The sequence below is a fragment of the Citrus sinensis genome, chromosome 7 (assembly GCF_022201045.2).
Source record: "Citrus sinensis cultivar Valencia sweet orange chromosome 7, DVS_A1.0, whole genome shotgun sequence".
In the NCBI taxonomy this organism is placed as follows: Eukaryota; Viridiplantae; Streptophyta; class Magnoliopsida; order Sapindales; family Rutaceae; genus Citrus; species Citrus sinensis.
Window position 1 is genome coordinate 22,333,664 of NC_068562.1, and position 144,179 is coordinate 22,477,842.

At 32.1% G+C, this 144,179-nt stretch overlaps 9 protein-coding genes, 1 long non-coding RNA gene and 1 pseudogene across 20 annotated transcripts in view; 6 read left to right on the forward strand and 5 right to left on the reverse strand.

The window, feature by feature from the left end:
- LOC102627584 (disease resistance protein At4g27190-like) overlaps window positions 1-2,051 on the forward strand; it is a 4,175-nt gene extending 2,124 nt beyond the window's left edge. For all 3 annotated transcript variants that reach the window (XM_052431443.1, XM_015528572.3, XM_052431444.1), the window contains 3 exons: window positions 1-1,218; window positions 1,321-1,388; window positions 1,513-2,051. The exon at window positions 1-1,218 is cut by the window's left edge. In XM_052431443.1, the coding sequence (XP_052287403.1) occupies window positions 1-1,218; window positions 1,321-1,388; window positions 1,513-2,019 (1,793 nt within the window). In that variant the 3' untranslated portion in view covers window positions 2,020-2,051. The remainder of the gene's footprint in view (window positions 1,219-1,320; window positions 1,389-1,512) is intronic.
- A 56-nt stretch (window positions 2,052-2,107) lies between these two features.
- Window positions 2,108-6,017, forward strand: LOC107176339 (uncharacterized). Of its 2 annotated transcripts, XM_052431445.1 has the most exons (4): window positions 2,108-2,224; window positions 2,968-3,327; window positions 4,428-4,946; window positions 5,411-6,014. In XM_052431445.1, the coding sequence occupies exons 3-4, from the start codon at window positions 4,560-4,562 to the stop codon at window positions 5,636-5,638; spliced, it is 615 nt and encodes a 204-aa protein (XP_052287405.1). In that variant the 5' UTR covers window positions 2,108-2,224; window positions 2,968-3,327; window positions 4,428-4,559; the 3' UTR covers window positions 5,639-6,014. The 2 variants fall into 2 exon arrangements, with proteins under 2 accessions (XP_052287405.1, XP_052287406.1); XM_052431446.1 differs by lacking the exons at window positions 2,108-2,224; window positions 2,968-3,327 and having other exon boundaries at window positions 3,334-4,946; window positions 5,411-6,017.
- A 29,118-nt stretch (window positions 6,018-35,135) lies between these two features.
- Window positions 35,136-44,538, reverse strand: LOC102610620 (ultraviolet-B receptor UVR8). 4 transcript variants are annotated; one of them, XM_006464849.4, is made up of 12 exons: window positions 44,082-44,538; window positions 42,763-42,949; window positions 41,469-41,615; window positions 39,769-39,850; window positions 39,131-39,286; window positions 38,432-38,605; window positions 37,510-37,581; window positions 37,135-37,206; window positions 36,832-36,950; window positions 35,853-35,938; window positions 35,702-35,754; window positions 35,136-35,480 (listed from the first exon to the last, which is right to left on the reverse strand). In XM_006464849.4, exons 1-12 carry the CDS (start codon window positions 44,185-44,187, stop codon window positions 35,391-35,393), a joined length of 1,344 nt encoding a protein of 447 aa, XP_006464912.1. In that variant the 5' UTR covers window positions 44,188-44,538; the 3' UTR covers window positions 35,136-35,390. The 4 variants fall into 4 exon arrangements, with proteins under 4 accessions (XP_006464912.1, XP_006464910.1, XP_006464913.1 ...); XM_006464847.4 differs by having other exon boundaries at window positions 38,432-38,611; window positions 44,082-44,537; XM_006464850.4 differs by having other exon boundaries at window positions 35,136-35,477; window positions 44,082-44,536.
- A 16,048-nt stretch (window positions 44,539-60,586) lies between these two features.
- LOC102610104 (uncharacterized) lies at window positions 60,587-66,110 on the forward strand. 3 transcript variants are annotated; one of them, XM_025101438.2, is made up of 8 exons: window positions 60,587-60,848; window positions 60,946-61,004; window positions 61,096-61,155; window positions 61,790-61,908; window positions 63,019-63,161; window positions 65,069-65,216; window positions 65,316-65,475; window positions 65,677-66,110. In XM_025101438.2, exons 3-8 carry the CDS (start codon window positions 61,143-61,145, stop codon window positions 65,766-65,768), a joined length of 675 nt encoding a protein of 224 aa, XP_024957206.1. In that variant the 5' UTR covers window positions 60,587-60,848; window positions 60,946-61,004; window positions 61,096-61,142; the 3' UTR covers window positions 65,769-66,110. The 3 variants fall into 3 exon arrangements, with proteins under 3 accessions (XP_024957206.1, XP_024957209.1, XP_006464908.1); XM_025101441.2 differs by lacking the exon at window positions 60,946-61,004 and having other exon boundaries at window positions 60,587-60,851; XM_006464845.4 differs by lacking the exon at window positions 60,946-61,004 and having other exon boundaries at window positions 60,588-60,848.
- Window positions 66,111-67,837: 1,727 nt separating this feature from the next.
- Window positions 67,838-73,347, forward strand: LOC102609592 (lipase-like PAD4). Its single transcript, XM_006464843.4, has 4 exons — window positions 67,838-68,055; window positions 68,171-68,519; window positions 71,651-72,373; window positions 72,453-73,347. The coding sequence occupies exons 1-4, from the start codon at window positions 68,036-68,038 to the stop codon at window positions 73,254-73,256; spliced, it is 1,896 nt and encodes a 631-aa protein (XP_006464906.1). The 5' UTR covers window positions 67,838-68,035; the 3' UTR covers window positions 73,257-73,347.
- Window positions 73,348-73,426: 79 nt separating this feature from the next.
- LOC102609323 (amino-acid permease BAT1 homolog) lies at window positions 73,427-76,738 on the reverse strand (annotated as a pseudogene).
- A 2,975-nt stretch (window positions 76,739-79,713) lies between these two features.
- LOC102609035 (psbP domain-containing protein 2, chloroplastic) lies at window positions 79,714-84,070 on the reverse strand. Its single transcript, XM_006464842.4, has 3 exons — window positions 83,705-84,070; window positions 83,453-83,608; window positions 79,714-80,119 (listed from the first exon to the last, which is right to left on the reverse strand). The coding sequence occupies exons 1-3, from the start codon at window positions 84,005-84,007 to the stop codon at window positions 79,859-79,861; spliced, it is 720 nt and encodes a 239-aa protein (XP_006464905.1). The 5' UTR covers window positions 84,008-84,070; the 3' UTR covers window positions 79,714-79,858.
- A 16,199-nt stretch (window positions 84,071-100,269) lies between these two features.
- LOC102608257 (NAD-dependent protein deacylase SRT2) lies at window positions 100,270-106,413 on the forward strand. 3 transcript variants are annotated; one of them, XR_003065451.2, is made up of 13 exons: window positions 100,285-100,447; window positions 100,637-100,679; window positions 100,787-101,033; window positions 101,115-101,180; window positions 101,835-101,880; window positions 102,190-102,350; window positions 102,446-102,575; window positions 103,373-103,537; window positions 104,278-104,405; window positions 105,157-105,256; window positions 105,340-105,426; window positions 105,743-106,052; window positions 106,245-106,413. XR_003065451.2 is itself a non-coding variant. In XM_025098771.2 (12 exons), exons 2-11 carry the CDS (start codon window positions 100,658-100,660, stop codon window positions 105,391-105,393), a joined length of 1,119 nt encoding a protein of 372 aa, XP_024954539.1. In that variant the 5' UTR covers window positions 100,270-100,394; window positions 100,637-100,657; the 3' UTR covers window positions 105,394-105,426; window positions 105,743-106,137. The 3 variants fall into 3 exon arrangements, 2 of the variants coding, with proteins under 2 accessions (XP_024954539.1, XP_006464904.1); XM_025098771.2 differs by lacking the exon at window positions 106,245-106,413 and having other exon boundaries at window positions 100,270-100,394; window positions 105,743-106,137; XM_006464841.4 differs by lacking the exon at window positions 106,245-106,413 and having other exon boundaries at window positions 105,743-106,137.
- Window positions 106,414-106,469: 56 nt separating this feature from the next.
- LOC102608547 (uncharacterized) lies at window positions 106,470-109,000 on the reverse strand. The gene is made up of 4 exons (XR_369201.4): window positions 108,512-109,000; window positions 107,491-108,431; window positions 107,227-107,334; window positions 106,470-107,138 (listed from the first exon to the last, which is right to left on the reverse strand). It is a non-coding gene; the product is annotated as an uncharacterized LOC102608547 (long non-coding RNA).
- A 9,424-nt stretch (window positions 109,001-118,424) lies between these two features.
- Window positions 118,425-120,616, forward strand: LOC102607972 (RNA polymerase II transcriptional coactivator KIWI). The gene is made up of 4 exons (XM_006464840.4): window positions 118,425-118,748; window positions 118,863-118,968; window positions 120,169-120,191; window positions 120,283-120,616. Exons 1-4 carry the CDS (start codon window positions 118,617-118,619, stop codon window positions 120,340-120,342), a joined length of 321 nt encoding a protein of 106 aa, XP_006464903.1. The 5' UTR covers window positions 118,425-118,616; the 3' UTR covers window positions 120,343-120,616.
- Window positions 120,617-125,886: 5,270 nt separating this feature from the next.
- LOC102607671 (vacuolar protein sorting-associated protein 20 homolog 1-like) lies at window positions 125,887-130,248 on the reverse strand. The gene is made up of 6 exons (XM_006464839.4): window positions 129,942-130,248; window positions 128,361-128,513; window positions 127,979-128,131; window positions 127,043-127,126; window positions 126,224-126,383; window positions 125,887-126,137 (listed from the first exon to the last, which is right to left on the reverse strand). Exons 1-6 carry the CDS (start codon window positions 130,041-130,043, stop codon window positions 126,112-126,114), a joined length of 678 nt encoding a protein of 225 aa, XP_006464902.1. The 5' UTR covers window positions 130,044-130,248; the 3' UTR covers window positions 125,887-126,111.
- Window positions 130,249-144,179: the final 13,931 nt, after the last annotated feature.

Sequence of the window (144,179 nt, forward strand, 5' to 3'; positions counted from 1 at the left end):
TTCATGTTGTTGCTGTATCAATTGCCACAGAGAAGCTTATGTTTAATATTCCAAACGTTGCTGACTTGGAGAAAAAGATGGAAGAGATAATACAGGAAGATCCAATTGCTATTTCTTTACCTCATAGAGATATTGAAGTGCTTCCTGAAAGGTTGCAATGTCCCCGTCTCGACTTATTTTTGTTGTTTACAAAGGGTGATGGCTCCTTCCCTATCTCAATGCAAATGTCAGACCTCTTTTTTGAAGGGACGGAAGGACTCAAAGTTTTAGATTTTACCGGAATTCATTTCTCTTCATTACCTTCATCACTTGGTCGCCTCACTAGCCTTCAAACATTGTGTTTACACTGGTGCGAACTAGAAGATATAGCAATAGTTGGACAGCTAAAGAAATTAGAGATTCTTAGCTTTCGCGATTCCGATATTAAGGAGTTGCCACTTGAAATTGGACTACTGACACGCTTAAGTTTGCTAGATTTGAGCGATTGTTGGAGCCTTGAGGTGATAGCGCCGAATGTCATATCAAAATTATCTCGATTAGAAGAACTTTATATGGGTGGTAGCTTTTCACAGTGGGATAAGGTTGAAGGAGGAAGTAATGCCCGTCTTGATGAGTTGAAGGAGTTGTCAAAGCTAACTACTTTGGAGATACATGTTCGGGATGCGGAAATTCTGCCGCAGGATTTGGTCTTAATGGAATTGGAGAGATATAGGATATGTATAGGAAAGAAGTGGGATAGCTGGTCTGTTAAATCTGAAACATCAAGATTCATGAAGCTCCACTGGTTAGAAAAAGTTAGCATTCTTTTGCGGATGAAACTGTTGCTGAAGAGAACTGAAGATCTCTATCTAAGCAAACTGAAGGGTGTTCAGAATGTTGTTCATGAATTAGATGATGGGGAAGGTTTTCCGAGATTGAATCGTCTTCAAGTAAAAGATTGTTATGAGATTTTACAGATTGTCGGTTCAGTTGGACGGGACAACATCCGTTGCAAAGTCTTTCCCTTGCTGGAGTCATTGTCTCTTACTAATTTGATCAATTTGGAGACTATATGTGACAGCCCACTCACAGAAGATCACTCCTTCATCAACTTAAGGATTATAAAAGTAAAAGCCTGTGAAAAATTGAAGCATCTCTTCTCATTCTCCATGGCCAAAAACCTGTTGCGGCTTCAAAAAGCGGAAGTGGATTATTGCGAGAATCTGGAAATGATTGTCGGTAAGTGTTGAAATTAAGTATTGGTGGGATATTTGACTTCACCTCAATTATCTTGGAAAAAAGAAAAAAGATTAATCATATATTGTTTTTGTTTGTTTATAGGTCCTAAGAATCCGACAACTACTTTGGGATTCAAAGAAATCATTGCAGAGGATGATCCAATTCAAAAGGTGATAATTTTCTATTTAATGATTAATTAATTAATATATTCGTGAGTAATCTTCAACCATCAAAAAGATATTATATTAGACAGTTGTAGTCGAAGGAACAAAAGCATACGGTTTTGCTTTGCAGGCTATTTTTCCACGCTTGGAGGAGTTGGAACTTAAGAGACTAGCAAACATTGACAAATTATGGCCCGATCAGCTTCAGGGATTGTCTTATTGTCAAAATTTAACAAAATTGACCGTGTGGAAATGTGATCATCTGAAGTATGTGTTTTCACATTCTATGGTTAACAATCTTGTGCAAATCCAACATCTTGAGATTCGTTGTTGCGAGTCAATGGAAAGGATAGTTGACAACACGGGGTTAGGAAGAGATGAAGGAAAGTTGATTGAACTAAAGGTTTTTCCTAAACTATACGCCCTGCAACTCACAGGGCTTCCACAACTAACAAGCTTTGCCAATATGGGACATTTTCATTCACATTCGGTTGTTGAATTCCCCTCTTTGCTAAAACTTGAGATTATTGATTGCCATATTATGTTAAGATTTATCTCCACGATCTCATCGGAAGACAATGCTCACACTGAAATGCAACCCCAACCTTTCTTTGATGAAAAGGTTTTTTTTCTTTAAATTAATTTTATTCACAATATTTAATTTCTCTTTTCCTTAAGTCTTCAAATTTGATTAATATCCATCTCTAATTCAGTTATCAATTTATTATGCCATTAACTTGACAAAAATATTGCACCACCTGCTTGCTTCGGAGTCTTTCAGCAAATTGAAGAATTTGGTGATATTTAGGTGTAATAACCTAATGAATATTTTTCCTCCATTGGTAAGGTTTCTATATTCGTTTTGAATTTTTATTTCGAAAGACATTTTGAAATCTACATTTTTAGTCCAATATTTAGGTTTGCCTGCATTAAAATCAACAATATAATTGTTTAAACACGATTCAACAACGTAATATAATTCAATTTAATTATTTTTTCTTAAATCTTAATAAATATAAATTTCAGAAATTAAAAGATATTGAGTCTCTTTCCCTTAATTCTTCAAATTTAATTAATATCTCTAGTTTAGTTATGAATTGATTATGCCTTTAGTTAAGCACAAATTTCCTCAAGTCTGGGAATACTTAACAAAGATCCGCTCTACAGTAGTCCCATATAAAAAAAATATTGAGAAAAAGGCGAAAAACAGCATTATGGTCTAGTTTTTAAAAAAACATGAATATTGGAAAATTGAAAATTTATGTTTAAAAACTAGCATCAAGATGAAAAATGAATCTAAAATATTTAAAAATTATCTGAAACTCTTTCTACGTTCTTAATATTAAAAACTGTAAATGCATTTTCATTTTCTTTGTTTTATGATATATTTTTTTTAATTTTTTAACTTTTTTTTGCCTATTTTCTTTATCAAAAAATATCTAGTAGACATTCATGGTTTGCTATGTTCATAAGCATAATTATATAATTTAAACATGCTTTGAATCTAGTTGAATGCTACTCTTACATTTTTATTTTTTCAATATATATACGCACACACATACACATACACATTGCTGATTTTCAGGTTGGAATTCCCCAAAGTCTAGTGAATTTTAAGCTATCTTATTGCAAAAAGATAGAAGAAATCGTAGGACATGTTGGAGAAGAAGTGAAGGGGAATCATATTGCTTTCAACGAATTAAAATTTTTGGAACTTGATAAATTACCAAGACTTAGAAGCTTTTGTTTGGAGAATTACACTCTTGAATTCCCATCCTTGGAACGATTTTCCATGAAAGAATGTCGAAATATGAAGACCTTTTCACAGGGAGCCTTATTCATACCGAAACTATGCAAAGTGCAAATGATTGAAAATGAAGAGGATGACTTGCACCATTGGGAAGGCAACCTTAATTCCACTATACAAAAGCATTACGAAGAAATGGTACGTATTAATCGATTTCACCCAAACTGGTCATGCATCTCCCTTGCACTTGCACATTTATATTTACATTTGCCTTGCATATATACATGAATATTTTTAGAATTTAAAACAAAAGGCTTGTAAGTTTAATATAGACCTATCCAGTATAGGACTAACCAGGACCTGTGCCCCAACTGGCTTTTGGATTTTTTTTATGGTCATTAAAAAAAAGTATTTTATTTATTATTTAAGAAAGTGCTTGAACTAATTTATAAAATTATGAAAGTACCCCGATTAATTTTTTAAAAATTCGTGTTGTCCTTAGATTAAATAATTTGATCAACTATTAAAATATTATAAAACTTAATAGACAATAGATTATGAAGGTAAATTAAAAAAAAACCAATTAAAAACAAAACAAATTCACTTTACTCTTTTTTTTTATGGCTTCTTTCCAATACTTCGAATTAAAAACATACTACCTGTATTTGTTTGTTACAGTGTCAATGCTTGGATTTCATTCCAGTTCTCACAATCAAAGCACTTTCCTTCAATTATTTAGTCTTTCATCATTGATCCATAAGTTATAAGTTTAATTAATTCTAATTTTTAATTTTCTAATTAATCTCTTATCTTGTCTTGAAATCCCTAATTTTATCATGTATTCATGTTTGCTCTTTGTCTTGCAGTATATGAATATTTTCGTTATTATTAAAAGATTTTACGAACAATATTAAATAACAACTTAGTTTTGTATATTGGAAAATATATTTTTGATTATATTGATAATGAAATTTTGATACACTCTTTTCGACTTATAAAATCCTATCGAGAAGTCTTCGATGAGAATAATTGTAATAAGTAAATCTATTAATAGAGTGTTAATCAAATGCACGCAGACCACGGCTTTGCACGTGGCAAGGTCCCATTTCAAGGTTTTAGGGCCCACAACAGAGTTCCCCAAATGATAGCTTACTACACGTGCAATCGTGCACCCTAATCATGTTTGATTTTGAATACGCCCTAACTCGATCAAAATCCTGGATACGTCATTGTCTATGTATCTAGTACCTTTCAAAAAAAAATGTGCATGTCTAGTGCAATTGTTTTGGTTTGTGTAGGTTGGATTCCGTGGCATATGGGATTTGAAACTCTCACATTTTCCACGTTTGAGAGAAATATGGCATGGCCAAGCACTACCTATCAGCTTCTTTAACAATTTGAGATAGTTGGTGGTGGATGACTGCACGAATATGTCGAGTGCTTTTCCAGCCAATCTGCTACAGTGCTTGAACAATTTGGAAGTTCTGGAAGTGAGGAATTGTGATTCATTAGAAGAGGTGCTTCATTTGGAAGAGCTAAATGTTGATGAAGAACATTTTGGCCCACTATTTCCTACACTTTTGGATCTAAAACTCATAGATCTCCCAAGACTCAAAAGATTCTGCAACTTCACTGAGAATATAATTGGACTGCCAGAGTTATCAAATCTGACTATTGAGAATTGCCCTAATATAGAAACATTTATCTCTAATTCTACATCTATACTGCACATGACAGCAAATAATAAGGGACATCAAGAGATAACATCAGAGGAGAACTTCCCACTAGCCCATATACAACCTCTCTTTGATGGAAAGGTGATTATCATCATCATCATCAATGTCATCATCATGATCATTATTATTATTATTATTATTAATGCTACTTTCCTTCACTTTCATTCGTATAAATGTAATTTCATTAGAATTAAAATCAAATTTAATGACTCATCTTTCTGCTTGTTATCCTCATTTTTATATCTGATTTAATACTATTACTGCAGTAATTAACTAATTTACTTATAGCATGAATTATAAAAATGTCTCTAGTTAATTAGATGACTAGTAACATGGGATGATTAACTATATCCATTTTGCTGGTTAGATCTTTGTTTTCTTAACTAATTCATATTGGATTTAGCATTAGATTTGATATATGTGTTTTCAACGGTAATTGATTTGATTTTTATTTTTTGGTTCCTTCTAAAAATCAAACTAATTTGAATATAAAATGTTGTGATCAATCTTGTTCATGAAATATGCTTAATTTTGTTGATTTTTAGGTTGCATTCCCCCGTTTGAATGCATTAAAGCTGTCTAGATTACCCAAAGTGTTGCATCTCTGGAGTGAAAATTTGGAATCCAACAAAGTTTTCACAAAATTACAAACTCCAGAAATATCAGAATGTAGTAAGTTGCAAAAATTATTACTGTCTTCGTGGCATTTAGAAAATCTATGGGATTTGGAAGTATCAAGTTGTCATGAGTTGATAAATTTGTTGACGCTCTGAACATCTGAAAGTCTAGTGAATCTTCGAAGAATGAAGATAGTTGACTGCAAAATGATCCAAGAGATCATACAATTGCAAGTTGGAGAAGAAGCAAAAGATTGTATTGTTTTCAAGTATTTGTGGTACTTGAGACTAGATTGTTTGCCAAGCCTAACAAGCTTTTGTTCGGGTACATACACTCTTCAATTCCCATCCTTGGAACAAGTAGTTGTGAGACAATGCCCAAAAATGAAGATTTTCTCTCAAGGAGTTGCAAATACACCGGAGTTAAACAAAGTGAAACTCACCGAAGAAGATGAAGACGATGATGATGAAGGATGCTGGGAAGGCAACCTCAATGATACCATACAATAATTATTCAATGAAATAGTGAGTATTAATTAATTAAGTGTTTGGCGTTAGCTAGCTTAGTTTCATGAATAATATTAAAGCCCGAAACACTTTTATATTATTGTTTAGACACTGATGTGGCATAATATGATTGGTTGATTGAAAATATATAGTAATAAAAAATAAATCATCAGAATTATGCTTTTTTAATCGATCATATTATGTCACGTTAGTTTATATAATACTGTTGGTACAAAAGTGCATGTGGCTATATTACTAATCTTGCTTTTTTTAAAAAAAAATTACTATTATTAACCCACACACAAGTAGCATTAACAAAACAATATGTAGGGGTAAACATAAAATAATCCTTTTGTAAATGTATGCTTGCTTATACATGAATAATTACAAAATGTGCAGAATTCCAAAGACAAGATTGAGCCCATCCTTCAAGTACAATGAAGAAGCTATCTCAAACTAGGCCAATCTCTTATATATGATTCAACTGAAAATTCTATGATGTGATTAAAATTACGATAACAATATCCTGATAAACATAAATTTTGTAAATTGCACATAAAACTAACAAATGAAAGGTGAAACGAGTAAATTAATATAAAAGTGGTAAATTGGTGTTTTGTAACTCAACATTAAACTTTAATTTAAATAATAGATTGTTTATTTAATTTCTTTAAGCAAAGAAAATAATAATGAAACTCACCGAAGAAGAAGATGACGACGAAGGATGTTAGGATGGCAACCTCAATGACATCATATGACAATTGTTGAATGAAATGGTGAGTATTAATTATTTATTTGGTGCTAGCTAGCTTAGATTTATGAATAATATTAAAGCATCAAACACTTATAAATTATTTTATAGAAATTGTTGTGACATAATATGGTTGGATGATTGAAAATATATAGTAATAAAAAATAAATCATCTAGATCATTTTTTATTTAGCTAATAATATTATGCCACATTAGTTTATATAATATTGTCAGCACAAAAGTATTTATGGTTATAGACTGCAACTGTAACTTCTGGAGAAATATAAATGTGGTCTAAAAAAATACAAAGAAAATATGATACAATAATTTACGTGGTTCGGCATTATGCCTACGTCCACGGGCAAATACTGAAAGATAAATTTACTAACAAATGAGAATTTACAATAGTGGGAAAAGTTCTCAAGATCCAGAACCCCAATACATTCAATTGTATCCTCACTAGAACATTCAAGTGGAAGCTCTCTCAAATTTCACAAATCGCTTCACTTGCAATCGCTCTCAACACAAAATGGGATACTAACAATTGCAAAGTGCTTCTCTATTTATAGAGAGAATTGCTAACCTATCATACGTTTTCAATTTGCCAAATTGAAAAACTTGGCAATCGGTGCCAACTTTCTCACCAAATTGTAGTTAAAGCTAGTTGTCTCTCAACAATTGCATGTTAGTTGTCAATTGCATGCTTGACTTTTCAATAATTATTACTCTCGCTTTATTTCATTATTATTATTATTATTAATCCACACCCATTTAGCATTAAAATAAATGTTTGATGAAGAATTTCATCAACATGGGCCCCCATTCAAGTCAATCTTTTGCATAGTAAATAGTTGATGTTTTCATTAATTTTGATGTGAAATTCAAGTATGTCAATATCGAGGGCTAAATACAATATAACTATTTTATAAATCAATTCTCAAATTTTTTAGGTAATTAACACTTGCTTACACATGAATAACTACAAAATGTGCAGAATCCTAAACACAAGATTGAGCCCTCCCTTCAAGTACAATGAAGAAGCTATCTCGAACTAGGCCAATCTCTTATATATGATTCAATTTAGTTTTCCTCTACTAGAATAATTTGGTCCCACATGTATTTATTTAAGCAGGGTAATGGATAAGATTTGACCCAAAATCCATGTAGATCTAAGGGAGATCTGAAGCAGTCTGAATCTATTTTAATGTTTAGATCTAGATCCATGCCCGCTTACCTTTTAATTTTATTTTATTTTAAAAATTTCTTAAGAATTGTGTAATAATAAATGATAATAAATTTTATCATAGCATATTAGTGCCACTTAGCATGTATTTAAAAATCTTAAAACTTAAAGTTAGTTTTGTAAATTTAAATGATAACAAGACAAAAAAAGTTAAATGTAAAGTAAAACTAGGGCATCCGGCCGTAATTTTTTTAAGCCTTTGACTCTTTAGTTGAGCCTCTTTCTTTCTATTTAGTCTACTCTCACTTCTTCAGTCTATGTGAATGCTTGGATCAGTCTTTTAATTGCTAGGTAAATCTCTAGACATGAGTTTTCTATTCTATTATTTTCTCATATCCTTATTCATATTATGTAATCACTAAGACGTTGTGGCAATCTAGTATAAAAAATTATGTTATTCATATATTTAGTTAAATATGATCATGATAAAATAAATAAAGCACTGACTATAAATTATATTTAATTTATATGTCATTATTTAGTATTGTAAGAATGATGATGGGTGCACCATGGATATCATGATAATAAAGGAGAAATTAGAATATTACATTAATCTTATTCCATGACGGATATTTTATTGTCTTTCTTATTTGTTTGTTTTGGTGTAAAAGCATAAGTTACAATATTTATTAATTTTTTACACAAATTATATAATCTAATTACTATCAATGTATGTTAGTGTTTAATTTTCTTTCAAAAGAATTATAGCTATTTTATTACTGAGTTTTACAATTCACAACGGATAGAATTCATGATGAATCTAGAGCATATTTGAATTTTATTTTTTTGGGATTTGGAGCAAATATATATCTTTAATTTTTTTTTGGATCAATATATAGAGCCAAAAAATATGAATCCATGACAGATCTGGAGTAGATATGAATCTCAATTTTTATTATAAATCTAGATCTAAAGTAAAGTAGATCCAACTCATACCTACTCTAGTGCCATTAGATAAAAATAGAAAACTATTTGTCATTAAATTTTTTAGTTAAATAATTTTAAAATAAAATTTAGGCTTTATTTATTTAAGAAAGACATAAAAAAATCCACTTTTGTTATCTCCATATAAATCACACTTAAGTAAGTAATTTATCAAACATATATTGAAAATTATTTGGTAATTGATTCATCTATAGGACAAAGCTTGGGTATCCCATGACACCATACCCCTCTTCTGACTTATTTTTAATGAATCCTTTGATTTCTTTGTTATTTACAATTTAGTTATAACGGTAATTTTATCTTCCTATTCTTCTTCACCTCTTCTCCTTACTCAGCCCGATTTTATTCATTTAACATTATTTTTACCCAATTTTCTCCGTTTTAATATTACTTGTGGATCGTTAAATATGAGGGATGAGAATTATTTATAATAAAATGATAAAGTTGCACCTCGAATAAAGCTCATCTAGTCCAAACAAAGTTTGAGAAGTTAGTACCAAAATATATTTTATAAATCTTTTTACTCTCTTTCCTCTTATCAAACTACTTTCTTTTTCAAATAGGGCAAAACTACGTTACTAACAAGATAAACAACCCCTTGCTTTGTCATTTTTTTTTCATTTAATTGCAATACAGTCTATGTGTTCTTCAAAATTAAAAAATCAATAAATAAATAGTATTTCTAAATTTTGACATTCAAGTCCTATTTGTTTTAATTTTTTATACTTATGTCACTGAGTTGACCATTAACAAAATTTTAGTAGAATATAGAATTATCATTTTTACCCTTACAAAAAAAAATAAATTAAGTATTGTGGATATTTCAATCATAAAAATACTCGTAATACCACTTTTTAATTATTAGGTTATTTGACTTCAAAATACGTTTTACACCTATTTTTAATTAAAATTTCTATTACTAAAATGCCTATGAAATTATTTAATATGAAGGACAAGATAAAAACTTAATTAATTATATTTTTTCTTTTATTCTTATCCTAATTTAAATTCAAAATTTATTTTAAGTTAAACATAATTCCATTGTAAACAAATAAAATTCATTCAAAAAGAAAAAAGAAAACCAATTTAAGAACGCAATGAAACAAAGGAATCAAATTGAATTATTGTCCACATTTGTTGTTGGGAGACCTTTAATTTAAGCAAGTTATAGCATTAATTTTACGAGGCGTGAGTTGGAATTTCATGGAATCCTTCAATGGAGGAATATTTAAAAGTTGCAAAAACACTAGAAGCCTACATATATGAATAATTACATAATGATTATTGTTGGCCAAAACGATTGTACGGACTTTGATTTTAATAATAACAAACTACATGTTAAAGATAAAATGTTACAATCTCACTAGCTCTTGAAGGATAAAAATCATTTATGTGAGATCAAGTTCAAGGCACTCAAATGGACAAAGGCAAAAGCTGATCAAGTCAAGGACAAGCCTCAAGGGTACACACTTAGGTGATTTTTGTTGTTACATTTCTTGTAAAGATAGTATGATTGAATGTTTACATGATTAAGCATTTAAAAACTCAAATTATTTTTCATTAAATTTTAAATAAATCATTATTTTCATAATGTATGGATTTTTATTCTTAAAGGAAAAATGATTTTAAGAAATTGGTTGTTTCCAATTTTATGGACTAAATTGAAATTGTTTTTGAGAACTTTGAAATCGACATGTATTGTTTGAAATTCTATAATGGACCTATTTGAAATTTTTTATAAAGCTTTGGACAATAGTATAATTTTTAAAAGTCTTGGGGCAAAACTATAATTTTTAAAAGTTAGCGATAAATTGTTTCACTGTTGCCGCTTACCGTTTATGAGGTGTGCTTAGTCAAAATTTTATTTTTTAAGTTTAGGCTAACGGTTTCTTGAGTACTTAGGTGTAGAGATTAATTTGGTGCATTCAAATAATCTCATCTTATAATTAAATCATTTATATTACATTACAAAAACACCCATTCATTAAATTACTATCAAGGACAAAGGATAAGCAAATATAATTTACAACCATTTATTCTGTACCTATGTTATATTTTATTTAACACAAAATAGTCATTCATATAGATTCGAAAAAAAAAATCCCCAAGAGAAGGCTTATTTCAAGAATTTTAGAGAACATGAATGACAATTTTATAAACAATAAAATTTTAAGAGCTATAAATCTTTATTCAATGGCATCTACGAAAGAACAATAATAATTTTAAATCACACCACATATGGACCAAAGAATCAATAGTGGGATTATTGTTGACAAAAAAATCTATTTCTAAAATGTGATGGTTTTAATTAAAACTATTTTATTAGGTTTGAGTTTATGAAAAGAAGGGGAAAAAAATAAAGGATAAAGTTCATTTGTGGTAAATTGCTAATTAGGAATAAAGAAAGAGGAGAAATGAAATTCAATTACCTTATAGAAAAAGATGTTTATATTAAAATAAAAAGATTTAATTAAATATAATTTAGGAATTACGAAACATGTTCATTAATAATATTATTGGTGTTGACCTAGATGATTATACATTTTTTATTTTGATGATAACAAATCATATGTCAAGGGTATATTGGTAAACTTATGTTTTAAATCTCACTAGTTCTTGAAGGACAAAAAGTCAAAAATCATTCATGTGAGAACAAATTCAAAGCATTCAAATGGAAAAGACCCAAAGCTAATCAAATTAGGAAAAAGCATTAAGGGTACTAGCTTAGGTAGTTCCTTTCATTGCAATGTTAGACACGTTTTCAAAAACGTGTATAATGTGGCCATCTAATTTATTTTAATTATTAGTTTTCTAATTTACATTGATATTTATCTTTATTTAGTTTACTTTTCAAATGTTGGGTTTGGTTTAAAATTTGAATAAAGATAAAAACACCTCTTCCTAATATCTCTCATACACGTTACGGGTGGTTTACTAAAATCAAGGGGATAACGGCTCATAACTTCCTCTTTATTTAAACATGTCATCTTGATGGGAGATGATTTAAGGTCACGTTTTTTCAAGAAAAATATTGAGGGTCCCTGGTCTAACAACAGAGCTTGTGTATACCATATACTCTCAGGAATTAAGTGTTGGATAGACTAGAAAATTCTGAGTAAAAAGCATCGCTTGTTTTCGTTGGTTTTGTTTGCATTCCAGCAGAAAGGTTGTGTACAATTGAATCTGATAACTATGGCAGGAGGTAAGTTTTCTAACTTGCGCATGATGAATATAGTCTTTTAGTTGGTATCAGAGCCATGCTTCTCGTCTAGTTCTCGATTCTTATATGTTAGAATCTGAATAATTTAAAGCATGATTGATTATTATATGAATAATTGTTTCGCATGCGTGATATAACATATGAATATGAGTTTGTGATATTCTGTGATATATATATAGTTTCAGGATAGCCTAAAATTTTTCCGTTGTCTTTTCATATGGAATGCATGAATGGAATTATGCAATAATAGTTATTTGAGACTTGTCTGCAGAGTTGATATAAGTATAATTAATTATTTCGTTTGACTCTAGCATGTTATTATATAAATTCAATTAATTCAATAGTCTACATTCGGTTTTCGGTTAATGACGATGATGACATGTTGGTTGTCTTACATATGTAGATTTACTAAATTAAGTTTTAGTGACATTATAATATGTAAATAAATGCGTGCATGATAATATATTTGTTGTATTCTTGGATTGCATTAATAATGATAAAGGACACCTGTATTTGTTTAACTAGCATAATATTACGATTGGAAACCTGATGCATGACAGATGTCATATTTCCATGCTATTGGTTCTGTGAAGAATTGTTGGGTGTCTTAAAATTATATTCGGTAACCTTGGCATGTACTTTGATGATATAAATCCATGGAAAGTGATAATACTAGTTTCTGTTTTGTGATATTATCAACTCTGTAAGTTTTGGATTATAAGGAATTTATTAGATGTTATTCACATGCCTGAATTATTTACCGTGTGCATGTTGTTTGCATATTGGAATAAATTTGATGTCATTTATAAAGTTGTTACAATTGATTAATTGAGAGATAGCCACAGCACTCTAAATTAAGCAAATTTAGTCATATAAATTCTTAATGACATAAGATAGTAAAATGAAACATAATAATTAACCCCACAGGGAAATTATTATTATTTGTGTTTCAATTAGAATGAGATAGTGACTTATTATTTTAATTATAATAGCTGCCCACAGGCCTATTTATCAAGATAATAAATAATATGCTAGTCTTATTATATGGATATAAATCTGTTGCATGTTATAATTTGTCCACAGGATAGTTATAATGATGCTTTGATTTATTTAAATTATTGGAAATTATTTACATGTGTAAATTTTCCTTATAATTTATGCTTCAATATGTTTTGTAAGCTTATACTTTGTTTGTTTTTGTAGCTATTCAATCTTTGTCTGTTCCAAACAGTGATACTTCTCGGATCCCTTTTCTGAGTGGTGACAAATTTAATGAATGGAAGGAGAAAATTCTCCTAACGTTAGGGTGTAATGACCTTGACTTAGCATTTCGAGTGGATGAGCCACCAATGCCTACGGAATTAAGTACCCCACAAGAGAAAGCATCATATGAACGATGGGAGCGATCCAATCAATTGAGCATGATGCTTATTAAGGCTCATGTTGGGAAAAGCATTCGTAGCTCTATTCCAGATTGTGATAAGGTGAAAGATTATCTCAATGCCATAGAGCAACACATCTGACAAGGCTATGGCAAGCACCTTAATGAGTAAATTGTCATCTATGAAGTTTACTGGCACCAAAGGAGTGCGTGAGCACATTATGGAAATGAGGGATATTGCTGCTCGACTCAAGTCACTAGAAATTGAGATTTCTGAGTCATTTCTGGTTCACTTTATTCTCAACTCACTCCCTCAAGATTATGGACCTTTTAAGATTTCTTATAACACACATAAGGAAAAGTGGTCAATTAATGAACTCTTGACCTTATGTGTACAAGAGGAAGGGAGGTTGAATCAAGAGAGAATTGGAAAGTGCCCATACAGTGACTGCTGGAAAGAAATTTGACAAGAAGGGGAAAGGAAAAAGCAAAGCGCCTCTTAATCAGGTTAATAAGAACGCTATCAAGTGTTTTTTCTACAAGAACAAAGGACACATGAAGAAAGTTTGCCCCAAATATATGAAATGGCTTGAAAAGAAAGGTAATCTTATCTCTCTTGTGTGTTACGAATCTAATATGGTTCATGTTTCTCATAACACTTGGTGGATTGACTCTGGTTCTACAATCCATATCTCCAATACCATGCAGGGCTTCCTAAACCACAGGAAACCGATGGAAAGTGAACGAGCTATCTATTCAGGAAACAAGATGCCTTCACGTGTTGAAGCTGTCAGGACCTACAGACTTGTCCTTAATTCGGGCTTTGTTCTAGACCTTGATAAAACCTTTTACATTCCATCCTTTTCTAGAAACCTTGTTTCAGTTTCAAGACTTTTACCTTTTGGTTTTGGTTTTAATTTTCTTGGGATAATTTTTCACTTGTTAAAAGATTCTGTCATTGTTGGTGATGGAATCTTAGATGATGGTATGTTTAAACTTCATTTAAACCCCACTTTTGATTTTAACCTTATGACTATGCATGGTAATATTGGTGTTAAGAGAAGTGCCTTAAATGAGCAATCCTCCATGTTGTGGCACATGAGATTAGGTCATATCTCCATTGAGAGAATTAAGAGGTTAGTAAATGATGGAGCACTTGAGGCTCTTGACTTTACTGATTTTGGTACTTGTGTGGATTACATTAAAGGAAAGCAAACCAATAAGACCAAGAAAGGTGCAAGGAGGGGTTCAAATATTTTAGAAATCGTACACACTGACATTTGTGGCCCATTTTCAAAAGTGTGCTTAAATGGTCAGAGATATTTCATCTCCTTTATTGATGATTATTCACGATACATGTATCTCTACTTGCTTTATGATAAGGGTGAAGCATTGGATGCTTTTAAAGTATATAAAGCAGAAGTAGAGAAACAATTAGGGAAACCAATCAAAATCGTGAGATCAGATAGAGGTGGAGAATATTATGGTCGATACACAGGATCAAGGCAAAAACCAGGTCCTTTTGCTAGGTTTCTTGAAGAAAATGGTATTGTTACTCAATATACAATTCCAAGCTCACCATATCAGAATGGCATAGCTGAAAGACGAAACCGAACATTAATGGACATGGTTTGGAGTATGATTAGCAACTCTAATCTCCCATTATCCTTATGGAGTGAACCCTTAAAAACTGTTGTATATGTATTAAATAGAGTTCCAACTAAGGCTGTTCCTAAAACTCCTTTTGAGTTATGGAAAGGTTGTAAGCCTAGTTTAAGACATATACGAGAATGGGGTTGTCCCGCTAAAGTTAAGGTGTACAATCCACAAGAGAAAAAGTTAGACTAAAGGACAATCAGTGAGTTTTTCATTGGCTATGCAGAAAGGTCTAAGGGATATAGATTTTATTGTCCATCCCATGCTTTTAAAATTGTAGAAGCCAAGAATGTTAGGTTTATAGAGAATGATGGGATTAATGGGAGTAGTCAACCTCAAAACATAGTTTTTGAGGAAGATCAAAGTTCAAAAACTACTCCTGATACTTCAGATTATTTAGTTGTAGTTCAACAATTTCCACAACCAGCCACTGAAGGGCCTCATCATGAAGAGAATGTTCCTGAAGATCTAGCTATTCAGCAGCCTCCTCAAGAGGATGTTGATATAGCATTAAGGAGATCCACAAGGACAAAGAAACCAGCAATTCCTTCTGATTATGTGGTGTATCTACAAGAATCTGATGTTAATATTGGTGCTGAAGATGACCCTACCTCATTTTTACAAGCTACGTGTAGTAGTAAATCCATTTTATGGTACAATGCCATGAATGATGAGATGGATTCTATGACTAATAACCAAGTTTGAGATCTTGTTGAATTACCTAAAGAAGCAAAAGCTATTGGTTGTAAATGGGTTTTCAAAACCAAAAGAGATTCTTTAGGCAATATTGAAAGATATAAAGCAAGACTTGTAGCCAAAAGATTCACTCAACAAGAAGGAATTGATTCTCATGACACCTTTTCTCTAGTTTCTAAGAAGGATTCTTTTAGGATAATCATGGTATTAGTAGCCCATTTTGACATGGGCTACATCAAATGGATGTGAAAATAGCGTTCCTCAATAGAGATTTAGAGGAAGAGGTTTATATGAGACAACCTGAAGGGTGCATCTCAGAGGGAAATGATCACTTGGTCTGTAAACTCAAGAAATCTGTTTATGGATTAAAACAAGCTTCTCAACAATGGTATTTAAAATTCCATAATGTAATTTCTTCATTTGGTTTCACGGAGAACATTATGGATCAATGTATTTACCATAAGATCAGTGGGAGCAAAATTATCTTTTTAGTCCTATATGTAGATGATATTTTACTTGCATCAAGTGATTTGGGCGTGCTTCATGAGGTTAAACGATTTCTCACACAACAGTTTGACATGAAAGATATGGGTGAAGCTTCTTATGTCATTGGCATAAAAATTCAAAGAGATAGATCCCAAGGCATTTTAGGACTATCTCAAGAAACCTATATCAATAAAGTACTAGAGAGATTTCGTATGAAAGATTGTTCACCTAGTGTGGCACCTATTGTCAAAGGTGACAAACTCAGTCTGAAACAATACCTAGATAATAAGTTGCAAAGGGAACAGATGACTAACATTCCTTACTCTTCAGTAGTTGGAAGCTTAATGTATGCTCAGGTCTGTACAAGACCTGACATTGCATATGTAGTAGGGATGTTAGGAAGATACCAGAGTAATCCAGGTTTGGATCACTGGAGAGCTGCAAAGAAAGCATTGCGATATCTTCAAGGGACAAAAGACTATATGCTTACGTATAGAAGATCTGATCAATTGGAAGTGATTGGGTATTCAGACTCTGATTTTGCTGGCTGTTCTGACACTAGAAAGTTAACTTCGGGATATGTCTTCTTACTAGCAGAAGGAGCCATTTCTTAGAGAAGTGCAAAACAATCACTTATTGCTACTTCAACTACAGAGGCAAAGTTTGTATCTTGTTTTGAAGCGACGACACAGGCTATTTGGCTGAGGAGTTTTATTTATGGACTAGAGATTGTTGATTCTATTTCTAGACCACCGAAGATTTATTGTGATAATTCTGCTGCAGTGTTTTTAGCTAAAAATAACAAAAGTGGAAGTCGAAGCAAGCATATCGACATTAAGTACTTAGCTATTAGGGAACATGTTAATTCACAAAAGGTGGTTATACAACACATCAACACCAAAGTAATGATTGCGGATCCTTTGACGAAAGGATTGCCACCAAGTTTGTATAAAGAACATGTAGTGCGTATGGGACTCACTTCAGTTATATGATCATATTAATGTAATTGAGATACTCTTTTATTGCAATTTGTTCAATTTACTCCAAAAGTTTTCAAAATATGTCATCTCTGATAGTTTGTATAAATTTTGTTTGGAGAATGACAATATGGATATTTGAATTCAGTGAGGACCCAAAATGAGCGTTTAGAAGCTCATTTATAAAGCATATACCACATAAAGTATTCTTTCCAGGAGAAAATTACATTGTGATACATGGAAGACAATACTTTATTTTAAAGGACTTGTCGCCATGATTCATGTTTTCAACTTCTGGTTTGAGTATATGGTTAATTTTGTTTAAAGAGAGATATTGTGAGTTATAATTAGATGACCAAGTGGGAGAATGTTAGACACGTTTTCAAAAACGTGTATAATGTGGCCATCTAATTTATTTTAATTATTAGTTTTCTAATTTACATTGATATTTATCTTTATTTAGTTTACTTTTGAAACGTTGGGTTTGGTTTAAAATTTGAATAAAGATAAAACACATCTTCCTAATATCTCTCATACACGTTACGGGTGGTTTACTAAAATCAAGGGGATAACGGCTCATAACTTCCTCTTTTATTTAAACATGTCATCTTGATGGGAGATGACTTAAGGTCATGTTTTTTCAAGAAAAATATTGAGGGTCCCTGGTCTAACAATAGAGCCTGTGTATACCATCTACTCTCAGGAATTAAGTGTTAGATAGACTAGAAAATTCTGAGTAAAAAGCATCGCTTGTTTTCGTTGGTTTTGTTTGCATTCCAGCAGAAAGGTTGTGTACAATTGAATTTGATAACTATGGCAGGAGGTAAGTTTTCTAACTTGCGCATGATGAATATAGTCTTTTATGCAATTCTTGTAAAGCTAGTATGATTAAATAAATGCACAATTAAGTATTTAAAATCTCAAATTATTATCATTGTTTTCATAAGAAAAGATTTTATGTTTAAAGAAAAATATGATTTTATGAAATGAGTTTTTTTTCCAAGTTTATGGACTAAATTGAAAATGTTTTGAGAACTTTGAATTTAACAAGTATCATTTGAAATTCTGCAAATCTGCCTATTTGAATCTTATAACATTTTAGGACAAAATTATAATTTTGGAAAACTTAGCAGCTAACCATTTCCTTATAGGGCTAACCGATAACTTTGGGAGAGTTTCTGAAATGCAAAGAGCGAACCGCTAACTTTAAGGGGCTAGTTAATAACTTTAAGAAAGTTTTTGGAACTCAAACAATGAAGCGTTTATTTTAAGCGGCTAATCAATAAATTTTTTAGAGTTTCAAGAACTCAAATGGCTAACAAATAATTTTTAAGTAGTGATATGGTTATACAAAATTTTCAAATCATTTCATAATAGTAACTTGCCTCGTAATCGAATGGCAATCCATTTCAAGATTGATGGTGACCCAATAACTTCCAGAAAGTGAATAATGGTTAGTTTTCTTGTCCAAATTGTAAAAAGCCAAATCAAACTCGTTTAAATTACTGATACTTCTTCAATCTATATCAAGCTTAATCTTGTTCATACAAATCACTTTGAGTTTGATTTATCACTTAGCTATAACTTGCTAATATACTCTTGTGAGAGTGAAGTCTTAGTAGACTTCAATACCACACCAAAAATAAGTGTTTGTAAGTGTGGGAAACACTTAAGAAAAAGGTGTGTGATCATCTCTAGTTGTAAAGTTTTATTGATATCTTGGAAGTTAATTGTAAACATCTTGAAGCCTTAGGTTGTAAGGTTTGGATATTAGAATCCTCAAGCACGATTTGGTTGGAATGTATATAGGTTTTGCCAAACCAGTAAAAATATTGTGTTTGTTTTCTTTACCCTTACTTCTTCAAATTTACTTATTGTTGCATCTATTGTTATTAGTTAGTTAAGATACTTATTGGTATTAGATTGCGATATTAATGTTTAATAAATTTTAAAAAAATTAGCTGGGTTACTTAGATAGAATTTCAATTGGAAATATTTAATTTAGGCATATACATGTTCACTTTGGTCATATATTATTATTAGTAACAAATTAATATATTTTTATTATGTACTCTTTTTAATTAATATATTCAAATAATTCATTGTTCATTACATAGATATTATGTTATAAAAATATTTATTAACACATTTTTTATGCATTTTAAAACTTTTACATGAGATTATATTGTTGCCCATACACTAACACTTTTTATAATAGTCAAACTAGGCCAGGGATTTAAGTGTAAAAAAATTTAAAACAATCTGGACATAACTTAGCAATTGCCCATATTTTAATGGTGAAATCACTAAGTGACAAAATAGGGACACCTAACACCACTTATAAAGTAGCTAGACCTTCATCTATGATCTAAATTTAACAAGCACGCAGTTAAATTATTTTCAGAATTTAATGCAATCTGAAACATATCCTAAATCAACCCAAATTTAAATCAAATTAAAATGTGTTAGGGTAGGCTGGGTTGGGTTGGAATGAGCTGTAAAGATTTTTGGTTGAAATAGGATCTAAATGGACTATATCCTAAACCCATCTGGAACAAGTAATCGAGATCAATTTCAATGTCACAACTATTGAGTATTCGATGAATTTTTATTATTTCGTTAAGAGAACTGTCATTCTTTTTTTTTAATTGTATTAATTCAATTTGGTAATATGTTAGTTAAAAGTCGAGAATTACATTAACAAGAATCTCTTAATTTGATTCACCATAGTAATTAACCTGAAGTATAACAATTAGACCTCCAAAAATGTGTATGAAAGTGCAATCGTGATTCGTGGAATCCGTTATAGAAAGGTCATGTGGGTAATATTTTTGTTCGTTATGGGATTAAAAAAATATGGCTTGTAATCATTATATAAACTATTCAACTTAAAACAATCATTATGAATAGCTTTACTTTTAAAAAAACTGTCTGAATTAAAGAGAGATTGACAGAATGGAAATATAAAAGGTTGAAGATAGTTGAAACAAAGTTTATGAGTAATGAAGTTTATTAAATAATTCTGAATTAACGAAGATGATGTTTTGACTCTCTTATATAATAACCCTAAGTATTGTGATATTCATCAAAATAGACAAATCTAAAATATTATTTTATAATAAAATTTTCTTAATCAAAGTAAGGAAAAAAAATAAATGGTGTCTAAATCTGAGTTCTAGGAAAAAAAGATAAAATCTTAAAAGAAACAAAAAATAAGAGAAAAATCTTAAAACTAAAAACGACCAGAAAATAAGTGGAATTTCTGGCTCAACCACAAGGTAGAATAGTATAAGCATCTTGATTTGGTTCGTCTAATCGCAAGCTTTGAAATAGTATATTATACACAAAAAATAAACACCTGCAGCCCAAGTTATGTGCTCTAAAATGTACTCACTCGAAATACACAACCATTCTACACCAGAGAATCTTTTCCTCACACAATTTTTGAGATATTGATCAGTAAATTAAGAAACAACAAATAAAAATATTAGTTATTTATAGTTATTAGTTGAATATTTTTAATTTATTAAAAAAATAGTTATTAAAAACATTTAATGACTCACAATAACACAGTTCAAGCCCAATAGAAACCAATTCCAAAGAAATTGACTAAGAATTGAGAATGAACAAGCTTAAATATCAGGGCCTATAGATCAATTTTTTTTTTTTTTTGAAAAGAGATTTCAATTAATTCAACGATGAAAAAAGATACATCACTTGTGAAGGGTATGAACCCTTCCACACAACAGTCTCGTGTTTCTCTAAAGCTAACTTAGCTAAAGAGTGGGCAATAACATTACAAGATCTAGGCGTATACTTGATACTAACACACTCGAAGTGTTCCGTTAACTTCTGAATTTTTGAAACAACCCAATAGATCTCGGATCTGCTGCCCTGCTTGTTGTTAACTAAACTGACCACACCTTGAGAATTTGATTCCACGATAACAACTTTCACTTTAGCTTCTCTCACCACCAGCATACCCCATTCCATAGCTTCTGCCTTAGCATAAGCAACATCTCCATGGAACTTGGAAATCTTGATTGCAGCTGCTGTACATGCCCCAAATCATCTCTAATCATAGCCCCCAGCCCTACAAGGTTCTTTTTGGAGTTGATAGCTGCATCAATGTTGAGTTTTACAAAGCCATCTTGAGGGGGATTCCATGTTTGAGGGGGTACCCTCTGCTCTGTTTCACTGCAAGCCTCAGCTAAAGAAAGCACCCTCTTATAAGCTGCAATCATAGCTTCAGCTTTAGCTACCATAATCTGGGGGTTCTCCCTTTTTTTCCTTTGAATAGCAACTGGTTCCTAGCATTCCATTTTACCCAAAAAATCGTTACCAGCAGCTCCAGGTCAGCTTTGCTTCTTATTCTTTTCATGGCATGCAGAAGCCTTAAAATATCTTGACTGTGAGCTGCATTAATATCATCTTCAAAATAGATTAGCCTCCATACCTTCTTGGCTAATTTGCAGGCCACTAGAGCATGAAATACATTTTCCATTCCCATTTTACACACTTGGCAAGTGGGTTCCTGGATTATCTTTTTCTTCCACAAATTCTCAGCTGAGGGGAAGAGGTTTTTGGCTGCCCTCCAGGCAAAAATTCTGATCTTTTGAGGTAAAGCAAGAGACCAAATAATATTTCATTCATTCTTTGAAGCCACTGAGCTTGAAGGCATGGCTGGAAACTTTATTTGGAGAGCTGTCTAGTAGCCACTTTTAACCGAGAAATGGCCATTCTTTCCATAATGCCAAATTAGCTCATCCTCCCTTGGTCTTCTAGGCAGAGGAATCTTAGTAATTAAATCAGCATCCATCTTGTCGAAATGCTCATAAATCCTCTTCTCATCCCAGCAGTTTGCCTCATTGATTAATTCAGAGACCATAGCATCAGATGGCAAAGTTGGCTTAAACACTGGCTTGAAAGTTGAAGTCTTTGGAATCCAATTAGCCTTATGAATCTGAATTTTCTGACCATTACCCACTCTCCTCCACCTAGAGCCCGAGCAGATAATTTGCCTTCCCCACATAATGCTTCTCCAAATATATGAGGGGTTTGAGCTGAGCTTTGCATCCAAAACATTTTTTGACTGGAAATACTTGGCTTGTAGGACCCTTGCCACCAACAAGTCTAGACATTGCTGAATCCTCCAGCTTTGCTTTGCTAGAAGAGCTCGGTTGAAGTTTGAAAAATCACGAAATCCCATCCCTCCATTACACTTAACTTGACTCATCTTTTCCTACTTTGCCCAATGAATATTCATCCCTTCCCTCTTGGAACCCCACCAGAACTTTGCCACCATTCTTTGAATATCGTCACAAACTCCCATCAGAATTTTAAATACGCTCCTTGCGTAGGTTGGGATGGCTTGCACAACAGCTTTAATTAAGACTTCTTTCCTTCCACAAGAAAAAAATTTATGCTGCCAACTTAAAATCTTGTTGAAAATCTTTAGCTTGATGTCATTGAAGAAGCTGCTTCTCTTTCTCCCGATCATAGACGGCAAGCCTAAATATTTTTCATGTCTCGACACAATATTGAGCTGAAAAAGATTCCTAATTGCATCAGCTTGATCTTGCTAGACATTTCCACTTAAAAAAAGAGAAGATTTCTCGAAATTAAAGATTTGACCGGAAGCTGTGGAGTAGCACTCAAGGATCATCTTCAGATTTCGACAGTCGACCATAGAAGCTCTGCTGAAGACAAGGCTGTCATCAGCAAATAAAAGGTGTGAAATCTTCAAATCGTTTCCAAATGATAGCCCATGGATAAGCCGTTGTTGCTCAGCCTGCTGTAGCAAGGAAGAAAAAGCCTCTGCACATGTAATAAACAAATACGGAGAGAGGGGGCAACCTTGTCTTAAGCCCCTTTGGGGTTTAATTAAGCCTTTCACTGCACCATTTATTAATACAGAGAAGGAAACCGAACTAATGCACCTCATGATCAAGCTAATCCATTGATGCGAGAAGCCTAGTTGTTTCAAAGTTTGCTCTAGGAAATTCCATTCCAATCTGTCATAGGCTTTACTAACATCAAGCTTTAATGCAATTAAACCATTTCGCTTTCCTTTACAATGCCTTATCTTGTGCAAACATTCGCAGCCAACTATGATGTTGTCAGTGATCAACCTATTAGGGATGAAGGCACTTTGCAACGGAGAGATGATTTTGAGCAAAATTTGCTTAAATATATTGGCTACTGACTTAGCTACAATTCTATATATAACATTGTACAAACTAATAGGCCTAAAATCTATCACTTTCCTAGGCTTCCCGATTTTTGATATCAAAGCAATGTAAGTGTGATTTAGAGGGGCTATGGTACCTTGTGAATTGAGAATATGCAGACAAGTGGTGAGCACTCCCTCCTTAACCGTATGCTAATGCTTTTGGTAAAACACTGTTGGCAAACCATCCGGCCTCGGAGCCTTCGTTGGACACATTTGACTCAGCCTCTAAGACTTCCTCCGCTATAATCGGTTCCTCCAAACTCTCATTCATGCTGGCAGAAACTCTCGGAGTTATTCCTTTCAAGGCTGTTGCAATTTGTTCTTTTCTCGGCTGGGTTGATGTAAAGAGGTTAGTGAAATAATTGCAAAATTCATGCTCCACTTCTTTTGGCTTCTCAATCCATCTCCCAAAATTATCTTCAATCCCCCAAATTCTGTTTTTTTTTTTCCTTCTAGCCGACGTCTTGCCGTGAAAGAATTTTGTGTTTTTGTCCCCCTCCTTGAGCCAATCTTCTCTTGAGCACTGCTTCCGGTAGATTTTTTCATCCATGAGGATATTTTGGATTTGCTTTTCCACCTTCCGAATTTCCTCACCATTTTCATATTGCACCCTTCTTTGTTTTAACTCCCGCAGCTAATTCTTTAGCTTCTCCAAGTTTTTGTCACGCTTTCTAAACTCCATTTTGCTCCACCCCAACAGCCTACCCATCGAATCTCTTGTTGCTTTTCGAAAGGATTGGGCTGAATTTTCATTGTTCCAATTTCTATACGAGCTCCATTCCTCCTTGATTATCTCTTTACACACGTCATACGAGCTCTACATATCCTCGTAATGGATTCACGAGGAATGTCTACCCCTTAGGTTCATGCCCCCACTTCTCTCCTGAACAGCCATCAGCACTGGACAATGATCTGAGGTCTAGGTGTCAAGGTTGCTTGCTTCACAGTCCACAAATCTATCACTCCAAGCTTTATCGCAAAAAAATCTATCCAACCTTTCTTCCACAAATCCCTACCCATATATTCCATTATTCCAAGTAAAAGCGTACCCCTGATACCCTACATCCTTTAAGCCACAATCTCTCAAAACTTCTCTAAAATTATTAATTAAATTCATGTTCCTGTCATTGCCGCCACTCTTCTTATCCGGATGTAAAATTTCATTAAAATCTCCACAACACAACCAAGGGTTAGAAGATAAAGCCGCAAGCCGCCTGAGGAGCATCCAAGTGTGTTTTTTCTGTCCTATTTTCGGATGTCCGTACACTCCTGTAACTCGCAATCGATTTTCATTTGGCATTTGAGTTTCGGCATTAATGTGGTGCTGACTGTATGAATTGATTTGCAACCTAATATCTGACTTCCAGAGCATTGCTAATCCTCCTCCTCTTCTATTACAGTTCATCGCGAGGCAATTCTCAAAACTCAGCTTATGTGCAATCACATTCATTTGCATGGTTGATACCTTTGTTTCACACAAAAACACCAGCTAAGCACCATGCAATTGGAGGATTTTCCTTAAGGCTTAAAATGCTTGGGGATTACCTAGACCCTGAACATTCCAACTGAGAATATTCATAGCTTCCGGCGGGGCTGACCACCAGCCTCCGTCGATATCTCCATATTGTTTGCTTCCATGACTACCACTTCTTCCAGTACCAACGGTTCCCAACCCAGCTGAAGTCTTGCTGTTGGAGAGACATGCACCAGATTTTTAGTCTCGAGCTTATTGAGGCTAGAGAGCTTTGTTTTTTTCCTTGGGCTTTGCCCGAATTTTTTCACCCTTGGCCTTTTTCGAGCTTGTAACTCAATTCCCCCCCCCCCCCTCACTTAGATCTCTAGTTAATTTCTTCTATTTCCTCTTGTTGGGCTGTAGTTGAGATACTTCTGGCCCATCATTTATTTCAGCTTCCTCTTCATGACTTATTTGCATTTTTTCCCTCTCTTTTGGAATGCCATTTCCCGCTTGTGTGCCCATTTTCCTAGGGACTGTTGCATTGCCAGTTTCCCCAGCTTGCTTGTTGCCGTCATTTTGCTTTTTTTCCGCTGACTATATCACTCCTTGCATTAATTGTTGCCCAGCTACTCCTCCTATCACATCCTTCTTGGCATGCTCCATGGTTTGCCTTATTTCTTTCTCAATGGGTTCAGACCCATTTGCCCTTCTCGGGTTATCTTGGTTTTGCCCTTGCTGTTGCGGGAAGTTGTGGTTTTCTAAGCTTGCTGATTTTTCATCCGATTTACCAGCCCCATAGTTCCACCTTTCCTTGTTCCAATTCCTCTTTGTAAACCCTCCTACCGTAATCGCTTTCATCCAACTCCCATATGGTAGGTCTTCTCTTGGTTGGTTTTGATACTTGCCACACTCCTTGTATTGATGTCCAATAATTCCGCAGCAATTACAGAAGTTCGGCAAGCGTTCATATATCACCGGCATTGGGATATCAGTTTCACCTTCTTGCTTTAGAAATAAAATCTTCTCTAGCGACTGTGTTACGTTAATGGAGACTCTTATTCTGGCAAATTCCCTAATACAATCTCCATTATCATCCGTTTGAACCTCCTCTACTGATCCAATCTTCCCGCCCAAGTCCTGGAGAAAATCTTTATCCATACATGCTAGTGGGACATTACGAATCTGCACCTAAAAGGATGTATGGGTAAAGGATTGTTTTGCGACTTCCCCAATCCCCCTTGGCTCAGCAAGAACAATCAAGGCCCTGTCGAAGTGCCATGGTCCCCCTTTTAGTACTCTTTTTTTGTCTGCTTCTTCAGCAAATTTGAACATGAAGATGTTGTTCCCCACGCTTTCGATCTTGACTTCTTTGAAAGTCCTCCACAACTGCTGTAACGTAGCCTTAAGTCCATCTTTGTTTACTCCCTTTGTGAGAAGTACTTTGCCCACTAAGCATCCTGCCATCATTTGTTCTTTCTTATTTTTCAAATTCACCTCCAGCGTTATTTTGGCTTTGTCTTCCTCTCTGATAGTTATTGCTTTACATTTGCGAATTAGCTCTTCAGTATCCATGGTAGTTAATGCTTGGACAGGGAGTAAGTTATTTAGGCTCACTACCTTTAACTCGAGCCTCAACGCCCTACACTAACTTTGCTTTCGAAGCTTTCTCAAACAGCTCACCAACCCCAACAGCTGACTTTTTTGGATTACATTCCACTCACAAGGAGTGACCAAATAAGTCCTTACGACCCCTCAATACTTCCATTCAAGCCTCTCTAGAGGAGAGAGAGCTTTTCGAAAGAAGACTCTAATTCGATAAACATCTTAGACCAAATGAATTTTTTTACTTTTTCCCTATAGATCAGTTTTATTACTAAGACACCTGCTATTGAATGCTAATGTGAGAAGAGGCCACCAACTTTAGCCAAATACACTCTCAACAGTTCTGTTTGAACATTTAACTCATGGGATTTCATCAAATACTCTTTGGATGGCTTATGCAAATAAAATTTGGTTATAATAAATAAGTACAATAAATATTACGCTATGACATTTTACTATTAAAAAATTACAAAAGACTGAAAAGTTATATATAGTTTTCAAAGAGAAAAACAAATTGAATTTTTTTTTCAATATAATTAGAAATTCAGCAGCCCTGTGTCCAAAACAAAAACAAACTGCAGCAATATTGCATGTGAAGTTTTCTACCGATAAAATTATTTTTTGACACAACTCAAATCACATTGGCATGCGATCATTGAACATAGGGCCTAATTTTATGAATGTTAATGGCATTTTTCTATTATCACAATATCGATTCTCTTTAAATCTTATAGAAAGATAGTAAAAATACAACTTATTAGACATTAATTTTTGAAACTTTTGATGATAACTACACATGAGAATAAGGATGTACTTAAATTAACACCATATTATATTTTATCCAATAATAATATAAAAATAAAAGTAATTAAATAAACAAATATAGTTTCCAAAACAATAAAAATTCTAAAGTTAAATTAGGGGTTTTCAGAATTCAATATGATCCGCTCAATCCACTTGATATACAAAAATCCAATCTGCAAAAAATTCAATCATGAATCGATGGATTAAATTGAATTAAAATTTTAAAAATCCGTAGTCAATAGATTAGAAGTAAATCCACAAAAATCAGTGAACCTATAAAAAAAAGTAAAAAAATCTTTATTTAGTTAAAAAATAAAACCCGTAAATGTGACATTACTACTTACTATAAATTAAAATGTTGTTAAATTAACATCACATTATATTTTAAAATGTTTTTAAATTAACATCACATCATATTTTGTTTGATAATAATAGAAAATAAAAATAATTAAATAATTGAATAATTAAATAAGTAAATATAACTTCTTAAACAGTAAAAATTTTAATGTAAAAATTTATGTTGTTATTCTATTTTTTAAAATTGACATTTTTCTTTTGTCTCACATGTACAGAGATTTTGGGAGTTAGCAAGAATATATTTGATTAAGCTTGATAACATATGATGGGATAGTAAGTAAAGGTAAATATCTACTTTTTAAAAAAAGTTAAGGCTAAAATGTTTGTTAATTATTTTTATTAAATAAAATATTCTTATTTGTTACTTATTTCAATTATGTTTATTTTGTTCAGTTCAAAATATGAAATACCGAATTAAAGGTGGACATTTTGATAGACCATCCAAGCTCTTAAATTTCAATGTTTGTATAAATTTAAATTCATAATTTTAGTTAATTTTCATAAATTGATCTAAACAAATGATATTTTTTTCTTTTCAATGTATTATATTTTGAAACTTTGAATGTATTATTCTATCTTTATTTAAACAATTAATTTATTTAAATCTGTTAGGAAATATATCTTATTTTTCAATAAGGATTTCATATAATATTTTCTTATTTAGTAAGATTCTTGTTCAAGGAATAAGTGATTTTTTTTTTGGGATTTGACTTATTCAAAGAGGAGTACAACTAGTATAAGAAAAGGAATACTTCTCCCACAAGAAATAATCATTATATATAGGGAGTTTGGATTCACTTGTTGGTATAATATAGTAATTATTTCTCTACAAATAGAAAGTTTCTAGTGTGAGAGAAACAGTAAGTCTATTGAGAGATTGGGTATTATTGGGGCTTTAAGTGTGAGGAAAAATACTAGAGTGATTGTAATAATTTTTCACATGGTGGATTTTTCTCTCTTCGTCCTTGATGGCCATGATTTTAATCAAGTATAAGAGTTTTCATGTAAATTCTTGTGTTGTGTGATTGATTTTACTCTCCATTTATTTTTTTTTGTTTATTATTTGTTTGATATTTTTGCGTACAAGATCTTGGATGGGATTAAAATTCCATAACAAAGTCTTATTCAATTTTGAATTTGATCCAGTAATAAAATTGTTTTAATATTAGATTTTTTATTTAATTAGTTCATGGATTTGAAAAACTAAAAATTTTTAATCTGTAAAATATTGGATTGGATATTGATTGGATCAAATCTGCATCTGATCTATAGACATGTAGATTAGATTTGGATTGAACTTCACCAATCCATGAATTGGAATAGATTGAAAATTTAGAGTCCGCAAAATTGTGGATCGAATATGAATTGATGTTCAATCTACAAAATCCGATCAGCAAACACCCCTAGTTAAGATTTATATATTACTCTATTTTTTTATAAATCGACATTTTTTTCTTTTGTCTTACATGTACGGAAATTTTGAGAATTGATAAGAATACATTTGATAAAACTTGATAGCATTTGATGGGATAGTAAGTAAGGGTAAATATTTGCTTAAAAAAAAGTAAGGCTAAAATATTTATTAATTATTTTATTAAATAAAATATTGTTATTTGTTGTTTATTTCAATTATATCTATTTTTTTCATGTTAAAGTATGAAGTACCAAATTGTGGACATTTTAACAGATTATCCAAACTCTCAAATTTCAACTTTTGTATAGATTTAAATGCATAATTTTAGTTAATTTTCATGTATTGATCTACACAAATGAGATTTTTTTTCTTGACATAATTTTGAAACTTCAAATTTATTATTCTTTTTTATTTAAACAATTAATTTATTTAAATCTTATTCAATTTTGAATTTGATTGATAGTAAAATTATTTTTATATTAGATTTTTTTAATTTAATTAGTTCATCGATTTAACAAAATTCAAAATTTTAATCTATAGAATGGCGGATTGGATATAGATTAGGTAAAATCTGCATCCGATCTGAAACGTATGGACTGGATTTGAATTGAATTTTACCAATCTGTGGATTAGTTTGGATTGAAATTTTAGAATCTGCAAAATTGTGGATTTGATATAGATTGATGTCCAATTTGCAAAATTCGATTTGCAAACACCCCTCCTATGATGTCATATAGATATTTAAGAGGATGACTCTGTGCACCTTAATAATAGTGGCTTTATATGGATTATTCTATGATGTTGTGGTAAAAATCATTGGCATCGATAATGTAATTAAAAGTATAGTATATGTAAACAAAAAATAAGATTTGTAAATTTAACATAAAACTTATAAATCAACATTAACTGTAAAATAAAATATGAATTTTAGAAATGAAATATTGTGTAAATTTTATTGTACTCACAAGCACACGAATCTATTGTGATACAAATTTATGATGATGAGTGTCAAACCTACGAAAAGGTAGATTTAATTATGTGTATGGTTAATTTTATACGTGTGTATGTGAATTGGCTGGAGATGATTTTTGACCAATACTAAAATTTACAATAAAAATGGCAGGAATAAATTAAGGATGAAAATAATTTAAAGTAAAACATTTGACTCTCTAGATTCACACTCAACACTTCACCATGGGTCTAATATTCCTTTTTAGTTCTAATTAATTTATGAGAGGATATTTCCAATCCTTATAAGCCTCACTATAATAAATATGCTATCAAGTACCTAGTGTGCTAGAGGGTACTAATCTTCTACTAAGTGTGGTGTTAAGTACACATTGTGCCAAATGATAATAATCCTTCTGTTGACAATATGGCAAGACCGTCCACTAAATAACACTTAGATGCACTCTCTATCAACATTGAATCAAGACGACCCATAAATACTATAGGGGAGTCTTTTTCTAATAAATATGGAGTATAGTGCTCATTGTGCCAGATATTAATGATCTTTCACTAGGGAGCCGATATTTCATGCAAAATCTAAACAATATACATTGTCAATAATGAGTCAAAACAACCACATCAATCAGAGAGAAAAAGAAAATAAACTTACCAAATTAAGCCCATGAATCATATTGATACTTTACTTTTAACTCAAGCTAGAAATTAAATTAGCCACTCATGATGTAACTAGAGGCAAAACGGTAATTTTATTAAAATACGTAGAAAATACAAGATGGAGAGAAAATTATAGAAAATGGAACTCAAATTAAGATTCAAAGCTGTCAAATCAGAGGGAGCCCCCTATTTAGAAATACAATGAGTAAATTATGACCATCAGATAAAAATAATTTGGCTGCTCAAAAGTGCCACGTGGCAAGATCTGATTGGTTGGAACACATCATCATGTCCAATGACATGTTACCGCATCATTAATCAATGCCACATTGGCATTTTTCGATCCAATAAGATACTGCTGCATCATTGGTTAATGTCATATCAACATTTTTCAATCTAATAGAATGCTGTCACATCATTGGTCAATGCTATGTTAGCTGGGCCCCACCAAAATCCCAAAGTTATAATTTTGCCCTTTATGCCCTTCCTAAAGTTTTCAATTATTTTGAGCTAAAAAATGCTATTTACTTTGCTGTCCGACTTCTCATTAATCATGAAATGACCAAAATATCCTAAAATGCATAAAATACTCAAATTATAATGAAATATACACAATCAAAGTTTAAAAAACTTAAATACATAAAAGTAGAAATGTTACTAAGGCCTAAAGTGCAAAATGATGATTTTATCCTTTGTAAATATGCATTCTCCAGCACTCAACATGGATCATAGTACTAATAAATGGAAGGTAAAACAAACAAATTAATATAAAATCGATGAATTATTAGTAAACAAAATAAAAACTTGCAAATATAACACAAAACTAATAAATCAATATCAAGTGCATAATGAAACATAAATTTTAGAAATATAACATAAGACTTATAAATAGAAGGTAAAACAAGTAAATTAATATAAAATTAATAAATTGATATGTTAGTGGTAAAAAAAATTGCAGGTATAACATAAAACTAGTATATATTAAGTGTAAAATAAAATATAAATTTTGAAAATGAAATATTAAGCTTGTAAATTAATATAAAACTAGTAAATTGGTGTTTTAGTGGAAAACAAAACAAAAAACTTGCAAATATAACATAAAACTAGTAAATCAACATTAAGTGCAAACTAAAATATAAATTTTGGAAATGTAACAACACTTGTAAATAAAAGAAGTAAATTAGTTAATCAATATGTTACTGGTAAACAAAATAAAACTTATAACTATAATACAAAACTAGTAAATCAACATTGATTATAAAATAAAACATAAATTTTAGAAATGAAACACAAGACTTATAAATAGAAGGTACAACAAGCAAATTAATTCAAAACTCATAAATTGGTGTCTTACTGGTAAGCAAAATAAGAACTTATAAATATTACACAAAACTAATAAATCAACAATAAATGTAAAATAAAATATAAATTTTGTAAATGGATCACAAGACTTTTAAATCGAAGGTAGAGTAAATAAAATAATATAAAACTAGTAAAGCGATGTCTTATTGATAAGAAAAACAAAAACTTACAAATATAACATAAAATTAGTAAGTCAACATTAACTGTGAAATAAAAAATAAATTTTGTAGATTACTCCTAAACTTTATAAATAAAAGCTAAAATAAGTACATTAATTTAAGATTATTTAAAACAATAAAAAACTATGAGTGTAAAATAAAACTTATTACAATATTGATTACTTTATATATTTACTAATTTTGTATTTAAATTCACTAATGATAGTTTTAAATTTATGTTACATGTAATATTGTATTAAGGATAAAACTTATTTCCAAAATTGAATTTTGAAAAAAAAAATCCTTCAATGTTTTTCAAAGCTATTGTAAGATGAGGTAAGAATAACAAAATGACTCTGCTCTCATTTTGGCCCGATTGATCCAACCTAAGGGTTTTGGGTCGAGATCAGGCCTAAATATCAAGGTCCAATTAAATTTAGGTTAGGGTTTATTCCCTATCTGGCCTAACCTGATTCAACCAAACCTGAAATTCAAAAAAAAAATGATTTCATTTATATAATTTTATAAGATATGATTTTGGATTATGTTTACTTTATTATTTATATAATTATGTGGTTGAGACCTTAAGTAATTTTTATGTTTATATTAAATTTTAATATATATTCATTTTTTAAAAATAATTGAATTACTTAAATATAAAAAAATCTTTAAAAAATTATAGACTTGGGACTTGAATGAAAGTTGGACCCAACTTTAACTTGAATCGGGCCCAACCTAAAATTTAAATATTCGAGCTCTTTGTTGGGCCAAGCCCGAGCCCGACCAACTCATTACCATCCCTAAGATGAGGTGATTTTGTATTCTTCTACTCCTCATCAGCAACCCCAAATAATTTTCAAGTATAACTAAGGGGTAAAGTTTAAAAGTACAAGAAGTATAAATAAGATTCAATTAAATTTAATTTTATTGATATATCAAATATGTTCCTAAATAATATAAGAATATCTTTTTTCATTTGTTTTAGCGTTGATCCATGTCAAAATAAATAATTTTACTTAATTAACTTGTGTTGTAAACAAATACTATTATACAACATTAAAAAAAGTATAAATATCCTAAAATGAATACAAAGCTTATGAGTAAACCAATTCAATAAAAATTATTTCACTTGTTTTCAATAATGTTTTTAATTGACAAGTGATTTTTTCTCTATTAAATAATAATAATAATAATCAAAGTAAACGAATCGAATAATTTATTTTTCACTAAAAAAAATTATTTTAATTGCTTTAATAATTAATAATCTTATATTAATTTATTTGTTTTACCTTCTATTTATTAGTTTTATATGTAATATACCAAATTTATGTTAATCACAATATTAATGCCTCAATTTTAATTACGACATAATAAAATTTTTCCTTCTCCTAATATTTAATTTTAATTACGACATAACAAAAATTTTTCTTCTCCTAATATTTTTTAGGGTGGGACTATTTGCACTCTAAAATTTTTTTCTGTACACTTATTTATTTAGAACACTCACATATAAAAATCGAAAATTAAACTTTTACTAGAGACACTTTATTAAATCTAAAAAATAACCTTAATTATTTTTTTCAACACCCACTGCATGCTTCTTCTTCTTCGTTTTCTTTATTTTTATTCTCTTATTTTGCTTTCTTAAAACAAATATCGAAGATAAGATCTAAAGAAAGAGATCACAACCCTTTCACAATATTAAAATATTTTCAGGATCAATTTGTGGCTGTAGATATATTATTAATTGGGATCAGGCTACGGTGCAACTGTGGCACCGTGCCACAGTTGCATCTAGCCGTTGGATGCAGTTAGATTGGTGGAGTCCACTAGCATCCAACGGCTAGATGCAACTGTGGCACGGTGCCACAGTTGCACCTAAGGTTTCCCCTATTAATTGATAGTTGCTCTTATTGAAAAACCGAACTTCCATCATCGGCCCTTGTCATTAGACCACTATCTATGCATGTATTTTCAGCCTGGACTCTCAAATCTTTTGCCTTTTGGGTGGTGGCGAACAATGCAGGTCTGAGTTCCTTCACAAAAGTTTGAGAGTTGCAGCAAATTGTTTAATTCTTTTGTGAATGTTTATTTTTATCCTTTATAAATCATCATTCTTGCTATTTGAATATTCAGTGTAAGCTATAGCTTACAGAATCTATTATTTTTTTTTATTAATGCGATTTGTGAGATGTAATTAAAGTTCATTGGTGAAAATTGGGGTGTTGATCCGTGTACCAATGAAGAATGTACAATTCTGATTTTGTATCTTCCATAGTTCCATGAGCCTCAGACGATAAATATATGAAGAAAATACATATTTAGGATTTATAATAAACGGGCGTGGAATGTGTTTTTGTTTTCAAGCTGAAGTAAATGTGTCCCTTTTAGTAATTTTATGAAAAATTATTTCTGGAATAAAGCATATTTTAAAATAAAGAGTGTTCAGTATTTTTATTTTTTTTGAAGTGCAAATAACCCATCTTATTTTTTAAGCATTGTCTGAAGTTTTGACACATGCTCTTTAAATTTTTCTAAGGATAGAATTTAATTTTTCTTCTTTGGATATTATGGTTTTTTAAATAAAGAAAGTCTAAAACAAATTAAATACAACGTGTCATAACGTATGAATGCTCAAAAGATATTAGGTTAGGAGAAAATCTCAATCCATTAATGAATATACACGAGGACTAGGCTAGTGTCTGCATTTTAAGGGAATGCACGGAAAAGAATAAAGAAGTTTCCTCTTCACCAAAACAAACAAAATAAAAAACACTAAAAACTTAAAAAATAAAAAATAAAAAATTTGAGATTAACATACAATAACATAGCATTGGTAGAGGGATTTAACATATACGATTAAGTACATTCCCATTGCTTAAAAAACCCAAAAAAGGAAAAACATCCACAAGTGAAAGGCATTTACTAATCGAGGGGGCCTAAAATAAGGTAATAATGGCACTGCCCGGTTCATAGTCGACACTCGAAGATTAGAAGGCCTGGACAGGTCATTCCTGATACACAGAAGTTTGAGAACATCAGACCCGTATCCGTTTAACATCACCCTCGGGGACACTTACCTCACTCCCGTTACCCCTTCCCGTAACACTTGTTTGCCCCTGGACCTGCTAAAATATAGTTAAAGTCTTAGCCGACTTAGGATTCATTTTCTTTTTGAAGCCTTCAGTGACATCAAGAATTCGACAATAATGCATGCATGGATGGGATTGGGGCAGGTGGTTATTAAAATACAATTGCAAACAAAAAGTAGCAAAACACCTGCATCATTTAAATGGTCAATAAAACATGCTCGTATGATATTGGGAGGAGTTCAGAAGCAACCACTTACAGTATCATCAGGAACAACTGCATATCTCTCCGATGGTGAGACCCATGTTTTTCCTGTGCAAGGTGAATCAAAAAGTAATGAACAAGAATGACAAGAGCAATAACAATTTGATATCAAGAGAGAAATTTAGTTATGTAGTATGACACAGTACCTGATGATGGATCATACTTTGAGGATGCTATATTTTGCCCTCTCGATCCATCCAGACTCAACGGCTCTATGATCTTTGGAGAATTTCTGTTGAAATGCCAAATAAACATCATCAGTTTGAAATACAAATTTTGTATGAACAATATCAGGAAACACTTGTGTTTTTGGCTCAAGTAAATGTATAAGTTTAAACTAAAAACATGGATTATTATTGATCTTGAATCAGTATCACAATAATAACACAAGAAACTATTGATGGATTATTTGTTTTTTTGCTTAAGTAAATGTATTAGTTTAAACTAAAAACATGGATTATTATTGATCTTGAATCTGATATCACAGTAACAATAGGAGAAATTATTGATGGATTATTTCAAGATTATAGGTCCAACGGGCTAACTAGCACTGGACTAAGCTTCTTAGCATTGAGTAGAATTCCCATTTCAATTCAGCGGGACAGGCTGATGGGCCACAATAGATCTCATAGAAAATTAACTAACTTTATCCAACATCCTAGCAAAGGTTACAGTATGCTTTAGGGACAGAAGCTTGCTCATAGCCAACACTTAGTTGCTAATGGTTATTTTCTTCAAGGCTATTGAAAGCACAAAATGCATCATTTCATCTTCAGTAAGGCTTAATCTACCTAATGTATCCAACCTGTGCATGCATTAATGTAAAAGCAGATGCCCATAAAATACACAAAGTTTATGTTGACAAGGAAAATGAAAGTGATATTGCCTCCTTAAGTTTCATCGATCTGTTCATTATTTACATTTGAACTTAAGCACTCCACTAATGACATCCTATTCCTTTACCAACTGAGCTAACATCTCTAGTGTCACTTCAAAAAAGTGAGGCAGTTTAGGATCTACCCAAAAAAGGGTCTAAATATCTTCATTCATTCATATCAGCTTAAAATGATAATATCTGAAACAAGAAACTCAGGTAAACATTTAACCAGATGTAAATTTTATTACCGGTCAGAAGATTCCCCGTGCCCAAGCTGCCCATTCGTACCTCTTCCCCAAGAAAATACATTTTGCCTTTCGGTGACAGCAAGAGTATGTCTCCAACCACATGAAATCTGGACTACTTTCTGTTAATTGCCAAATAAAAACATAAACAAAACAGAAAAATAAGACTAGGAAAAGATACTGATTACCAATTTAGTAGAAAACAACCCTGTATGATAAGTTAAAGGAGGAAATCCTAAGGAACTGAAAACCAATGCCATGGGCTATTTTAACCAATTTTCAGGAGCTACAGTAACAAGAATATGCCTGGTCAAGAGGAAATTTGACTTGCACCGGAGAGCAATGATCAACATTGTCACCAACTCCAACCTGTCCAAACTGTACAAAAAATAGAGATATAGACATTTAGGAAAGATTTATAACTATATTACATAATGGAGAATGAGAGACAAATGAAATAAAGCAAACTGAATGCTGTAAGGGGGCAAAAAAATGACAATTTTTATTGATGCACAATTCTCAGTGACATAAATTGTCTACAGAATGATACATTTACATGTAAAACCAGGGTGAAAGTGGGGTATTGGTTGGAGAAGGGGACACATTTTCACCAAGACAACCAACTTCTTACAGTGAATTTCGGCAAACTACGTTGAAGGTGAAAATTATAATGCTTATAACCTTATTCCATCCCCAGCCATAAAGTTTTCCATCAGATGTGAGTGCCATAGTGTGTCTCCAACCACCCGAGATCTGCAAAATTTCAAGCCAAGAAATATTGAAGTGCAATGAACCAGATAAGATAGGAAATCATAATAATTAGAGTACACAGACACACACACACACAACATGTTTTGGGATTTATTATCTAACAAGTACACGAAACATCATAAATGAATAATAAAGATAAAGTGAACAAGACAAAGGAACGATGGAGCAGAAAGCCGCAATCCAGATTAATTCAAATAATACAGATGCATGATTATCTACTTTTAGTCTGCATGAATGAGAGAACTATCAGAATTTAATCCTTTTATCAGGAATGCAGCCACGTGAGATTTTCGGTGTTAATCATCTAGTTGTTCGACTGCCTATCAATTTAAACTTCTGGATTTTGGGGGTACTCGACATTATACCATAGCGGATTTGATCAAGAGTTCTTGTAATGGAACTCTCCCCAAACCAACCCCAAATATATCACTTAAACTATAACCTTTTTTATTTTTTATTTTTGGGTGTTTGCATGTCTTTGCAAATCCACAAGTCGGGCCTATGCTAACACCTGACCTTCCATATGAACAAACATTTTAGCGCCTACATTATGGTTGTCAGGCAATTACCCATCAATTTAAACTGTTGTGAATTGTGCTCCCAAACATTTAGGATTCCACTTAGCTAAATCAAAAGAACACAAAAAATAATTGATTCAAGAAAATTATATGTCCGTGTTTCACAGCTGATCGCATATCATTTACACTTTTCCAATCAATATTACACAAACCAGGAGAATAATATTCATTTCAAAAAGAAAAAGAATTTGGATCTTGAAAATACCTACTCACTCAGACACCATTATTAAAGAAATTGAAGGATTGAAGATAACCTGAGAAATAAAACTTTCACGCAAAGCTTCCAGCTGACAAGGAACAAGATGATCCTTAAAATCCCCATGGCCTAGTTGACCATATTTGCTCCATCCATAACTGTACAACCTACCAGAAGAGGAAACAGATATGGTGTGTCTCCATCCACAAGCAACCATAACCATCTTTTCTCTCTGCAACTTTGAATAATAACAACTTGACCTTTAGAACAATTAAAGACTTGAGGAAAAAGTAGGAGGGGAAAGGGAAGAAATATTTAACAAATAAAGAAGTGAAAAGTGACAAACTACCAATTAAATCCATCTCCCCATGTTTCTCCAGCAAGAATTTACTAAGTATCACTAGGAGATAAAGAGTTGTAAACAAAAGAATCTTTTTGAATTCTACACACTGGGAATGAAATGAATCTACCAGATAGTGGGCTCATATTGAAATATTTTATCTCAACTTTAGATGACATTTAATTTGATTATTGATATTTTTTAAGGATTCTTCCCAAGCAAGTGTCAGCATCAGGAGACCATCAAATTGTATTAGCAATCCCGATCAATGGAACAGAAATATCATAGTGAACTCACTCAAACAAAGGTATGCATTCAGTTGCAGTGAAACAGTTATGCATTGCTAAATTTTACCGGCTGCTTTAGAATTTTTATAAATATTAAAATCAAGTAAAGGACAACAGTCTGTGGACATACATCGACTGTAGCAACTTTCTCAGGGATTAAGCGATCATTTCTATCACCTAAACCCAAATTTCCATAACGGCCCCAGCCCCATCCATAGAGTTCTCCATCTTCTGCAACAGCAACTGAATGTTCAGCACCAGCAGCAACCATTTTGATTGATACTCCCTACAAAAGACATAAAGTTTAAGTACAAAATGTATTTCTAGAAGTTACTCTATCAAGACTCAAATAAAAATATTTTATGATGGAAATGGCATCCTGCCTTATGTTGATAATGATTTTTCATAAACCTCCTATCCTAAGCATTACACAGCCCGTATCTCCAGTGATAAGTAATCATTTCATTTTCCAACTTCATAGTAATAGGATTTGTGCTTATGATCAAGAGTTATTATGAACCTAAGCACTCAAGTTATTCACTCATCCATGGACATTTGATCAGTTATATAAACTGTATTCTCTCATTGAGAACAAATTAATTTCACGCTTTTATACATCCTGCTAACTACGGCTCGGGGTGGGCGGGATCAGAGAATGGTCATCTACGGTCACAAAGTATATTGAACTTCTTCACTACAAAGAGGATAAATTTACAGAAGTGCGGAGCACATGAATGTCCATATAATTAACAAAATATCATGCAGTACCTCAAAGGCCTGGAGTTTTTGAGGCACAAGGGAATCTTCAGTGGTGCCGAGACCTAGTTGACCATTTTGATTCCGCCCCCAGCTTTAATAGAACACAAAAAACCAATCAGTAAAGCATATTCAAGCTATTTCTAGGTTAATTTACAAGCACATTGAATCAGAACCACTGGCAAAATATTTAAACAATCAAACATCTTTTAATAGAGATAAAGGAAAATGTGTCATTTGGTAGTAAAAAAAAGTTCAGCTAACTGTGAAATGTAATCCACAGTAAGGATACAAATATTAGATGGATCAGTAAGCCAAAGGTGCAATACCGCAGTTTAAGTTTCCTGCTCAAAATAGCTCAGCCCCAACATGTAAAACAGTTTCAGCAGTGGAACAATTAAAGAATACCATTGTAAAATGAAAGTGCAGGAAGTAGGCAATAATAAACCAAACAAAAGTTGGCATGACCTAAAGCTTCTGCAGGGAGGTAAAAGAAATAACTGAAACATTATATACCAAAAGGGCAACCTAATACCATTTTCTTTTTTAAACTATGCATCCCCACCCTATTCCATCCTAAATTAAACCAATCCCTGTTGGAACCCTTGACTTCTTACTACCATTGAAAGAGGCCAAACAAACTTGGTTCTTGCCAGGGGACAACCTGGTATACACGTTTAATCAATCTATAGTAGTACCAAATATCACCTCATGTTTCCATTCAGATTAATACGTTTCACTAAAACAATCACATGTCAGCCCACAAACACCCAGCCCCAAAGGTTTAAGAATACCTTCAAAATACAGCCATTCTTCAAATGAAGCAGTGTTTTTCCGTATGATATGTATAAGCGGGAGGCAGGTCATGGAAAGTCTTTTTTTCCCATTTTTCTTTCAAGTTATGGAGATTTGGTGTGTAGGCGGAACTAGGATAAATTATTGCTGAAGAAAAGAGAAAAAGAGCTTTGCTATTAAAATGGTAGTAAGACTGCAAATCTTCATTTTTTCCCCCGTCTCTTTTAATTCAACAAAATGGTGAATGTAAAATTCTTTTAAATAGTAAACACTATAACCAGTAAACATTCCAGAGCAAACAAGGAATTATTCATGATTCTGCTCACACAAGAAAAGATCACGGAGCTGAGTTTTAATGAAGAAGAATGAAAGGGAACTTATAGTCATTTGGTTTTAAAACAGAAGCTCTGATTGAACAGAAATCTAAGAAATTTTGAAACCTCCAGTTATCATTCTACTGACCACAAGCTGCAATCACCAACGCTATGTCTCTGCCACAGGGACCATCTCTATCATCAAAGACAACCATGACCACAACCCAATTTATTCTTTGAAACTCATATATTTCCAAACAGAGAAAAGTTGAAAAGATCATCATTTGCCTTGTTTTGGAGTCCGCAAAATAATTTAAAAATACTTCAATGGTCATCCAGATACAAGAAACGTTAATAAGATTAAAGAAGCAGTGCATAATCACTCTGCAGCCACAATCAAGATTATCAAGGTTTCATTCTCTTTACTATAAAACACTTTCTCCATACACAGCAAATACAAATGAAATTATACCAAAAGTAAAAAACTATATATTAAAGCAAATAATTTAAAGTTGAACCACTGCACCACCTGCACTCTGTTGAGAAAATTAAAATCAATAATTATGGAAAGAATGGATGAAAGATTTTACAGAGATTTCTAACCTTTGCACCTCTCCTTCCACAGTCACTGCTAAACAATGGCTGTCCCCACAAGCAATTTGCTTTACCCTCAGACTATGCAATGCTTTAATTGGTAGAGGAGTGAACAAGTCACTAGAATTGCCATGACCCAACCTCCCGAAGTCACCCCTGAAACATTTGTAAAGAAACTAAATTGCTTGTAGGCTGTAAATAAATGGTAGAAAAAGTTACTTGCCAAGCAGATCCAGACACGAACAAACAAATTTCTCAAACCTTAAAATACAAGATAAGATAACATAAAACATGCAATCTACTAAGACATGATTCATAAACCATGATTTGCAGCCAACTGACAGAGTGATGATGGAAAGGGACCTCTGAACTCCAACATATTAGCATCTCACAGTCTAGTAGAGATATCTGAAGGCCATAACCCAAAACGTGAATATAATTTATATCTGCTATTAACAAAATCTTAAAGGAGTACATTTATAGACCCAGAGTTCACAAATTAATCATTCAAAATGCAACAGCCGTAAATACTCCCAAATAAGTTACCAAAAACATACAGTTAATATTGTTGGATAATCTCGAGTCTCTACCAGTTATTCTCAAAAGAAGGTATCTTTTTTCATTCATTTTTTTCGTTTTAGTCCAAAAGATTGACAAAAGAGTGGGGGAAGTCCCTTGATCACCTCTTAACATGCCCAACCCCAATGAATACAATAGTAGATCCCAAATCACAGACAAATGTCTAGAGGCATAACAACTAAAATAGCTTTCAGCCAGTGATTTTCAGAGAAAGGAAATGCCTCTCATTCCCTATCTTCGGTGGTCACACTTCTTATATAGAATCTAAATATCAGTTTTACATTCTATTTCTAACTAGTAAACTTCTAGCAAGAATTGTATGTACAATATTTTACTTAAATGTCATCTCACCATTATACTATAATTTCTAGTTCCTCTAGTCTCTTATAAATAATAGAGGTGTATGCATCAGCACAATTTAATATCATTAACAGAAGTTACATGAAGAATGCCATATGATTATCAGGTGAATGCCAATATTGATTGCTCCAGCAAGACCATGAAATTACTAAATCACAGTGACAAGCAAAAAGGATTAAAAAAAAAAACAACAATCATGCTAACATTTACATTAATTGAAAGAAACAAATACCCTAACAAATAACAATTAGGCTTTGTAGAACAGGAATTTCAAGGACAGACATGAAAATACAGACCCCCTGCTGCAGCAGAAGCATCTAAAATCTGAATTTCACACATGCAAATTAAAAGATAGAGAACAAACCATCCCCAACTATAAACTTGCATGCATGACTCAGAGTACGCAGTTGTATGATCAGCTCCACAAGTAACAGATACTATTTCATGGCCATCAAGTGCACTCAATTGAGTAGGAGAAAGTCGATCCTCAGCATCCCCATGACCTAACTGACCATCCTCCCCTCGTCCCCAGGAGCACACAATGTTTCCAGCTGCAAATCATTAATGACATAGTGATAGTGATTTATGAATTAATGCAATTATTTTAGAAGTTTTAGGAGTTGATGAATCAGATACTTGCATGCAAATTCAATTGAAGGGAACTATGCAGAAAAAAGGAACATCAAAGTACATAAATGACACTGCTAAATACAGGCATTCATCAACTGGAAGAAATCATTAAAAAAAATGAAATAAATCTCAGTCAATCTCATCCCATTCTAGCAACCAAGTTCAATCCCATGACAGCAACAGAGGCAATTCTGGACAGATCAGGCAATGATTCAGAACAGTGCAAGAACATGATGCTAATTATATATTCATCCTCAAAACATCAGCAACGGCTAATCATGAAAAGTTTCTTCACTTCACTTTTGCATCACTACTAGAACATAAAGTATCTGAGTTCATAAACCAAAATCCAATACCTCCTATATCATCAGAAAAGTTTGTCATCATGAATTGACATTTTTACAATGCGGCAACCACTATAACTATCACACAATTTGCATAAGTTGGACATAAAAAAATTAAGTGTCTATTTGATATGACTTATTTAATTGTCATAAGTGCTTATTTAATCTCATGAGATCTTTTCAAATTTTTTATGTTGTTTACTTAGGATTTTAATAGAACGTTTAACAATTAAATAAGCTATTTTACTTTCATTAGGAAAAACTTAAATTTTAAACTTTTGAAAACTGAGAATAAAAAGTTTTTTAAAATATTAAAAAATTTAAAATATCTTTTATTTATTTGACAATTTTATTTAATTTCTTTCATGCATAGCTTTAAAAATTTACTTATTAAACTAATTTTCCAATTTTTAATAATAGCTCTCTCATTCACCATTAAATAACTAAAATCTACTTTTTTTTTTTAAACTCTATTTTAAAAACTTATACTTAAACGGTGTACACAAGACGTTGAATCTAATTAATATGTTTGTTTAAAGCTGTAACTTGAAGAAAGACTCTTCATTTGAGTAAAATCAAAAGAAAATAAAACATGGGATCTTAACATTCTTCTACTTTGCATTCCATTATATTGACCATAAGAAAATAAGCTAAAAATAAATAAAGAAAAGAAAAAAAAAGGGTTAATAAGGAGGAAGCAGGAGCATACAGAGTAGAGCAACAGAGTGACTAGCACCAGCAGAGATGAGAAGAACAGGACGAAATGGAGCAGCAGTGGTACTAGCGGCTTCGCTCGCAGCAGAGGCCTCTGCCATTGCTATTGTTTCTTTTCTTACAAGCGATGAAGAAAGAAAGAACGAACGAAAGATGGAAGTGGGATCTTATGCTTCTCCTTCCAGTTCCAAGAGAGAAAGGTGATAATGAATTATGATCAGAAAGTGGGTAAGAGATATTTAAATTGATTGAGATAGCTGCACATGTGCATCACATAAAGAAGACGAGACTAGGCTCTCACCAGAGAGTTTTTTTTAACAACTGTTTGCCAAAGAAAATACAGAGTAAAGACAGACAGGGCAGGTAGTGCAGACACAACGGCATTGATGAGGGTGGGAGGTCCACCATTTTTTCGATTTTCATTTTTCACATTGCTCAATTCTACTCCACACACTCTCTTTGACTTTCTCGTCGTGTTCCAACATCTCACAGCAATAATGATTTGTTGCAGATCTAAATGGAAAGTGTCCTGATATTTATAACGTAATTGTAAATATAAAGGAAATTAAGGATTGAAAAGCAATAAAACAACATAAATAACAGAAATTTACAAAAATAACTTAAAAACTTTTGTAATTTTTACAATTAGCCCTCCAAACTTTTTCCTTTCAACATTAACCAAACACGAGATTTTCTCCTCAAATTACCCTTGTTTACGAACAAAAGCAACTTTCATTTTCTCCCTTTATCAAACTAAATGCAGCCTTGCACTCTTGAATCATCACCGTCGACAGCAAATGGCAACGACAAATAATAAAAGTGAACTTCGATCAAATACAATATAATCCATCCGAATCCAACACCAATCCGCATCACTGAGTGAGAAGAGATATTTTCTTAACTTGCAAGAATTTCAGTGCGATTGCATCTTGGTGCAACAGGCACTTGTTACACTAAATATGTGCGACAGGTTGCATGTCGCACCAAGAGTGAGTTGCACCGAAACTGCACCTGTCGCACTAAGAGGCAGATTCACTGTAACTCACTCTTGGTGCGACAGTGCGACAGGTAATCTGTCATACCAACGTATAATTTTTTTTAATGTTTATATATAAAATTTTATTCTCTTTATTAACTTCATAGTGTGTAATTAAATTTTTTTTAATAATTTCAGACTTAATGGATTTAGTTGTGCTTCAATTGTGTTATGATGGTTGGTGGAAGATATTAAGGGATGGTCGTATGGAGTATGTGAATGGTAAAAATACAACTTTTTTTATTGGAAAAAATTGTCTATTTGATCAGTTTTTGGCAAGAGTACATGAGGTCTTATAAGTAAATCCTAATGAATATAGTATCACAATGAAGATAACTTTGAGGTCTAATAACACATTCTATCGTACATGTGCACTATCCATTGAAATATTTAATGATGAAATGGTGAGGGTTATATTGCATATGGCATCCGATGTGGCCAACTATGGATGCATTCCTATATTTGTTACCACATCTCCTCAAGTTCCGAGCGAAGATCTTGAACCACCCGTTGAAACAAAAACTTCCTTTATAGCAAATATGTCTACTCCCGATATTGAAGAAGAGGTCCTACCAAGGATGACATCATTGCAGCAATATTACTCTCCACTCCATGACAATAATGACAATATTGATGACAACGGCATTACGTTAGTGGATGTTGGAAAATAGGTATTACCACTAATGACACCGTTGGAGCAACGGTATTCTCCGTATCACAATAATGATTTCCGTGAAAATGATGATCATGTTGATGACATTAGCAACGCGGAGGTGGATAATGTTTGTGTAGAACCTTCTAATAGTATGAGGGCATTCATTTTAATAATGCATGTGATGATAGAGGTGTTGGTTTTTCTAATATTTGGTCGTTTCAGCATTAGGATGAGTATGAAGACGATATTCTTGTGAATAACAGAGACAATTGATCTATTTCTCAATGGCCGGTTCGAAAAGGAGGATTGACCCCCTCACAAGTTTTGCTCCAATTTTACCTTCGAACATGGTTGCGCCAAGCTTTCTTAGCAGTTCTAACTCAGATGATACCAATTTAAAACCATAATTGATCCCCCTCTTATATTCTCCATGGGCCACTTGCCTAAGCAAAACATTGTGCAAAATTACACCACTGAACGGAAAGATTCGGCACTCCAAGAAATGCCTAAATATGTCGTCCTTGAACAGACGCAATTGTCGTTTTGTTAATTTTCGCTCGATAACTTTTATGACTGTAGAAAAGTTACACATGCTTGAAATTCGCCCCGGGAAGTGATTGGCATAAGCTAACTTCATCATACTCAATTCGTTTCTTGATACTTATGATTTCGCCATGTATTTGTAATGTTTATAACATTATTACATTGCATTTATAATAAAATAAAAGAGAAATTAACTTGACGTAAAAAAAACTGTAATTTGGTGCGACAGGCTTATCGCAGATCGCGCGCCATCACAATCTAATCCACGCACACGACAACTTCTTCACCCATGCCAACAACTTCACCCATGCAGATCGCGCGCCATCAAAATCTTAAAGGAGTACATTTATATAAATGAAAAGTATTATTTTTTTACTATTTATTACCACATTTAGGCTCAAATTCCATATAACTAATAAATTAACACAATAAGTAAAATTAACAAACTAATATATATATAAACATAATAATTTCAAATCATCGAAAAAAAAAATTACATATCATTGTTTTAGAATTTACGGTCATCCAAATATAAAGTTACACACCAAAACAACATAACTTGTAAAAAAAATTAAAAACCATAATTTATTCTTATCATCTGTTGTCTTCAAAGCTGAAGGCTCCACTCAATTTTCATGCACGTCACTAGCTTTATGGTGTTTCCATTTCTACATAACAACAAAAATAGTATGAGAAATAACTCTACAAATTTAAATACATCTTCATAAATGAAAAAATTAAATCAATACACTAACATTTCTCCAATGCTTCACAAATTGTCATATCTTTAAAGGTTTCAGCAAATGATTCTTCATCCTTCTTCTTTATCTCCACATGATTCTAACTTATACCATAGCCAATTTTGTGTGCATACCAATGCCTCAAACTATTTTACGAGTTAATAAACTCGAAAAAAGATCAAGTATCCATCCTCCTGAAAGGTGACTCAAACACCATAATAGAAACAGATATAACAAACAACATCATTAGCAATATTTGAGTGAGAAAATTTAATACTTAGTGCAACTTCACTTCCACCAATGCAAAATGCAAAATGGCTCATCAACATCATAAGTGAGGTCTAACAATTATTTATCTGTCTTTTTTTTCACATCATCAATAGCATATTTCCTCTTAACTTCTCAAAGTGGGTCTTCATCATGTTCATAAATCCGCTTTTAACCTACTTTTTAACTACTACCTCACTTGACAATGAGACATCACTAGGAAGTGTAGCATGCGTAAAACCACTAGACATTGAATCTAAATTACAATAATGCTCATAAAATTCAATGAATGACTCCTTAATTTTTGCCATCACTTTCTCCACCTCTAAATGTCATTTATAGATTCTCAAGACAAAAAGCTTATATACTCTAACTTGTACCACAGATCAAGTACAACAATCATGACAAATTTTTTTAATGTTTTCAACAGATATCCCAATACTTATCAAACTTTGCTCTCATTTTACGTGCCACACTCCTCAAAACAACATCATAATTTTCTAGTGAATAATGTTAAACTCATTGTTATTTTGTACCCTAAAAGCATGTGATAAAATAACAATTGTTGAAATTCATAAAATTTATTTATTCATTATTTATTTAAGCATATGTTACTAACCCTTATTTACTCTAACTTGGACATATGATGTTAATACTAGAACATATAAATCACAAGTTTTTTATAAATAAAAGATTGTTTACTGCTATAGATAAAATGGGCATTCCATTATATAAGACTGCAACTTCTATACTTTTTATTGTGAATGATTTTTTTTTAATCACTAAAGTGGAGATTTCAAGTAGAGTAGTTAACATGTAAATGTGATATGCATATTGAATTGTGTTAACATGAATATGTTAATAATATTGATTTTGATGATAACAAACTTTAAATGGTTCTTTCATAAAAATGTTGGAGCTATTCCTTAATAAACAAAACCCTTAATAATCATTCCATTCATTTTTTCATAAAAGATGGACTTTCAAATTAGAAAAAGATTCTCTGCAGAATTTGGTTTAAAATGTAATTCTGGACATAAACGGTAAACCGTTTTCCTTTAAACAATTAACCGATTAATACCAAAGAGCAACATATTGCCTAAAGCTCTAACCGTTTATGAAAAATGGAAAACACAAAAGATGGGAAGGCTACTGGAACTTAACGGTGAACCGTTTATATTCAAACAGTTAATCGATAACATCCAGAGAAGTCACTTCATGCAAATCCTTAACCGTTTAATATAAACGGATATTAAGACTGAATTGTTTTGCAGGTTACTAGAAACCAACGGCGATCCGTTTATTACAAACGGTTAACCGATAACATCCAGAGAAGTCACTTCATGCAAATCCTTAACTTTTTAGTGTAAACGGATAACTGATGTTCATCTTGCAGGTCCCTGAGAATTAACGGCGAAAGGTTAATCCTAAATGGCAAACCGTTTATTTGAAATTTGGCCTAGCGGTTACTTTTGATCAGCCTAAACGGTTAACCGTTAATAGTTAATGGCGAACCGTTTTCGGGCAAACAGTTTGTAACGGCTAGTTTTTCAGCTCCAAATATAAATAAGCTCATTCAAATTCAAAGAAGATTGATCATAACACGACCGTTAAGCTAATATCCGAGAATACAATCTTCATAGAGCTTAGAACACATTCTTGCTTCATCTATTCACATATTAAGCATCATTGTGTAATCCTATATATTGTGAGAGGCAAATCAATTTGTAATCTTTTATTTTGAGTGATTGTAAGTGTTGGGATACACTCGGGTTAAGAGATTAGGGATAATCTCTTGTTGTAAAGGTTTATTGACACCTTGGAAGTCAAGTGTAAGCATTTGAAGCCTTAGAGGCTTGCTTAGTGGAATCCTCAAGCCCGGAAAGCTTGGAGGCGTGGACATAGACGAGGTTGGCCGAACCACGTAAAAATCTATGTGTTTGAATCCCTCTTCCCTTATCTTTTTATATTGTGATAAACTTAATTGTTATTGCTTTGAATTTGGATTATATTTGCATTAAGTTTTTCTTTATAAATTGAATAATTTTTAGAATTTCAATTCACCCCCCCTCTTGGGTTGCATACTTGTATTTCAAATTGGATTATAGTAAATTATGATATAGTTTAACAAATGTTGTTGATCTTAATTCACATAAGCTTTCATAAGGTTAATCGACCTTAATGTTGAGTGGGTAATGAAATTGCATTCATGTATTATGTCTTTTGAGTTATCACGGAGTGAGATCCATATAAATGGTCAAAACCTCGATACTTGAAGATCTAATTTCATGGATCGTGGGAACACATGCTTACAAGATGGAATCTAAACTAATGATGCTTACCTAAGTTGTTTGTGGTGCTCGATCATTTAAATATGTGGCTACAATTTATTTAATAAATTATTTAATGAATAATAATATTTATTTATAAATAAATTTACAAATATAGATATATTAAAAGTGATCACTAGAACAAATACTTAAGGGTAAATATGTAATTATAGAGGCACGACATTTGTCATGACTTGGCTTTAATTACAAGCATCAGATAGAAGGTAAATTAAGTGATTATTATTGGTCTATGACCAAAGTTAAAATTAATTAAAAGGAGTTTTAATTAATTATGTTTTTATTTAGTTTCATGGGTTATTAGAGTGCAAATTTAGATTTTTGGTTGAATAGTCTCGGATTAACTTAATAGTTTTACTATGTCCTAAGATGATTGGCCTTGACTTTTGAGTTGGAAATAGAAAGCCCATGGGTCTTTAGTCCCTCTGCTAAACCAATTCCTAGTCAAATCCTTATTATAATAATTGTCTATATAAAGAAGAGGAAATTAGAACAGAAATATGACCCTTATATATAGATTTTTTTTTAAAAAAAAAGAGTTTTATGGTTTCCATCTCCTGCACGGTAATTAGGGTTTTTTTCACACCCACACGTGTAAGAGAGACAATTGAGGATAGAAGATAGTAGAAAAGATTGTAACTTTATCTTGCAAATCCTGACAATGGTGGTGGAGAAGATTGCAATTGCCTTGTTCAAATCATTAATAAAGAATCAAGATATTTTTTTAACCCTATGCATGTATATATAATCAAGACAAGTCCCTAGCTTCTGCTAATTCTATAAGCTAGAAAATATTTTCTAGACCTGATTTTAACCAACAAATAAAACTAGTTGTGATAGGATGGTAGTGAGATGATGAAAATACAAGTTAGAAGTTACTGTCAATGAAGCTAAAAGTTACTATCGATAAAGCACTAATTACACGGCCATATCATCGAAAGTCTTTGACACGACATAAAAGTGTTTAATTTTACTCCCAAGTATAAGAGTGCATAATTATACTATATCTTGGTGAGTCTGAGATCAATACACAGATAAATGATTTAATTTGTTTATTTAAATTTATCTAAAAAAATGAAAATAAAATTTAAATATATGTAATTTAATTTGAGAAAAACTATGAAATTGAATTAGTTAGGGTTATGTATCAACTCATAGTAATAAATACAATTTAATAAATTCTTTTTATTTTTATTTTATTGCCCAAAAGACTAATTGTATAAATTACAATTATTTTCCCATTAATTTTATTATGGATTAAGTACTTAATCTACCAAAACTTAACTTGTCTACAATAAGTCAAAATATCATTTTACCATACTTTATACTAAGCTATTAAGAATTTATTGTGCCAAAATCTCATGTTTATCTACAATAAATCAAATTTCAAAATATAAAATATGGATAAAATTAAATAGAAAATAATTTAATTTGTATAATTAAAACTAGAATATGATTAAATCATATTTTTTTACTAAGAGTTTCATTTTCCCTAACTATTAGTGTTTAGCTAAATATAATTGAAATAAAATGAATTATTAAAATTAAAAAACATAATTAAAAACATTTAAAATTTGAAAATATATTACAAAAATAGATGAGAAGAAAAATTTGAAGGAAAAGAAGAAAAGAAAAGGTGTGGAGAGGTGTGCTCCTCATCTCTATTTATACTAATACAAGATAAATCCACACCACACAAATAAATAAAACTAATTATATCTTATTCTTACGTTTGTCCCACTAACAAAACACAAACCTAACTTAATCCACTTAAACACATCCAATACATTTCACTAACAATTACCATATCTAACAAGATAAAAACTTATAATTTCACAATTACCACATTCACTGTTGTAAAAACTTATAATTTTATAACAAAAGTCGTGAATCCTCCTCGACAATGACCTAATTTTTCAGACTTTCAGAATCCAAATTTTACATCCGTACATTTGTTTGGAGCCCCAAATTGCGTGAAATTATTATGTTTACCTAAAAACACACAAAAATACACAAAATCAAATACTTAAAAAAATAATTAGAAATTCATAATATGTTACATAATTATAAATGTAAATTATATTATAAACACAAAATAACATTTTTACTCCTTAATAAACATACAATTTTTAAGGCTAATTAGTCTTCAAATAACATGTGAAAATTTCAACATTCTTTCAATCTACTTATATTGGTGGTCAGCCCCTCTTACCTCTTATTCGTATTTTTAGTTTCAGAGAAAAAGTTTGCAAATGGTCCATCATTTTCTTCTTCTCATGGTCTGTCAAATGCTTTTTGAAATTTTCAATATAGTAGACAACATCATGTAGGTGGAATTCCACCAAGTTGGCAGATTTAATACCAACATCTCTTTATCCTCAATTTTCTCAAGCTCTACACAAAATTTAAACTTTGTCAACTTTAATGGAGAAGATACATACTTCACTACATTTCTAAGGGCATTAATAGATTTTTGAATCTCTTTCAAGCCTTCATTCATAATCAAGTTAACAATGTGCACACCATCGCAAATGTAAAATACTTGCCCTCTAAAATCAAGCCACTTTTATCCCAGTTCATTAGCTTCTCCTTCACATAACTCACTACCACATCATTGGCACCCGAACTATCAATTGTGTAATGGTTATCAAATGCCCTATCCTTCAAATATAGCAAAATCAAGTTTCAATGATTTTTTCAATTGCATCATTTATATGATTTGTTATTTAAAAAAAAAAAACTAGTATCTTTTTTTGCAACTCCTAATTAACATCAACCCAACGGGTAACAACCACCATGTACCTCATATAATTAGTCAAACTGCATGTGTTAGCATTGATCCTAATCCTCTGCTAATTTGCAACAAAATAGCTTTTCAATTTCTTTTTTCTCATCCAAGAAAAGCTAAAAGATATCCCTAACCAGAGTTCTTTGAGATGAGGGTTCAGACTTCGAACACAATGTGCTTGACCGAAGGAAAAATTTTGGTGCTTCGAAATGGCTTCTTACTAAGGACAAAGTAATCAACAGTCATCAACCTACATGCTTCTTTTCAAATCCATTCAAAAGAGAGAAACTATCATATCTTCAGCTGGAACCATTGGCGATTGATTTTTCTTCTAAATCATGACCAAATCTCATTTGTTGGTCATCATCCAAAGTAGCCCAATACTTAAAAACTTTGGGTTTTCATGCGAGTTTGCAAATTTTGCAATAATATTCCAGATATTCCGATCCGCACAATAATAAATTTAAATATAATTTTAAATTTAATAATTTACATAATAATATTAAATAAAATTCAATTATAATTTAACAATCAACAATTTAACATTAATTCAACATAAATAACATATAACAACACCATAAATTCACAAAGAATAAATTCACAATATAAATCAACATAAAAAAAATCTAAGGTAAACCGATTTATTACAATATTCTCTAATTATTATTATTATTGTTGTTGTTGTTATTAGTTTTTTAACATATTTTTCATAGTTAATGAAGATTATAGAGCTAATTATGCTTATACATTTCAATAAATAATTTAATTTATATATTTTTCAATTGAAATTTAATTAAATAAATAATTTAATTATAAAATAATACAGATCGAGATATCTAGTTTTCTGAATTCACTTGCATCCGAATCCGGATCTTTGCGGATGCGGAGTTTATTGCCAACCCTACACATCATCAATATGTAAAATTAACACACTAGTCCGTCATATATATATATATATATATATATATATATATATATATATATATATATATATATATATATATATATATATATATATATATATATATATATATATAAACATAATAATTTCAAATCATCCAAAAAAAAAAATTATACATCATCGTTTTAGAAATTTAAAGTTATCCAAATAAAACGTTACACAACAAAACACAATAACTTGTAAAAAAATTAAAAACCATAATTTATTCTTGTCATCTGATGTCTTCAAAGCCGAAGGCTCCACTTCAATTTTGATGCACGTCACTAGTTCATGCACGTCACTGGCATTATGGTGTTTCCATTTCTACATAACAACAAATATTGTACGAGAAATAACTCTACAAATTTAAATACATCTTCATAAATGAAAAAATTAAATCAATACACTAACATTTCTCTAATGCTTCAAAAATTGTCATATCCTTAAAGGTTTCAGCTAATAATTCTTCACTCGTCTTCTTTATCGCCACATGATTCTAACTTATACCATAGCCAATTTTGTGTGCGTATCAATGCCTTAAATTATCTTACGAGTTAATGAACTCCAAAAAGAATCAAGCATCCATCCTCCAGTGTTAAAAGCTGACTCAAACACTATAATGGAAATACATATAGCAAACACATCACTAGCAATATTTGAGAAAATTCAGTACTTAGTGCAACTTAACTTCCTCCAATGCAAAACTCAAAATGGGTCACCATCATCACAAGTGAGGTCTAGCAAATATTGATCTATCTCTTTTTTCATATCATCAATAGCATATTTCCTCGTAACTTCTTAAAGTGGGTCTTCATCATGTTAATAAATCCACTTTCAACTTACTTTTTAACTACTACCTCACTTGACAATTAGATATCACTAGGAAGTGCAGCATGTGTAAAATCACTAGACATTGAATCTAAACTACAGTAATGCTCATAAAATTCAACGAATGACTCCTTAATCTTTGCCATCACTTTCTCCACCTCTACAACATCATTTAGATTTTCAAGACAAGAGCTCACATACTCTAACTTGTACTGCGGATAAAGTACAACAATAATGATGAATTTTTTTAATATTTTCAACAGTATCCCAATACTTATCAAACTTTGCTCTCATTTTACAATGCCCACTCCTCAAAACAACAACATCATCATTTTCACGTGAATAATGCTAAGACTTAGTTTTATTTTGTGTCCAAAAAAGCATGTGATAAAATAACAATTGTTGAAATTCATAAAATTTATTTATTCATTATTTATTTGAGCATATATTACCCACCTTATTTATTCGAACTTGGACATATGATGTTTCTACTAGAACATATAAATCACAGGTTCTTTATAAATAAAAGATTGTTTACCGCTATTAATAAAATGTGCATTTCATTATGTAAAACTGCAACTTCTCTACTTTTATTGTGAATGATTTTATTTTGATCATTGAAGTGGAGATTTCAAGTAGAGTAGTTAATATATAAATGTGATATGCATACTGAACTAGATTATAGTGAATTATGATATAGTTTAACAAATGTTGTTGATCTTAATTCACATAAGCTTTAATAAGGTTAATCAACCTTAATGTTGAGTTGGAAATGAAATTGCATTCATATATTATGTCTTTTGAGTTATCACGGAATGAGATCCATATAAATGGTCAAAATCCCGATACTTGAAGATGCAATTTCATGGATCATGGGAACATATGCTTACAAGATGGAATCTAAACTAATGATGCTTACCTAAGTTATTTGTGTTGCTTGATCATTTAAATCTGTGGCCACAATTTATTCAATAAATTATTTATTGAATAATAATATTTATTTATAAATAAATTTACAAATATAGATATATTACAAGTGATCATTAGAACAAGTACTTAAGGGTACATATGTAATTATAGAGACATGACATTTGTCATTGCTTACCTTTAATTACAAGCGTCAAATAGAAGGTCAATTAAGTGATTATTATTAGTCTATGACCAAAGTTAAAATTAATTAAAAGGAGTTTTAATTAATTAGGTTTTTATTTAATTGCATGGGTTACTAGAGTGCACCTTTAGACTTTTAGTGGAATAGTCTGGGTTTAACTTAATAGTTTTAGTGTGTCATGAGATGACTGACCTTGACTTCTGAGTTGGAGACAAAAAGCCCATGGGTCATTAGTCCTTCAGTACTTCTGCTAAATCAATTCCTAGTCAAACCCTGATTCTAAAAAATGTCTATATAAAGAAGAGGAAATTAGAATAGAAATATGACTCTTATATATAGATATTTTTGGAAGAAAAAATAGAGTTTTACTGTTTCCATCTCCTACACAGTAATTAGGGCTTTTTACATGCCCACACGTGTAAGGGAGACAATTGAGGATAGTAGAGAAGATAGTAACTTTATTATGCAAATCTCAACAATGGTGGTGGAAAATATTGCAATCGCCTTGTTCAAATCTTCAACAAGAGATCAAGATATTTCTCCAACCCTATGCATGTATATATAATCAAGAAAAAGTTCCTAACTTTTGCTTATTCTATAAACTAGAAAATTTATTTTTCTATGCCTGATTTTAACCAACAATAAAACTATTTGTGATAGGATGGTAGTGAGATGATGAAAATACAAATTAGAAGTTACTGTCAATGAAGCTAGAAGTTACTATCGATAAAGCACAAATTACATGACCATATCATCGAAAGTCTTCAAATAACAAAGTGAAAATTTCAGTATTCTTTCAATCTACTTATGTTGGCGGTCTTTCCCTCTTACCTTTTATTCCTATTTTTAGTTTCAGAGAAAAAGTTTGCAAATGGCCCGTCATTTTCTTCTTCGCCTAATCTGTCAAATGCTTTTCGAAATCTCAGTATAGTAGACAACATCATGTAGGTAGAATTCCACCAAGTTGGCACATCTAACACCAACATCCCTTTATCCTCTGGTAACAACGTGCACACCATCAAAAATGTAAAATATTTGCCCTCTCTAAAATCAAGCCACTTTTATCCTAGTTCATTAGCTTCTTCTTCACATAACTCACTACCACATCATTAGCACTCAACTATTAATTGTGTAATGGTTATCAAACGCTTTATCCTCCAAATCTAGCAAAATCAAGTTTCAATGATTTTTTTCAATTGCATCCCTTATATGATTTGTTGTTTGAAAAAAAAAACCTAGTAACCTTTTTTGCAACTCCTAATTTACATCAACCCAACAGCAGCAACCACCATGTACCCCATATTATTAGTCGAAGTCCAAGTGTTAGAATTGATGTTAATCCTTTGCTAATTTGCAATAAAATAGCTTTTCAATTTCTTTTTTCTCATCCAAAAAAGCTAAAAGATATCCCTAACTGAAGTTCTTTGATATGAGGGTTCAGACTTTGGACACAACGCGCTCAACCGAAGGCAAAATCTCGGTGCTTCAAAATAGCTTCTTACTAAGGACAAAGTAATCAGTAGTCATCAACCTACGTGCTTCTTTTCAAACCTATTCAAAAGAGAGAAACTATCATATCTTGAACTAGGACCATTGGCATGGCTGAGACTCAACTCTCATTTGATAGGGATTTATTTGACTCCCCGCTTTAAGGATAGAATAGATTTCCCTCCCATATTAAAGTGAAGGTTGTTGTTCACGCTATGCCATCTTAGAATTACAAAAAAGAGTCTTGATTGATGTCAAGTTGTAAAAATATCAATAGAGTTCTGATTGTAATATATCAATACATAAAAAAAAAAAAAACTAACCCACATCGCATTTTCACAAACTAAAAGAAAACAAAATCAACATAGCAAGTTTATTTACATTTAATAAAAGGAGAGAAAACTAGTAAGCAACATATAATTTTAAATCTGTCATAGGTAGGATATAATATTAAGCAACCAAGATAGATAATATTGTAACAATATATCCAAATTTTCATTTGATTTTACAAATAAATTAAGTAGGAAGAGAAGTTAAAATTCAATTAGATGCATCAATTAAAACAAGTATGCATTATAAAAAAATAAATTAAAAAAGACTGCCTAATCTTTTAAAAGTTCATAACCAAAATGAGGTAATGGTGGTTGATTCATTTGTCTCGCTAGAAGTTATAGCAAGCCAGTGGGTAATGTCGTAATGGTGCTTGATCTCAATAATAATAATAATAATAATAAAGAAAAAAAATAAAGAAGTATCAAGCTCAAAGTCAGCGAATTACAAGCTTTTATTTATAATTTTTGGTTTGGTCGGATTCAATCGGTTTGAATTTGGCTAAACCGACTCCGAATGGAACAAGCTTGGATTGAGATATTGTAAATAGAGATGGCCAATAGGCTTAACCGTGCTGGCCCGACCCATCAAAGCAAGACCCATGCATGGCCGTGCCCGTCTCGTGTCATGCCCACTATGTGTTTCGTGCCGTGCCTAATTGTTTTTTGCTTAAGCCTGACCCAGCACACGTGTCATGCCTATACGTGTCGTGCTGTGCCTAAGAAAAAAAGCTCAATAAGTTTTTTTCTTTTCTTTTAATTTTTTAAGAGCGTGTGCCAAGCTGTTGGCATACTTTTTTTAAGTCTAAGGAATTTTTTTTCGATTTATGCCTTGATTCAAATTTGATAAAATCGAAAATTCAAAACTCAAGTTCATATTCAATAATAATAAACTAATAATAGTAAGAGAATGTAATATTAATTATTAAGTTTGATGTTATAGTATTAGAATTTTTTTTAATTCTTAACAACAACAACAATAGTAATAATAATAAAAAAAATTTCTTAAGGGTTAACATAAAGTCATAGATTATAGTTCACAATAATATTAATGCATATTTATAAAATCATGATATTTATAATCTTGTTCATTAAAATCATGATATCAATTATTTATTTAATAAATTATAAATATAAATCAATTATAGTTTTTTTTAACCTAAGAATTAAATGAATTTAAAAAATTCAATTTCAAGTTATTTGTAAAGTCATAAAATTTTAAGTTTACTTTCTTTAAAAATAAAACGTGCTTATTACAGGCTTTTTCATCATGTCATGCTTAGCTCATCTCTAATCGTGCCGTGCATTTAGGGCTCGTGTGCCTAAAATTCTAAGCTCGGCCCAACCCATGTGCATGTTGTACCGTGCTGCATGCCCCACCGAAACTTGCTCATGTCGTGCCATCCTGTACGGACACGTGACATGCCATGCTCGTGCTATGCCACGTGCCATTTAGCCCATTGGGCATCTCTAATTGTAAACCGCAACCCAAATTGAATTCCTCTTAAAATCAATCTAAACCAAACTAAAATGGTTGGGTTGGATTAGACCGTTCAGATTTGATTTAAAATGCCCAACCCTACTAATAAGGCCTATTAAGTACTTGAAATTCACTAGGCATCAACAAGTGGTGTGAATTTCGTCACATGTGAATATCCTAATCATACAAAACTTCTATGTTACAAATAAATGAAAGGTTAATTTCGGCGTATCCCCCTTGTGAAGTGACAATTTTTAAATTATCCTCTTTATTTTTGGAAACATCAAGTTACTCTTCAGTAATGGCGTGAGAAATGTAGTGAAGTATGGCCGCTTGCGGCCAAGGGTTTGGTATCCATAGGTACAAAATGAAAATTTTTTAAAGTATTTGAGTACGTACTATTAATACTTGAAATATTTATGTGTGGTTTGAAAAACTTAAAAAGATTTAGACCCATGAAATTTAGTCTACACAGCAGTTTAACCTTTCTCTATTAATTAACTATTAGGAGAATGTACAAATATTATTTTACCCTTTTAACCATTAAAAACAACATAGAGATAATGATTATTATGGATTAACTTAATGTTTTCAAAAGTAAGAGAGGCAATTTAAAGATTCTCAATTCTTTGAGGAGGATATGCCGAAATTAACCCATAAGTGAAACAAAACAAAATGATTCTAATGCTAACCTTTCCAACAAATCAAGATTGCATGCAGTATTATTCTTCCATACTTAATTGACATGTGATCGGTAATATTGGAAGGTCAATTAACCATTTAATACATGCCATCACAAGTGATTATAGAGTTAGAGTCCGATTTATATTCTAATCAGACTCCTATCAAAGTTATGCATAGATTTTACAGTCAAATTGTTCTCTTTTTAATCCTCCTATAAGTTAATTTCTTAAACTTGTTGCTATTAGGGATGGCAAAGAAGCTCGGGTCGGCCGGCCCTATTCCCACAGACTTTAGCTCGAGCTTCCCACATGAGGGCCTGGACAATGGCTTAGAAAAAAAGTTCGGGCCAGACCCAAGCCCTTTATTTAGAAAAAATAAATTTATAAATTAGAATAATAAATTTAAATTTGAAAAATAATGAAAAATAAAAAAAGTAAGCTTAAATTTCTAATTTATACATCAATAATGAATCAAAAAATTTAAAATTATAATACTAAACTCTTTTTTAAGTGTTAATTAATTAAAAGAGTGCTTGAATTAAAGAATTCAGTACTAAAAAATTAAATCTCTAAACTTTTATTTATTGTGTTTTCTTTATTTATTATTTTATTTTGAAATATTTATTTTTTAATTTATTATTGATTATAACAACTGGATTATTTTTAACTCATTCAAAGTTTACAACAATTTTTTAAAAATTTGAAAAAATAAATAAAAGCTCAAGCTTAGCTCCCGCATGAAGTGGGCCCAGCGTACGCCCAGCTCTTACACTTCTTATTTAATGGGCTTGGGCTTGGGCTTGAAAAAACTCGGCCTAAGCCCTTAATTTACTAACCCTAATTGCTTTGTGATATATGATCAGTATCCGAAGGTCAATTAACTATTTAATACCAAATATCACAAGTGAATATAGTTTGGGGCGGATCTACATTTACGGACTCCTATGGATGACTTTATAGTGGGATTTGAAAACAATTTGACTGTAAAATATATGCATGGCTTTAATAGGAGTCTTGTAGATAGCTCCTGGCTAATTTCTTGAACAAGTTAATGTTAAATCACATCCCAAAAATCAAAAATAGAAAAAAAAATTGAAGAATTTATGAAATTTCTTAATACAAAAAATAATTTAATTAATAAAAATATTTAATATGTAATTTAAACCGCCTGGGCCTGGCCCATAATATATAAAACACAACAGGAGATGGTTAAGATCGGCCCGCTCGTTTGACATATCTAGATTCTACTCTTGTGTCTCACGCTCTCTCCTAACCCTATTTTGATTTTCTCCTCGCTCTTCCCCCCCCACCCCTTGCTAGCTCGCTCGCTCGCTCTCTCTAGATTACAACTCTTCTTCGCCACTGTTCCCTCGCTATCGCCGGTCGTCGTTCATCGGCGATTACGTGTTCGGCTATCCTACAAGATTTGATTTTTTTAAATTATTATTTAATTTTGGCTTTCTCTTTCTATCTCTTTCCTTCCGTTGCCTACCTACAGCTGTCCGTCTAGCGGTCGCTTAACGCCGGTAGTTAGTTTTTCTTCCTTTTTATTTGCTTTAATTTTTTATTCGATTTATGAAGTTTTTTCTGTAATTGAATCTGATGGTTTTGTGTTGATTAAAGGTTATGTGACTTTTTTATTGCGCAATTTCAATTTTTGGAGATGATGTTGTCCGCAAAAAGTATTTAGCTGTTTGCATTTCTTTTTTTGAATTAGTTAATAATAGCTGAATTGAAAAATGTTGATGGATATATTTTTTTTTTTTTTTGCAGGACTACTTTACCATTTTCTTTTTGGTTAGGAAGAAGGTTCAGTCGTAATGGAGGACTGGGGTAATTTTTCTTGCTTTGGATTTTTATTCCTTTCGCTATTGATGTCTTGGCTGAGACAGCGGTAACGAGTATTCTAATTTTAAAAACAATATGTATTGTTCTTAAATTTATGTATTGCTATGATAATTGGTAGAAGACACTGGAAAAGTTTTAATTAGTTAGCAGGCAAAGTCGTAATTGTAACAAGGGTGTTATTTTTATCGATGGTTTCTTGAAGATTACATAAACAATCTGATGTAGGAATTTATTCATCTTATTTTACTTATTTGAAATACATTATTGGTATCACACAGGTTATTAGGCTTCAATTTTTAGGTAATACATCTCAATATACTGTCTCTGTTCATTTGGCAATGCATCTTTCTGCCTTTCATGTGAACCCTTGAACATATCTTGCTTTCGATATGTATATTGGTCAGCAACTGCACTTTGACCCTTCAGTAAAATTTGCTTCATATTTTTTTTTTTTGGGGCATGCAGTTACATTGGTGGAGCATGCATTGAACTGATATTTTCTAGAACTTTATTTTGGGAAAAATTGGATGCCATCCCATTTTCTGCTTTTGAACTGCAATGCATCCACCCTGTATTCTTAAATTTGACTTAATTCTTAATATGCATTTGTGCATTTCAGAGGATGAGCAAATTCCACCCCTTGCTTCCAAGGTTGTAGCTAAAAGTAAATGGGACGATGAAGATGTTGATGAGAGTGATGTGAAGGAATCATGGGAGGATGATGATGAACCTACTCCGGTATGATTTATAACATATCTTGTATGCACTACATTAATTGCTAGCATATTCCTCTTTTTTACTTGCTAAGAGACAAACGAAATGAGTATTACCAAAAATTTAATATGTTCATCAAGTGAATCCGTTGGTAGAATATTCTGTAATCTTGAGATTTATCACATATAATGGGTGTATACAAATATTTATAGCTTTACTGGCATGCCAAACTTTTAAGACTACATCATCTGCTAGTTGTATCCATGTAGGTCTGTAGGTTCTGTGCTTGCTCCATCTTGCAAGAAGATGAAAATGCATGATCTTTCTTTTTGAATTTGAGGGGCATTAGGTGCAAATCCGATGCTATAGTTGCATGGTTGTAACTTCAGTCACAGTTGACAATCTTTTTACTTTTTTGATGGAATTCCCTAATTGATTCTTGAAGTGCATACACATGTTATATTGTGGTGGAAACTTTATATGCTCTGTCTTCTACTTGCTCTTATCTATTTTTTCTCTCCCTGTGGCCCACTTTTCTGTTTCTCTTAATTAACATGTTTTGTTTGATGGATCTGTTATTTTACAATTTTTGTACAATGCCTGATTTCTTATTGCTAGGGCTCCAAACTATAATTTTGATTGAAACTTTTTATCCTATTAAGAAGTGCATTTAAAAGATGGGAGAAACCCGGGCCTTTCCATTCTCAAATTGTCTCAATTTTGGGTGTGTCTGTATCCAGGAGGCTACTGTTGAAATGATGATTTGTACAAGTCTATATTTGCTTGGAAATCTAAAAATTGAAATGAAATAGTTTCCGTGGCTATGTTAGTAATATTTATTTTCAGCAAAAACGGATGAAATGGTGTTATGGTAGGTTCTGGGTTCTACAGAAAGATGCAATTGAATGTAAGAATCAGCGAGAATCATTTTTGCCTGAACAGTTTATTTAATAATGTCTTTAACTAATGTATATCTAGAATGCTTGTGGTGATGAACTGCAACAAAGTATATTGTAGAATAAGAAACTAAAATGGATATCTAAAGATGCATTTGTTTATTTAAGTTAGCAACTGTTTTCTTTCCGCGGCTTCTCTTTTGTTTGTTGATTTTTCAGTGTTTTGCAATTGGATCAGGCACCTCCTGTTAAACCCCCCGAAAAGGCTGAAAAGGCCCCAAGTAAGCCTGCATCAAAAGCTCCCGAAAAGAAGGGAAAAACCACAGAGGAACGGAAGGAAGAGGTTTTAGATCCTTTAGCTGAGAAACTGCGTCAGCAAAGGTATAAGTTTAATATTTTCATTTCCAATCTCACACAAACGCATGTATAGAAATTTATACATACACATTTTACATTTGCATATGCTGGTGCTCTCTTGTGTGTTGATTCTGTTTGAGTGAGTAGTATCGTAATCTCAGCTTGCCAAAGTTATTGGTAAATTGAGCTTCTAAACGTTGCTCCTTAATTCTTATGAATTTGAAGCTTTTCATTTTTTATTTCCTCTAAATGTGAGATCTGACGATACTTTTTGTAACTGGGTTTTTGTATGCTTTTTCCTTTGAATTATTTATTTGTAATGAAATAATATGCTCAATAAAACTGATTTTCTCTAGATATTTGTCTCTTAAATTTACAATCTGTATTTATTTTATGCATGAGGAGTATTAGCATGCTAGCAATTGCTGTTCTTGACACAGAATGGATTTTGGTATTACTTTGTCTTGTAAGGGGATATAATGCAAGAGGAATTTGAAACATTTAAAATTGGCTGATCTTGAATTCCCAATTCCCCCCCACCCCTTCTCTTTTTTTCGCCTGGTCTTTTGATGGTAATCCTGGAAGATAGATTTGTATATAAAGTTATGATGGTGTAGCAATTAGGTGAGTTCTGTTGCTGCAACATTCTTGGACGGCCAAGTTAGTTGTGCTTGAGACTTAAATTGTAAATTAGTTTTTCGCATTTGGTGAAAGATTTGTTTTGGGTTTAGAATAAGGATAGTATGAGACTAAACACAGAAACCAAGAAGAGAAGGACAATGATAGGGAATAGTAAAATTTTTAGTAGCAAGAACCAGTTCTTGAAAATTCTTCGTGAGTATGCATTTTTAGCCAAATATTTATACATGTGCAAATTTGAGTTGTTGGTAACAAGATTGTAATTGCAAGCCATAAGAATCAGGAACTTTGGTTGGCAAAATTTGACCTAAAAAAAAAAGTGCGCTTTGACTGTCTAATAATTTAATAATCCGCTTATTGCCCTATTCTTAATAAGATTTCGTGGAGTAAGAGTAAGCTGTCAAATTATCAGTAAACATGAATTTTGAATGAAACTGTGTAATAAAAGGACCATTAACTAGGCCCGCGGGCCTGGTCCAGTGGCTTTCAAGCAACTTTATTTGGTTGGGCACTTGAATTCGAATCCGGGGGAGGTGGGGGTTAAAAAAATGACTCGGGCTTTGATCATCTGTCCATCTTTAGAGTGAAGGGGAAAACGGACCATTTACTAAACTAAACGCTAATCTGTCAACGGCTTCTTGGTTGGCATAAGGCTTCACTATTCTTCAGTTGTGCAAGAGATTGCTGCCTCAGCTAGGAACAAAACTTTGCAATAGTTAAGTGATTTGAGACCATCTTTTGTTTTGCTCTCTTTTTGTAATGAGGATAAAGTTTGATGGCTTGTTATAGGATATCAGCCAGCTGAACTAGCAGCTGTTTGGAGATTTTTGTTGGATTTTTTTGGATAGGTTTAATATTAGGAGCTAGGCTTTTCTGACCTAAACATTCATATTTTGCCTTTACCTGAGAGTGTGTTGTGCATTTATCCCCTCTATTAGAGTTAAGGCATACAGTACTCTTAAGATTTACCATAGAAATAACATGACCAAATACATTAAGCAGCTAAAAAAATTTTCAAATGTTGCCCAAAATTTTAAATTGGAGCTTGAGTAGTGTCTGAAGCATATCTGGAGCATGCAAAATGTGATATCAATGTTGGAATTGGCGTTACGTTTTTACTGTACTAGAATTGTATAGTATGACAATGGCAGCATGATTGGAGAACGATAGAGCTGTAGACTTAAATCTGCTAACCTATCGAATTATTATATCAGTAATAAACTGTATGGATCTGTCTTTGGCTTGTATTTTGATGTGCCAGTGGTTCTTATAAAAATTTCCCTATATAATAGGCTTGTTGAAGAAGCAGATTACAAGTCCACTAAAGAACTGTTTGGTAAGGGAGGTGATGAGAAGAACCTTGATAATTTCATTCCCAAATCTGAAAGTGACTTCATGGAATATGCAGAGCTCATTTCTCATAAGCTTCGGCCTTATGAGGTTTGTTGAATTATTATTATTATTATTATTTTTTCCTTATTTTAGTCTCGACTAAATGTTTGCAGAGTTCTGATCTGACGAGTGTATTCTTCTATGCAGAAAAGCTATCACTATATAGGTCTACTGAAGGCAGTAATGAGATTATCGATGACTTCTCTGAAAGCAGCCGATGCAAAAGATGTTGCATCTTCTATCACAGCTATAGCGAATGAAAAGTTAAAAGCAGAGAAAGAAGCAGCTGCTGGTAAAAAGAAGACAGGTAAATTATTCTTGCTTAGTTTTTTGTTTTCTATTATTACTTCCCCGGTTCTCTCCCCCCTCCTCCTCCTATTAGTTGCTATTATGTCATCTTTTGCGTGGTCTGGGAGATCTGGGGCTGAATCTACTGTTGGTATCACTCTTTGTAGTTGGAAGGTCATAGTTAAGCTAACGAACTGGTTTTTGAATTGCATTTGTTCAGGTGGTAAGAAAAAACAGCTCCATGTTGATAGGCCAGATGATGATATCGTTGTTGATACTTACGACGCTCTCGATGACTATGATTTTATGTGAATTTTTTTTGGGTATAATCCATTTTCTTTTAGTGTCACATTCCAGAAATATAAGAGGATATTTGGTGTGAAGAAAAACCAAAAAGATCACATCGCATCTTTCTTTTTTCGCGGAGAATTTGTTTTAGTGAGTATCATAATGCAAAAGGACAAAGGAACCCGTTCTTGTCAAAACTTTTTGGTTGTTTTATTAGGATTGGAATGTCTGTGAAATTTACTGATAGTTTGTTCCTTGGTGAGGAAATGTGAGTACCATTCTTTTGTTGTGATCTTACGTTAATATGTATTTACTTTGGATTCAAGATGACCAAGAGAATGAATAAACTCAGTGGGATTTTAGCTAGATCACCTTCCATTTTTGTGTTTGAAATTCGGGTAATTTTTAAAAATCTCCCCTGAGGTTTGGGCTTGTTGTAAGTAGATAGCGAGAATTTGTTTATTTGTAAAAAATCTCCTACCGTCAGTTAACTTTAACATTAACCGTTAGTTGACTATGCAAAGACAATATTATCCTTAACAATAATTTGTAGATGGAAATAATTAAAAAAAAATTAAAATTGTTGGTTATTTTATTCTTTTTAAATTATTGATATTTTCTTAAAGTTCCTACAAGAAAGATAAAATTTAAAATTTAAAAAATTCTCTTTAAATTATTGATATTTTCTTAAAATTTCTACAAAAAAGATAAAATTAAAAACTTAAAAATGAAATAGTTATAATCTTTATCTATGATATTGTAAATTTTTGAAATTGACAAGGATAAAATTGTCAAAAAATAAGGTTTGTGTTTTTTGCGCCAATAATTTTAATTTTTTTTTTAATTATTTCCGTCTACAAATTATTGTTGAGGGTAATATTGTCTTTGCACAATTAATTAACGGTCAATATTAAAGTTAACTGACGGTAGGGGATTTTTTATAAATAAATAAATTCTCGCCATTTATTTACAACAAGTCCAAACCTCATGGGACATTTTTAAAAATTACCCGTTTGAAATTCATTTTTATTCATCTAATTCGATTAATGGCAGATTGGTTCAATCTATTGGAACGTGTAATTGGCGTGGGCTTTAAAACATCAGACTTTGAAAGTATGAGATCACTCTTTTAAATAAGGTTTGGTTTTCGTAAATAAAAAAATGATTTCGCGACATGAGATACAGATGTGCTAAACGTCAAATACATTTAATAAAGATTTTTTTTTTAGGGGGAAAAAAAAAGGCTCATGATAGCGACCCTTTAAAGGTCCTAAAAGATTAATCCCATGTAAAGTATGTATTTCCTTAAAATGCTCCTGATTTTTGTGTATCAATAAGCCCCACGTGAAACAATATGCCCGCGTGAAACGCAGCCGTGTCTTTTTTATAGCAAATGGCCAATATAATCTTCACGCAACCGCGTTTTTTTTTTTTTTTGAACACACCAGATGGCCAGCATAATCAGCTTATGGTTTGTATGTCACTATTATATTAGATTTTCTAGAAAATAGTTTTTTTTTTTAAATTTATGTGTGATTTTTAAATGGTTATATCTAAATGGAAAAGTGAATTGTTGTGAATTTTATTTAAATAAAAAAATCTGAATAAGTAATAAATATTATATTTTAAAAATATTTCTATTAAATATAATTATCTCTTAGGATATAAAACTAATTTCTTTTTCTATTTTAATTAAAAGAATATAAATATTAAATAATCAAGTTTAAGATTTTTTTTATTCATAAAAACAAATAAGAGAAAAAAAATATGGGATTTCAGATATTTATATATAAATATTAAAAAAACATAAACCCATTTAAATTTTAGATAAAAAATAAACTCTATAAAAAGTATATAATTCCTTAAAATGCTCCTCATCTTTTTGTGCCTCAACATGCCCCCAAGTGAAACGTAAACGTGTTTCTGTACACCAAATGTCCAATAACCCAGCTGACTCCGCTTGTGACGTTTATTCGAACCACACAAATCATCCCAACTCAGACTTTTCATTACTTTGAACACTGAAAAAAAGGGATCATAATTAATACCTTCTCACTTCTCATTGGGACCTCCATCATATGAAAATCACAAATTGACCCATTATTTTACAGGACTTTCGTTATCAAAATCAACCCGCCTGGGCCCCTCCCCTTTATATTTCAACACAAACCATTCCGACTTCCATTCATCATCGATTTCCCCCACCATTATTCAAACATTCCAATTCAATTCAAAGATAAATTTAAGAAGAAGAGAAAAAAAAACACCAACCCATTTTCAGTTTTCAGTTCATGGAACACGAAGCTTCATCGTAAGTTGACAATAAATTTAGTCTTTAAATATATATACATACACACGCATACACACGCAAACGCTTTTTTATTATGTTCTATAGAACACGATCTTGACACAACATGTGGCTGCAGGTTTGAGAGCAGCGAGATGCTGGCAAATCACGTGGCGTCGAGCCCGTTGCTATCGGAGTCATGGAGGCTATGCTGCGATATCACAACAGCGGCAAGCCCATCAATTCCAGGCCAGAGCTTTGTGATGAAACAAGTTGGGAGCATCGGCTACGTGGCGTTTTCAAGCATCATTTCAGAAGCGGAAGCAGGTATTTGTTGTTGTAATGGGAATTTGGTGGCTTTGGATGATCAGTTCTTCTCTCCATTAAACAAGCAGATTAATGAAGGCGAAGAGGAACCCGTCTTGGTGCATGCTGGCTTCCTGCGACTCTTCTTCTCCATTTATGCCTCCCCAAGCTTTCAAACCCAGGTAATTACTACCTCTTTATCTAATTTTTTGTTTTATTATTAATACATAATAATAATAATAATAATCTTGTTTTATCTATTTAATTGATCAAGTTCTAGTAGTCTTGAATGAAAAATTCTTGCTTTTTACTAAACAACCATAACTGGCACGGTTGTTTTCTTTTCTTTTCTTTTCTTTTTTTCAATTTTATGTTGGTACTTTTGCCGACAAATTTGTTGCATTTAAATAATTTATTATTTTTAAACAATCACCCACTTTTACTAATTATATCAACCTATATGTGAAAGACGTACAGGTTTTGAGAATCCAATCTGATCCGCTTAATCCGTTTGATCTGTAGAAATTTGATTCGTAAAAATTTTATCCGCGGATTGGTGGATTGGATTGGATTGAAAATTTGATAATCTGCAATTGATGGATTAAATATGGATTTACTTCTGTAAATCCGTAAAAATTCACGAATCCGCAAAAAAAAAATATCATTTAATTAAAAAATAAAACTTGTAAATATGACATTAGTACTTTTTAGTAAATAAATAAGTTAAAATATAGTTACATTAACACTATATTATATCTTATCTGATAATAATATAAAATATAAAATAATTAAATAAACAAATATAGCTTCCTAAATAGTTAATTTCCATAGACTGATCTAAACAAATGAGATTTTTTGTGTGTTATATTTTCAAACTTTAAATGTATTTTCTAACTTTATTTAAATAATTTATTTATTTAAATCTTATTTAATTTTAAATTTGATCAGTAGTAAAATTATTTTTATATTAAATTTTTTATTTAATTAGTTCGTGTATTGGACATAATTAAAAATTTTCAATCCGTAAACTAATCTGTAAAATGGTGGATTGGATATGGATTTGGTTAAATCTGCATCCGATCCGCAAACATATAGATTGGATTTGGATTGAATTTCACCAATCCGTGGATTGTATTGAATTGAAAATTTATAATTCGCAAAATCGTGGATCGGATATGAATTGATGTTCAATCCGTAAAATCCGATCCGTGAACACCTCTATGAAAGAGTAATACTATGTTTATTAGGAATGTCAAAGGTAAGGTTGGCAATGGAAAAGATGGAATGAGATTTACCAATCTCAGTCTTGTCTTGTATATGCAAGTGGTATAAAAAAATGTCTCACTCCTATTTATTTTTTTTTTTTAAAACAAAAATATGTCTCAATCCCGTCCCAAAAAAAATGGGATCCTGTGGGATCTCATTCCAATTGGAAAAATTTTCATTTATAGTTGGCAATGAGACGAGATGGGATGAGATTTACTAATCTCAGTCCCGTCCCGTATATGCAAGTGGAATAAAAAAATGTTCCACTTTCGTTCCTATATTTTTTGTGGGACAAAAATATGTCTCAATTTCGTCCCAAACATGATGGGATCCCGCTAGGGATGACAATTTTTCCCGATGCGGGATCCCATCCCATTTGGGACGGGATTGAGACATATTTTTATCCCATAAAAAAATTTGGGACGGGATTGAGACATTTTTTTATCTCAATTACGTATGCGGAACGGGAGTGGGATTGACAAATTCCGTCCCATCCCGTCTCATTACCGATTAAGAATGGAAAATTTTCTAATTAGGATGGGATCCCGCAGGATCCCATCTCTTTTGGAACGGGATTGGGACATATTTTTGTCCCAAAAAAAATATAAGGACGGAGTTGAGACGTTTTTTCATCTCATTTGCATATATGGGATGGGACTGGGATTGGTAAATCTCATCCCATCCCGTCCCATTGCCAACCCTAGATCCCGCAGGATCTCATCCCATTAGGAAAAATTGTCATCCCTAGTCAAAAGTAAGACTTTGATCTCAGCTTTACTAGCTTAGGGTTTGGCCTGAATTTTATAAAAATATTATAAAATATATATTATTTTAAATATATATATTTATTTGATCCATCTATTATATATATTTAAAATTTTAAATATTGAAAGTTTATATTTTCAAGTCTAATCTCATTAAAATAAAATTATAAAATAATTAAAAAATACCTATATAAAATTATAAAATATAAAGTCAAGGCTTTTTAAGTCCCATAGTGATTAAAAAAAAAAGTGCTCGGACTAAAATACTTAATGATCTTGACATCTTATGTGTTATTCATTAGATGGGCTATAAAAGCAACAATTAATAATTAATAATAAAATTAATTAATATTATTAACATGGCATCATTAGTGACATAATGAACATATTAAACACATTTAAAAAAGGGGAAGTGAAAAAAGGGGAAGAATCTAATGGGTGATATGTAGCATTATATCTAACCGACCATATCTAAAGATGCTAATAAAACAATCCTTACACGGCGGCTTATAACAATCAAAACCAAAGATTGTGCAAATAATCCTAATCTCAAAATCAAATACCAAGAAACCAACAAACCCATATTGAGTCTATATTCATTGTTCTCATAAAAGACTCCAAAATAATAGATGACTCAAGTCAACGCAAAACACAATAGACCTCACTAATTGCGGGTCAGGTTTGTTGCTCTTAAATTGATTGACAAGTCAAATTTTTGGATTGTCTTTACCAATTTTTTAAGTTAGTGCATTCACATCGTTTTTTATTCAGCTCCCTTAATTCAACTTGATATTAATTTTGCATTCAAGTTTGTGCCATTAATATAATGGCACAAGTAGGCCCCTCTTTTTATTTTTTATTTTTATTTTCCTTAAAAAAAACCCATTACTGATTTCTTTTTAGCCATTAATATAAGGCATTTATTAACACCTTGCATTTGGCAGTTACTAATAGATGACACATTACTTGATATTTCAAACCAAGTGTCCCAATTATTAAGTTTAGATGTTATTGTTACCTCTTGTGTTAAACTAAGCTATGTGCTTCATAATCTACATTTCTTTTTATGTTGTTCGTTAATCTAACATGACAGAAAATTTTATAAAATTCGATTTCTAATAGTTTATTAATCCAAATATAATACAAGACATACGTACTTTTACAATTTAAACTACTATGTCTTTTTGTTTAATTATTTGTAGGAAATATGGCATGACGGTTGCTTCCTATATAATTTCCAAATTCCTCTCAATAATTAAGAAGATTAAATCTTGTACATGCAGATGATGGAAATAATTCAGAAAAGCAAGTCAATAGTGATCACAGGTCATTCCGTAAGAGCAACAACAGCATCTCTTTCTACTCTTTGGCTCCTCTCTCACCTTCAAAAATCAAACTCTCCTTCATTACCAATCCTCTGCATCACCTTCGGCTCGCCATTGCTAGGCAATGCATCTCTTTCAAGAGCCATTCTCAGAGAAAGATGGGATGGAAACTTTTGCCACGTTGTCTCAAAACATGACATTATGCCAAGACTTCTCTTTGTTCCACCGCTTCACTTCATCAATCAGCTCAAATTTCTGCTTAATTTTTGGCACTTGTCAATGACTTCCCCACAATTCCAAACGCTAGCCACCCAGTTGAATAATGAACAAAAAGCTGAAATTTTTCGCTCTGTAATGGCTTGCTTGGAAGTGCTTGCACAAGCTGAAGAAGCAGGGTCAGAAACAAGGGCATTTTGGCCATTTGGAAGCTACTTCTTCTGTTCAGAAGAGGGTGCTATTTGCATGGAAAATGCAACTTCTGTTATCAAGATGATGCATTTGATGCTTATGACAGGTTCGCCTTGCGCTAGCATTGAGGATCATCTCAAGTATGGAGATTATATTGGGAAAATTTCTTATCAGTTCTTGAAGCAAAGAAACTCTGTGGATGGAGATATTCCTGAATCATGCTATGAAGCAGGAGTTGCATTAGCATTGCAATCCTCTGCTATAAGTAGCCAGGTACATGACTACATGCCTTGTATCTTAAGTTACCGTTATATGGCTTTGCATATTTAATTTCTTTAATTCTGTTCAATAGGAACCAGTTTCAACAGCAGCCAAAGATTGCCTAAAGATGGCGAGGAGAATGGGACGAACACCAAACCTTAATGTTGCAGATCTAGCCATTAAATTGTCGATGATCAATCCTTACAGAGCTCAAATAGAGTGGTACAAGGCATGCTGTGATGACTCTGATGAGCAAATGGGGTACTACGACTCCTTCAAGCTCAGGGGAGTCTCAAAAAGAGATTCCAAAGTGAATATGAATCGAATCATGCTTGGCAAATTCTGGGATGGTGTCATTGATAAGCTGGAAAACAATGATCTTCCTCACGATTTCCACAGAAGATCAAAATGGGTGAACGCTTCTCAATTTTATATGCTTCTTGTTGAACCATTAGACATTGCAGATTATTACCGAAATGGACATCATCGAAGTAAAGGTCATTATGTGAAGCATGGAAGACCAAGGAGGTATGAGATTTTCGAAAGGTGGTGGAAAGAGAGAAGGGTTAGTAACGAAGAGAATAATAAAAGAAGCAGATTGGCAAGCTTGACTCAAGATTCATGCTTTTGGGCAGAGTTAGAAGAAGCAAGAGAATGCCTAGATAATGTTAGAAGTGAGAGAGATCCAAACAAGCTAGATTTGCTTTGGCAAAATATCAACAATTTTGAAAAGCATGCAGTTGGATTGGTTGAAAGTAAGCAGGTTTCTAAAGATGTTCTAGCAAGAAATTCAAGCTATGTTTCATGGGTGGATGATCTGAGGGAATTGAGATCCCAGTTACGGCAATTCTCTGTTAAGGTTCCAACTTTGGTGAATGGTAAATTAGTCCCTTAAGATATTGTATTATGCATCTGCAATAATGTTGCTTACCGGGTTCTGTATATTACTTTCATAAAATGCATAGGCATAAATAATGTTGGCAAGATGCAACGGCGTCACCTTTTTGCACGAGATAAGGCTCATTACGTACTCAGGTTAGTAAGTCAAGGTTCCGAAAACAAAAATTACTGACAAAAGAAAGTAATTATTATTAAACCTAAGAGTTCTTATGTATACAAGAAATATTTGAGATTAGGATAAAAGTTAAACCTTCCCATTCTCGTTATCAATGTTCCTAACTGGTCCTGTGAACCATTTCCTTGCATCAAGCAACCACCACAGCATAATCAAACCCAAACCCACACCCAAAGCTACAGGCGCATAGTTGAAATTGTCCCAAGAAATAGGATAAAAAGTGGGCAAAAGAAAGACTGAACAAGTATAGCAAATCCATAAAAAGGCAATCAAGCAAATTGGTCTGCTAGCTTTACCCAGATAAAATGGACCAGCATTGAATTTCTGCTCAGCCATCACCATTCTTGCAAAGATTGGAACTGCATAGCCGCCAACCCAGCCAATTGTACATATGGAAGTTATGGCAGTGAAGACCACATTGACTTTTAAGATTGGAAGACCAAGAATAATACAGATTGCTGCACAGAGCCACACTGCATTTGAAGGAACTTTGTGCTTCGGGTGCAGTTGTCTCCAGATTGATGAAAATGGAATTCCCTTATCTCTTGATAAAGCATAAACCTGAAGCATGACATAATGCGGGATTGATCAGGTAATATGGAAACAAATTAATAAAGAATTGGTGTAAGAACTCGCCATTAGTTTTTTCATGGGATTTATCTGCAGTATGACTTCCGAAATACTGCTAATCAAGGCTATAAGCAAATGGTCATACTAAGATAAGTAGGAAACTTACAACTCTGGCAGCACTTGTAGTGACAGAAAGGCCACCAAAGAAGAATGAACCCCATATGACAAATAGCAAGATGATTGCTCCAGTAGAATTATGATACCTCCCGTGGAATGCATCATACAGTATTTGAGCCGGAACAAATGCACCAGCAGTCTCATTGGATGTATCATAAAGGTAGCTAAAATCCTGAGAGAAGAGTTCCAACCACATATCAGTAGGTACGGTACATAAGAAGTTTCTACGAGAAACATTATATTAGATCACTTCTAGTACCCTATCATTACTTTGAGCTGACTGATGCAAACAGTGATACATTTCAAATTATCATCCTCAATTTTTCCGTCAAAAGAAACAGGAGGTAAATGAGAATAAGCCGTAGTGTCAAACCTGAATGCTGAAAGAAAGAGCCAAGATTAATGCTAGACAGGATAGCAATAGGACCAGCCTTGTCAGCACCTTTTGTTTCTTCAGTTAAATGTGCTGCAGAATCATATCCATATAGTGAATACTGGCTGACTAGAAAAGATAGAATGACTGCATAAGGTTTGCTTGATATTCCAGTTGCTTTAGGCGACATCTCAAAATGTGTGAAAACATATGAAGCAGATTGTGTTGTCAGAGCAACCAGGGGAAGCATTATAATAATGACTAATCCTCCAGCAACCTGCCAATGTAAGATTGTAAATGATATACTGTATCAGTATTATTTGCTCGATATTTCTGTTTACAGAAGCTCAAAGTCAGAAAATATACGAGGATAAGTAATGTGAACTGGGAATCAGCAAAAGTTTTTAGTACAATTTTAGTTTGAGTATTTGTTTTATTTACTTCCAGACGCAAATGGAATAGATTTAGCATCTGAACTTAATCCAATTGGTAATTAGAAATGAATGTTCAAAACTTTATAGAATATCAACATTCTATTTCAATATACTGCTGCTTTACTAACAAAGGATGAGCTTGAAAATTACATGTTAAGGGCTGTTGTGGGTTCTAGAAATTCCGGTGCGACTGCAAAAGCGGTTTAGGCAGAAATTTTTCTAAAATTATGGTTCAAAGTCTAGAAAATATACACTAAAGTTTTAAGCCACCACAAAAATAACCGGCAAAAGATAAACAAAGAAGATAGGGAAATCAAAGCAGAACTGTAATCTTACCTGCCACCACATGGAAATAATGTCAATGAAGGCAATTACTTCTAATGCAAAGGTGTTGAGGACTGCCCATATGATGGTGAGACCAATGTACATACATAGAAATAACCATTTAGGCGCAAAATATCCCCCATCTTTATTTGTGCCGGTGCACAGTAAAATGATACTTTGCAGTGTCTGTGATCCTGCATATGCCTTCAAAACCAAATAAAATATCTGTCAAAATTATAATCCGATTCATGCAACATTCATCATAAAAACTAACCAAATTTTCGCTGTAGATACCTGAGTGCCCATGCCAGCAATGAGCCCTATAGTCTCAAGCCAAGCACAACACCATGATGCAAAGGGACCCCATTTGGGACTAGCCAAATGTGCAGCCCAGAAGTAGAGAGAACCAGTAGTCTGTTCAATTTATAACCAAATGAAGTTTCAGTTCATTTCAGATAAGAGGCAGATGTATAAACGAAGGAGAAATATCTCCAGTGTGCATCCTCCCTAGTTGGATTTTTGCAACGTATATTTCTCAACCAATCATGTCACAGTAAATATGCATGCGGCAAGAATCTTTCATAGGAGGGAATATACACCGAGTGCATCTAAGATTTATATATAAAAAGAGGGAGAAAGGGCAACAAGAACTTCAAGGTTTAGCGAAATAGTCACAAACGTCCCATTGTTTTTAAAAATGGTCACATATACTCCTTTTAGGATAATTACACCCTTTTCTTATAACGAGCCAACTGTATTTTATCTGAATATAATTGTTCGAAAAGAAAGACTATGTGACCATTTCTCAAACCAATGAAAACTCCAGAAACATTTCCCCAAACCACTAGTGTCGTTTTGCTATTCCAAAAAAATAGAAAGTAACATGATAAATGAAAATGGTGGAAAGAGAGAGAGAGAGAGAGAGAGAGAGAGACAAACTGGGAAAGAAGAACAGATCTCAGCCATTGCTAATCCAACAAACCAAGTGAAGAATGAAACAACAACCCATCCCCAGACAAGGCTCGCAGGACCTGCATACAATAGACTTGAGCCATACAGTGGTATTATCCCAGTGAAAAGTGTCATGGTTGAAAATGATATGGCAAAAGTCTTGAACAAAGTCTGCAACAACAAAGTAATTATTTTCAAACACAACCAACTTCAAAACACTCAAAAAAACAGAAAGAAGCAAAAGCATAAGAATGAAAATGAAAATACCATTTCTCTTCTGAGTTCTTGCTTGTAACCAAGCTCATTTAGTCTTTTCTCTCCCGAATCCATCTCTTGGATGATTTGTGTTTTCCCAATGAACACAGGACTTGCTTTCTTATTTGAGCTTAGTTAAGATGAGATTGAATTAGTCATCTGTGGACAGGAATTATAAAAACAGATTCAAGAAAGTATTGGAGAAAGCGAATAAAAAGGTTTGGTTGACTCATTGAAATACTTTTGAGTCTTTTTGTTTTTATTATCTTAAAATTCCACACCTGTCAGTTGCAATCTTTGATTTATCATTATAAGTTCCCTCCAAAAAAAACTAACTATATGGTATAATAATGAATACTTTGAATATTTATTGTTCCTTGTTTTCAGGTTCACACTTGTTTTCATTTTGCTAGGTTGCTTCCAAAATCAATTTTTTATGTTACGTTGTTTAAGTTACTTGCTATTTTTTAATTTTAAAAATTTTTATAAACAAACGGTTCAATTAAATTAATTAATGCAAAGATTGACCGGATTGCATTTATTATTATTACTTTTTAAAACAAATAATAATAATAATAAAAAGATCTTGGTTTAGTTTTTTCTTATTAGAAAATCAGTCAGATACAGCTGAATCCATCAGGTTCAAGGATGGGGCCCATGAAATAAGAAAACAGATCATGTGCAAGTTGACTTTGACTTTGGGCGTCCCCGCAGCTAATTAGTAATCACACATATACAGCCGCCAGCCATGAACCATTTTATTATGGATTACGAGCTAGCTACGTTACAGAAACTGTACGTAACAGAAACTGAAATGACAAACGACTAAATTAGATGCAGCCACGTGTACGGACGCGTGACAAATTGACCAGTAATTATCCGGTTAAAAGAAAACCAACGAACTTCTAATACTTGGGTAAGGGTTAATTTCATATTTACCCTATTATTATTATTAATCATTAGCACACACTAACTTTGATGTAAGCCATCAACCCCACCCCCAAAAACTCAAATTGTTGTCCTACGCGGTTAAGTTCAATTACTGGCCATTTCTAACTAGCACAAAGACATTTTATTATGGATTATTACTATTAAAATTAATAATCTACTCACGTTGCATCACTTGTGTTTGACCAAATGGTGTTTTGTGTTTAAATTCTCCATTACTGAAATTAATATTAATTCTTATATTTTTCATTCTTGTAATGCTTGATAGTTGATCCACACCCCTTAGGAGCACATGTATCGTTAAATTTTAATTATTATTGTTGAATTCTTATCTATCAAATCAATGAACAATAACAGATTATCCATGTGATAATAGTTTCGAATTACTACAAAATAATAATAATAATAATAATAATAATAATAATAATAATTTGCATCCATAGAGGAAGAGAAAGAATGGGCCAATACAATTTTTATAACATCAAGTGGTATCTGTTATTGACAAATTAGTCAATTAATCAAAATTAAACAATATATGTCCGCTACTTCTTCTCCGGCAATTTGCCCATACGACAAAAATTCAACAAGGATGACATTACGTGTAAAGGATTGCTACAGGATATTCTCTGCGATTCAGACTTCATTACTGCTGACTATGAAAATGCTCTTGTAAAGGTTGAAAGCTTGTAATGCTTCTGAAAAATAACAGCTTAAGAAATTTTCAATCCACATAATAACAATCTTGTAAGTTTCTTGATAAGTGCATATTTTTCATATATTTTGCTATTAATGTTTTTCATCTTTTTCTTGTTTGGGTTTTAAATATTATAGTTATTTTAGTTAATTTTTAATTTAGTAAATTATATTTTATTGTGTAAATTTTTATCTTAATTTTTTTTATTTTGTTATTTTAAGTAATATTCTGAGATTAAAGAGGAATTAAATCGGAGCATTTAAGAAAAAATCTGCTTGAAGAAATTAAGAAAGGAAATAACTGAAGATTTTTTGGAAGCCAATTAATTAATTGATGCACATTTGGAAAATTGTTTAATGTGTATGGATTTACTTGACCAATTTAAAAAGATTGCGTGCATTGGATTAAATTATGAAAAGCAAATTGAAAAAAAAAAAAAGGAAATTGTCAAAGTGGGCGGCACGTGCATGGAAAAAGGACGCCAAGCCAATTAACAAGCTAAGTCATCACATGAAAGCAAAATTGGAAAAAAGAGATCGCCATCTTAATCAAGGCTAGCACGTGAGAGGAAAAGAAATAAAGCCTTTTGGCTTTAAGAAATCATGGCCAATCAAAAGAGCTTGTGCATGAGGACGAAAAAAGAAGCAAATATTTTGCATGACAATTTAAATGGCAAGCACGTTATGGCATGGGCGGTTTGGCTTTGGATTTAATTCTTCCCATAAAAGCCACAATTGAAGCATTATATAAGGGTCAAGCGGAAGCAACGCAAGGAGGAAAATCGGCAGCAAGAGAAATTGAACAATTTGCAGCCGCAAAGGAGAAGAAAAAAATCAGCAACCGAAAGGAATTGAAGAAAAAGGCAGCCGTTTGAATTTATCTCCATGATTGGTTTTATCAATTCTCTTATTTCCAATTTTATTATGTTAGGCTAGATTTTCTATTTAGTTGAGGGTGAATTTAAAACCCCAAACATGCCATATGATTAATTTTTAATGCTTAAATCAACCTAATATCTTGCTCTGTTTAATGCTTCTATTATCTTAAATTTAAAGAGCTTGTTTTAAATTATTTAATGATTAGAGATTAAGTGAAGAGCTTGTTTGCCTAACGACACAATAAGAAAAGATTGAGACTAACAGAACTTGCTGTTGTCTACGGTTGATAGTGTCAATATGAATTAATGATAGAATTGATATATTATGTACATGTTTGGTGGTGGCAAATGTTCATTTAACCAAAGTTTTTCTCATTGTTAGTTCTTTATCCTTTAATTAGATTTTATTTCTTGTTAGTAGTTTTAATTTCTTTATTTCTTGTTATTTAGTTAAAAATTCGAAAACCCCCATTTTTTTTAGTTGGCATTTTCTTTAGTTAGATTAATTTATATTATTATTTCTATTATTATTTTATTTGAAGTCCTGCTTTAGAGTTGATTGATAATAAATACAACTAGCATAGTCTCTGTGGAATCGATCCTTACTCGCTCTGTACTAATTATTTATACTAATAGTAAGGTCTTAAATTTGGTGCACCCTAACGACACTACCATTTCTAGAACTCTAATCTATATTCCATTTTGCTAATATTTATAAAACACTGCTATCAGATAGCATTACCTTAGGCTTTGAACTTTGAAGAATCAAACCGAAGCAAACAAAAAGAATCGAACATTTTTCAAAATTGAGCCGTAACATTATGTGGTGGGTGCTGCATCGAAGGAATGAAGAACCTCTTCCAACATCATTCTTGTATGGGTGTCGAGAGGACTCTCGGGCTTGTCTGAATGAGTGATATTAAGAAGGTAAAGCTTCTTAGAGGCGACAAATGCAGCTGAAAAAATTCTCTTTAACCCTCCTCTACTGCTGTCAACTTTGTACTCAAATTCATAAACTTGCAGGCCTCCGTGGCCTGATCTCTCTGATGCTCCAATCAACTCAGCATCTATTGTACTTTCCTTTACAAGAAGAATTCATTTAAGTGCACCCAGGATCCAACCAAAATAAATAAATAAATCAAATGTATAGGGAGAAAATAAAAAATAAAAACAAAGAAAAGAATTAAATGTAAAACAGAAAATCTGATACGGAATTGCATTGCTGCGAGCTTAATCCTGTGTTATATTGCCAAAGACTTCATACTATCAAAGAAAAGTCTAAGCAAGAAACTAAAGGCTCACGAATAAGTATAACTCCACAGTTCCTCAACCCCCAAATGACAAGTTGGAAAATTCTAAGCAGGAAACTAAAGGCGTGCAAGTAAGTAAACTGCACAGTTTCTCAACCCACTAATAACAGGTTGAAAAAATTATTCAGCCACTCTGGAATCGTACGCTAACACCACTTAAAAGCAAGCATAACCGAAACCCTGATTATGCAGCAAGTCCAACTTTGGTAATACTATTAATGCTTTACAATTAGTTTGAAGTATCACACACCATGAAAGCCATGTTGTCTATCCTAGAGATTAATTCCAAGTTTTCAGGTAAGACTTTCCTTATCAAGTCCTTTCTGCCAGTAATTAGGTAAAGTTTTCATAAATTTGGTTGTATAAAAGGCCTCTATCATTTGATGGAAGATTACAATAGTATTTGTTTTCCCTTCAGTGATTGACCTCCTTGATAATCTCTTCCTGTTAAACACTAGTTGCCATCATATTTCCCTATAAAGAAAAAAAGTTCTAGAAGTTTTCATTCATTAAGTTCACGCATTTTCTTTTGGGTTGCAAAGAAGCTCAGCAGAGATTAAGGGGAACTATATTTTTGAAAAAGACTTGTCCTATTTGGATGTCACTTAGTCTCAGTTTCATACAAGTTAATTGCCTTGGATATAGGTGAGAGAAAATAAGTCCAGTCTGAAAACTTTAAGCAAATTACAGGAGAAAAAATGATACCAATTGCATGCAACTGAAAATGTAAAGCTAGCAAATCTCACAAGACATTAAGAGAATGAAACAGAGAATAGGTGCTGCATGGATCATCTTGCTTTCTTTCAGTTCTCAGCGGAGATATGCCTTCATTTATGTTAGCTTTTACACAGCTCAATCTTTCACCACCTCTAATTCTATATATCTCACAGGCCACAGTTGGTTGGATAACTTAATAAGGAAAAGCCTCAAGTAAGATAGAGAGAAAAATGATGGAGAATTGCAACATCAGCATAGCATAATTGGCAGAACAATCCCAACAAACTTGAGCCAGCACAATGAGATTTTCGTTCCAAACCTCTTGAGTATTTTTTCTACATATTCTCTCTATCAATGGATAAAATCTAAGAAATTCTGGGACACTTCTGTCCAATTTTGATTATCCACAGAACCCCACTACTAATTTTCAGTGTACGCTTTTCAACCTCCAACTTTTGATTGTCACAGTCAGACCATCTTGACTTGCTTTCTTTATAAACTCTCCCATCAGGTGGGTCTTACGTCAATTTAAGCACGCATACTCTTCTCTTTAAACACATTTGTCAGCACCATCGTTTCATCCAAATCTATGTCATGGACATTCTTCTTGACAATGTGGACAAAGTATTGTAGGCTCAGATCAAATCCGAAATATCAATTCAAGCATAAAAGAAAGAAACTACAGGCACAACGAGAGCACCACCGCAAACTTTCAAATCTGTCATTATTCAGTGGAAATGCCATGTAATGCCATCTTTATCCTCCTAAAGCATCCAATCATTGCAAAGATCATCCTATGCATCTCTGAATGTGGATCTTGACTTTCATTCATACCCTTACTTTACTGCATTCACAGAACTTTTTCAGTTTTTCTTTTTCATATATATTATTCATGACAAAGTATTCAGTAAATCTTGATTTATACTTTTGATAGGAAACGTATGTGTTGACCAGCTGTTCACAAGGAATGCAAAAACTGAAGGAAGGGGAACTTCAAACCAATCAAAGACCATGACATATAAAGAACACCCACCATTGTACTAAGCTGGACCAAGTTTTACTACCTTACCCAAAATCCCCTCCCAATGAAGACAAACAAAGGAATACAGAAATTTTGGAACTCCCTAAGAGATTGAAGCTGAAAGGGAAGATATGAGACCAAAGCTGAAACCATGACTTGTTTATTAAATGCTACGAGAAAAGATAAGATGCCAATAGGAAAATTACTGATTTATGACAGGTATGATAATGTTATCATTGTTTTCTGCTCTAAGACTTATTTCAAAATTCAATGCAATCTACTGCAATTTTTTGCACCATGTTAATTTATGAGTGTACTATAGAATCTTCATGATCATTACAATTCATGTGAAGTTCGTTTCTCATTGAAAGTTCATATTATCTCCATTGCAGAGTAGTAGAATTACAACTAATTAACCAATACCTCTGTTTAAATAACAGTAGAAATATGTCCAGTAACTTCCAAGACATATGTGACCCATCTGTTAATTAAGATTTTATTCTTAAATGGAAATCAACTTATCAAAAAACAATTAACAATTTTTTTCTTAGTCTTTAGGATCAAATTCAACCGCAGCTCAGGATTAAAATTAGCTTGACATAAACCATCTAGATCTTTAATATAAACTTTCTGCTGCTATAGCTATCAAGGCATAAAACCATCAACAAACCCGAAAGAAATCTTTAACAACACCCATGCATAAAAAAGCAGTTGATAGTTCTTTTATCCTTATCGACTTGAAAAATGTCCTCAAGTATCTTAATACAAGGTTATGAAGGAAAACACTATTATTTATCATAATAGCTCTTTGAAAAGCCAAACCGTGAGTTCTTGCCTGCTTTGCATGCCCAAACAGATGAAAGAGCATGGCAATTCTAAATTCCCATTCATGTTACAAACCAGAGAAGTTGAAGCACAAAAGACATATTCTAAATGCAGGGACTTGTGCGAACCTAAGACAATGATCAAGGAAGTCTTCTAATAATGTATTCTGAATGCAATTCCAACAAACATTTCTTTCTAACAGTTTTATCCAGAATCGTTTAAGTCAACAAATATTTCATTCAAGAATCTGTGAAAAAGATAAATAAATTCAAGGATCACCATCAGCAACAAATATGTATAGAAAATGCCCCCAGAAAGATTAGCGTTTACAGACACAGGGTCATTTAGATATTGAGGAAATCCACTGCCATTGTGATTAAAGAATCATTATCTACCAAGTAAAAGTGGATCAGTGTTAGCTAAATATTTATAATGCTTAGTTTTGATAGGTTACGTAAATTAGCCAAGCAACCAAATTCAACAACCATAACATAAAATGTGATATTTTTAAACACAACCATGTGAGCATTTAGCAGTTACCTTGCGCTTTTCGGCTTGTATAAGCTTGTCAGCTACAAACTGAGGTGTTCCAAATTCTCCAAGGCTCGCGACACGAACTGGGTTTACAACAACTCCAAGGTTATTAGTTCCCTTATTTGCCTCCTCAAAAAGAACTGTTGCCCCTGCTTTATCTACCTATCATCACCAAATCCAAAACCCAATTCATAACAGAAATGGTAAAATAAAATTAAATGTAAACAAAAGCAATAAGCAAAGGCTATGACTAGTCACCTTAATCCAAGAAGAGGGTCTTAGTAAAGTGAAACCCTCATTGGAATCTGTGTATCTTTGGAGCTCCATTTCTTCAGGCAAAGAAGCTTTAGAAAGCTTTGGGTATAACCCATTCAAGATTAATACAAAACTTGATAAACAGAGCTCTCTCTTGCTCAAACGAAGTGATGATAACTCAACAACTGTCTTCTTCTTGGTTTGGACTGAAAAAGAGATGAGGGTTGATGGAGAAGAGGACATTGGACTGTGGTTCAAGGAGTTGTGGCTTGAGATTGAAAGGGCCAAGCATATTTGCAAAGCCATTATACAAACCTCACCTTACCTCACCACCCTCATCACTTGGTTCAAATTTTAGCACTTTTAACCATTTTCCTTTTTATCAAAACGTCTCAAATTTAATACAATATATACAAGTTAAATTTCATTATACTCCCTAATCTTTTGAAATAACAAATTAACCATTCTAGTTTTTAAAATTATACTATTGGATTTACCTTTCAAGGTTACCATTACTAAGCATATTTTAATAAGGAAAATTATCTACCGTCCACCTTTTTTTTTCTCACATTTTAAAAAATATATAATTCTTTATTTTCTTTGCTGCGCTCCACTTGAACTTATATTATTTTACACCTCTCCACCTCTGTTTTCAAATCGTTAAGACTTTACTGACGTCATAAGAATAAAATGATAATTTCACATATGCTTCGAAAACAACGTCGTTTAGAATCTGTAACAAGCAAAAAAAAAAAAAGAAGGCATAGTGGTCCACCAGCCCAGTAAGCAACGAAAACAGCCATAGTTTATTCCCCACCACCATGCATGAAGAAGCAACAAAATCCCACCATTTTTCTTGTAGTTTCCATGCATTTTCATCAATGCACCACACTTAAGTTTCAAATCTTTTGCTAATTCGAAGATTCAGAGGCATTGACGGAAGTGGTTAGTTGTTAAGAAGTCACGACGTTTTGGTTTTTGGGGTGTTTAAAGCTACAATCAAGTAAGTTTCATTTTATTTATTTATTTTCATTTAATTTTTCACATGAAACAATGTTTTTGAAACAATGTATGTTGATTGTTGTTAATCACTGTTACTAGAAACCTAGAATATAGATTAGATCGATTTGTAACAAATTTGTTGGGGGTAATGATAAATTAGGGAGTAATATGTTGTTTTCACCTATTGAGATGCAAATGCATGAAAGATTGTGCTACTATAGTTGAATGCATGTTTATCCCCTGCCTACTCATGTATCTGCCTGTGGTATACATATAAAATTTAGGGCTTTTGAAAATTTTTAATTGTTGAACTATGGGCCGTGGTTTTTTAAATTATTTAACCCCTGGCTATATATGTATCCACATCCTTCAGCCCCTTGGTGAAGATTTGGATGTTGCATGCAAAATTAGAATGTCTGAAAAACTAGCTACAATTATAACCCCTAGCTATATATGCATCCATATCCAGCAGGATGTTTGTTTCCATGCCTTTTCTTTAAGTTTCTTACTTGCAATATTAATAATACATTAAAAAGAATATAGTGTTGCAGGTATCTGTTTGTGTTTTTATAGTTCAGTAACTAACATTGTACTATAAAATATAAGAAGTTTGAATGATCAATACTTGGCTTTGTTTCAAAACTCAAGAATTGCACCAATGCTGAATCTTTTTTTTTTTTGGACATCTAGGATGCGACAAGTAGAGTTAGTGATATCCTTTCAAGGCATTAAGAAGAATTCAAGGTTGCTTCAACCTGCTTGTACCCTTGCAAAGATTAAGAATGTTGTTTTAAACATTTTACGAGTCCATATGGGTTAGATTCTGCTTCAAAAATTATGCTAAACGTTACAAACCCGGAGAATAAGGTTAAGATTGCACTGCACTTCAGATTTTGGGCTAGAGTTTTTGCTTAAAATTCATCAGGCTTTAGATGTCAATGCTCTTACAGTTGAAGTTACACTAGTGTTGTACCCTCAGTTTCAAGATTCTGCCTTACTGCAAGCATTATTCACTAACTTAGGAGTTGTGTTGCCTGATGAATTGATTAATTAGTTGAATGATTCTATTAGGGAAAATGCTTCTGTTGGGAAAAAAGCTGCTAATGGGAGACAATCTTTTGTTAGGGAAGCTGTTGTTGAGGAACAGGCTACTGTTGGGGGCTGATGAATATGACGAAGATGCATTACAATCTGACTGCTTGAATAGAAATGATTGCAACAATGATGATATTAATGCAGAAGTCATGCAAGTTGAAATTGATGGTACTGTTAAAACTACTCTTGTTGATGAGGACAATGAAGGCACTACTGAAACTAAAGTTGATTATGATTCAGATGGTAGTTTATCTTATGATAATAAGGAGGTAAAAGGGATCATTGATTCTTCTAATGATGATATTGAGCTTGAGACTGTCAAATTGACTAATTACATACAACAACATGAGTATAAATTGAGCGCTGATGGGAAAAATAAGCTAAAATTAGGACATATTTTTAGAGATATTGCTCATTTTAGAGAGATATTGCATGAGGTGATGATTAGGAAATAGTTTGCCATTAAAACAGTATATAGTGAGCCAAAAAGATTTGTGGGTACTTGTAAAGAGGTTGGTTGTCCATAGTATGTGGCGGGTGCAAAACTAAATGATGGAACTGGTTTTATATTGCGAAAATACAATAAGAAGCATGAGTGCAGACTTACCAGCAAAACAGTGAAAGTTACTTCTGCTTAGGTAGCTACTAAGATAAAAAGTCAGGTTACTGTTGACCCGAATGTGAAAATTAATCTTTTGAAGAATTTTAAGAAAGAGACGTATAGTTTGAAGATTAAAAATATGACATTGTATCGGGCTACAGCAAATGCACGAATAAAGGTTTTTGGGGATCATTTGAAGGGATATAAAAAATTATTTAAGTATGTTGCAGCCATTCACAAAACTGATCCAGGAACAATATGCAAGGTATTGTGTGATGCTGTTTCTATACTTGATAAGGTATTATTCCAAAGATTTTTTGTTTCGTTTTCGGTACAAAGAAATGCATTTCCTAATAGTTGTAGGCATTTTATTGGAGTAGATGGATGTCACTTGAAAGGTAAATATAGTGGAGTATTGTTAGCCACTGTTGGCATGGATGGTAATAATGGGATTGTCCCATTGGCAATATGTGTTTATAAGATTGAAAATACGGAGACATGGGAATGGTTTATGGAGCACTTACATAGCTATATAGATGATGAAAGGCAGGTGACTTTTGTTAATGATAGACAAAAAAAGCTGATTAATGTAATTTCAAACACATGGTCTATTGCTTATCAAAAAACACATGGCCTACTGCTTATCATAGGGCATGTTCAAGGCATGTTTATACTAATTTTTCTAAGTCATTTGTTGGTGCATAGTTGAAACAATTGTTTCGGAAAGCTACTAAGAGTTGTAACAAGCATGATTTTGATGAGGGAATGGCAGAGATAAAAGCTGTAAAAGAAGCTGTGTTTGAATGGTTGGAAAGATAACTAAATGGTTATAACTGGTTGATGCACATATATGACAGAAATTGCATGGTAGACCGAGTTGAGACAATGCATCAGAGTGCTTCAACAACTGGATATTACCTTACCGAGACAGACCTTACTTGAAAAAATCAGATATAGACTTATGAAACGGTTTACAAAGAGAAGAAATGAGGCAGTCATTTGGAAAGGACAGCTGACACCTAAAGTTTTGAAAGAGTTGGACAAAAAAGAAAGCTTGCACAGAAAATGATTGTACAAGCTTCTGGTGAGCTGAATTTTCAAGTCATGGATGCAGCCTATAATCCACCTAGAAGGTTTGTGGTGAAGTTAGAGACCAGAACATGTGATTAGAGTTATTGGGAAATTGCAAGCCTCATTTCTCCACATGCAATAGCTACCATTGGATATGCAAGACATGCAATTAAAGAGTATGTTCCAACATGGTTTACTAGACAAGCTTACCTCAATACATATTCAGTGATGTTTAGCCCCGTTCGGGATCAGTGTACATGGGAGCGTATAAGAAAACCATTGATTGATCCACCAATTGTGCAGAAAAAGGTTGGAAGGCCTAAAAAAATCCATAAAATGAGTAGAAAATGAGCCTCAAAAAGAGAAAAGAAAATTCTTTATTATTTGCTCGTTCTATGGTGGCTCCAACCATAATGTGAGGTCCTGTCCATTAAGGTCATCTGTTGCAAGGGCAAATAGAGATAAAAACAATAACTCTCAAGTAAAGGCAATATACTACTATTATTTTTTAATAGTTTACTATTATATGTAATTGTTATTATTTATTATATGTATACTGTCATTAAATAATAGATATCATGTTTTGTAGGCATCAACTACTTCAAGTCAGTCATTAAATGCTTTACAACATGCAATAAGGAGAAGAAAACAAGTGTTGACTTGCTTGTATATTTCATTTTTTTATGGCTGTCTAGTTTGTTTTATGCATAATATAAGATTAATTTATATATCAATATGTTTTACAAGCATCAACAACAAAGTCAATTGCTTAAGAAGCTGCTACATCACAGACAGCAAGAAAGGTATTGTTTTTTTGTTTTAGTTCTTTTTTTTTTTTGGTTTAAGCTCTTAAACTAACATAACATATGTTTAGATACCAAGTGGTCTAGGTCAGAGTTCTAATTCTGGAACAAGGAAAAGAAGGGTTCAAAGTGGCTCTAGAGATGCTGGATCAAGAAAAATACAATCAAGTCAGGGATTGTCATAATCCGAAAATCCATCTCAAATTTCAAATGTGACAGGTTCTTTGTAATATTGAATGAGAACAAACTAAAAATGTTTGAACTTGCTATTTTGATTGTTATTTTGAAATATTGCTATTTGTTTTGAAATATTGCTGGTTATATGAAAGTTAATTATTACTTGGGCTGTATTTTGATGACATTATTAATGGTTATTTTGGTTGTTTTTTGGATAATTAGATATGTTATTTTTTATTTATTATGGTTGAAGTTATATTATTTATGATGTATTTAAGCACAATCAAGTCTAGGACAATTAGGACATAATTAAGCTCATTTCATTCATGCATATTTTGTAGGATATATTACATTTTAGTAAACACAATTGCACACACACATACTAGCATAATTATTATACATTTAAGCCTTCCTTCAATGACCCTTAGCCTTTTCTTTATCTTCCCCGCATCATCAACTCGAAAGTTAACTGCATTCCGCTCTAAATTTTGATTATCTGCCATCTGGGTTGCCATTGCCAGATGGCAATGGCAAACCATTGCCATCTGACATTTATTGAACCATTGCCAAAACTTCATGACCATTGCCATCTGGCATTTATTAAACCATTGCCAAAACTTGCATTTATTGAACCTGCATGACCAAAACATTACATTACGATTCTATGGTGTAGTGGAAACCATAGCACATGCTTACACACCACACCAGTAGTGAATTAGAGTGCATTTAACTTTTCTATGTGGCTGTCCACTGGCGGTAGAACTTGAATTATAACTTGATGCCATTTTTGAATTGAATGTGTGGATGATGTGTTTGAAAGAATTGTTGAGCAGGTGATATTTGGGTGATAGTTGAGCAGTTGTTGTCTTTGAATGAATAAATGTTTGAGTGGTTGTGATGTTTAAATGTGTAGATAATGAGTTTCAATAAATGAGACAATTGTTGGCTTGAATGTGTAGATCATGGGTTATGTATTGTATGAACATATTTTAGATTGTATGAGCAAGTTTATATGAACGAATGATTGTGAGTTGTGGCTGGTTTGTGAGCAGCTTGTATAATTGCTTGAATGGCACAAGTTTTATGCATCTTTGTTACTGGGTTCATGGGATTATATACCCAAAATTGTAGCCGTTGGGAGGTAATGGCTACAATGTTCAATGTAATTTCTTTTTACATTTATTTTGGGCAAATATGTAATTTTTCATTTGGGGGTAAAAAGGTAATTTGGATAATATATTCAATTAGTTTTCTTAACGGATTGAAGACAGAGGTGGAAATGTGCAAAATAATATAAGTTCAAGTGGAGCGTAGTAAAAAAAAAATAAAGAATTGTGTATTTTTGAAAAAGTGAGAAAAATCAGATAGACGGTGAATAATTTCATTTTTAACAATGTTAACATACAATTGAGACATTTTGGATAATTGTTTAAAATATATGGGTTAATTAAGTAATTGACTTGAATTATATAGATTAAGGATATGTACGGATGTATCGATTTATTCTTAAAAAATAGCTTAATTACCTTTATTTATTTATTTATTTTGTAGAAGCCTGAGGTTATGAGTTCAAGTTAAAAGACCATAATTAATGAGGATTAGGAAAAAAAATGGGTGCAATATAATTGAAAAAACGAGCATGTACCCATTTATATAGTTAAAAGATATTAAGAATATCCTCAAGAAACTATTTGGTAATTTTAAACATTTGAAAAAATAATGCTTCCATTCCAATCATAGGAGATAAAAATGAATTTAACAAATAAGCAAAAATATATGAAAAAAATTTAAAAAGAATTATTTATCTGAAAATGAAATATTCTTAAGGTTGAGGGTTGGAAAACAATGATGTAATTAAAAAATAAAAAAATGCAAACCTAATGGAGTTTTGTGTGACTTTCTCATAACTGATCAATGAATAAAATCAGCCACTACTTTTGTAAATCGAATAAGTTCACATTATTTTTAATATAAATAAATCAACAAAATGTTTTTATAATTAAACAATTAATTAATTAAGACCTTCTCAAATTACTACTACTACTACTATTATTATTATTTTTTTTCTATTTAAGTGTTTTTCACCATTAAGATTGTTTTAAGATAAATTTTATTTGATTATTTTACTGTGATGATATAAAACATGACCGAATTGTCCTAAGAAACATATGCTTTTGTATCTAATAGTTTAGCTATTTAATTTTATTTGATTGAATATCCAAAATCCTGCTTTATTTGCATTTTTTTAAAAGCAGCGTGAACTTTTTGTAATTACTTATTGAGAGTGGAGTGCTTTTACAAAAATTGTGGGGTGAAAATATTACCATACTTTGTAAATGGAAGATAACATTTGTTAGCCTATATGTTTATAAATATTGATTTTGATGATAACAAACCACATGTATTTATTGAGTCAAGATTTATGAATTGTGCTTTTATAATAAGAAAATGATGTTATGGGATTAAAGCATTTTGGACTAAAATGAAAGTAATTTTAAAATCTTTGATAGTATTTTAAATTTCGGATTTGGACCTATTTGAAACTATTTAAATGTTTTTGGACCATTCTATAATTTCACATAGTTTGGGCAAAGTCATAATTTCATAAAGTTGTGGGATTGACAAAGCATTATTCTAAAGTTCTGAAATTGGATCTTTTTGCAAACTTTCATAACGTTTTGGGCCACACTACAGTTTTATAAAGTTTTGGGGTCAAACTATAAATTTGGAAAACTATTCACTGTAGCAGTTACTGTAGCAAGCGGAAATCCGGATTATGACAAACGGAAGTCCGGATTTTAGGCAGAATCTATCCGAATTAAAAGCGGAATTCCGGATCCTGACAAACGGAAATCCGGTTGTTGGGCAGTAAGCTACTGAGCGTAAGCGGAAATCCGGATGTGACAAAGCGGAAATCCGGATGTTCAGAAATTCAAATTTGTGGCTGTAACGGTAACATTAAGCGGAATTCCGGTTGTCCATAACCGGTAATCCGGTTACGACCAAAATGTGCATAACGGCTAGTTTTCGAGCTCAAACTATAAAAACTCAAATCCAACTCATTTTCAATCTCTCCAACAAGCAAAAACAAAAAGCACACGTGATATCTTGAGCTTACAACTTGCAAAACACAAATCATTGAATCATTCATTGTTCTTCATCTTTGAATATCTACTTATTGAGTGAGTTTCATTGTATCTTTCATTTCTTCAATTTATTTGTAAGAGTTTGAGTGTGTGAGACACTTGAGTGAAGAGATTGGGAGATAATCTCTTTGTTGTAAAGGTTTATTGACACCTCAAAGTCAATTGTAATTGTTGAAGCCTTGGAAAGGCTTGGATAGTGAAATCCTCGAGCTTGGATCGCTTGGAGGCGTGGACGTAGGCGGAGATTGCCGAACCACGTAAAAATTCGTGTGTTTGTTTCTCTTCTCCCTTACTCTTTAATTATCGTGCTATTATTGAACTTATTGTTTTCTATTATTGTTAAGACATTAGATTGCTTGTTGTGTGGATTTGTTAGGATAATTTTTAAAATTCCAATTCACCCCCCCTCTTGGGTTGCACACTTGTATTTCAACATTTTCTCCTCCAATTGTGTAAATTCACATATTTCAAAAAAATAATTATAATTCACTTTTCTAAAAAAATCAAATAAAGGAGAAATTTCAAAAATTAATTAGTTACATTATTCTCAATTAATCTATTTATTTTAGTTTAAGTCTCTTTATCATGTTTAACGTTAAGATTGCATGAATTTAGGGTTGACAAAAACGTCTGGGTTGGTTTAGGCCTGCCTGAAGTTCGACCCTCATGAGTTGAGCCTGAATATGGGCCGAAGAATTGTATTGAGCCTAGATAAGAGTTAGGAAAAAAAAGCTTGGACTTTTTAATTTATAAATAAAAATATTAAATTAATATGATTTTTTATATTAGTATTTGTGATTTATTATGTTGTATTACTAATATTTTGTATATTCGATTATTATTCTTTATGTATTGGATAATTATCTTTAATTTAATAATTTTTTTTATTTTATCAAAAAAAATATTTGATAATTAATGAAAAAACCCAGGTCAGGCTTGCCTGTCCAAGCCCTGCTCAAGCCCAATTTGGATAGGATTTGAAGGGTCTAGACTTGTTTTCAATAATGTGGGCTTGGGCATGGGTTTGGAAAAACCCGATCCAAGCCTAGACCCAGGCCCACAATTTGCCAACCCTACTTGAACTTAAAATCAATATAATATTTTTAGTCTATTAAAGTACAAAATATCCACAAAATTATTTTAACTTTGATAATTTTTTTAACTTTATGCAGCATTCAATGTTGCTATATTGGTACTACTTCTTAGCATGATTAATTTCCAATTAAATTAAAAAATATACTTTTGCATGATAGCTCATGAAATTAAATAGGAAGCCAAATTTCTATCATTCACACATTGGGCATAAAAAATCATTACGTTTTTTTAAAACATTCCATTATATAGGTTACAAACTAAATATCTAAATTATATTATGCAGATTATCACTTGTATAATAATCATGAGCCTAACTCATACTCAAAAGTTAGCCTAAGAGTTGAGGGTTACCTATATTCTTGACCCAAAATTCATCCTTAACAGATGTGGAATATTGTCCCTAACATCCCTTGTCACATGCAAGCCGATCTTTTTGCCTAATCCTTATCACATGGTAAGAAAGTGCAGGTCCACTCATAGTTGAGTTTGGTTCCGATACTATATAGAAGCACATATGTTTAACTCCTCCTTAAAGGCTAACTCAAAGTTGAGAGTTTCTGAAGTCTTATACTTAACCCAATATTTATCCTTAACCGATATGGGATATTATCTATAACAACTATCGTGAGATAATTTGGTCAGTTTATGTTACAATTAAAATAGTTAGATTAAATATACGTTAAAGTAATTGTAGTGGTAAACAATGGTAAAAAAAACTTAAGTAATAAAAAATAATTATAAGGATTTTTTTTGTTAATTGTCCAAAAGTAATGTATATCTTTCGAAATTATTTTTATAAAGTACAATGTTTTTACAAATTTTTTTTTTGCCGCGGGGGGCGGGGGGGGGGGGGGGGGGGGGGGGGGTGGGGAAGTGAAGGGAGAAGAGAAGGGTGTATAACTACCAAATTAGGGTCATTTCCTGATTTTAGCTCACCAGAGTTTTTGAAGATCCTGCATTATGTGTCTTAAAATGATAATGTATGGGACATAATTTAAGTGTCTTTAAGTAATAATGTATGGGGTATAATTTAAGTTCTTTTTTTTTTTTTTATGAACCACTAATCATCACTTAATTTTTTTGCTCAGGAGAAGTTTAGATAATAAGATAATCATGATCCAACTTTTCCCCCCCTCAAAATACTAATATATTTCAATTAGAAGTCAATTGATATTCACAAAATCTACTCGAACTAACCTAGATCAATTCTATTATCTATTTATCATATTGAGGTACACCTAACCTCTAGTATTGGAGGGATATATCAACTCCACATACATTTGTGAGAAAGATGCCTAATATTGAAGGGTTATATATAATTTACCCATATTTATGGGAAAACAAAATGTCTACCCGTACCCATGCATGTTGCTTGCAATTGTGCTACGAGCCCAGTAGCTTTGCAAATAATTATTTTTTCTTAAAATGTCGAGGTTGGGTAAAGCCAAATCAATTTTTAATACAATTTGGGTACTTATATTTTAAAAATTTTATTTTTCTAATCCGCAAATAATATATAGGTATGCATATTTGCACAATAAATAAATAAATAAATAAAGAAAATGTGACATAATTTGATAATTTGTAAACTCAAGGTGGTATCGCAAATAAGTATAGCAGTAGTTGTTTATTACTTTTATTTCCTCATTAGGATCATCATCAAGAAAAGAGTAAAGCTCTTCTGTCGATTGACAAAACTAATTGGAACCCTTTTGATATATTAAAACACATGTAAACATTCACAAGTGACAATTTTTTGCTAATCCTACAATTTTACCCTTGATAGTAGTTTGATAATGGGGATGTGAATACCTTTAATTTTTTTAATCATAATTAATTGAAAAAGTAAATGAAAAATTATGGGAAAAAGTAATACACACACTCACACACACTCAAGTTATTGTTTCAAATACCCTTAACTAATATCCTCCCAAAAAATAGATCATATATATAATTAAAAAATTATTATAATTCCCTAAATATTTTTCTTAATTTTTTAATTACTTATTATTAAAAATTATTCAATTAATTAAATAATTAAAGGTATTCAAATTCCAACATCAAACAATCACCAAAAGTTGTATAAAAAACAAATCACCAAAAGTAAAATGATAAGATTAGAAAAAAAAAAATTGACACTCAATGGGTTTAGATGTATTTTAAAACATCAAGAAGGTTTCAATTAATTTTGTCAAACAATAGGTGGTTTCCCTCTTTTTCCTGATCATCATCCCTTCAAAAGAAGGTCAACCCCTATCAGTCAATTAATTAATTAGATCACGTTTGGTACTTTTTTTAAATGATATTTAGTATTTGTTTTATAATATTCAAATAATTAATCTTTGATGAATTCGAAAATATGTTTGGTAGCTTGGTAGCTTGTCTTTAAAATAGTAAATGAAAAATAAAAATTTGAAAATGCGTAATTGTTTGTCTAGAAATTTGGAGGCAATAAAAGAGAGTGAGAAAAAATTATATTATAATGAATAAGTTTTAGTGAATCCCAACAAAATAAAATTATATAGTTATTTTTAATTAAAATGTATATATTCATTGAAAATAACTTAAATTAGATCATCAATCATTATATTTTATTTATATTAGTTATGATGAATTGAATTCCTTTTTTTGATAATCTTATTTTCTATCAATTTTATTTAAACAAGGATCAAAGTGACATTTTATGAAAGTGGCGTTTAAATTAGAAAGATATAAATGATGGAAAAAAATACTCATTTTAAAAAATGCCGTTATATATATGCAAAAACAATATAATTAAATTAACTAGGGCGATATATTGGTGCTGAGCCCAAAAACACAAGGCAGCTGCCCAAAAAAGACAAGTAGCACTCTCAAACACTTTATGCGCATGGGACTCATTTGATTGGGCTGGGCTGGACAATTCTCCGCCAAAACCGAACCAAACCGAAAGCAGTTGGTTCATGATTTTGTGAACCAAATATAAACCAAATGCTAGAGCCCAACCAAATTATTTCGGTTTAGTTACGTTTTATTCTATAGTTTGTTTGATTTGGTTTGTTTTTGTGTTATTTTGTTCAGGTAATTTACCATATATATTCAATAAAAATAATAATATAATAGTAATATATTATTACTACAACAATTTTGAGTTCATCAATCAATAAATAATAAATAACATAATAAATTCGACGTCAGACAAAAAAAAATCACACATAAAAGAAACTTTAAAGTTCCATTACCAATTTTCTCTCGTCATTTATCACTTCTTGATTCTTCATCATATCTTCTAACAATGATCGAACTCTACACCAAGTTATCAACACACATCCACATTTATAATACCTATATTATCTCTTAAAGTGAGCTATGTAATATCAATTAAATAAATTAAAGTAAAGTGTATACTATCACATTAATGAGCATTTATATTAACTAAGATAAAATCTATTTTTAATTTTTAATTTTCTCTCGAAACCGTTTGGTTTTTCGATTTGTTTTGACTTTAAATCAAACCAAATAAAAACCAATTGGTTCATAGATTTATAAACCATTTTGGAATTTTTATTGCCCAAACTGGGCTACTAAAATACAATTCGATCCAGTTTGATTCATCCTCTACATTTGAGAAATAAAATGTGAAATGAACTTTTTTTTTGTTTTCAACTTTTATGAAAGAGGGAGAAAAAAAGTGAATGATTTGTTCTTAAAAAACTACAAATACTGTTGGAAAACTATAACAAGCGGCCCCAAACTCTGGAGAGAATTTGAGGTGGTCCTTAGATACAACTCAAAAATAAACTTACATATCTCTCTACAATGAATAAAAATTCAATCTTCAAACATAATCTTTTAATAGTAGAAGAATTAAAATTTGCCAAACCATTTACCATTTTCGATTCAAGTCTCTCTCCTTACTCATCATAAATCAATCTTTGTCTCTAAAAATCACAATAAACTATAATGACAATAAGTATAGAACTTAGTAAAAAAACCAATTTTTCATATATCAAATACATACATATTTATAGAATACAAATGCATGATAAGCCATGGTCATTTGAGAACATTGTAAACAAGTTCATCAAAATCTCATTTGTCACTTTCAAACTTCACTTTTCCTTTCAAATCACTTATCAAGCTACTTTCATTCAATTATGTATTATAGGACTCTCATTTAACACTTATATTTTTATATAACACTCATTTTGGGCTTCACACAAACGTTCTTCACTCACTTATCTTATTGACATAATATATAGAGTACCTACGACTAAGTGAGTAACGAATTCAAGCACTTGGGGGAAAAAAATATTTTCTTTCTTCAAAACAATTTGCTAAAATCCACTTTCTCATTTTATAGAAAACATAATGCATATTCATGCTTATGCAAATAAACATTCATACATACATATCCTATGTACACAATCACGCTTAACACATAACAACATATTACATAAACAAATGGGTAAAATCAAACATATATATATATATATATATATTGTGATTTGTTTAAAAGTTTAGTTTACTTATGTCTTGGCATTTACAATAAGCTTAACTGCATAAACTAACCACTATAACCTAGCATCAAAATCAAACTCCCATCAATATCATCATATACCAATAAAATTATACACTCCATTCTTCTGAAGAAACTATTTCCTAATAACCTTATACATCTTAATATCTCTTTTTCACAATAACATAAAGTTATTAATCAGCTCTCAATCTATGATTTTTATTAAATTAAAAATTAACTCATAAATAATGAAATTTTTGCAAGGATTCCATAGTCACATAAATTTATAGGTAGTAAAAAATTTCAAAGTCAAATTCATTCAAAATCTATTTCAAAATAATTTTATTTCAAGATTAATGTATCTTAAAATCCATAATCTAGCATTGAGGACCCTTCATTCATTTATTCAAAACAATTAAAATACAAAAAATTAGTACCCCATTTTGGATATGATAAACTAGACATATAGAAGGGTAAATATGAAAAGTTTTATAATCTTTTTAGAAGATTTGTTAGCCAAAACATTCTTTGCATTTGATAACACTGCAAAAACATCAATTTTTCAGAATTTTAGTGTCTAAATAAAAAAAATCGTTAAAAGCAGAACATAAGTCATTTTTTAATAAAAGATTTTATGTGACCCTTAAGATGTCTAGTTTTGTTAGACATAAACAAATCTTCTTAACTTAAAATATATAATTTCAAATAACATTTAGAGTGAGTGAGTGATTGACACTAAAAAATGAACATTCAATAAGGATAAAATTATCAGTTTTTCACTTATTGTGTTGATTAATGCGCTCATTATTCTTAAATTATTTTAACACTCTCCAAATGTATTTTTATGTTAAATTAATTTGTAATTTGGTAATATGTTAATTTTATTTTAATTTTATACTGTGGATATATTTCAAGAATAAAGAGGAGTTGGAACTAGAAGCGAGAACAAAGAAGAATTAACTGGAGCCTTTTGGAATGCATTATTGAGGAGATGTAATTAATAAAAAAAATATATTTCAAAAAAAGAGAAAAATAATAATAAAAGGTGAGCAACCATGCTTTGGTTGCTCGTGATGGTCAAGTGGCCATGTTGCCACCTGACCATCACACATTTAAATTAATATATATACTTAATATAAAATAAAATAATATAAAATAAAAGAAACGATGCGTCCATTGCCTATAAAAGGTAAGGGGATGCAAGCGAGAAAAGAAGAGCTGGGGAAGCCAAGAGAGAACGGATTAAAGCTAAAAAAATATTTTCTTTGTTTTCTTGTTTTTTGGTGTAATCAATTTTCTTGTAATATATTTCAAAAGTTTGTAAAATAAAATGAGTGTTATGTATTCTTTCAATATGAGTGGTTAATTTTATTAAGTTGAGGTGAATGGTGAAGTTCAATGTTTCAAATTTTAAAATGAATTACTTTCTCTAGTGAGTTTTAAGTTTATTTTATTCTTTTCTAGTTATTTTTATGTCATGTTAATTTATAGATTTCTTTGTATGGTATTTTGACATAATGTCGACATATTAATATAGTTGTGATACATTAGGTATTTGATTCCATATTTATCCGCACATGTAGTTAGTTAAAATTAAATGAAATAACAATTAACTGGTAAAAGTGAGAGAAAATATAAAAATGAGAGAGTATTTAAACTATAGTTTGAATACTGAGAGTAGATCTCGTAACCTTAATATAGTTTTAAATTGATTTCTAGTAATTTCTTTCCCCGTATTTAATTTTCTTTGTTTAACAAAAATTGATTACTAGATTTTAAATTCCTTGTGGTTCGACCCCGGACTCTTCGGGTTATATTATATCTAGACTCTCTTATACTTGAAAGTAATAACACTTTTGAATCATATCAGTGACTATCATAAAACTTCTTCACATTTCATTAATCCACATGGTTTTCACTTAATCAATTATTCCCCAGCAGATAATACACATGCAAATCATGTAATAACATAAAGATTCAAAACCTTCAAATTTATCTTAGAGATCAAACACAATTATTCGAAGTTTATACAAGAAATTGAGTACTCAAATCTTATAAAAAATTTATAACTTAAGCACCTCCACAATTATCTAACGCCTTCGTTACCTAAGAGATAGAAACTAAAAAGAAAAAAATTTGGCTGCTCTCTCTTGAATCTCTTCTAGCCTACAAAGGAAGAAGAAGGAGCTCCCTCTCATTTTTCTCTTCAATTCTTCTATTTACAGTCATGGTTTTGGCTACGGCTTGGTTGGGCTCAATTGGGCTTGATTCAAAATATTTTCGAACTTGACCTAACCAAAATCCTAAGCCCAAAATCAAGTAAGTCTAAGCACTAATGCAATACTGATATCAAGTAAACCCCACACTGATATTATTGGTTATAATAAATAACGGTAATGGTAATAATAACATGATAATAAAATTAAAGACCAATTAAGAAAGTAACCAATAATCATAACAATATAATCAAAATAATACTAATAATAATTACTCACCTGATTTTCGGGTATTAAATAATTACATCATTCTTACAATATTTTTTCTTTATTAACTTAAGTCTTTTAATAATCTTTGACCATTAAGATTACTTTAAGATAAACTTAATTTGATTATGTTACTCTTATTATAACCAGTAATTTAGTTATTTAGTTTCATGTTTTATAATTTAATATATTTTAAGCACAATTTAATAATTTTCAATACCCCACATGTCATAAATGCATTTTATAAATTTAGTTGAATATTAATAATCATACTGATAAAGTATTATTTATATTTAGAAACAACAAAATTTTGTATAAAAAAGTTATTGCAGTTAAGTAAATTTTTGAGTATTTTGATAAAATAATCATATTAAATTTATGTTAAAACAATCATATTTGTCACATATAATAAATAAATAGCTGTGAAAGAACATTGTCAAAGGAAAAAAAGATTTAATTGATTAATTTTTAAAATGTTTTTATTTAATTGTAAACTTGGTTTTTGTAATAATAATCTTTTAAAAAATATGGTGAATTTATTAAACTTGTGGGGGTTGAAAATATCATTACGAAAAGAAAAACAAAAAAATGAAGTCGAGAAAATTACAGTTATGAACGGTTGGGAAGTCAGCAACGTAGAGGCATTGCATTCAAAGCCAATACAAGACAAGGAACCTAACATGACATAAGTAAATAACAAATGCCCATTTTCAAATTTCAAGGTAAATTCAATCAAAAGAATACAACTATGCTTCTGCGTTTGCCTTTTTTCTCTGTAAGTTTCTTTTCTCTGTTCTCTGATTTTTATCATCATCCGTATTGGTGTGGTGTGGACCATCTGGGAAAGGGGGCGTCTTGTGATTGTTGCTGTCTTTATTTTATTTTCATTATTCTGCTTGGTTTGGTGTTTTTGATAATAAGTTCTTTTTTTTTTGTTAGTTAATGTGTGCTTTTGCATTTTCAGGCTTCGAGAAATTCTTCTGGAATGCTTGCGAGGGTTAAGTCAGGCAAGTGTATTGGTTCATGTTGTTTAATTGATTTCTTTAATAGCTTCTGATTGGCTTTAAAGTGTGTTTGAATGATGTTTTGTGCTTCCACTTTTCTGTTGCTATAGAAATTGTTCAATCAAGTATCAAAGCACAGCAATTGCTGAGCAAAGGAAGAAGGGTATTCCCTCTTCAGGGTTCTGTAAAGTTTGTACAAACATCATGCCGAATGTCAATTCCTGGGTTACCATCATCAAGACATGAAGACAAGGCACCTGCATCTCCTAAAGTTTTGAGGGACAAGAAGGCAGTTCCTGATGCAGACCCTCCAAGCATTGAAGACATCAATCAATTGTACCACTTCTTTGATAACAGGTCTATATTAGTCTTTTTCATACATGCAGTCTTATCTTAGAATGAATCACTTTTTGTGCATCATGATTTTCTACTTTGCAGTGCCAAGCTCATTGTATTGACAGGAGCTGGAATTAGCACAGAATGTGGAATTCCTGATTATAGAAGGTTTTGTCTTGTCTTCAGTTTCTTTAATGACCTTATAGTATATAAAATACCTTGTCATTACAATATATATTGGTGGCATTGCAGCTTAAACAATTTTCTACTGATCCTTGACGTTCACTTTATTTATTGTCAACTGTTGAGCACTTATCCTTTCCATTCTTGTATAACTGTTGTTTGCGAGAGATTCTCAGTTATCAAACTTTGACCATTCATTTACACTCATTAATAATATGTGATGCTGCATTTTGATACTTGGCAGTCATCAATAACACACACACATACTCTGATTTAGTTGTTCATGTGGATATTAGTGGTTATGATCTACTTTTTTATTTAAAAAAAAAAAATCAACCATTTTTTCTCTTGAATATGTGGTATGTGCTTATCACAAGGTTCATTCATCTGTTCATACAATTGTGTCTGCTACATATGAGAGATTATGGTTTTGCTTTGTAGTGGAATTCGCTCTGCAATTGAACTTGATTGTTTACAATTGTATTTCTCAGTTTTCAATTCAAAGACAGTCTCGTTTGCCAAACTTGATTTGCATAATTCTTTAATTTCCTTTTTTTTAAAAAAAATTGGTGTCATTTTTTTTTTTAATTCTTCTGTTCTTTAAGTTACAATAATTACTTTTCATTATCTTTTTGGCAGTCCGAATGGAGCTTACAGTTCTGGATTTAAACCAATTACCCATCAGGTGATCTGAAGGCATGTGCTGTGATTTCTTGCTGCTGTAGCATTAATTATTTAGTTATGTCCAAATATACAATGTTAGAAGGCTTCTTATGAAAAGATAATATGAAAAAATAATAATAATAATAATGACGATTATTATAACGGATATCCAAGAAGTTATCAGTTACTAATCATGTAGCATTTGTTTTAATCTATTTTCACATAGTTTGTTGAAGTGGTCGAATGCTGCATCATTTAATTATTATATGTGGTGCTTGTAACATCAAAATCTTTATTATAACTTCTACATTGGTCAAACTGTTTATTCCAGCAATTTTTTCGTTCAAGTCGAGCTCGTAGACGGTATTGGGCTAGAAGCTATGCTGGATGGAGACGGTTTATGGCAGCACAGCCTAATCCAGCTCATTTTGCTTTAGCATCTCTTGAAAAAGCTGGGAGGATAGATTGTATGATTACTCAAAATGTCGACAGGTAAACTGGTTGTTAACCCCGGTACCCATTGTTTGGGAAACTCAGCAGTTGCTCATCTCAATCTTGTAGTTCTAACTTATAAATACATCATTCAGATTACATCATCGTGCAGGGAGCAATCCACTCGAATTACATGGGACTGTATATACTGTTGTTTGTTTAGATTGTGGTTTTTCCTTTTGTCGGGATTTGTTTCAAGACCAAGTGAAAGCCCTTAATCCTAAGGTTGGTGTTCCATTACCTTTTGAGACTCCTACGCTGATATCCTCTTGTACTAGTTCACTTTCACTCTTGTAGCTTAAGAGACAAGTTTTGAGTGACCTTGAATTCATAGTGGATAAAAATTTTGTGAGATAATTATTTTATTCTTGGGGTAATTTATCAATTTATGAGAAAATAAAGTTAATTGCAGTCATATGCAAGTCGAGCCCTTTCTGGTTACAGGGAAATAAAGAGAAAGAATCGAGTCACCGATAGCACATTGAACTCTGGAGTAGAGTACATCACATTTTTCCTAGTTGTTACTAACTTGGGAGTCAGGCATCAAACCCAAAACCAATGTTCCTTCCCAACCCCACCTCTCCCTTTTCGTGAACATTGTACCATTTAGGAATAGGCCAATTTATATGTTAGCAATTGGATCATTCTAATTTATATGTTGGGAATTGGATCATTCTTACTTGAGTGGATACAAAACCAATTAATTTTGTATCTTGAATTTTCACACCTTGAATATGGAGTTAGCTCTAAACATTATGATAGATGGTAAGAAGATAAAGAAAGGAAGTGAGAAATAGCTATATGCAAAAATACAGAAATAACTAGTTACTTAACCAAGTCAGCCTCACATTGTATTTGGGACTGGAGAACTTAAGCCAGACTTTGCCATTGTGCTATTAGATTGGAATAATCTGAGCTAATTCAACTCGTTGTATTGGATTGCTCAAATTTGGTATGATATATCATCTTCTTCATATCTGTTATCGGTGGCGGATGAATCAAAGAATAAAATTTTACTACAGTGGGCAGAAGCAATTGAAAGCTTGGACTATGGGAGCCCTGGATCAGACAGGAGCTTTGGCATGAAGCAAAGACCTGATGGTGATATTGAGATTGATGAGAAATTTTGGGAGGAGGATTTCCACATTCCCACTTGCCAAAAATGCAATGGAGTGTTGAAGCCTGATGTAAGTACTTCTCTATCACTGATAGAAGTTAACAGCATATCAATCTTCTTTACACTAGTACCTGCTGATGATTATGATGAATAGACATATTGAACAGCAAATATTTTGTTATGATACACTGGGAATAACCAATCTAGGAGTTCTCAATCTTCTTAAATATCTCAAAGCATAGATTTTACTCGTTTACAGTTTACTGGCATTTAGAGATCTTGAGTGATAGCATGCTTATGGAACTTAAGGGCCAATATGTTTTCTTTAATTTGCTTATAGTTTATGCCAATGTGCATACTGAAAGCAAAACTGGGAGTCTAATTTAGTAACATACTTGAAGTAAAATCATTCAATTATTCTCAATGGAGGAAATTTTCATGTAGGCTTCATTTAGAATTATTGTAGGGTAATTGATTAATATCTTTTAAATTATTTTTTTAACTTAAATATAATAATTCATCATATCTGAGACTTGAATAAAAATAATCAAATTTTCCACTATCGAATAGATATTGGTAAATTCATTGGATGAAATTTGGCCTTTTGTAAACCCCTTTTTCTTTTTTTCTTTTTTTAATCTAATACAATCTTTTTAGCTTTTTTCTTTTTTTTTTTCTTCCTTAAATTCAACAACTTTGTCCTCATTGCTTTTTTTCTTTTTCAGTTACAGTTGTTGAAAATAAATTAAGGATTCTTTTTGATTCTTAACCTTTTCTTTCTTTTTTGTGATTGATAACATAACATTAAAGGTTGTCTTCTTTGGTGACAATGTCCCAAAGGATCGAGCTGATAAAGCAATGGAGGCTGCCAAAGAATGTGATGCTTTCCTTGTTTTAGGATCTTCTTTGATGACCATGTCTGCCTACCGCCTTGTCAGGTAATCGTTTGCTTTTGTATTTTCTTTTACTTGTAAGTTCTGTAAATTTTATAATTATTTTTGTGGAATATGTAGAAAACACCTTTAGACTATAGTATCTCTCTCTCTTCTTCCCCCTCCCCCTCCCCCCCAATACTTGCTTTTCCGTACTCTAGTCATGTAAACACTAATGGACACAGAATTGAGAAAATATTTCCACAGTTGACATATGAGATGACTGAAGGAGATCATGTATCGTGACATGAATTAATGGTATGCACCAGTTGCAAGTGTAATTTTAGAAGAATTAAGATAAAACAACTATATTTCCTCTTTGGCAAGATGGGAATGTAGTTTGACTTGTTCCTGCTTTTGTCTTAATTTTCAAGTACTGGCACTGATCAAGTGATAATCTGAATGCCAAGGTGTATACGATCTAAAGGTATTCGGTTTTAACTCGGTATAGGTTAAAGATGATGTTTACAGTTGTTCTTTTATTGCTTTCCATGCAATATCTACAAGTTATCCAATAAGCTGTTATTATGTCCATATGCGTTATATCAATGTGGAGTTTCCAAGCAAGATGAGGTTAAATTAATCCCATCCGGCCTCTGCTACTTAGTTTTAAGATACTGATATAGAAAGTTAGGAATTGCTCCTAAAAATAGTTTATTTAACCAAAAATGGAAGGATGATGAGCCGGCCTATGGAATTTGGTTGTCCAGTTTGTTTAAACTTCAGCTGATAAGTTGTTGGAATTTGAATTTCTCAGAGCTGCTCATGAGGCAGGTTCTACAATTGCAATCGTGAATGTAGGAGAGACACGCGCTGATGATTTGACTACCTTGAAAATAAGTGCTCGTCTAGGAGAGGTATGATAGAACTTAAATTAACAGCAAGCTTGCAGTCTATTTGACAGCCTTTCTTCATTCTACGATGCCACGTGGTGTTACAGATATTGCCTAGAGTGCTTGATGTCGGATCGCTCGGCATTCCTGCTCTCCGATAACGATACTATGGAATCTTCTTGCCTTTTGTTCTGGTAAGGACTCTGCTCTCTCTCTCTTTTTATTTTTTATTTTTCTTGGATACTTTATGAAAACGTTATACTTTTGTGAAGTTTTTTTTCCAACAGAAATAGATAGATCTGTTCCTCATTTATTTTTATTTTTAATGGTTAGGATTCTGTTGGATGAATGCACTGGTTTTTTATAACAATATAAAGCTTTTATTTCATTTTAGCTTTCTAAGCCCTTGCTATGCCAGGAATTTTCACTTTACATTTTGAATTCTAGTCCAGAGCGTGTATCAGAACTCTGTTAGTTGCTAATGGGTTAAATTACATTGTCTCATCTCAGGTTTTGATTCCAATAAGCTGAATATGCGGTCATGCGCCAAGAAGGACTCAAAAAGTTTGTCGTATACTCATTTATTTTTTATGCATCTGAAGTCCATTCATTTATTTGTTCTTCCTCTCCAGGTAAGTAGTTGAGGCTGAACTTTACATGCAAAATGAGTTCATTTGCCTGCATGGTATGTTGTGTGGTCCTGCCCTTTACAAAGGGACTGAAAACTGTGTAGCTCTCTTGTTTCTTCATTATAAGCAAAAGATATTTTGACATCTGTCTGAAAGGCAGATTCCTGGCCTTCACTGGCAATGTTGCAACTGTAAGTGATCGATTTTGTGTGTAACTAACTAAAGCCTGATTCAAATGATGGATCATATTTATGATTGATGTGAGCTATTTTTTTAGCATTTTTCTCTGCCTTGGGATGATTTTTACACTCTTTTGAATCATGTGTACATGATGTGCCTAAGTCTATGAATTATGATTGATGGATTACATGTGCCTGATGCAGGAAATCCTGCTTGCGCAAAGAAGTGCTTTTCACCTACATAACTTGCATCTGAAATAAAGACATGCTGTGAAGCCTGACAAAAATAAATAGTTTTTCTTTTGCAGTCAGAAAGCAAGTACTATTGATTATTGATTAAAATTTTAACAGTCCTGGGCTGGTGAATTGGCTATGACAGTCATCTCATGTAACGTGTAACAGTTTACGGAAAGAAACATGCAACAGAAATTGACATTGAAAACGCAAGAACTTATCACTTTAATTTGTAAATCAATAGTAGAAATCAGAATTATCAATCAACAGGTACATGAAACTTTATTGATACAGAATGGGGGCTGCACTGCTGAAGTTTGCAATTTAACAACAAAACAAAACCAATACGGAACAGAAAATAAAATGCTTTTAACTTGCAAAAGAGAGCGACCACCTAAGAAATGGACATCCTTAATAATTGCATTGATCTGCTCCTCTTTTCACAAAAATCTGATATTAAAGTGCATTGATCTGCTCTCTGCAAAGTCTCTTTGGATTTTGATCCAATTCTACCTCGTTAGATCTGCTAATACACCCAATACTTGTAGTCATTATGGACATCCTTAATAATTGCATTCCTCTTTCTTAGTGGCAGCAAATTTTAGAGTTAAAATGTTTGGTTGGAACACATATAGTAGACTAATCCAACAGCATTTCACCTTGTAACCCATATGATTTATCATACCTACCAAAGAATTTCACTGAGCTCCAAATGCAAGCTACTAAGGTTGTTCAAGTTCTGGAGAGTTGAGGTAATGTAACAGTAACTTTTGCAATTCAGAAGATTTGGGGTTGTTGAAGGATCTAGGATCTTAGCTAAGTCTTTGAAATGGTGCAGATCAATCTATTTTAACATGAAAGCATCTGTATAAGAAAAGATAAATTAGCACAACATAACTAAAATCAATGAATTTCATAACTTATACTCAAAGAAAGAAAACTTTTAGTATACCTTTGCTTCATCCCATAGTCATTCAAGTTTCCTGTAAGGTAGGCGAAGTTCAAAAAGATTCTCTGCACTAAAATTTGATGGCACCAGAGGAGATATCTACGCAGTCCCCTTATAAAGGCAAGTGAAAAAACTAGTAAGGACGAAATAAACAAAGCTTTTTTACTAAATTTATACCGATCATCTCAAGTGAAGGTAAAAAAAGGTAAAAAATCAAGGTTTAATTCTTTTGCTGGACATCTGATATAAGAAACAAAATCAAATTACCTTGTTTTACTACATTTTCCTCGCTCAGTAAGCGATTTTTGGTGAACAATTTCCCCGACCATCTTCATGCGAAAATTCATGAACTTGCAACTTGCTGTTTGATACTTTTACAAGTGACTTATCAATGAGGACAGTCAATACCAATGGTGAACTGAATAACAATCCTCTAGTATCATTGTCACATTATCTCTCTTCTCTCCTTTGTGGAAACATGTAATGTGTTGGAAACATATTCTTCTCTTCTGAGTTTAGTTTATCCTAACTAGTTTTTAACACACCACATATATCGAAGTCAAAAAATATGTTTTAAGCTAAACAATGCATTTTCCCAATCAGGCCACAAAAGGAAAATACCAACACTTAGCTAATGGATTGCCTTTGTCATAATCTACCAGCCGAGAGCATCATAACATCTTGAGGGAAATGTTACAAAAGGGTTTGGAGTTTCATCATATTAGATTTTCCTCAACCTTGCATATGTTTTACTCTAGTGGTTATAATGATTCTACTTTCAGGACCAAATCATTTAAGCCCTCCAACTAAATACTTTAAGCGTCTGAATTTATTCACATCTTCTAGAACTATAATATCCTTCATATATTGGGGGTATTTGGGGTTTTTATTTGGAGATTTTCTTTGTAAACAACTTAATCACCTAGATGTACTAAGCCACCTCTTTTTTCCAATTCTTATCTAACATTTTGTCATGAAGCACTTGCTTTCAAGAATGTTTAATACATTGTTAAAAACAACTCCAGCAATGGTCGTTTTTCCTACACCACCCATGCCACAAATTCAGTAATATCTGAAAATCAGGCACTTCAAATAACTCATTTTGTGAATTGAGTCCAATTAAGCCTTTAGAATCACTCAAGATCGACATATCTTTCAATTTCTTCAAAATATCTTCGACAAATACCTCCACAAGTTCCGCCTCAAGCCTAGCAGACGTGAAAACGAAGAACATTTGGTCATTTTTCACTCCTAATAAAGTCGGGCACATGAAAGAGCTATGAGTTACCTTATTTCCAGGAAATCCCAAACGGGTAAATTGGATGCTTCAGCAGTTGCAGCCGTCCAAAACCGGGAGTCTGTTTCACATATCGGTTGGATGAACATGATAGAAATCCGGAACAACCATTCGGCCGTTCAATGTGCGGCGGTAAGAATCTTTACAAGATCATCCGGACAAGAATCATAATCTTTTGAGAAAATATTATAACTACATCATTTTGGGAACAAGGAAACGGTGGAACAATTAAATAATTGAGACAACCCAAAAAGTTGAAAAACCTCTCTAGGAAAACACTACAGTACAGTGTGCTACCACTATTCAAAAGCAGCAAACCTCAGTTACCACAGCTCTGATGTCATCTCCAATTCACGTACAAGTGTGTGCTGGGTTAGTTGGGTGGCCGAAACCATTCATTGAGACGCGTTTTATCAGACAACAACAACAAAATAACATACAATGGATGGGCTTGAAATCTACGCTGGCTCGCTGAATTTACACAAGCACTTATAACCGTTGCATTGAAAGCCAACAATCGAACGTGCCAATTGCGCCGGGTACACCTCCATACTTCAAAAATTATCTCAATACCCTAAAATCTATTTTTGCCAAAATTTTCATCGATACCTTTTAAAAACTGATAGGAAATTACTAAGCTATCCTTATTTTAAAACATTTCAACTCAACGGACAGCACTTCTCCCTTCTCTACTGAAGCAAACAAACACTCATCTGCTGCAATCCCCTCCATTATCAAACTCAAACAAACAAACACTGCAATTCCCTCACCGGCATCACCTCTACCGAAACAAACATTCATTCTCCATGCATGATAAATCGAACTTCAAGACGAGCAAACTAAGCCTGAGAAGGGGAAGCTGCCACAACTAAGAAAGTGAAGCATAGTTCATCACTACATAATCGCCGGAGAGAGTTGATCATTTGCTGTAAAATTGTCAGAATGTAACTAGTTAAGACAAATAATTCTATGTAATTAGTTTTCTTGTTAATATTCAAGGGAAAAAAACAAAAAATTAGGGTTTTATATTGAAAAAATAAATTAATTAGTTGTGGGTCTCTCATAACATGTTCGAAAACAAATTTTTAGTTGTTTTACTGCATGCAAATTGTGAAAAATTAATGGATTGTGCTTATTATAATTTTGTTATGTAACACAAGATTTGGTCGTGTAAGGTTATGTAAGATTCAAGGTTGTGTTTTACACGACCTTCATATATTGCACGATTACATGACCTTCATGTATTGCACGATTACATGACCTTCATGTATTGCACGATTACACGACCTTCATGTATTGCATGTTTATACGACCTTCATGTATTATACAATTATACGATCTTCTTGTATTACACAATTACACGACCTTCAATTCCACATTTTGTTTCTTGTCAATAGAATCTGCACATTACATTTAGTTTAATTAGGCTCACAATAAATTGGAATTGTGCATATACCTTTACCTTGTGAAATGTCATTAGTTAGAGAGATTCTTAATTTCCAATTATAAGTCATGGTAAGTCATGATATGTCTAGTTATGAGTGAAAATATTTTATCACTGCGAATGGTGTTCTTATGTGTATAACATTACATTAATTTCCTATAGCTGATATTTTTTTTTCTTAATTGATTTCATAGATTAATTATATGCAGACATTCCTCATGTATGCTTGTATGCTTGGCCAGAGGAAGGAAGCACTTTGAAGATAAAAAAAAAAAGAAAAAAACTTTTTAAATGGCTGTAATATGTTTAATTGCGACTTTAAAATTACACGAATTTTTCCATTAATCATTAGATTAATTTAGTTCTTTAAAGACTTAATTTGTGCTAAGAATTTATATTTGCTGCTATGCAGAAAATGTCAATGAAAATTATTAAAAAAAGAAGTGAAATTATATTGGAATCTAAAAAAATTCCACATCATCATTGGTTTGAATTGTAACTGGTGGCATAGGATCATATGTCTTAAGTTTGAACTTCATTGTGATTTCGAATTCCGAAGTATCTATATTAATAACTTCAGTTATCTTCTCCACCAATGCGGCATATGTTGTCGATCGTGGTATCATTATCCCTTTAGCCTTTGAACCTTTGAACTTATACTCGTCATTTTGCTCAATCCATTCACCATTGAAGAGAATAGACACACGTACCAAAACCATATCTGATGATACAATAAAAATAATAATATTAAATTTCATATACAAGTAACTACACGACCTACATGACCTACACGACTATATTTCTTACACGACTTACGCGACTATATTTCTTACATGACCTACACGACTTACACGACTATATTACTTACACGACCTACATGACTAACTATATGACGTACACGGTATCAAAAGAATGCACGACTCGAAATATTTTTGCCATAAATAAGTTATATTGCTGAAAAAAATAATTAAACAACCTACATTGCATATATTTCTACGTATAAGAAAAAATGGTGAAAATAAAACATTGTAATGTGAGGAAAATTTCTAAATTTTCCTAAAAATTAAAAAATTTAAAACCCAATAACATTAACATATCTTATTGGGTTATTTAATAAGCAATGCACCTTTAAAGAAAGAGTGGGTGTTAAAGAAATGAATACATAATTATATTTGTGTAAGAAGTTATGAGAGATTTTGAGAGATTCTAAGAGATTTTGAAAGAATCGGCAGCAAAAATAGATTTAGGTGAAAGAAATGAGGAAAGAAATATGAAGAGAATTCATTAAGTGCATTTGATGCATTCATTAAGGGTATTCCCGACTTTGCTCACATTTGTTAGGGTATCCATGAAAACCAAAAAGGGAGGGGGTATTTAAATAATTTTGAAACTATTAAAGGGTATTTAATTAAAAACCCCCAATCGAACGGATATAAAGAGAAGTTAGAAGAGTAAAGTTGCGTTTTGGGGGGAGCGTTTCGGTGGTAAAGTGGCAACGTGCAGCATGTTTTGTCCTGTTTTTTAATTGGGCGACAATGAATTTCTCATTTTATAAACTTTTTAAAAAATAATAAGTAGATACATTAGAGTATCTTTAAAAATCTCTATTAATTTTATTTTTTAAATATCTATTTACTTACCTATGTAAAAAATAAAAAAATAAAAAACATGTTATTCTCTAAAAAATCCTTCAAATATAAATAAGTTAATATTATTTTAATCAAATAATTATTTTTTTAAAGAAAAGTTAATAGTAATTAAAACACTTCTCTCTCTTTCTCCAATGAAAAATAATAAAATATAAATTAAAGAACAAGAAATCAACTCTCTAAATTTAAAGAGAGAGAATCGTCTCTTATTTAAAGAATATTAATTGGAGTGTCTTTTATAACCTTAAATATTAATGCGACTCTTCAAATAAGTAATAAAATCTTATTCAAAGAGTTTTTTGGTAATACTCTTATTTGGTGTCATCTTTTTAAATGGTATTTTTAAAACTTCTATTAAGAAATAAAAATGATTAGTTTTTCTTTAAAATTACAAACGTCAATTATGGTGGTGGTTAATTTAAAAGATTTTTGTGTTTTCTAAATTATTTTACCAACCAAATTATTCAAGCATAAATGATTAAGAGATGTGAGTAATTTTGACGTAACATAAAGAAAAGTGAATGCTATTCCCACACACGTGACTTGACAATTTATGGTCTCCACATACATGACTTTATTGACAGAAAAATTAGATTGATTTTTAAGTGTTATCCTAAATTAATTATTAAGTTTACTATAAAGTATTATTGACTATTACTAGTATAAAAAATATGATTAAATTAGTTTTCTAAGTATTTTAAATTACAATTAACTGAAAGGTCAGTTCTTGCCGAGGTAACTTCTGCCGCTTTTACAGAATATCTTTCTAACCCTTTTCTTTTCTTTGGTATAAGAGTATGTAAGAGAAAAGAGTTTCAGGTAGAAAGATATTTTGTGAAAGTAGTGGAAGTTGCTTTAGCCAAAAAATGATATTAACATACCTTAATTTTAAAAAGTTAAAAAAAAAAGGCATTTAATTCTGATATTGACATACCTTAATTTATTTCACTATCATCTATTAGAAAAGTAGATTAATAATTATTTTTATTAATGAGTAGTAATAGTAGATTAACACTTCCTATTAAAAGATTTAGTTATCAGCAAAATATATGTCTTATTATGTTATTAACTATAAAAGATTAAATGATAATACTTTAGACAATACCTGTAAAAATTAATTTTATATTGTTTATTAGTAAAAGATTGATATATTTTTTTAAAAAGCAATAACAAGAAGAGGATATAAAATAAAATTTGAGCATATAGTAGGGAAAGATAATATTTTATTTGATATTCTTTCTCGGCTAATTTTTCAATGATTACTTTGCAAAAATAGAACAATTTATGAATTTTAGTTTAATAACACTTAGACAGTTCCCTTAAATATAATTAATAATAAAAAAGAGAAACATATTCTACAAATGTTAATCTACTATTACTACTCATTAGTAAATATTCTTAATAATCAACTTTTCTAATAGACGATAGTGATATAATTAAGACATATTAATATTGGAATTAGATGCTATTTTAACTTTTTGTTTATTATTTTTATGCTTAATGAATTTTCTTATAGAATTTCCCGCTATTTTGTCTATATGGTTGCTTATAATGTCTATATTGTTTCTTATGCTTTTTACGTTTATTATAACTAGAATAGGTTGGATAATTACAACATATTTTCTACAAAACAAGGCCAACGGAGACCGTGTTTATCAATAAATTTTTAAAAATTAGTAGAAACTTTTACTGAGTTCTTAATATTTTTTTTCAAAACAAAAACCTTTTTTAAAAAACTCTTTCTCCAAACTCTTTTTTCTTGAATAATAACAAGCACCATGCTTTTGTTGATGCTTTAAATATAAATTATACTTTTGTTAACTAGACGGAAATTTTTAACCCCAAAAATAAATAAATAAAATAAAAGCAAGTAAAATATCTTAATTGCTAATCACTTTTCAAATGATGTCTAAAAGATTTTGCTAAGTGTGTACGAAAAAGGAATTTTTATTGCTTTTGCTTTTAAATTCAAAGTGTTGTGCTTGTTAAAGCCAAATTCTTATTGCTTTTGCTTTTGAATACAAGGTGCTGTGCTTGTTAAAGCCTCTCGAAAAGCCTCTCCAAAAAGGTTGTCTCCTTCTTTCAATGGTTTAAGAGATATATGTATAATTAAAGCTTACATGGTTAACGGACTCTAATTATAAAAAGACTAATTGTAGTTACAAAAGAGAGAGTTTATATTTACAACTAGTAATTTGCCAAAAGACTGAATATAAAAGTAAATAAGAAAAAAGATTGACTGAATTCTATATTTTATAATGATTAAGTGTCGGTAAAAAAATGATAAAATTAAAAAGATGCTTTCGTAGTTTTTCTCTTAACAAGTAGTGAGCAAATGAAGGACATCTGTAAAGATTAAATTAAAAAAAAAAAGTTGACTACTTGATTTTTCTTGCTAATTTTTCTGAAACAGCTAACTAAATATTATTTTTGCAATGTCGTTTACTTGATTATTATTTTACAATAGCTTCTGCTATGTCTTTATCCAAAGACTGGTGACTCATAGCTTCTGTTTCTGCTCTCGATAATGGCATGTTATTGATCTCAAATTATTGTGTCAAATATTCTTCATCATTTTTTGATATCATCAACTTTCAACTACAGTTCACAAACAAGATGCTTTTGGGCTAAAGTAGTATACTTATATCCTTATGCTATGATCTTGTCAGGAGGCTCAGCCCATTTATAGAATGCTGCAATTTCATGTGCTCTCATGTATATGTCTTTTGCAGATAAGCTTAGTTTATCATGATAATGTTTCCTTATGAAGTTTTTAACTCATTCGCTTATAAAGATGACATGATATTGGAGCAGTATGACAGCTATTTTCTTTTTATTGTTTATTTGGGGGTTCTGTGGTAAAAAATTGAAGTTTAATAACAAAGATGCTAGTTTTAGAATAGATAGGACCCTGTTTAAGATTGGTGAAAAGAATTTAAATCTGTCTACTGAAAAGAAAAATTGTTTTTATCATTTCAAAACTTAAGGCTTTAAATAATATATCTTTATTGTCTAGTGTTTTGGCTAAGGAGAAATCAAATGAAATGGCTGGAAAATCATGTCCAAGAGTAGTGATGTTTCTTAATTATGAACATCTACGTCTGAACTCAATTAAAAAAATTGAACTTGCTATAGAATATTTAGATGGCTACTGAAACAAAATATTGGTATAGGGTTTCTATTATCTTTTCTTTTACAATGTCTATACTATCATGAATAAGGGGAGAAATTTTCTAAATTTTTACTAATTGCTCTGTTGGGGTATGGTTAAATACTTCTTCTAGTGGCTGTTTTTAATTAAGTGTTTGGATTTTTTGGTGATAAGTTTATAGAATATGATATTCATTTTGTAATGTAATATTCGATCTAATTAATTCTACATTAGCATTTTCTAATGCAACTATCTTTTGTCTACGTGCTTCAACTTTGCAGTCTAAATGATATCTAGTATCATTAAGCTTTCTAACCATGTGTTTCATGACTTCACAGTGGTTACAAAATTGTATGGATGATGCCGACGGCAATGAATGGACTGTCTAAAAGCTTAATTAAATGGCAATTTGGTCTTATTTCCTTTGTAGTAAATTCTATCGCTTTATGAAATGCATAAAATCCTCTAAAATATAGATTGGGATAATTGATTGTTAAGTCAACTACTTGTTCCAATATTTATAGATGCCTAGTTGTCCAACTTTAACTGATACAAGAAATGCAAAAATTTTACTCTTTACTTGATCATTAATTTTTCTAAAATAATGCATTAGTACATTGAGCACTTTTACTTTATCTTGTGGGTTATGACAACTCCACAAATTGTCTTAAATGCATTGCAGATTATTTGAAGAGAACTATCTAAGTGTTATTAGTCTAAAATTCATAAATTGGTCGATTCCTGTAAAATAATCACTGAGTAATTAGTTTAGAAAGGATATTAGCTAAAATATTATCTTCACCTACTATACGGTCAAATTTACTTTGTATCTTCTTTTTGTTATTACTTCTAAAAAGTATATTCATCTTTTACTAATAAAAGAATTTTCTTTTCAAAGTTTTTCTTTTGTACATTTTTATAGAATTCTATTATAGTATTATAGTATGTTCTGATTGTAACAATATCATTTTGTATGTATAAATGGAATGAATTTAAAGAATTTATTATTCCTAATATTTATAATTCTTACTTGATTTTCCATATTTTATTTATGTAAATTTATCACTAGTGTACACTACTATTTCCTCTTTTTCTCTCAAGGTCTCTTTATTAGACGTTTGTATTATTATTCTTGTCCATCCTAAATTACTAGCATTAGCTTGAATAATTTTATAATAATTGTCTATGGATAACGCTAATGGCTTAAGGTTTCTAATTATTCATTTTTAAGTTTTTCTATTAATTTTATGCTTCAGTATTGAAATATTTTTGTCCTTTTTTTTTTGGCTTAACTTATTATGTGTGGGCCTTGAAAATTTGGCATAAATTTTCTACTATAATTTAATAGTTTTAAAAGTTTTTGTAATTCTTTAGTATTTTCTATCTTGTCTGGAAATTCTAATGTTTTACTTACTATATGTGGTTGTAATTCTATGCTTCCTTTATCTATTGATAGTCCTAAAAGGTCTATTTTTTACTTAAGTAATTCAATCTTCTTTTTAAAGATTACAATATTATTATTATTAAAACAATCTAAAATTTTATGTAAATGAGTTATATGCATAAATCTATTTTGACTAAAAACAAGAATATCTTTTTTACAAACCATACAAAATTTTGAAAAGGGTTTTAAAATTTTATCCATTCTAACTCATAATACTTGTGGGGTATTTTTTAATCGAAATGATATGTCTAACTATTCAAAATGTCATTTTGAAAAATTAAAAGCTATCTATAGAAAAAATTCTTCATAGAGTCATATTTGCCAAAATCCACTTTTACAATTAAGTTTAGAAAAATATCTAGTATTTCGTATATAATTGAATAATTCATCTTTATTAGGTGTTTTGTAACTATTGTATAGAGTATTATCATTTAATCTTTTATAGTTAATTACCATTCTACTTTTTACTCTTTTTTTGTTCATTATGATTATTTTCCATAAATACTAGATTACTACCTCTTATTACATTTAATTGTAATAACTCATGTATGTGCATTTTAAATTCATTTCTATCTTCTAAGCTAAATGCTAAATCTTATGTTTTGATTGATATCTCTGGATTAATTATTTCTAACTTATATACTTCATTATTGTAATCCTAACTTATATACTTCATTATTGTAATCCTAACTTATATACTTCATTATTGTTTTTTTAAAATTGGGTTATTTTCTATTATTTCTAATTGTTCTAACTCTTCTGCTTTTTTCTTAATATCCTCGGGCCATCTATCACATTCTAAGCATTTTATTTTGTTTTCTACGTTCAAACATCTTGCAAATATATGTCTATCTCACAATCATCTAAAATTTCTAATTTACTGTTGTCTAACTCATCACTTTCGTGCATAATGCTATCTAGCTTATTATGCTACCTAGTTTCTTATTGCTTTTAGACTTGCTTTCTTGTTCTACCTATTGTCTTCTAATAATGGATCAAAATATGCAATATCTAATTCTTTTTCCATTGCTATTGACTTCTTTTGAAACTGTAAAATAATGTCTCAAATTTAAGTTTAACCGATCAAACATTTCTATCACTTTTGGGTTGCGTTTGACACCCATATTAGATTGGACTAAAAATTATAATTGGATTAGATTATAAGGATTGGATTAAGTTGGATTATATAATATTATCTTATATTTGGTACAATATCAGGTCAGACAATGTTAAATTAATTTAGATACAAAAAAATATTTAGAGAATAATTAAAATTAATTTAGCAATTAATAAGAACATTAAATATATAGAAAATTAATTATTGGGTAGTCATAATTATAATAAAAAAGATAAATTAATAAAATATTTAATTATTTAATTAATTTTTATTATATATTTTAGATATATTTTGTTATATCAAAACGTTAGCAAATAATATATATATAATCAATTATTTACTAGTATTATTAATTTTCATGATTATCTTTAATATTACATTAGTGATTATTAAATTTAATACAATCAATTATTGTAAAAAATTATTAAATAGTTAATTTTATTGAAGTAAAAGTACCAATTTAATTAGACTATAAAAATAAAATAAAAATAAATTTCAAGTAAATAATGAATGAATGAATTAAAATTTATGTAATAAATAAAAAATGGTGTTATATATGAAAGAATATGACAGATAGATAATTTTTTTTTATTCTAATCTCATCCAAACCCACTTATAAACTGCGATTGCTAAACCCACTTGGATGAGACCCTAAATCAAAATCAAGAATTTAGATTTTTTAAAGGCAAGCTAGGAGTTCAAAAAAACTCGAGGAGAATGATAAAAATTAAGCAATATTGATGGAATTAAAACAATCAACCAAATGATTGATTGTTATTAAGAAAGATTAATTGTCAATCAACATAAAAATTGATTTACTCAATCTTTATTAATTAATCATTAATCGTAAATTATATTAATTGTATCATTTCCTTTTTCATGGTTCAAATATTTGTATAAATTAAATTTTTGTGCTCATAAATTAATAAGGATGAAATTTATATTCTTTAAAAGAATTATATAAATGTTAAAGACATTTTAGTCATTAAAGATGGTCAAGGCACCTAAATATATATATATAAAAGAAATTGGTGAGAATTTAATTAATCAATTGAATTTCTTATGTATTTGAAATGGTTAAAAATTTTGAGAATATTTTGTAATTCCTTTTTACGAAGTGGCGGACTGGTGGGTGGGTTGAGAGCGTCGACTCAGGTACTCTACGCGCCAGTAATTTGTCAAATATATGAGCTGAGAGATCGGTGGAAAGCACAAATAGCAGCAGCTGCTCAGGAAACGCAAACTCAGCCGAGAACTGAGAAGATACTGATACGACGTCGTCTAACACAAAATGTCAGGCAAGGGAAAGAGAAAGGAAGAAGAGGAGTACGACTCAGACGGAAGCGTTGACGGCCACGCGCCACCCAAGAAAGCTTCCAAGACGGACTCCTCCGACGACTCTGATGACATAGTCGTCTGCGAGGTGGGCTCAAGTCTAAATCTTTATTTAATTTTTTTTTCTCTTTCAAGTTTAGGGGTTAGGGTTTAGGGTTTATATATGTATTTGTTTGATAAAATGTAACTAAATGTTATGTAGATATCGAAGAATAGAAGAGTATCAGTGAGGAACTGGCAAGGCAAGGTGTGGGTTGACATTCGTGAATTTTATGTCAAAGAAGGCAAAAAATTTCCTGGCAAAAAAGGTTCGCTTCTCTCTTTCTAATTTCGTTTCTCAGACTCGTAGCATTTTTAAAATTGCAATCAATTATACTTGACCCCTTATCTCACAGTTTCATAATTAATCTTAGCTTAATTGAATCCATGGTCTTTACGAAATCCTGACACCCAACTCAGTTGATATTACCCTGTATCATGCTTCACTTTTTCGTGGAACAGAATGTCTCTTTTAGGGCCTTAGTTGTTGTTTACCTCATCCAAGTTTTTACTTTTGATTTTTGAGGACTATATGTTTTGTACATTTTACTTCTGATTTGTGAGGAGTATATGAGTATGTGTTTTGCACATTTTATGGGTCAGATTTTCAATTCATCAAGAGTCAAATATTATCTGAATTCTTGCCAATGGTGCACAATAATCTGCTGTTACTACCAGTCTAATTTTCCTTAGAATGGCGTGTGCAATCGGACACAAATCGTTTAGTTTAATCAAGAGTACAAAGAAGATGGTATAGAATGTGTTGTTATCGCATGAATAGGAATTAGTTGTTCAAGAAGTGGTTGGGCTTGTGTGCATGAAGAAGAAAAATAAGGAAAAGACCAATGACATTATCTAACCTAAGAAGCTACCCTAGATGATTTAGTTATGCCTCGAGGGATCGAAACGCTATAGATATGCCTTTTTTCACTTAAATAGTCATTTATCCACCATACTCAATTGGAAGTAGTGAAGATGGGTATAATGCCTAATGGTAACACTAATACTAGAAGATTAAGCAGTCAATAATTTTGTCTGTTTGCCCGTTTGGAGATGTTGAATTATTGTTAGTACAATTGCAAGTGCTTTAGCAGTTTGTGCAGTTGAAATTTTTGGACATAGCCTTTTACAAATGAGGGTGTACCTGGAGTTATAAAAAGACATGACACTGGCTAACTTGTTTTTTAATGTTAAATATCTTTTTTGTTTGTCTTTGTTTATTGGTTATAATATCCTTTTCTTGTTTTGTTACTACCCTTTGAGTTCATATTTATTTTGCCTATAGTAAGTCCATCTACCACATACTTGGTCGTGCCCCTTTTGATTGGCTGTTATTTTGTCTTGCTCACTCATGCTTTGCGTGTGAGTTTATTATTCATGTGATCTGGTTGCTGTTTAAGGTTGAGAAGCTGTGAGTAGATTTTCAATTCTTCTCAATTCTTGTGTTGACATTTTGCATCCCATTGCAGGTATATCATTGAGTGTGGATCAGGTATGTACCTCAGCACCTCATGGTTTACTGTTATAATTTTCAGTTATGAAGTTAATTTACTAATCCCAGTTTCCTTTTGCTACTTGTGTAGTGGAATACACTTCGGGATCATGTGGAGGAAATCAATAAGGCACTTGGTGATAATTCTTAGGGGTATTGTATTTGAAAGCATGTAGTTGATGTTTCTAAGTAATTCTTCGGTAGTTTGTTGGTGGCTAGGTTTCCTTTTTGTGGGCAGAAACTAAACTGGGTGGTGGATGTTTTTGTATTATATTTGCTGGAAATGATGCATGTAGTTGATGTTTCTAAGTAATTCTTCAGTAATTTTTTGGTGGTTAGGTTCTTCTTTTTGTGGGTAGAAACTAAATTGGGTGGTCGATGTTTTTGTATTATATTTGCTGGAAATGATAACTGGATTTTTGGAAGCCCTCATCCCATTCATGTGATGTGATATTTGCTCCATTGTTTTACGTGGTCTTGGTTTATTCTGCCTTTTGTTTTTGTAGTGTCCAGGAGTGGTGGTACATAAAAATTGATTTTGTTATTCACCTTCATCTTTTTAGTTGATGAGATGAATAGTACTTATAGAAGGTTTTCAGAAAATTCAACAGTAATGTCCTAATTGAATTTGGCATCTCCAGCCATCTTCCTTTTCTTAATTTCCTCACAATCTGTCATGTACAAATAACCCCCGGGAGGAGGGAGTGACAACTCAGAGTGCTAAGCAGAGCGGCTTGCGTTTAAGCATCAAAATTTCCAACTCTACAACAACGTTCTGGCTATAAAATCCTCCCATCTCCTCGACCACATCATCCCCCATCACATTATCCACCACTCGAACATCCAATCTAAGCCCAGGCATTGAGGAATTCGTGTATTCTTCGTCTGCTACAAACAACATAAAAACAGCTTCAGGCTTAGTACTTTCCAATGGTCACAGGAAAAATTATAATGTGGAGCTTGTTTTTCGATGTACTGGAGTGTTTTTTTTCTTCCAAATCTGAGTCTTTTGCGATGGTAAACTAGCCGTCTCATTTTTTTTTTTTCATAAAATTTTTCACGCTCGTTATTAGCGACGGCTGCTTTGTACTATTTTTGCAACTGTCAACCTCCGTATCCAAAAAAATGGCTTCTGCTACAATGCCTGAGCTTAAAAACAAAATCATTCCAACGGTTGTTATTTAGTAGTCAGTCAGAATTAAAAAGGATGGCTACCGGAATCGTTGCCGCGAAAGCAGCCACGTCTCGGTTAGTCAAAAACTTGCATGCTAGATTTTCAATTTTTTTTTCTTTTTTTTTGGAGCTCTCTTGCTAGATCAATAGTCGTCGTTTCGTGTTCGATTTTCATGCACATATGTGCCTCTATTTTCACAATTTCATTATTAGTCTTATTAAAATTAAAGGCTAAAGATGAAGCTGATGGATCTTGTTGGACAGTCAAAGGAGGACGCATCGCTTCCTAAGGTCTGTTTTTTCAAGTTCTTAAAAAATATTTTGCTTAATCTTTGTTAATATTTAGGTTTTAACCTTTTTTTTTTTTTCCGTTTTCAATGTATTATTCTACACTCCTCATGCTTGCTGCTCTTAGTATTGGGAATACGGGTTTAATTGGGCGTAAAATTATCACAGCTTTTAATGGTGGCAGTCTCGAGTTACATTCTCTCGAAGACTCATTTCCAACTGGATTCGGTATTGCATTTTGAAGTTGCTTATATGTTTCTCTATCCTTTTTAATGTTTGTAAAACAGGCTGGAGTTCACCTTACTCATACAGGGTGTTTTCAAGATGCCTTTAGAGTTAAGGGAAAGAGGAGAGGCCCAAGCTATTGGCAGCAGATTGCGAGTCTTTAGTTAAAGAGTGCTGATGGTTCTCAAGGTAAATTATTTATTCATAATTAACTGTTATTATTGTTGGAGACAATCATCTAGGGCCATACGTGATGGTTACTTTAGATGTCTTACTAAAAGAATAAAAATATAAAATGAATCTTTAGGTACCTACTGAATGACTGATTCTTCAGTAGAGCTAGCTGTGATTGATGAGGTTAATGCTTTAAAAATATATTGTTGTCTAAGATAGTGCTTGGATTCCACTTAAAGAGTAGGTGGATTCAAAGAGAACTTTGGAATATTGCAAGCCATGTTCGGCTTTTTGCAAATTTGAAATTAATTAGTATGGTCGCCATCCTGTTCATTCTGAAGGTTATGGGAAATATATTTGTAATGCTATTTTCCATATGGCCGTCACTGATAAAGGACTACATGAGCGTGTGAAGTGAGCAACGAATAGAATTAGTGCTAGTAAACTTTTTAATCTCTTTTCACAAAGATGAGAAAGAAATCGTAAAATCTAGAAATAAAATGTAATGAAGGCAGAAGCCAGAAGTTAATTGAAATGTTTCATTCCTAGTCAAATGAATATTTGCTACTTTTGTACAAAGTTGCTTCTTTCTGGATATAAAATTAGTATTGTGGACTAGGATTGATAGCAGGACTTGTGGGGAGTCATTGTAGCAGGCCTCGATTTGTAAAATGATGTACAATTTTCTAAAATCTTGCACAATCATGATTTTCCAGTTTTTCAAACGTTCATGTTATACATGGCATATCCTGGGGAATTCATTATGCTTCATGTTATCAGATTGTCAGCTTGGAGGCTGTTTAGATCACACTAGAAACAGATAAATTTTATTGATGTCAGACTGTCCTTTTCAGACTCAAGTTATGCTTCATGCAAACATTAAGTACGTTTTCTGAGAGATTAGTGTAAAAGCCTTCAAAATCCTCTTATTTTCAAGACTGAATTATGAAGTGCGGCTAATTTCCCTTTTCTTCTCACCCCTTGTTCCTCCCAGGTTCCCATTTCTGTTTGAAGTGATAGTGGTCTACATTTTTGCCTTTGAACTATTGGTGTATTTGGTAGATTAACTAACACACATGGATAAGAAGATTCCTCAGGTGGTGTATTTTAATGACCATTTTCATGAATGTACATCGTCTTTATTATCATGGCTGCATATTCGTATAGATCACCGTTTTTCTGTGCAATAAATTTTGAGTCACTCATTTCTTGCGTTGGTTGAGTTTCAGTTGCGTTTTGTAAAGATTGGTAAACAATTAAGAGTTGTGGAATATTAAAAATAACTGTTAGTTCCTAACTAGTTTTTTTCTCATATATTGAAACTTGAAAGTAATATTTGTTCTTTGTCCAGGAGAAATTCTTCCAACTGCACCCTATTGCTAGAATCAGTGGGTCGAATTCTTAGACATTTCCTCCCTCATTCCATTAATAAGATCTTGTCTCTTTACAGAGGGATAGACAGATGAAGAGAACTTTTAACCTGTGTATCAAAAGTAATGAGGCTAGCATCACTGTGAATATATTGTCTGTTGATGCTGTGTACCAAGATTTAGTTGCATAGTCTGAAGATAATGTTTATCCAGGATGAAAACGAGCAAGAATAAGTCCATGCAATTTCCACAAAGGCTTTATTTTTAATTTCCCCCCCCCCCCCCCACCCCCAAAAGATTTTTTTTTTTTTGATTACATGAGACTAATGCTCAAACTACAACTCATATTACATGATACTATAACTGATATTTACAAATCAGACTATTACTGAGATCAACTTACATCAATGCTAATGGAGTTCTGCTTAGATTTTAACCCTCATAAATATTCGAGAATGTCTACTCCTCACTCTTGGGTAAGGAAATAATTTACCTTCACTCAATTTTTAATTGAAGAAAAAAATACCCCTATAATTCATTTGTAGGGATTCGAATTGCTGCCCTCCAACCTTGACTACTCGGCCTTGGCCCGAGTGGCTAAAAAAGGATTTGTTAATGTGTCTCAAAATCGCTGTCAAATACCCTGTTTATGTCTTCCCAACACAGAGGCATCATGCAGAGATATGACAGTTTTTGGTAATTTAAAGTTTTCACCATTCAATGGTTAGTTCCTTTAGGGGGGGAAAAAAATCAAACAAATTACATCTAAAATAATGAAACAAATAATAATAGAAATGATAAAATATGATTGGGATTATCACATAATTTCAACACTAACGCAACATTTCCATATTTGTTTCCTAACAGAATGGCTTAATTAAATTTAACTAATAAAAAGATTAAAGAGTATGAAACAAAACAATAATTTAAATTATATATTATCACTTCAATTGTCAAGGAATTAGTTGCTATAAATAGATATTAAAGACGGAGCTAAAGGAATTAGTTGCGTTCGATAATATTTACATCAATCAGCTTGAGAGCAAATTAAAATAATTCTCAAATTACTTAATATATCTAAATGTATTACTTATGTTAACATGTTCATAATTTTTGTGTACCAGTTAAATACAAATCAGTTAATTAGTTATATCCCTACATGTATTATTTGTATTACAAATAAAAACAACTGAATTTATATCATTAATTACAATACGTAATAATAAGAAAAACTATTGAAAAATATGTAGTAGTATTCAGTGACTATTCACTCACATAAGTATGTATGTCATATTCAACCAAAACGTATGAATGATATGTGTAATGTGGCTTCCATAGGTATTTCATTAAGCATAATCTTAAAATTTGCTCTTGAGATACAAAAAAAAAACTATATCTTGGCAAATTCAATTTTTTGCTAAATTAAAGATACGGATATATGTTTTACGTCTAGTAGTACGCAAGCAACCCGAGGCAAATCCATGTTCAAGTAAAGCTATTATAATTACATTGACAAATTTAAATTAATTTTTTTGTCAAATTAATATTGAAAACAAAATTAAAGCAATTAGTAGATACTTAAATTAGCAAAATTATAATTTTTTTAGTCAAATTAAAAAAAAAGAAGACTTTTGTTTAACCTCGCTCTCATGTCTCTTTTGTAGGTATTACATTAAGTATGAGCTTGGGATATGCACTTGTGATAACAATACAAGTATGTCTAGGTTAATTAAATTCAATATAATATTATCCAATAAATTTCTATATATATCATTTAGATACTAGTCGAATTGGGCCATTAAAATTTATGTGCAAATTTATATTAATAAATTTAAATTTTTAGTCTTTCAGACAAATATAGGAATTTTATAGGATTTTTTTAATGTTTTTTTGGGGGCACTTAGAATATATGAGACTAGGGAAAAGAAATTATTTTTACGCGGGGCACTTAGAATACAAAACAAAAAACAGAGTTTGACAAACACGTAATCATGCGTGTTGAATATGTAGTTATGGTATAGTACCACAGTTACACCATAACTAAGTCCTGAAACATGATGCATTAAACTTCAAACACGCAACATTAATGTAATATACTAATACATAAAACTTGAACCTAAAACATGAAACTTAAAAATCCACCGAGAGAATAGACAAATTTTAAACTTAAAAATCCACCGAGAGAATAGACAAACTTTAAGGGCATTGCCGGGCCGGATCGGGAGCCTATTTGCTATGTGTACATTGTAATCGGAAACGACGTTGAAACTCTCCTCAAAACTTCCAGCTTGTCAAATCAAGGGTTTTTAATCTTTATATCAAGTCTGAAAACGCTCTTGCTCTTGCTTATGTTCAGACTGACCGGCCGAAACTCTTTCTTTTGGGGTTAATTATGGTGTTCACAACTACCCGATAATACTGCTGTTAATTATTAATTAATTTAGTTTGTGGACAAGTTCTAGATGTGCGACGAGCTGCAATTTGTGCTACACAAAAAATAATATGTCACAATAATTTACACATTTGTACAAGAATCTTATTTGGGAACCATTGTAATTCCTAAAATTCAAGCCGAAATGTACACAAGAACAAACCAAAAGAATTAGTACATGAGCTGACAAACACCACCGGGAAATAGTCCGTCAAGGGCTGTTTACGCAATTTCGAATAATGTTTAAACGTTCAGTCAATTATGCCGGCAACGGCTCCTCCATAACTGCAATTTGAAAAGTTATCACTTGTCAGTCATTTAAAGCTAGCAATGTGTGTGTGTGTGTGTATGAGAGAGAGAGAGAGAGAGACCTCTTCTCTTTGTGGAGGCTTCAGCTGGAGCAATTTCAGCATCATCTGCAACCACACGGGAAGCAACAGGAACTTTGGTTGGAACATTAGGAAGATCCAACTTCTCTTGTTCTTCGGATGGTCCTTCAGTTGGCACTTCTGGCATTTCTTGAACTGCAAGCTGAAGAAAAGAATCAACTCCAGTAGGTCATTTGAGCATTGCTAAGTGGTATGATACACGGTATGATATACGTCAAGATCAGAAAATTGATAAACATGAAATGTCAAGTTTGTCCCAAAAAAAGAGAAGTTATATTTATCTTAAGCTTGACAGCGACAACTTGCATATAAACACACAACCAGAAAATCAACCAAGCAAAACTGATTGGTGTCACTTAGCATGACCTATTGTTTCCGGAAAGAAAGAAAAATCTCTGTACACATTTACATAAATCATGGCAAAAGATAATAAGTAGAATTGAAAATTGTCTGCAGAAGCTAGTTCCTTGAAAAAATGTAAGCATAAACCGAATTGGATCATGATGAGAAAAAATGCATCCTTCTATTTATTTTAATTGCAAATATACAGGCATCATGCTTCATATTCAGTAGCCTCTACAAGGTATCAAAAAATGAGATCAGTAGAATGCAATCATGATGCTACTTGATATGGACTTGCAAATGTAACTAGCATATAGTAAGTTTGCAGCAAATATTAATCATGACCACAAATTTTGGAACAAAATAGGTTCAAAATTGTTTTGACAGACTAAAATGAGGAAAAGGCAGGACAGAATAATAAAAGTTATGAGCCAGCTCAAATTGTATATATGCAAATACCTGAGCTTCCAAGTTGTCAAATTCTGCCAAAATCTCCTCTTCATCTTCTGCTGATAATTTCTCACCCAATATTGCATTAATTTCCTTCAAGATGAAAATTAAACATTACATGTTGTCTTGATAAATATAACACAAAAATGAATGCACCAACTCAATATAAGCAATAGATAAAGCATGGGAACAACATGAGGTTCTCATCATATTTGTGTTAATGACAAACGGACGAAGAGAGTGATGTTCTTGTTATATTCGGGTGAAAATAAATTTATATGTAATTCTAGACTAATTAAGGGTGTGCCAGTACGGCAAATGTCCTGGGGGAATCCAATTTTAGAGGTCTTAAAAGAGATAATCTTCTGCATGCAGCTCATAGTTTATGTCCTAGTTAATTTATAATAAATTTATCAGGTGACGTAAGCTTTTCCTCTCATATCAAATCTATTTATAAGTGAATGAAAAGATAACTTTAAAGAACATAAAAGAATAAAACTAAGTTGCAATGTTGCATAATATTAAACAGTTACTCAAAAAAAAAATTGAGGCTTTCATGTCGAACTTTAAATGTGAATTACACGCCCCAAATTTTACTTTACTATAAACAGATAGGTAATTCAGAGGCAGACTAGACTATCAATATTTAATAAAACTATAGGTCCTTTTACATTTCAATCCTCTGAAATAAGTTTGATTTCGTACGATCGCCATTAACATGGTAAACAGGTCTAATAACATGATAAACGGGGTCATAAAGAATAATCCCATGCAACTCCCACCCCATGATACAAATTGCAGATCAGACAACTCCAGCAGAAAAGAACAATAACTTTTTAAGGACTTTTTCGAGGGACCAAAATGCACTAGAGATAAAGAGGCAAATAGTAAAAGAAAACATTATCTCACTAGAATTGCAAAAATAAGTGTCAAAATCAAACTCACATCCTGATAAGCCTTAGCTTCTTCAGTATCATCCATTAACTTTTGAACGTCCTCCAGGTTTATCTCACTTTGTATTGCCTTAATGGCATTAGTACCTGACTTCAAACTCTCAAATACAGCTTTCTGCTTGCTCGCTAATTCAATATCTGCCAACTGAAGAAATCATAAGTCTATCTACAATCTTTCATTTTAAAAAGGAAAAAGGGAAACTGATATAGATTGGCAAACAAAAACCAATAACAGCATATGGCCATTCAAATGGTTGAGTTAATATAAGTCTGATAGTTAACTTTTACCAAAAATATTCCAAGAGAAGTTGAAAGAAAAGAAAAAGAATCAAAAGATATTGCTTTTTTGGTACATACATGAAACAATTACTTACTTGTTGCTCAACATTAATGAGCCAGCCATCAACCTGTTTCAATAATTCTTCCTGTGCTTTTTTCTTCTTCAATGCTAACAACGCCCTATCCTTTCTCTTCTGACGAATCAAGTCTCTAGCAGCTTGCTTTTCTGCTTCAATGACAGCATCAAGCTGGAAAGAGTAGATCATGACAGGAAGACCATAAGACATTATTACAAAGTGAAATCAGGACATTAACTGAATTACACTTCTTCAAGAAACTTACTTTAAAAGTCTAAATATTACACCAATAAAGCTCTTGTGTTCCAAAGACTCCCAAAATCAGTTTATAAAATTGGAATTCCACACCATTTCAAAAGTAAATGAATCACTAGTATAAGAATTGCTTTTCAGTAGTCTACAACTTATTTAGGCCGTTTAAGTATTGACAAACAATAATAAGGGAGAGTAGAACAGCAAACTGCACAGTCCACATGAAGATCAATCTGACACTCTGTAGCTTCCTGATGGAGTGACAGATCGATTGATCTGCTGTACAACTTCAGAGCCCATGAAGGTCCTTGCCAAAGTAGGGTGGGAGGATGTGTCTGCTTAGTAAGCTCAAAAACACCAGTGTAACTAGTAAAGCATACACATTCCTGTTGAAAACTAAGGAATTAAATGATACAAGAAAAAGGGACCTTATAAAGATAGGTCACTTTGTCTTAGAGTGAAACAGGTATTCTCTCCCAAATTAGAGAAAGCTTTCAAGCTGGAGTGTTGCAAATAAATGGACTCAGATAAAGAGAGAGCATGCACTCGTGTTTGAGCATTGAGTCTGTGAAATGGGAGGCCATATAATCCTAGAATAGGACCCCCAGCCCCCACATCCGCTTATATCAACACTCTTGCTTTCTACGCTTTGTATTATTTGAATGATTCTTTCATGTCTCCAGCCATGCCACGACTACATTCTTTCTCTTTCATTCCCAAGTTCAACCACAGCCCCCATTGTAACATTGAAAGTGAAATAAGGCCCTTAACGCTCTGGTATTACTACTTCTCATGCATATTATTTAAAGATAGCTTTTCATAACAATTGAACCTCACCAATTAAATCATACGGTACCAAATTATTTACCCCATATGGGTTTAAGATCATAGTGCAAGATATCTACATTTTCCTAAAGATAATTAACCAGAGAGATTCCTCTGCTTGAAATCTTGCATTCAAGTTACAATTGGGCAAATGGACACACATTTATATTCTCTGAAGAAAAAATAGTACAATTAATGAGAAGGGTACTGTCAATTATGTCACTTATACATTCTACATATCGAAAAATTAAATCCGTTAAAACAAAAAACACCGCAATAATCAATTTATTCCCACTTCAGAACTCCATGATCTGAAATTGCCTATGTCCCTGTCTAGTGATACAGCTAAGAACACGCAAACCACTATGACCCATAAGATCAGAACGCAGTAACAAAGTCATTAAAGTGAACAACAAATCAACAATTGAACCAAAGGACTAACATAAATAACAGCTCCTCAAAATTCAAAATTTCCCATCAAAATTTGACCCAAAAAAAAAAAAAGCGAAGAATTTGTGGAACCTGCTGTTGATACTGAGCTAGCTTGCGTCGCTGGGTCTTTAGAGACAGAATCGCTCGATCCACATCTGTGATCTTCGGTTTCTTCACAAACAAATTTCCCATCTTTCAATTTTTTTTAAAAAAAACTTAGGTATATTATGATTGAAATTTCAAATATGTCGATAAAATATGATAATTAAATTAAGAAAAGAATGGGGGGATGGGTTTTTTCAGTCCTAGAGCGCCCTCATTCTTTTCTAGTTTCTGTTTGTTAAAGTTTCAGCGAGCGTGAGCGCGTGGGGCTACGAGCTCATTTGCACATAAAAAGCGGCCGGTTATGGGCAAATAGGCCACAATGTTCGACTCAAGGGAACGCCTAAGTTACAATCATTGTACCTTACGTTCTTTGTCTTTTTCTTTTTGGCAAATATCATATGAGCCCTCCTAATTCTTTTTATTTTCAATTTTTACAGCTGTGGATGTATTTGTCTTCTTCCATCCCTCCTATCGATTTTTTTATTTTCTCTAAAGTTTTATTTATTTCTTTAAACATTATTAAATGATTATCAAATTCATACAAATCTATAAATTCAGAATAAACTTCTGGTCCTAAATTTATTAATCCTAGTCTTGAATTGTAGGTTTATTGCATGTAATTTAATTATATAATTAAATTAAAGAGAAATTATATAAAAAATATAAAAAATATACATGACAGACTTCAAAATTAACATGCAATAGCTTTCAGAATTACCGTTAAAATCATTCCTAAGAATTAATTCTGATTAAAGGGCATTATCAACATATACTCTGATTAATTCTGATTAATAGATACCATTTGATATTTTAATTTACCATTTTAATTCAATTAATGTAGTTTCCATAAAATTCAAGGGTGCCAATAGATATTTCACTTCTTGAATGTATGTTGCGTTACACGTAACCTAGGTTTGGCCATTTGATAATCGTATGTTATTATTTAAAAAAATAAAAAGAACATTGGAAAGAATGAAAAATAGATGTATAATTGATAAAAGAAGGCAAATATATCCATAAACATAAAGAATACAAGGACTCGTGTGAAATTCGCCAGAAGAAAAAAGACAAAAAACGTAAGTTACGCTTAACGTAACTTAGAGGCGCCCCTCGACTCAATTAAACACATGACCGGCAACTGTAGTGGGATTTATATCAAGGCTCCGCAAGTTACATTTAACGTAACTTACGGCGACCCATAAAATATCAACTAACCCCTTATAATCTCTATTATTTATAATTTATTTATAAGTATTATAATATTTTTTGTATTGTAAAATTTCGTTGAATCCCTTATACTCTGTTTTATTTTATTGAGACGCCCCTATAATTTTGAATTTCTACAATACCCTCCATTTAATTAAAAAATATAATAATTATTACATAGAAAATAATTATAATAATAATTTTATTATAATTATAATTTTTAAATGGATTATTATTATTATTATTAACAAAAATAATAAAAAGTATTATAATTAATTAATCTATTAACAATAATTAATAATAATTACTATTAATAATTAATTTTAAAATAATAATAATAATAACAATAACAATAATTATAATACAAAATAATAATTATAATAAAATTAATTAAGGATTTTATAGTAATTTTTTACAATTTAACTCATTCTGATATTTATTCTAAGACAAAATAAACACATAAATGGTAATACAATTTATTCTAATTACGATTCATGCAGTTCAAGTAAATAAATTATTCTGATTCCAATTCTTCATTTTAATTATAACTATTCCAATTCTAACTCATTATGTTTCTAGTTAATTTCGATTTCTTTTTAGTGAATGCACTATAAAAATTGTAAATCACTTTATATTCAATTAGATCACTCTATATTATTTACAATTTTTTTATAAGTATTATAAATTTATAGTGCATTCACTAAATATGAATCAAAATTAACTGAAAACATAATGAGTTGGAATCAAAATAGCTAGAATCCAAATGAGGAATTGGAATCAGAATAATTTATTTACTTGAACGGTAGGAATCATAATTAGAATGAGCTGTATTACCATTTATGTGTTTACTTGTCTTAGAATCAAAATTAGAATAAATTAAAGTGTAACAAATTAGTATAAAATCCTTCATTAATTTTATCATAATTATTATTTTGTATTTTAATTATTGTTATTGTTATTATTATTCAAAAATTAATTATTAATAGTAATTATTGTTAATTATTATTATTAAAATTTTAACTAAAAACTTAATAGATTAATTAATTATAATACTTTTTATGCTTGTTAATAATAATAACAATAATCCATTTAAAATTAAAATTATAATAAAATAATTATTATAATTATAATTTATTTAATAACAATTATATTTTTTAATTAAATATAGGGTATTTTGGGAATTTAACATTATAGGGGCAAATTGGTACTCCAAGAGTTTCATTAAAATAAAACAGAGTATAAGGGGCTCAATGAAATTTTACAATACAAAAAGTTTTATAATACTTATAAATAAATTATAAATAATATAGAGTATAGGGGACTGAATGATATTTTGCACGATAATAACATCTACATTGAGTATATCATTATAATCATGGTGTTAGTTCTATAAAGAAATATAGATGAATCAGCTTTGCTACAAAGAAAACCAAGTTCAAGTGATAATTAGAAAAATGATCAAACCATGCCCTTCGTGCTTGATTTTGCCATAAAAAGATCGATTTAACTTGCACATGTGGTCTACTGAAGCAGAACTTTTGAAGCTTAGTTGTTGCTCCATGTACATGATTTCATTAAGGAAACCAATCATGTCTAATTGTTTTATTTTCTAACTTGATGTTATACCAATAGCTAGAACAACTCTAATAGTTGTTAGTTCTATCATTGGACTATATGTCTCCTCAAAGTCCAATATTTCTATTTCAATTAACCTTTGCACCGCTATCCTTGATTTATGCCTTAATCCATCTTCTTTGAATTTGATGCAAAATGTCTATTTTGACCCAATGACATTTACGTTCTTTTGTCTAGGCACAAGAGTCCAAGTTTGGTTGTTATGCAAAGGTTGCATTTCTTCCTCTATTGCAGCTAACCAGCAAGGTACTTTCATGGCTAATCTAAATGATTTTGGTTCGAAGGTTGACAAGTCAGACTGAGCTATGAGTGCCATTTGTTTTTTTAGTTCTAGAGTTTTCTTTAGCTTGTGCCTTATAATCATTCTGTCCGGATTTAAAGAAATAGCAATTGGTCCAGCATCACTAGAAGAAGTATCAGCATTAAAAGAATTGGTTAAATCAACCACAAGATTATCACTTTTTCCCTCTAAATTGTGAATGTGAAAATAAGGACGAAGTTTGCTTTTGAGTTGCTGATTTTGATACAACAACTTCATTAAATTTTTAGTAGGTGTTATATGGCTGGAACTTTTTTCCAATATCTGTTTGAGTTTGTTCCTCCAATGAGATTTATTGTGTTTCAATGCAATTGAATGTCCCTTCCATGCTGTGATGTGTTATAGATGGTGGTGAAGGCAACAATGCATGACTTAAATTCTATTGAGGAATTTTTACAAGTTTGGATTTTCTTTTGTCCTTAGCTTCTTTATAGCATGTTAAAGGTGGATTGGAATCTTAAGATTGTAAAGCCAGTAGCTTATTTTGGACTGAGCTATTTTCTTTTGTCTTACTGTCCTCCTCATCCAAAGATGCTAGCCTTGCTATTTGAACTTGTACAGAATATTTAGAAGATTTCAACAAAATGAAAGCACATTTTGGCAAAGATCACATGCCTTCATATATGTACTCTCTTAGTTGTCGGATCAAGATATTGTAACCTTTGTGGTTTAACTTATATCTAATGAAAACACATGGGTATGTTTTCTAAGTAAATTTACTCTTACCATACTTCTTGAGATGTGGAAAGCATCTACATTCATATGCTCCTAATGATATGTAGTCTGGCTGTTTATTGTACAATTGGAAAAATGGGCTCTTTTTCTTCAATTCTTTAAATGGCATTCTATTTATCAAGTGTATAGCAGAGAGGAATGCATCAACCCATAAATTTTGTGGCAAATTGATAGAACTTAAGGCTAAATTAGGGCTGACTTTTATTGATTATATCAAAAGAAAACAAACAATCCTGACCTACAATTCGAGAGGTAGGTCAATCTCTCCCAAAACTCCTAATGATCCCTAATACCAGACAAAACGCATCATAAACCCTAAATAACTCCATAATCTCTTATTTATAGCTGAACCCTAATTAATAATAAAATTACTAAATTGCCCTTGCCCTTAACATTACTAAACAGCCACTGCCTCTTTATATTTGCACCTAACATAAGTTTTCATGGGTCTAACATCCTCCCAAAAAGACACATTGTCCTCAAGGTGGAATCTGGGAAACTGCTGTTTGTATCATCTCATAGGGCTCCCATGTCGCCTCATAGTCTGGCAAGTCCTTTCATGTAATCAACACTTCTTTATCAGCAGATTGTCCTGTTACTCCCTGGCATACTCCCTCCATAGCAGCTGGTTCTAGCACTACCTCCATATCCTCAGTCAGTGTTGGCGGAAGTAAATGAGAGGGTGTATGTTCTCCAATAGCTCGTCTCAACGGAGACACATGAAACACCGGATGAATGACCGATGTTGGTGGCAACTTCAATCGATACGCCACCTCTCCAATCTTTTCTACAATCTCATAGGGCCCAAAATACCGAGGGGAGAGCTTTTCATTCTTCCGTTGCGCAAGAGATTTCTGTTGGTATGGCTATAGCTTCAGATAAACTCGGTCTCCTTCCCTCCAATGACCGTCGGCCTGTTTTTTCATTATCTGCTGTGCTTTAAATAGATGCCTTTTCAACTCATCAAGCATTCAATCTTGTTCCTCCAAGTATTGATCCACCAGCGATACATGTGTCGAACCTTGTCCATAGTACACCAAATGTGGAGGATCTCGCCCATACAAGATCTTAAAATAAGTGATCTGTGTAGCAGTGTGATAAGAGGTATTGTACTAATATTCTGCACAAGCTAACCACCTCGCCCATTGCTTAGGCTTGTCCAATACAAAACATCGCAGATAGGTCTCTACACATCGATTGACTATCTCAGTTTGCCCATCAGTTTGTGGATGGTAAGATATGCTCCTCTTTAAAATTGTACCATGTATCTTAAATAACTCCCTCCAAAAGTGGTTTAGAAAAACCTTATCTCAGTCTGTTACTATCGACTCCAGAATTCCATGTAAACGTACCACCTCTCGCATAAACGTCGCTGCAACCATCACAACAGTGTAAAGGTATTGTAGGAGTATGAAATGAGCATACTTGCTTAGTCGATCGACCACCACCAAGATCACCCTGTATCCATTCGAACGTGGCAATCCTTCAATAAAATCCATTGTCACTGATGTGCTCATAATTTATCTATTATTTTAATGCTTCCATAACTTAATTTTATGTTAAATTATATTTTATTATATTAATTTTTATCTTAAATTTTATATTTTGTCATTGTAGGAATATTGGGAATATTCATGAGAAAAGAAGCTTAAAGAGGAAACAAGTTGGAGTATAATGGAAATAATGTGGAAACAAGAGAGAAAGAAATAAAAAGCCAAATCAAAGAAAATTTAATCTAAGTATCAGGCAGTCACGTGAAGAATAAAGGAAGAGAAGAAAATGTCAATTGGCTTTTAATTTCAAGCTAGTTACGTGGAGCCCATTTGACAATTTAAATGGCAAGCTTACAATATATTAAAGGAAGCAAATATTTTGGCATTGTTTGAAAAGGCTATTCACGTGGATGGGCTTTGGTTTCAATTCTTATTGGCTTAGGAATGAAATAGGCGGCTGGACTTTTGCTTTTAATTCTTGTCATAAGAGGATTTTACAAGCCACAACATTATAAAAGGGGAAAGCCAAGCGGAAGCCAGGGAGAAGGAGGCAGCCGCACATCAACTGAAAATTGGAGAGAAAACCGAGAGCAAGAAAAGAACAAGAGAAGCCACTGTAAATCCGGGAAGTCAATTGCAGAGATTGGAGAGAGATAGCTTCTTGAGTTTTTCTTTCTCTCTTCTCTATTATCTTACTTGAATGTTTCCCATTAAATTTATGGATTCTCTTTATATTCCCATGAACTAATTTATTTTACTAGGGCTACGATGTAGCCTAACTATGAAGATTTAATTCCATAAATCTATGTTATTTTTAATTAATTATTCCATGATTGAGTGTTCATTATTGTGCTTAATGCTTTTAATTATTTGGCCAATATTTGAATGATTTGAGGATACATAATGAGACCGAGAGGAGATTTATGTATTTTTGCTCTGTGTAATGGATGCCATGAATTGAACGAAAGACAGAGATGTGCCAACGTGATTCGTGCAGTTTTATCTAAGAATTTCCATAGAACTTAATGAATCTTTGCATATTTAAATTCACATAGAGATATAGTGGGTTGATATGTGGAGATATTTTTGATATTACTCGAGAGATGATATTGAATAAATTAGGGAAATTCACTGTCAACATGGGTAATAAACTTTAATAGCATAGATGGAGGATTAAATTGGATTGGTTATGGTGAAATCGAATGTCCTAGTGTCTTAATCTCTTGGTGATTTCTATTACTGCCTGCATCTTTATTTAATTTTTAATTATTTTATTTTATTTAATCTTAATCTAAATTCGCTTATTCGATTGTTCAAATAAATAAGGGTTAGAATAATTTCGGTAACTAATAGGATATACAATCTCTGTGGGACGATACTCTACTTTTCATTATATTACTTGTGTCGACTAGTACACTTGCTAATTTACGCAACAGTCACCTCCACCCAAACCTTATTGGGTAGTGATAATGGTTGCAACAACCCTCCTGGCGCCATTGCCATATATTTGTGGCGCTGACACACATCACACCTCGCTACCATCTCTTCAACATCCTTCTTTGTCCCAACCCAATACAACTCTGCAGCCAAACGTCAATAAGTTTTTAGAACACCAGAATGTCCCCCAATAGCACTCTCGTGAAACTTCCGTAATAACTTCAGTATTTAGAGTGATGTCCCCGACAGCACCAGACACCCTTGATATAACAGTTGCTGTCAATCCATGGAATAACCCGGATATCCCGGTTCCCTACATAGCAATGCTGTCCGGATCTTTGCCAGCCCCTCGTCCGCTTCAATCTCTCGTAAAAATGCGTCCTAATCCATCACCAAAGGCACCAATAAAGCTACCAACTAAGGTTCCTCTTCCTATCAAGATAAGGCATCTGCCTCTTTATTCTCTAACCCTGGCAAATACTGTATCTCAAAACCATAGCCTAGTAACTTCGACAATTAGCGTTGGTGTTCCTCAGTCACCATTCGTCGTCCAACATGAATTTGAGACTCCGCTGGTCGGTTCGGACGATGAAACGTCATCCCAAGAGGTATGACCTCCACTTCTGAATAGCTAACACAATTTCCATGAGTTTGTGCTCATAAACTGACTTGAGTCGAGCCCTAGCTGTTAATACTTGGCTGAAGTCAGCGATTGGACATTGCTTTTGCATAAGGACCGCTTCTAACCCATACCTCAATGCATCTGTCTCTACGATAAATTATTGGCTAAAATTTGGTAATGCTAGCACCAGAACACTAGTCATGGCCCGCTTTAGTCTCTCAAAAGCTTGCGTCGCTGCTTTCCCCCATTGAAAACTATCATTCTTAAACTGCTCTTTCAGAGGCTATGTTATGGTATTATACCTCTTCACAAACTTTCGGTAATATCCGGAGAGCCCTAAAAAATCCCTCAACTCCTTTAGTATCTTAGGTAGAGGCCACTCCAGCATTGTCGCTATCTTAGACTGATCTGTTGAGACCCCCTCTGCCTACACCACATGCCCCAAGTATTTTATCCTTGTCTGCGCAAATAAGCACTTTTTTCGGTTGGCATACAATTGATGTTTCTGTAACTCCTTTACTACTAACTCAAGATGACCCACACGGTCCTCTAAAGTGCGATTGTAAACTAAGATATCGTCAAAGAAAATCAGGACAAACTTCCTCAAATAGGGCTGAAATACCTTATTCATTAATGACTGAACAGTGGTTGGCGCATTTGTAAGGCCAAACAGCATAACTAGAAATTCATAATGTCCCTCGTGAGTCCGAAATGCAGTCTTATGCACATCCTCTAGTCACATCCATATCTGGTGATATCCCGACTTCAAATCTATCTTTGTGAATACCGACGCCCCATGCAACTCATCCAACAACTCATTGATCACTGGAATAGGAATTTATCAAGTACCATTTCCTTGTTCAACGCTCGGTAGTCGATACAAAATCTCTAGCTCTCATCTTTTTTCTTCACTAATAAGATCGGGCTCGAAAATGGACTCATACTCGGTTGTATTATCTCGGCCTCCAACATTTCCCTAACTAGCCTCTCAATCTCATTCTTCTACATCTGAGGGTACCGGTATGACCGGACATTAATAGGTGAAGCCCTTTCCTTTAACATTATTGCATGCTCATGTTCCCGTCGCGGAGGTAGGCCACTGGGCATCTAGAAAACCCCCCTCAAATCACTCCAACAGCTGCTGAATTGGTTCTGAAATAACCATTGATGCCTCTATTCGTCCGCCTTCCATGCTATGTAGCTCCACCAAGAATCTCTGCCTCGCGTCTTGAATCACCTTTATCATGGTTTTTAGTGACACCAAAGTTTTGCTCAAATTCGAATCACTTCGTAACACTACCACCTGACCATTTACCCAAAACTCCATTGTTAATAGTTTCCAATTCACTTTCATCTCTCCTAGCATTTGCAACCACTTCATTCCCAAAATTACGTCTATATTTCCTAAGTCCAATGGAAGAAAATCCTCCACCACTTGAACCCTTGGTAATAGTGAGATTAGCCCTCTACATATTCCCCTACTATTTTCTACCTTCCAGGTACCAATTACCACCGCAAAACTATCAGTGTTTGTCAAACATGGTCCCAACCGATCTACTACTTTATTATAAATAAAATTATGGGTTGCACCACTATCGATTAACACCACTACGCCTTGCTTCCATATTCAACCTCTTATCTTCATTGTATGTGTTAACATATATGTTTCCATAATATTGATTTTGATGATAACAAACAAGTTTAAGAATGATTAATCTTTTAAGCTCAAATTATTTAATATTCTTTTTAAATAAATTATTATTTTCACATTATAAATGTTTTATATTGAATGGAAAAATGATTTTATGAAATTGATTGTTTTTATTCTTTTTAAACAAATCATTATTTTCACATTATAAATGTTTCATATTTAATGGAAAAATGATTTTATGAAATTGGTTGTTTTTCAAAGTTTATGGTTTAATTGAAAGAATTTTGAAAACTTTGAAATAAACAAGTATTGCTTGAATTTTGGTAAAGGACTTATTTGAAAAGTGTCATAGCATTTTTGGGCTATAACATAATTTCAGAAAGTTTTGGGATTAACAAAGCATTACTTAAAAATTCTGAAATTGGACCTATTTGCAAAGTTTCATGACGCGTTGGGCTATGGTATAGTTTTGTAAAGTTTTGGGGTCAAACTGTAATTTTAGAAAATAGTGCACTGTGCAGGTTACTGTAGCAATAACTGTAGCAAACGGCTAACCGTTTATTTAAAAAGGCTAACCGATAATTTCCAGAAAGCATGTTCTTTAAAGTATTGTTAATATGATGATTCTGGAAACTAACGGTGAACCGTTTACTGAAAAAGGTTAACCGATTATTTCCAGTTTGCTAACCTTGAACCGTTTAGTAAGAACGGTTAAACCAAATTTGTTTTGCAGGTCTCTGGAAATTAACGGCGAAAGGGTAAGCCTAAACGGCTAACCGTTTATTTGAAAATTAGCCCAACGGTAACTTTGACCGACCGAAACGGTTAACCGTTTAGGGTTAACGGCGAACCGTTTTCTGTCCGACAGTCTATAACGGCTAGTTTTTCAGCTCCAACTATAAATAAGCTCAATCCAATTCAAACAAGAAGAATTCCAACGATCATCATTGAGCAAAATATAGAGAATACAACTTTCATTGAGCTTTAAATCTTTGTATTCATCTCATTCATTCACACATTGAGCTTTCACTTGTGATCAAACATATTGTGTGAGAGAGATTCATTTGTAATCCTTTTTGTAAAATCAAGTTAAAAGATTGTAAGTGTTGGGATACACTTGGGTTAAGAGATTAGGGATAATCTCTTGTTGTAAAGGTCCATTGACACCTTGGAAGTCAATTGTAAGCGTTTGAAGCCTTGGGAGGCTAGCTTAGTGAAATCCTCAAGCCCGGTGTGCTTGGAGGCATGGACGTAGGCGGAGATTGCCGAACCACGTAAAAATCCTTGAGTTTGCTTTCTCTTCCCTTACTTATTTATTATTGTGCTTTTATTGAATTTATTGTTTTCGAATTTATTAGGGCATTAGATTAAATTGTTGTGTGGTTTGTCTAGGATAATTTTTAAAATCCCAATTCACCCCCCTCTTGGGTTGCCTAGTTAGTATTTCAGTATGGTTTGGTGTAAATCCTACTACTGAATTAAGCGAAACCTCAGCGACATCTAAATGAGGATGTTCTTCCTCCACCTCTTTTTCCTCGGCTTCTTCTCCGTCTTCCTCCTCATCACACACAGTCAAAACTTGTGGTGATTTGTCCTTACATTGATGCCCTGGGGAAAATTTCTCATCACATCGAAAACATAACCCTTTCGCCCTCTTGTCTTAAATCTCTATCTCCATGAGGCGTTTGAAAGTCACCCCCGGTCGTGCGCCACTAGCCCGATCCCTTTGGGAATCTCTTTGCATCCCTTTAATTTGTGTTTTCTGACCTCCTAGTGGTGTGCTTTGGAACTCTCGCTAGAACCCCAAGGTATGGGTTTTCTGACCTACCGATAGTGTGCTATTTCTGTATAAAAAATCGACTGAATTGCTCTTATTAATCCATTTGTTGTGTTCTTGTCCTCAATCATCTGTGCCAACTCCATTGTCTCCCTTAACCCTCTCGGCCTCAGCAAGGTAGCGCAACTCAGATTTTCGGTTTCAGTCCCTTCATAAAATTCCCTTCTAACACTGCCTCTGAGACTTCCCATAAACGCCCGGACAACAATTCAAACTTTTCTCTATACTCAATGACGGTTCTCTTCTAGGTCAAGACAAAAAATTGTTAATACAAACCCTTTCTTGAGTGGCCCGAAATCTCTCCAATAGTCGGTCTTTAAATTCACCCTACAACCTCAATGGTTGTCGTTGTTCTCGCCATTGAAACCACGCAAGCACCTTTCCTTCCAAACATAACACCGCTGCCATTAACATTTCATTCTCTAAGAGTCCATTGATGGTGAAATAATGCTCTACCCTATACACCCATCCATAGGCATCCTCGCCTTCGAAAATGGGTATTTTCAACTTTCTCACCCTAGAATCCACTCAAAATTGAGTCTGACCCGCCCAATTTCGTGCCATCAGAGGTCTCCAACCTCCCGAACCTACTCCAGTGTCTGCAAATCCCAAAGATCCAGCCTAAAATTCTCTTTGCCCAGCACCATAGTGGGTTGGAATCCCTTGCCTAGCTGTATTTCAGCCATAACTGCTCCCTTTCTCACCAGAAATCCCTCCTCCTAGCCTACCAACCCCAAATCCAACATGTCCAGATCCAAATCCTCCCTGCACGGGCCCAAATCCAGCATGTCCAGGTTGTGCCTCACCCCCAAACGCCCCCGATTCACCCTTCCCGGTCACCCCGACTCCTGCGCCGCCGCCCACCTCGGTTTCTATGCCACCAGATCATTTTCCTATCAAACCGCCATAGCCCTTCGATGTTACCGGTGGTGGGTTGAGGTGGAGTTCGGTCAATTTCAGCAACATGGTTTCAAGATATGAATATTGTTGTTGAACGGTGTTGAATCGCTCATCAATCGTAGTCTTGAGCGATCCGACCTCTACTTCTAATTTTCTTCAAGCGCGTCTACCTTCTTCGCTGCCATTGTCTCAGGATTCTTGCTCTGATACCACTTTGATAGAACTTAGGGCTAAATTAGGGCTGACTTTTATTAATTATATAAAAAAGAAACAAACAATCCTGACCGACAATTCGAGAGGTAGGTCAATCTCTCCCAAAATTCCCAATGGTTCCTAGTACCAGACAAAACTCAACAAAAACCCTAAATGACTACATAATCTCTTATTTATAGTTGAACCCTAATTAATACAATTAATAAATTGCCTCTGCCCCTAAAATTACTAAATTATCCCTGCCCCTTTATATTTGCGCCTAACAAGAGTTTTATTGGTCTAACATTCTTTGATAGGACTTAGGGCTAAATTAGGGCTGACTTTTATTGATTATATCAAAAGAAAATAAACAATCCTAGCCTACAATTTGAGAGGTAGGTCAATCTCTCTCAAAACTCCTAATGATCCTTAATATCAGACAAAACACATCATAAACCCTAAATAACTCCATAATCTCTTATTTATAGCTAAACCCTAATTAATAATAAAATTACTAAATTACCCCTGCCTCTTTATATTTGCTCCTAACATAAATTTTCATGGGTCTAACACAATTGTGCTTGATACATGAGCGTGACACCCGTACCACGTGTTTGTTTTTTCTCTCAGCTATGCCTTTTCTGTTCTAGAGTGTATGGGCATGAAATTTTATAAAGAATTCCACATTTTATCAAGTGATTTCCCAGAATTCCTCATTAGAATTCACCTCCTCCATGACTTTGAAGTACCTTGATCCTCTTGTCAAATTAGTTTTCTGCAAAACTTTGAAATTCCATGAAATAACTAAAAAAAAAAAAATTGGTTTAAACTTCAACAGATATAGCCACATAAATCTGCTACTATCATCAATAAAAATAGAAATTAAATTTTTAAGTAGATGAGATTGGGGTTGGTCCCATAAGTCGCAATGAATTTTCTCAAGAGGAAAACTGGCAATTTTATTGGAAGAATTAAAAGATCGTTAGCAACTTTTTGCCATTTGATAATTAATACAAGTATTTTTTTGATTTTTTCCAACTCGGTGCATCAATGAGTTGTTTAGTGATAGACTATTATTATTTTTATCTTTTTATTTTCTTTAAATTAGCATTATTTATTCTTATAATATTTTATGAATATTTTTCATATAAAAACACCATAAAGCACAATTAAATTGGTTATGATATACTAATTCAAATATTAAAGGATTCTATTTAATTGAACATGATTTATGTTATGATAAAATGTTATCTTATTTTTATTTTTTGAGATGTTTATTATTTGTTTCATATTTATAATATGTAAGGGAACAAATGTAAACTTAATATTTATTTTTAGTAATTCAAATAAGAAAACAAACATATTATTCAGATTCAAATATTCAGCTGTATTCAAAATTCAGACTCATTTACATCTATTCAGATTTCAAGTAAAAAAATAAATGCCACCTTAGTTGAAAATCCATATATAAATTAAATAGTAAAAGTATCCTACAAAACAAAACCGTTATGTCAGTCCTTAAGAAATGGGCTTTTAATACAAGGGTAATCTAGGGATGGCAGAAATCCCCACGGGGATAGGGACTCTCAGAGATTTTCTTCACTCAGAGAGGGTATGGGGACGATTTTATACCTAATTTCTTTTCTGGGGAAATGACGGAGATGATTTTTTACTCAACTTCTTATTCGGGGAAAAGAAAGGGGATGAGGTGGAATCCCCATCCCCTCCTCATTTATCCATTTTAATTTTAATTTTTAAAAGTTATTGGTGAAATATTAAAATTAGTATAAATAACATTTAAATTGTAAAATATTAAAATTAGTATAAATAACAAATATCAAAATATTTATATTATTAGACTTTTGGGCTTGGTTGACTAGTTGTAACTTTAAATTTTTATTCAAGACATTAAAAAGCCGAACACGATCCTGTTGGCCCAATTTTTTTATTTATAATATTCATTAAATATCTTAAACTTTTATCTAATTAAAAAAAAGTTAAAGCAAAGTCGTAAAACCTAATTTCTAACTTTAGACAGCAGCCAACGGCTGCCTTAACTTTACTTTTATTTAATTTTTTTTTATTTTAATATAATTAAATAAAAATAAAAAACTAAAAATATATCAGTTATTTGAGGATCAGGAACTGTCGGGGATCGCCTGGTATTATTTGGGGAGAAGACGGGGATTTCCTCAA

Bases quoted from the DNA above. Each gene is read 5' to 3' on its own strand.
- LOC107176339 (XM_052431445.1), top strand. From the start codon at position 4,560: ATGTCGAGTGCTTTTCCAGCCAATCTGCTACAGTGCTTGAACAATTTG. The intron at 4,947-5,410 runs GTGATTATCATC...GTTGATTTTTAG, and splicing joins AACCTCTCTTTGATGGAAAG to GTTGCATTCCCCCGTTTGAA.
- LOC102610620 (XM_006464847.4), bottom strand. From the start codon at position 44,187: ATGGCAGAGGCCTCTGCTGCGAGCGAAGCCGCTAGTACCACTGCTGCT. The intron at 39,851-41,468 runs GTTAGAAATCTC...GTTCTATTAAAG, and splicing joins GTGGAAGGAGAGGTGCAAAG to CTGGGGGCGGAATCAAAATG. The intron at 35,755-35,852 runs GTACTGTGTCAT...CACCTTGCACAG, and splicing joins AAAGTATGATCCATCATCAG to GAAAAACATGGGTCTCACCA.
- LOC102610104 (XM_025101441.2), top strand. The intron at 61,909-63,018 runs GTATGATTTATA...CAATTGGATCAG, and splicing joins ATGATGATGAACCTACTCCG to GCACCTCCTGTTAAACCCCC. The intron at 65,476-65,676 runs GTAAATTATTCT...GCATTTGTTCAG, and splicing joins TGCTGGTAAAAAGAAGACAG to GTGGTAAGAAAAAACAGCTC.
- LOC102609592 (XM_006464843.4), top strand. From the start codon at position 68,036: ATGGAACACGAAGCTTCATC. The intron at 68,056-68,170 runs GTAAGTTGACAA...ATGTGGCTGCAG, and splicing joins ATGGAACACGAAGCTTCATC to GTTTGAGAGCAGCGAGATGC. The intron at 68,520-71,650 runs GTAATTACTACC...TTGTACATGCAG, and splicing joins CCCCAAGCTTTCAAACCCAG to ATGATGGAAATAATTCAGAA.
- LOC102609035 (XM_006464842.4), bottom strand. From the start codon at position 84,007: ATGGCTTTGCAAATATGCTTGGCCCTTTCAATCTCAAGCCACAACTCC. The intron at 83,609-83,704 runs GTGACTAGTCAT...TGGTGATGATAG, and splicing joins GACCCTCTTCTTGGATTAAG to GTAGATAAAGCAGGGGCAAC. The intron at 80,120-83,452 runs GTAACTGCTAAA...CTTCTTGTAAAG, and splicing joins TACAAGCCGAAAAGCGCAAG to GAAAGTACAATAGATGCTGA.
- LOC102608257 (XM_006464841.4), top strand. From the start codon at position 100,373: ATGCCCATTTTCAAATTTCAAGGTAAATTCAATCAAAAGAATACAACT. The intron at 101,881-102,189 runs GTGATCTGAAGG...TGTTTATTCCAG, and splicing joins TTAAACCAATTACCCATCAG to CAATTTTTTCGTTCAAGTCG. The intron at 104,406-105,156 runs GTAATCGTTTGC...TGAATTTCTCAG, and splicing joins TCTGCCTACCGCCTTGTCAG to AGCTGCTCATGAGGCAGGTT.
- LOC102607972 (XM_006464840.4), top strand. From the start codon at position 118,617: ATGTCAGGCAAGGGAAAGAGAAAGGAAGAAGAGGAGTACGACTCAGAC. The intron at 118,749-118,862 runs GTGGGCTCAAGT...AATGTTATGTAG, and splicing joins ATGACATAGTCGTCTGCGAG to ATATCGAAGAATAGAAGAGT. The intron at 120,192-120,282 runs GTATGTACCTCA...CTACTTGTGTAG, and splicing joins TATCATTGAGTGTGGATCAG to TGGAATACACTTCGGGATCA.
- LOC102607671 (XM_006464839.4), bottom strand. From the start codon at position 130,043: ATGGGAAATTTGTTTGTGAAGAAACCGAAGATCACAGATGTGGATCGA. The intron at 128,514-129,941 runs GTTCCACAAATT...TACTCTTTCCAG, and splicing joins TAGCTCAGTATCAACAGCAG to CTTGATGCTGTCATTGAAGC. The intron at 128,132-128,360 runs GTAAGTAATTGT...TGATTTCTTCAG, and splicing joins TCATTAATGTTGAGCAACAA to TTGGCAGATATTGAATTAGC.